Raw genomic sequence first — 144179 nt, forward strand, 5'->3', positions numbered from 1 at the left:
CCGCCCCGGGGCCCCGGTGCTGGCTGGGGACGGAGCTGGACCTGCCGCTGGACTGCTGGGAGGGCTGTGCGGGGGCCCCCCTGGGAAGTCTCTCGGTCAGCCGTGGTTTCCTCCGCCCCTCTGGCGGGGGGGTCCTTGACTGTGGCGACCGTAGTCTCCCACGGGGACTCGGGCGCCCCGGGTGTTCACCCAACGGTCAGCCTCGGCGGCCAGCTTCCCAGGGCCGGTGAGCTTACTGTCCAAGAGATGTTGGCGCAGTTCTACAAAGCAATTGGCCGCTAAATGTTCCCAGGCGATCAGATCAAACAGTTCTTCGAAGGTGGAGACATTGCTGCCCTTGATCCACCCGTCCAAGGCCCGGCTGTAAAAGTTCACGTATTCTACCCATGTGGTGCCCGGTATCTTTTTGCAATCTCGGAACCGTTGCCGGTACATCTCGGGGGTGAGTCCATACCGGCCCACAAGGGCTTCCTTCATGTGGCTGTAGGAGTTCATGACCGTGGAGGGCAGATCCAGCAGAGTATCTCTTCCTTCGCTGAGGAACCGGCCCCACAGGCCAGCCCCCCCAATCCTTCTGCGGGACTCGGTGAGAGGTCATGGCGACCTCGTAGGCCTTAAACCACTGCTGGATATCGTCGTTTTTGTAATACTCCTTTACCACATCCTTGGGGATGTGGACTTTGGCTGCCACGGTGGGAGCGGATGGTAGATTCCCGGAAGGTCGTGATTCTTCGCTTTTAGCCCTCAACTCGATCTCTTTCAGGCTGCGTTCATGTTCCAGCTGGAGTTTCTTTTCGTCGTGCTCTCTTTGGCGTCTCTTCTCCTCGAGTTCCCCCTGTAGCCGTAATTGTTCGACGGCTAACTTTTTCTCGGCCAGTTTTATTTCTCCCTCGATTTTCAGTTTGGCCAGTTCAAGTTCGTGGTTGCGGTTTCTCTCTCGGTCTGCTAGTTCCTCGGGGGACAAGTTCCCCTCTGGCCCGTGGTTTCTCACCGGGAGGCTCCGTGGTTCATGGGCGGAGTCTCCTTCCGTTTGGGTCGGGGGCGCCCCCGTCTCGACCCAGGTCTTCAATACTTTCTGGAAGTCTTCCTTTGTGCTTAATCCGGTGGTAGCGATTCCAAGGTCTTTGCAAAATTGTTTTAACTCTCTATGCGTATAATAGTCCAATTGATCCTCTCGGAACGGTGAGCTCATCTCGGTACCTGCGGCACCCAGGGAGGTTTCTCCTTCCATCTCTGTTTGGTAGTGCGTCAGTCGTTCTTTGCACGCTCTCTTTCGGTGTCGGCTCGTATCCCGTCGTCTGCCACCAAATGTTGGAAAGGCGTCCCCCGGTGACCCACCTCTCCCCAGTAGGCCGAGCCAGGCGCGCACACTCTGAATGCACACTACGAACAGAAGGACACCACACGTATTCTTTGTAGGACGATAGGTTCTTTTATCGAAGGGTTCAAGGGATCTTTATGATCCAAGGAGTAAGTAGTACAGCAGCGGCACAAGATACTACAAATCGGTGGTAGGGGAATGGGGGTAGCTGGACAGTCTTTGAAGGTAGTGTCTATGCCAGATATCCTGCGGATAGCTCACAATCCTCGAGCTGGAGGGTGTTGTTTCTCTGGGCGATCTCTTGCCAATTCGGACTCGAGGGGAGCGCCGCGAGTCACTCAGCAGGCACAGGTAGTCGGAGTTCGGGAGCCGCGATCTCGTCAGCAGGGCTCAGATGGTTCAATGGCTGGGGGCCGCGAGTCACTCAGCAGGCCCAGGTGGTTCGGAGTTCGGGAGCCGCGATCTCGTCAGCAGGGCTCAGATGGTTCAATGGCTGGGGGCCGCGAGTCACTCAGCAGGCCCAGGTGGTTCGGAGTTCGGGAGCCACGATCTCGTCTGCAGGGCTCAGATGGTTCAATGGCTGGGGGCCGCGAGTCACTCAGCAGGCCTAGGTAGTTCGGTATTCGGGGGCCGCGACAGCGTCAGCAGGCTTTGATGGTTCCAGGTCTTCTTCGCCATTCGTCCCTCCGGCACCCCCTGTTATACTCCCCCTGCCCTTTGAAGTCCGGAGTCCTCGCAGAGAGGGGTCTTTGGTGACTGAGGGGGTTCGGCGGGATTTCCTGCCGCTCGTTTCTTTGGTCTTTTCAGGTGGGTCTGGGAGGGTCCCCAGACGCTCGGCAGGTGAGGCGCCTGCTCCCCAGGGGCCTGGTGGCCGATCGAGCCCTCCCGGGGGAAGGTGATCCGAGGTGCGGCTGGGCTGGCGCCTCTTGGTCTGGCTCGGGGGTTCCCGCTCCCTCGGTCGGGCATGCGTGGTAGGGTGTCGAGTCTGTCGGGGACTCTGGCCGGCCCTCGGGTCTGTGTGGCTGGGGCGGCCGGAGTCGGAGATGCCGTGTCTTGGGGGTGGTTGCAGGTTGGCGGGATGATCGGGAGGGCAACGCCGTGAGGCCGGTCTCACATCAGGAGAGCAATAACGCGTCTTTGCGCTATTAGCAAGGATGCCCTGGCATTTTAGCAGACGTTAGTTTTTGGAGAAAACTGCTGTTTTCTCCAAAACTAACATCTGCTCAAATCCTGACTAAGCCACCCCTAACATTGGGGGTGGATTATGCTGATACGACCACAGGGTCGTATCAGCAAGGTTATCGCCCTTTTGCAGGGAACATCGCTGGAAAACCAGCGATGTTCCCTGCAAAATGGCGATAACATCGCTATCTCTGGAATTTTTATCACCCTGGAGCAGCGCGTTGATGATAACGCGCTACCAGGGCGATAAAAAGCAGAGATAGCCAGCGATAAGAAAATTATCGCTAAGCACGACCAGCGATAATTATCGCTGCCCGTTGCTGATATGGCCCTAAGAGCCAGAGATGGAAGTGGAAACATAGAAGGGCTGGTTATCACGGTTCCAGAGTCCTGTGTACTACTCCAAAGTGCTGCTACTCCCCCATTAAAAGTATTGCACCACTGCTGAGATCTGCTAGGACTCTTCCTTTCAAATGAAAGAAGTGCATGTACTCAGTACCAGAAGTGTCTGCCCAATGTAACGCAATGGCAAAGGATGCTTCAGCCGCTCACATCTGCCTTTCTTTCCGCAGTTTATCAGACAGATGAAGTGAAATGCACCAGTGCAAGGCAGTTTCCCCCTTTAGCATTCAGTTTTTCACCAGCATGTGCAGTGACCAACACAAACTACAATTTGTACTGCTTGGTCAGCTGAAATATAAGTGAAGAAGTTCTCGGCACAGGTGTAAACATCTGTAAAGTGTCCTGCCTCTGCTGCGGTTTACACTACATAGGGCTTGATTCTTTAACCTGCTCGTGTAGCGCTACTATATGTCGGTGCGCCGTTCAGCGCTAGACTGCACAGTGTAAGGATACGGTCATTTGCCCAGTCTGTGGCAGTCGGCGCTATTTTACGACAGAGTGAATCGCTGTTCATGTTTTGCAAAGCTAGACAAGATTGGAAACATTTATTTTTGCTGATGCAAAATGGCAAGGAAAATTATGAAAAAATATATAAACTAATGCAAAGGTGCTATCAAGCATAGTATGAAAGCTCAGCTGTTTCACCACCTCTTTTGACAAAATCCAACGTTTGATTTTTGCTGACACAAAGCATCTCTGACGCAGTAGCTAGCCAATGTGTCATAGGCCCCAGGGCAAAGAAGGAAATGCCCCCCCCCCCACTCCCAGCTGTGGTTTGAATGATAAAATACAGCAATAATCATGGTTCACCGGGCCCCTCAAGCCTTGGGGCCCTAGCGCACTGCACCTGCTGCACCAATGAAAGCTACGCCCCTTCTATGACCGTTGCAAAAAGAATGAGCACATTTGCAATACATAAAGTCGAGCAAAATAACACTTAGGTGCAAATTAACATCACTCCGTCCATTAACATATTCCATCCCAAGCCCACAGTGATTTCCTCTCAGACTCCAAGTCGAGTATTTGAGGACAAGGGCCCATCTTTATCAAGGCTTTGCACCACCCTTGCCCCGCGTCAGGCAACGCAAAGGTGACACGAAACCTGGTTGAGATTTACAAATAAACACAAGGCCACCTTCCAGGCCCTGCGTGGCTCGGTAAATCTGGCGTAACACAAGGCAGCACAAATCTATGCCTTGCCTTAGTCTACCTTGGGAAGGCGTTCTTTGGGAGGAGAAGAGCGTTCCCACGCATCCACCCATGGATTCTGGTGCATTCCCGAACTTACCAACACTGCTAAACCTGAGAGTGCATCAAACTCCTATGCCTTCCCAGGGGAGGTGCAATGAGGAGAAATCTCTTTATTTCTTCTCGTACTTGCTTTCTAAATTCGCTACATTTTGCAGCACTCTTATAAAGATGGACATGCATCAGAGGATTATTTTTGTGCAGGAAAGTGTGCCTTTATGCACAACAAAGATCCTGCCTGTAAAGCAGACGCCCTTGCAGTATGGCGGAAGGGTGCCTGCATTGGCACTAGGCAGCATTTTGTTCGCCAGCGCAAGCAGACAGCAGCATCCATCAAGATATCGCGCATTCCTGCCCTCTCCCTTTCGCAATGCACAGCGCAGCAAGGTGTCGTGCTGCTTTGCATTGCGTGAAATATTGATAAATATAGGCCCGAGTTTGCTGAAGTTCACACAATGTGTCAAGAGGGAGCCGAGACCTTTCACCTGCCCACAGTATGATTTTGTGACCTCTTATGAGTGAATTGATGCTCTCTTCTTGCACCCTATAAACGTTTTTGTTTCTCAGTGGGAACCGACACTGGCATGTGACTCTCTCCTTCCATTCTTCCTGTTGTGTATACTATGCTGTACTTTGTAGGGCTTGAAACAAGAGTCTGGACTGGCTTTGGGTGTCAGTGAGCCCCTTTCCAGCACTCAGCAGGGCTAAGTACACACTGTTTCCTGTTCGGAGGCTCCTGAGGGGGTTGGTGATGGACTGGAAGTGCCCCTTTTGACATTTGTAGGTCTCGCCTGGCTTAGGCTGCGCAGACATGCGCAGTCTCGCTGGCGAGATTTAATGATTTAGGGTAGCTGGCGTCACCGTTTATGGTAAACGGTGGCCAGCCATTGGAAAAGAGCTTCCAGTGACGTACTCTTTTCTCTTTTAGAGCCGTCCCAGTTGAACTGGCTGCCCCGACTTACTTAGAAGGAGTCTGTGAAAGGAGAAGGGAGGAAGGTACTTTGGCCCTCTCACCTCATGGCTAAAATCAGGGAAGCCAGCAAGCAGTGGTCAGGACCAGACTGGAAATCGAAATCTGCCCCTGCAAAACCGTTCAGAGCAGCCGCAGTCCACAGGAGGCCATGAATAGAATGGGACCACAGGGCCAATGGTTGGGTTGTTACAGCCCATCTCTTGTTTCTTAGTGCTGTCTTTGAGTGTGTTATTCATTAGTGAAAGATTGTTTGATTTGCCACTTATTCCTTGAACTCATCTAGAGGGGCTGGGAGTAACCTGAAAACACTGCATGTGCAGGACTGCTCAGCAGGCTAGTGTCTGTGCTGCAGTCCAAATGGCTTTTTTCACTCATTGGGAGGGTATGTTGCGCTATATAAATCTACGAACTAACAAACTACAAAGTATGATGTATTGTACTGAGTACTTGCCTCGTAGGGTTAGAAATCCGACCTCTGTGGCTCTGGGGATCCGCCCATGGCAGCAGTGGTCCAGATGTGAGGCAGAGGGCCACTTAGAGGAGAGGTGAGAAGGGATGTTGCTGACTGGATGTGAGGAAGTGATGATGGGAAACGATGAAGATGGAACTGCAATGGAAGATGTTGATAGGGACGGGTAACAAACTGGAGATTGGGGGAGATGAGAGGCCATAGGGAGTGTTGTCAAGAGAAGAGGGGAGGGAGTGGCCATATAAGTGGATGGTGAAAGGAGGTGGTGATGAAGAGGGCAAGGAGTAGTGAGGATAGGAAAGGATGGCAAGATGGAGGACAGTGAGAAGTGATGAGAGTGGGGTGGCAATGAGAGGGACGATTGAGCATAGATAAGCAGCGGTGATGAGAGGAGAGAGGTGCACCTCTGACACCTGGGAGAATGAAAGAGCCTTATATTTACTCACACCTGCTGGGATGACATTCAGACACGCAGTGATTCATCAACATCCCAGCCCTTTCTTATCTCTTGTTGGCTTTCTACTTATTTTTGGCCCTGTACAGTGATCCGCTGCCTTTTGGACTAGGTTCTCACTATTGAAATAACATAACATACAAACATACATACATACAAACAGACATACATGTATGCATCCATCCATCCATCCATACATCCATCCATACATACATGCATACATACATACAAACATACATACATCAAACATACATACACACATACATACATACATCCATGCATACATCCATGCATACATACATACATGCAAGCATACATATATACAGACAGACAAACATACAAACATACATACACACATACATACATCCATGCATACATACACACATACATACATGCACACATGCACACATACATACATAAGGCAGACATGCAAACATACTTAAAAACATACGTACATCCATGCATACATACATGCATGCATTCATACAAACAAATATGCATACACACACTCACTGTATAGGACAAAGAGTGAAGATGTGTCACTACGGATGATAACTGGAGGAGGGGTGAGAATAGCGCGTGCTGAAGAGAGTCAAAGGTTAGGCAGTGGTGAGATGAGGTGGTAAGCACAGGGGAAGACAGTGAGTACTGACAACAGGTGATGGTAAGGAGTGGTGATGAGAGGATAAACAATGGTGAAGAGAGGGTTAAGAGACCGGGAGCTATGATGGGAAGAGAGGCTAATAAGTGCAGCCTAGCGCTTATGCAGCCTTGGGGATCTAAGCACATACAGACCTTTTATTGCGGTGTGTTCCGGTACGCCAGGAGGACTTCATTGAGCACTGTCTGAATGTCTTGCCGGGCCACCTCGGCTTGCTGAATGGCTTTCTTTAACGTGGACATGAACCTCTCGATCATCCCATTGGCTTGCTGCCACAGAGGCGTGATTTTGCGATGTCTGAAGTTTAGATGCTTGGCCCATTGTCTGTTTTCACTGTTGTGGGGATGCCCCATGCAGCAAATACTTCATCCAGCACAGGTATCGTGCTTGAAGCTCTGGTGGATGATATGATGTGAGCAATGGGGAAGCGAGAGTATTCATCCATTATGGCTAAGTTGTACTGTACCGACTTAAATGGACCAAAGAAGTCTACTGCCACTTGCTGCCACACCCCCTCCGGCAGTCTGGACATTTGTAGGGGTGCAGGAGAATCAGGCCTACTGACTAGTTGGCATTGAGGACAGTCTCTCAGCGTGCTTTCTACCATGACATCAAGACCTGGGAACCACACTCGTTCCCTCAGAGCCCTTTTGGTAGCCACAATTCCGCGATGACCTTCATGGGCTAAGTTGACTACTCCCTGACAGAGACTTCTGGGGATGACGAGTCGAGTGTCCCTTAACACTAACCCATTGGGGGCCACTGACAGTTCCTCTCTCACGTGCCTGAAGGCAGCCAGCCCATTCTTGTCAGCCTCTTTGGTTTGATCGTTCCCGTCCAGATGTCTCCATTCATTGTGTAGCAGTCGCCTCTTCACCTCTATCAGCGTGGCGTCCTCCAGAGTAGCATCGATGATGGCGTCGACCGGGACAGCTGGTGGCCGGGCTTGGTCTGCCACAGAGCAAATGTATTCTTCTGCCACCGACGGTCTGCATCGTGTTGTGACCTTGGGATGCTGAGACATGTAATCAGCGGGATTCTCCGCTTTGCCTGGCTTGTGCACAATGGTATATGTGTACTCTTGAAGGTGAAGACCCCATCGTTCTATTCGGGGGGGGGCATTTTTGCCCGTGGATTGCCAAAGATGGTAATGAGAGCTTGATGGTCAGTGATTAGTGTAAAGTGTTTGCCGTACACAAAAATGTGAAAGTGTTCGCAGGCCCAGACAACGGCCAAGCTCTCCTTCTCTGGTTGTGAGTATGCCTTCTCGGCCTCCGTCAGACTCCTGCTCGCGTACGCGATTATGTGTCGTTGGTCTCCGTCTGATTCATACTGAGCCAGTATTGCTCCCAACCCAACTGGACTGGCGTCCACCGTAATTTCCGTTTTCTTCTTTTGATCAAAATACACCATGTTGTCGGCAGACTCCACAGCGGCCTTGATGTCCTTAAAGGCCCGTTCACACTCTGCCGACCACTGAAATGAGTGCCCTTGTTTCGTGAGCTGCCGCAGCGGGTAGCTGATTGTCACGTAGTTTTGGATGTAGCGCGAGCAGTAGCTAGCCATTCCAAGAAAAGATCGAACGTCCCCTACATCTCGGGGGCTGGGGGTATCATTTAGCGCTGACACATTCTCTGGGTCCGGTCTCATTCCTGCTTGCGAGAAGATGTGGCCAAAGAACTTAAGCGTGGATTTGTGGAACTCACACTTCGCTTTGTTTGTGAGATTGGCTTCCAGCAAGGCGTGGCACACTTGCTCCAAGGCAGTGTCATGATCCTGCGTGGTGGATCCGTACACGAGGATGTCATCGCTGTAATTAAGAGTGTTAGGAATGTGGTGGATGACCTTCCTGAAATATTTCGGCCGCGGATGACGCGCCAAAACTAAGTCGCTTATACCGGAACAGGCCGACATGAGTGGAAAACGTCGTTATGTACCTTGATTTTTCGTGTATTTCGAGTTGGTGATAGCCTTTGTTTAGATCTAATTTGGAGAGTATCGTGGCTCCATTTAGTGCCGCAATCATACCACTGATATGCGGCCCTGGGTGTCTCTCTCGTTCAATAGCCATGTTGGGCGCCCTCATGTCCACATACAACCTCACCTTATCAAGTTCGCCCTTCTTTGGCACGACAACCACCGGAGAGACCCATGGTGTAGGTCCCTCAGTCCGTTCGATGATATACGCATCCAGCAACTCTTGTAGCTCTCTTTCCACGGCTTGTTGCAAGTGGAAAGGGATCCGCCGGTGATGCTGTGCTATGGGTGCTACCTGGTCATTGATATGCAATCGAATCTGGCAGCGAGTCATCTTCCCCAGGCCAGAGAACAGTTTAGGAAATTTCAGTGTCACATCAAGCTCATCATCCACGCGATACAGGATGTCCACCAGGCGTAGTCGTTCTGCAGTTGGAAGGCTTAGGAGACAGTCAGCTTCCGGCCCTTCGATGACGTGAATGTGTGCGGGGATGGTCCGATCCCTGTATGTGAGTTGCGTTGAAAATTTCCCCAAGCATGGGAGTGGCTTTCTTGACATCCATGTATATACTTTTACATGAGCAGGGCGCAGTGAAGGGCGAGGTTTGATTCGCTGGTATTCTGCTACTGGCATGTAGTTCAAGGAAGCTCCACTGTCCATGACAAATTTCGGATGATGTTTTCCCACCTGTATACTGAGTCGGAGATACTTTTTGAGTCGGTCAGGATCCGCGACCATGCATACATACTCGTCACTGTCTTGCGAGATGGGCGATAGTGACCTGGAGTCTTGGGATGACGTGTGCCTTTGTCTGCGACTTTGATATGACTGACAACTGGACTGAGAGGAACCCGTTGACGAGTCCCGCCGATCCCGTACTGCCTTGGCCTGATGTCTGGTGCCAGCCGATCGAGAAGCCCTGTCATGGCCTCTTGATGTGTGCCTTCGGTGATTACCGCAGACATTTTCGAAGTGATTTTCCCCTCCGCACTTACGGCACTCCTGACCCATGGCGGGACACCCATCTGTGTGAGGAAAATCATACCCACAGCGGTAGCACTTGAGACGCCGCTCCCTCCTTCTGTTGTTACGACTGGAACTGCGATGTCTCCTACGAACCGACTGTTGTGTCCTCTTGTCACTAGACGGCCTTTGTTTCGCCGGCGAGCGTCTGGGTCCGGTGCGCGATTGAATTCTGAAAGCTTGCTCGCGCTTCTCACATCTCCCAGCCTCCATTTTCTTTGCATGTTCTTCCGCTTGGTCATGCACACGCGTCATTTCTTCTATCTCATCAAGGGAATAGCTCTTTTTTAGCAACTTCCTTCTCAACGATTCTGATTGGCACCCCTCAATGACCCGCAGGCGCAGAGCATCCTCGGTTGAGAAGGAATCAAATTCGCAGTAACGAGCCAAGCGTCTGAGGCGGGTGATGAATGAGCTCATGGGCTCATCTTTCTCTTGAGCAGTGAGATTGAAGGTGTACCGCTCATAGTCTTTATTACGTTTGTGAATGAACTTCCGGTTCCGCGCCCGGTAGTTCTTTTATTATTTGCCCAATGTCCTTGCCTATCAGGTTGCGTAGCGCTATGAGCTGTTGGCCAGGAACCACCACCTGCGATCCTTTCATAAAATCCTCGAAGTCCTCGAGCCATTCTTCCATCGGAGGCCCATGCCTCCACCAGTTTCAAGGACCAGCTTCTCAGGTGGGCGCAGGAAAGATACTCCAAGCATGCCCAACTGCCCAGCAATGGGCGACGTAGACCCAGACTGGCGGACCGGCGACGTCGACATGGCAGGGACCATGTGCCACCATTGATGGTGCTTTTGAGACGATTCCCTTTAATTCCACCAATGCTTGATGATTGTCCAGGCTCGCGATTGCATGCGCCAATGCTTGATGCCACTGTCAACGTGATGTTACCAATGCTTGATGGTTTTCTGAACTTGCACTTGCTTGTGTCAATGCTTGTTGCTACTGTCACTTTACTGTTACCAATGCTTGATGGTTCGCTCGGGCTTGCACTTGCTTGTGTCAATGCTTGTTGCCACTTTCCATTTAATGGTACCAATGTTTGATGATTTTCAGGGCTTGCAGTTGCTTGTGTAAATGCTTGTTGCTCAACTCAGCCTTTGCCTGACTTAAAGATGGCCGCCGGGATGCCCTCGCAGGGGATAGGTGCAGGCGCCTGACTCAAAGATGGCTGCCTCAGTTGCACACGCCCCTCCCGGCTCGATCTCTCCTCACAGGCCACAGCTCCCCAGTCAGTCCAAGCACAATGCTCCACGCGTGCACGCTAGGGAAGGCACTCACCACGAGTCTTCCAGTTCCAGGCAACACGCGATAGGGGTGGGCACCCTGATTGTTGTCTCGTCTTCTCCACGCGCAGGACCACCACGCGGAGTCTCACCGAGAGGGGAGACACTTCGGCTGCACGCACACGCCGGCTCTCGGTTCCACACAGGCACAGTCATGACAGGCTGCACCACATAAGCGACCGGGGTAGGCACCCGCGTCGCGGCCCTCACACACAGACACGAGCGGGGTAGGCTCCCGACTCGCGCTGAACCGCTGCCCTGAGCGCTCTCCTCTCACGTCGCTGTTCCAGGCAGCTTCTTCTTCCGAGCAGGCACCACGCGCTTCGTGGCCCACCTTCGTCGTCAGCTGTAGTGTCGGCGGAGGGACTACGCAGACACGTGTGAGGGTTCAATACTCAGGTTTATTTCTCCCAATCTCTTCTGTCCGTGACCTGCCTCTAACTGCCCTGCTACGTTCCCGGGCTATCCCTGGCCCCGCCTAGACCCCGCCCCTCCATGCCTCCTGGTCCGAGGCGTCCGTCTAATGCAGCCCCACATTACAAAGAGGTGAGGGTAGGGAGCAGTGATGAAAGGGGAGGACAGAGAATGGTGATGAGAGGCGAGGGTAGGGAGCAGTGATGAAAGGGGAGGACGGAGAGTGGTGACGAGAGGTAAGGGCAGGGAGTGGTGATGAAAGGGGAGGACAGAGTGGTGACAAGAGGTGAGGGTAGGGAGCAGTGATGAAAGGGGAGGACAGAGTGGTGATGAGAGGCGAGGGTAGGGAGTGGTTATAAAGGGGGAGGACAGAGAATGGTGATGAGAGGTAAGGGTAGGGAGCAGTGATGAAAGGGGAGGACAGAGAATGGTGATGAGAGGCGAGGGTAGGGAGCAGTGATGAAAGAGGAGGACGGAGAGTGGTGACGAGAGGCAGGGGCAGGGAGTGGTAATGAAAGGAGTGGACAGAGAGTGGTGATGAGGCGAGGGTAGGGAGCGGTGACGAAAGGGGAGGACAGAGAATGGTGATGAGAGGTGAGGGTAGGGAGCTGAGATGAAAGGGGAAGACAGAGAGTGGTGACGAGTGGCGAGGGCAGGGATCGGTGATGAAAGGGGAGCTAGAGAATGGTGATGAGAGGGAGGGTAGGGAGCAGGGATGAAAGGGTAGGACAGAGGGTGGTGACGAGAGGCAAGGGTAGCAAGTGGTGAGGAAAGGAGAGGACAGAGTGGTGATGAGAGGTGAAGGCATGGAGTTGTGATGAAAGGGGAGAACTAAATGGTGATGAGAGGGGAGGGCAGGGAGCGGTGCTGAAAGGGGATGACAGAGAGTGCCGAGGGAGGCGAGGGCATGGACTGGTGATGAAAGGGGAGGACAGAGAATGTTGATGAGAGGCGAGGGTAGGGAGCAGTGATGAAAGGGGAGGACAGAGAGTGGTGACGAGAGGCAAGGATAGCAAGTGGTGATGAAAGGAGAGGACAGAGTGTGGTGATGAGAGGTGAGGGCATGGAGTTGTGATGAAAGGGGAGGACAGAATGGTGATGACAGGGGAGGGCAGGGAGTGGTGATGAAGGGGGAGGACAGAGAGTGGTGACGAGATGCAAGGGCAGGGAGTGGTGATGAAAGGGGTGGACAGAGAGTAGTGATGAGGTGAAGGTAGGGAGTGGTGATGAAAGTGGAGGACAGAGAGTGGTGATGAGAGGCGAGGGTAGGAAGCTGAGATGAAAGGGGAGGACAGAGTGGTGACGAGTGGCAAGGGCAGGGAGTGGTGATGAAAGGGGAGGACAGAGTGGTGACGAGAGGCGAGGGCAGGGAGTGGCGATGAAAGGGGAGGCAGAGATTGGTGATGAGAGGCAGGGTAGGGAGCAGTGATGAAAGGGTTGGACAGAGGGTAGTGACGAGAGGCGAGGGCAGCGAGTGGTGATGAAAGGAGAGGACAGAGTGGTGACGAGAGGCGAGGGCAGGGAGCGGTGATGAAAGGGGAGGCAGAGAATGGTGATGAGAGGCAGGGTAGGGGGCAGTGATGAAAGGGGAGGACAGAGGGTGGTGACGAGAGGCGAGGGCAGGGAGTAGTGATGAAAGAGGAGGATAGAGGGCGGTGATGAGAGGCAAGAGCAGGGAGTGATGATGAAAGAGGAGGACAGAGAGTGGTGACAAGAGGTGAGGGCAGGAGTGGTGATGAGAGGTAAGGGTAGGGAGCGTGATGAAAGGGGAGGACAGAGTGGTGACGAGAGGCAAGGGTAGCAAGTGGTGATGAAAGGGGAGGACAGAGAGTGGTAATGAGAGGCAAGGGTAGGGAGTGGTGATGAAAGGGAGGACAGAGAGTGGTGATGAGAGGCAAGGGTAGTGAGTAGTGATGAAAGGGGAGGACAGAGAGTGGTGATGAGAGGCAAGGGTAGGGAGCGGTGATGAAAGGGGAGGACAGAGTGGTGATGAGAGGCGAGGGTAGGGAGCTGTGATGAAAGGAGAGGACAGAGTGGTGATGAGAGGCAAGGGTAGGGAGTGGTGATGCAAGGGGAGGACAGAGAGTGGTGATGGGATGCGAGGGTATGGAGTGGTGATGAAAGGGGGGACAGAGTGGTGATGAGAGGCGAGGTTAGGGAGCAGAGATGAAATGGGAGGACAGAGTGGTGACGAGAGGCAAGGGTAGCTAGTGGTGATGAAAGGAAAGGACAGAGAGTGGTGGCGAGAGGCAAGGGCAGGGAGTGGTGATGAAAGGGGAGGACAGAGAATGGTGATGAGAGGCGAGGGTAGGGAGCGGTGATCAAAGGTGAGGCAGAGAATGGTGATGAGAGGCGAGTGTAGGGAGCTGAGATGAAAGGGGAGGACAGAGAGTGGTGACGAGTGGCAAGGGCAGGGAGTGGTGATGAAAGGGGAGGACAGAGGGTGGTGACCAGCTGAGGGCAGGTAGAGGTGATGAAAGGGGAGGCAGAGAAAGGTGATGAGAGGCAAGGGCAGGGAGTGGTGATGAAAGAGGAAGACAGGGTGGTGATGAGAGGCAAGGGCAGGGAGCGGTGATGAAAGGTGAGGACAGAAAGTGGTGACGAGAGGCGACGGCAGGGAGTGGTGATGAGAGGCAAGGTTAGGGAGCGATGATGAAAGGAAGGACAGAGTGGTGATGAGACACGAGGGTAAGGAGCGGTGATAAAAGGGGAGGACAGAGAGTGGTGATGAGAGGCAAGGGTAGTGAGTGGTGATGAAAGGGGAGGACAGAGTGGTGATGAGAGGTGAGGGTAGGGAGCGGTTATAAAGGGGAGGACAGAGAGTGATGATGAGAGGTGAGGGCAAGGAGCAGTTCTAAAGGGAGAGGACAGAGTGGTGATGAGAGGTGAGGGTAGGTAGCTGTTATAAAAGGGGAGGACAGAGAGTGGTGACGAGAGGCAAGGGTAACAAGTGGTGATGAAAAGAGAGGACAGTGTGGTGATGAGAGGCGAGGGTAGGGAGCGGTGATGAAAAAGGAGGACAGAGTTGTGACGAGAGGCGAGGGTAGGGAGCGGTGATGAAAGGGGAGGACAGAGTTGTGATGAGAGGCGAGGGCAAGGAGTGGTGATGAAAGGGGAGAACAGAGTGGTGATGAGAGGCGACAGTAGGGATCGGTGATGAAAAGGGAGGACAGAGTGGTGATGAGAGGCGAGGGTAGGGAGTGGTGATGAAAGAGGAAGACAGAGAGTGGTGACAAGAGGCAAGGGCAGGGAGTAGTGATGAAAGCGGAGGACAGAGTGGTGACAAGAGGCGAGGGCAGCAAGTGGTGATGAAAGGAGAGGACAGAGAGTGGTGATGAGAGACAAGGGTAGGGAGCGGTGATGAAAGGGGAGGACAGAGTGGTGACAAGAGGTGAGGGTAGGGAGCAGTGATGAAAGGGGAGGACAGAGAGTGGTGATGAGAGGCAAGGGTACGGAGCGGTGATGAAAGGGGAGGACAGAGTGGTGACGAGAGGCGAGGATAGGCAGTGGTGATGAAAGGGGAGGACAGAGAGTGGTGATGAGAGGTGAGGATAGGGAGCGGTTATAAAGGGTATGACAGAGTGGTGACGAGAGGTGAGGGCAAGGAGCGGTTCTAAAGAGAGAGGACAGTGTGGTGATGGTAGAGAGCGGTGATGAAATGGGAGGACAGAGAGTGGTGACGAGAGGCAAGGGTAGGGAGCTGTTATAAAAGGGGAGGACAGAGAGTGGTGACGAGAGGCAAGGGTAGCAAGTGGTGATGAAAGGAGAGGACAGAGAGTGGTGATGAGAGGCGAGGGTAGGGAGTGGTGATGAAAGGAGAGGACAGAGAGTGGTGACGATAGGCGAGGGCAGGGAGCCGTTATAAAAGAGGAGGACAGAGCGGTGATGAGAAGTGAGGGCAGGGAGTGGTGATGAAAGAGGAGGACAGAGAGTGGTGATGAGAGGCGAGGGCAGGGAGTGGTGATGAAAGAGGAGGACAGAGAATGGTGATGAGAGGCGAGGGCATGGAGTGGTGATGAAAGGGGAGGACAGAGAGTGGTGACGATAGGCGAGGGCAGGGAGCCGTTATAAAAGGGGAGGACAGAGCGGTGATGAGAGATGAAGGCAGGGAGTGGTGATGAAAGGGGAGGACAGAGAGGGGTGACGAGAGGCGAGGGTAGGGAGCAGTGATGAAAGGGGAGGACAGAGGGTGGTGACGACAGTCAAGTACAGAGAATGTTGATCAAACAGAGGACACAGAGTAGTGATAAGAGGTGAGGGTAGGGGGTGATGATAAAAGTGGTGGAAACAGAGTGTTGACGAGAGGCAAGGGCAGGGAGTGATTTATGAAAGGGGAGGATAGGGAATGATAACAGGAGAGAAGTGCAGGGAGTGATGGCAACAAGGGAGGATAAGGAGTGGCCATAATAGGGGAAATGTAGAGAGCACTGACGTACGTTGGTAAGAGCGAGAAGAGATCACAAAACAAGAGGCAGGGGTCGAGAATGAAATGTTGACAAGTTGGAAGTAGGGTTCCTACAATCTTATTTTATTTTATGTCTTTTCCACCTATCTAGGTTTAGTTAAAAGTGCTGTAGTTGGTTCCAGAGCATGGTCCATAAGCTGAAGGAATTCTGTTAGTGGGTGGTGAAGCAACATGGTTATGAGTTTCAAACAGCAAAGTACATTATAGGATTATTTTATTAAACATAAGGATCCACCTCTGGAGAAAGAGGTACAAAGAGACTGGGTATAATATAATGGGGTAATGGCAAGCGTGAGTCCCAATATGGTTGGGCACACACAGTGTTGTTTAAATACCCCTCACACACCAAAAATGGCCCATGGTGTCATGCTTCATCATAACTCTCCTCTAAGTGCGTCCATCCAGCGGAACCGCGGGATGGACGCACTTAGAGGAGAGTTTCTGTCAGGGCACAATTGAGGCACCGTGACCACTCCACCCGTTCCAGGTTCATGAGGCAATACCCTCACATACACATAATTACCCATACATACGATTAAGTATTGTATATAAACGCATCATTGACTGCATTTTCACTTTTACTTATAGTCATATGATTAAGCACATGCTTTCTATTCTGGAGGGATCTTTCCCTGTCCTGATGAAGATGCTCCGCATCGAAACATGTTGACTCACGAGGAGTAACCACACATTACGTAGGCAAACTCCGCACCACTTTTTTAGTAGTACCAGCCTCCCTGGACACATTAAAGTTTTTCTGTCTTAAGGGGCCAAGTACTTTTTAATAACACATACTTACAATTACACCAGACCCTCCCTTTGCATCACACATAGCACTTTATCATTAGTGCTCCCGCGTAGTCGTAGGTCGTAGCACGCCCCGTCCCGCAGCGGGGCGGGAAGACCCCTATGATGAAGCATGACACCATGGGCCATTTTTGGTGTGTGAGGGGTATTTAAACAACACTGTGTGTGCCCAACCATATTGGGACTCACGCTTGCCATTACCCCATTATATTATACCCAGTCTCTTTGTACCTCTTTCTCCAGAGGTGGATCCTTATGTTTAATAATTAATTCTTAGTGGAGGACGTATCCACCTCAATGCCCGCGTAGGGCCCCCCCTCTAAACTCCCCAATCTTGTTATTACTAGCATTATAGGATTATACCATTTAACTGATTGGAGAGTGCTATACAAATGCCCATACAATATCAAGATCCAGGGTAGGAGGCCCATCAACTAGAGGAGTCTTTGAAAAGAGCTTTCCATCTGTTGGAATAGTTCCTGTGGTGGGATAGAGCATTTTGGTCGAGGGATAGTTGGGGACATATTATAGAACGTGCTCTCGGGGGAACAACAGGTGTTGATACCGACCTTTTTGAACTCCTAAGATATTTTGGTAATACATAAGGGGCATTGTAACCATAAAATAGCCCAAGGAGCCCATAGGGTAGAAACTAGGGAACTTCAAAGTTCTGTTTTTTCTTTGCTATGTTTGAAAAAGGTCTATGAAACCTTTGTGTAGATTTTTTGATATACATGAGAATTAGGACTTTTGCGACAAATTATGTAACAACAATCTTTATTTGATAGCAAAAAAATTATTCTGTAGAAGATGTATATGGTTTACAGATGCCAGCTGTTTCCCTGCATTGCAGTTAGGCATAGAAAAGTCTAACATGTAAACTGAAAACATCTACATGCATTTTCAACATGAAATTATAGTAGGCTTGGGCGGAACTCGCGGAGTTACCTAAGAACTCAGCGAGTTCCGCTAGCGCTGTCTTGCAGCTCGTGCTGAATTTTAGTACCGGGAGCTTGTCCCTCGCTGTAAAATCAGTGTGAATGGCACCATGGGTTACAACAGTGGATGCTGCTTCTTTTTGCCACTCGAGTAGATTTTCTACTCGAGTACCAGCTTTCATAAAGTGAGCGGCAATGTTCTCAACACGAGCGGTAGCTACCTACCACGACCGCCCGTGTTGAGAAATCTCGCTGGGAGACGGTCTAGCACTTGTTTTTTCTCGCTCGCGAACTTAACGATTGTGAGCCGCACATGAGAAAAGCTCCACCACAGGACGTTGGCTGAGTTCTTGCAGAACTCCGCGCTCTAAGCAGAGCGTGGTGTGGGCAAAACTCCACATACTTCGCCAGCAGAGTAGAGTTTACCTCCCAACTCTAAATTTTAGCACATATATCAATGAATCAAAACAGCATGATATTATCACAAGCACTAATTGTGACATTACCACAAACATTCACTGAAATGGGGAATACCTTGCAGAATTAGTGTATTCAGCTTGTTTATCCATCTGTAAAGGTGTAAAGTTGGAACCATCCTTTTCCTTCTGTTGAACTACATGGCTTTTTCAGCCATTTATTTCATGTAGCAATGCTACCTTTCTCTGTACAAAAAAAGTCTTGCCAAATAACGTGCACAGAAGCTCACTTTCTGCACATTTAGCACAGTTTTTGCCACCAAACAACAAACTCTGAATTTAGGCCTGAGTGTACAAGTCTGTCTAGAATGACATTTAATGCCTACTGTGCAAGCAACCCTTTAACTGGGTAGGAATGCCGGTTATGATCGCAGCAGTACAGGATTCTGATGACAAACAGCACCTCAACACCATAGTTTACCCAGATCAATAAATAGTCAAAATGGCTGCTCTGGGGGGATCTTGTGAAAACAAACTTAGAATGCAGATTTTTCCTCTGATGGGATCACCGAGCGAAGACATCCCCTGAATGTTTTTGTTTGCTTCCCTGCTGATGGGACTGCTGAGAGATGTTTCTTAGAAGCGAAGGCGCCTTAAAATGAAAGCCAGCCTCCTTTGTTCCCTTTTGAGCCAGGAACGACGTACGTTACATAGTCTATTCATGCAGAAATGCAAAGGCTGCCAGCAAATAAATAAATATATATTTAATAATAATAATAATGGTAAAACGGCAAGCCTTTGACTCACTGACCATGTGGCGCTGATTAAAAGTGCATTTCCTTTCAAATCCAGATAGCAAGTTGTCTTTCTAAAGAGTGTGGGCCAAGAAACAGTTTTTTTTATTTTTTTTTACCGGGTTGTTGTTTTATGTTTGATTTCTGAGAAGTTCTAAAGGTCTTGAGGGAAAACATAATTTTAAATGTCAAGGTTTTGATTTTTTCTGTATGAATCTATATAAATTGGAGGGCTCATTTTCAAGTTATTGGTCTAAGCTCATGAGCGCATGGGTAACAACAAAATACTCATTTGCTTCAAAATGTGACCCCTGAATGAGAAAAATCGGAGGAAAAAACAGGGGTGAAAAACAATTCTAATAATAGAGACAGGGAACCCTTCCCCACCCTTCCCGCTGAAAATATTTTCCCTGCTTTTTTACTTTCAGAACTCCTGTAAACCTGCGCCTGGCACAGCTTTCTAGACATACTCCTGGGACGATCACGTGACTCTTGCCTCCTTTTCCCATTTTTATGGAGGTCTCCATAGAAGAAAACTCTGCACAGCTAGAACAGGATCCCCTGTTACCCTGTGCAAGTGCCCTTTTTTTCTCTTAAGAGAAAACATTTTCCCCAGTGGACCCATTTACACCCGTCCCATGCTGGAGTAAATTTATTACCCATTCCAAGGTTAGTGGGGGATAGATCAGAGTTTGGGAATGCCCACAAACATACAAGTTTTAGGGTGATCATAAGTGTCCAAGGCACACTGGGTACTTGTAGCAGCGATCTTCACACCCTCTGACACCTTTATGCCTCCCATGAATTTCATTACGGATTCCTGTCAGACGTAAAACAGGTAAATTGGGTGGTAACCATGTGTACTTGGGATTTTGCTAAATCAACGATATGTGGGGTACAGTTCAAGGCAGTGAGTAGTGAGAGCCAAACTTTGATGTTAGCGGTGGGGTTGGGTGGCGGAATTAATAGGAATCCAGTTTTGAGGGCGTTAAGTTTGAGGTGGTTAAGAGTTATCCAGTGCTGAGTTTTGTTCAAGATGTTTTTGAGAGAGCAGATGTTGTTAAGAGAGGTAATCTTCATGTACAATTGTGTATCATCAGCATACATATGGGTGGTGATATTAGAGTTTGAGGATTTCAGTCAGGGGTTCCATGTAAAGATTAAAAAGGGTGGGGGGGGGGGCAAGAGAAAAACCTTGGGCAACGCCGATAGTGACAGACGTCTGATTGGATAAGTCATGATTGATTAGGACTCGTTGAGATCTGTTTTATAGGAATGGGCAGAACCATTATAAGACAGTACCAGAGAGACCCATCCTAAGTTCTAAGAGTTCCAGGAGAGTTTCATCTTTGACCGTGTCAAACGCTGCTGATAGCTCAAGAAGGATGAAAAGACAGGATTCATTATGATCGAGCAAGCGTAAAGTGTTATTGACAATGTGGACCATGGCAGTTTCAGTACTGTGACCTGATCTGAAGCCAGATTGACAGTGGTTGAGGAGTTGGTGCTGGTCAATGTGATTGCAGAGTAGTTGATGAACACATTTTTCCAGTAGTTTGGCTAAGGTTGGGATGGAATGGACCCTATGCCAGGGTCAAATAAAGAAGTCACTTCTTCGACTAGCTCTTCCTGCAGGGTTAGTGCTTCCTTCCTTCACTCACAGGAAGAATGTCTTGGCACCCAGGACAGCCTAGTAGTCCTTTAGATTGGATGCAGGTGATGTTCCCTCACCCCATAGGATTTGGCTGACAGTGCAACACCAATCTTTGGCTGCTTAGTACTCCATGTGTACTCTGCAGAGTACCCCATTCTCTGTAGAAAAGACAACAAAAACGAATACACATGGGTCCTGGGTTGAATCTTTACACCAATTTCACAGACAGAGGATGTGTATTCCAGGTCTGTTTGCTTGAAACCCCTTTGGATCAGTTCCCCTTTCATGTGTCCTGGCCAGGCCAACTACCAGACCTGTCCCTTGGCTGCAAGCAGATAGTCTTGTGGTGGAGTGCCCACCGCCGAAGCAAAAAGAGGCGGGAGCATGCCGCACCTGTCTATTTACTACCCCTACTCACAGAGATCAGGAAGAGAGACAAGATTCCGTGTCCCTTCAAAGAACTACTTTCTCTAAAAACAGATCCTGCAGGCCTCACCCTGTCATTTACCTAATGGCAGCTGAAGTCCTAGTCATTTACAGCTCAATGTACCGGGAAAGGCCCTGGTACTTCTAAAGAAAGCCTGTCTCCTCTTTCCTTACTATAGTGTCTGGTGCTCCCCCACATATCAACGAGATGGCAGCAATACACATATGCCACCTGGGGAAATCAACCTCTCCTTCATCTTGTGCTCTGGTCCACTCTGTAGGCCTCCAAAATGGAACCCACAGGCCTGTATCACTCGTGTACTGCACACACTCACGTGTAAAATGCACAGGATATTGGTGTTCAGGATTTAGGTTCAACGTGAGCAGTGTTACTTTAGAGGAACGGGCCAGGTAAGAAGGCCTGTCACTGTAATTCCTCAAATGTTGTATGCTGCCACGGCCGTGCATCACGCATGAAACCCACCCATGAAAGGCATGGCAGTCCTCTGTCACTATGAGGGTGCACTTGATGTACTCCTCCTGTTCCTGGACAAAGTCAAAACATATCATTGCCAAAGACCAGTCCCAGATCAACATGTGTACATTGGGATTAGTGTGTGGCATAACTAGAAATCAAAAGCCAGAATCACAGGTTCATGCAGTTCAGGCATACAGGGCGGGGGACACAATCATACACCATACAGGGGACATTTCAGACTCAACACTCACACATGCAAGTACTTGTGAATGTATATTTTTATAAGTGTAAATCCATATTATGCAAATCAAAAATCCGGTTTTATATTAGTAAGGCTTAACGGGTAAGTGACTGCTAGCACTTTCTTTGTAAAATGCCCAAAGTATTTGGGAAAGTTGGATGTTGCTATCTCAAAGAAAGCGTATCCCAAAGCACTCCTAGGTGCAGCTTACTTTGGTAGGTAAGTTTCACTTTTGTAATGTCCATTTGTAAAAGAGAAAGTGCTGGGGGCCAAAGTTTTGCTCAGAAGCCTGTGGCTGGTGCTATTGAATGTCGGAAGTGCAGAAAACTAAGGCTGGGCAGCATTGATTCCATCCCATGCCTTGTTCATCCCCCAACATACTCTCCCTGCCACTTTATCTCTCTCAGGGGCGTACATTAAGGGGGTGTATGGGGTGGAATACCCCAGTCCAAATACCCTCCCGCCTAAATATTTCCTTAGTTGGGTCATGGCTTGGCAGCACTAGTCAGGTCTTGCTGCATGTCTTCACACATGCTAGATGAAGAGGGAGTTCGTCTAGAGGTGCCGGCAGAGCCCAGGGTCCTGGGTTCAGGGCACTCATCTGATTTAAAATCGGCACCGGTGCAGAGGGTCCCTTCCTCTCACTCACTCCACACCTGTGTACAACCTGGGATGATGATCAATCCATGCACAGAGTTGGAGCTTTGTGGCCGTCTCAGGCCTTGGGTGTGGTGCTCGGGCGCTCGTGCACAATGCTCCCGCAGATAAAGTTGGGTCTTCAGTTCTGTGCACTATGCTGCCCTATGCTGAGAATCGTAGTGCAATCATGCACAGGGACTTACAGTTCCTTAGTAAAGAGATGATTAGTTCTTGCAGCTCTTCATGCTAGGTCATTCATGAGCACGGGTCACATGGTTATCAGATTTGCTGGAGACACAATTGTGTGTATAGCAGTCAGTCCTTAGCACACATCCTTTTTCTATCAAAAAAACAAGTTATTTAGTGTTTCCACAATGACAGTACAAATTTGTAGGTGAAGAAAATAGATTAGTCTCCTCTTATGGGTGGTTCTTTATTCATTAGGTGTCTTCCGTGCGATATACAACATCCAGCCGACACGTGTTTCGTCGCTACAGGGGAAAATTATTCCCGCGACTTTTTCAAGGCTGTGTTACAAAAGAAAATTAAGAACCTATATAGTACATAACTTGAAAACATGTACTCAGCGGCAATGCCAAAGCAACTTGGTGGTGAAACTCAAGAACCGGCTACAAGTGGGTGAGCAAGTCGTCCATGATACACACTATGCATAGTAGCTATAACGTTTGTTGTGTAAAATAGTAATAGTAGACATAAACTAAATATGATTCTAATAAGATGGAGAGAGCTGGATAACCGTGCTAAAGTGAGGAAATACGCTAAACGAATCAAAGCTAATCGTGATTTGGAGTGGCAAACGTGAACAGTTTCGTGGTGTGATGAGGCTAGGTTCATTGTAGTGTATTTAGAAACCGGACGTGGTGCGTCTATATGTGCGGTCATGCAACGATATTTAATGTGCCATGTATCAGTACAATCAGACCATGACAGTGAATTCTTGTGTTGTGCGATCATAGCTACCTATTCTGCGTTCGTTCGAGTATTCCTAAAAAATGATACAAATAACCTTATTTAGTACTCATAAACAGGACTTAAAAATTCTAGGGCCAAAATAAACATAGGCAGTGTTCGTTAAAGATGAAACACCTACTTATTAAGTGGTGATAATTCCAAACCACCTATGGTTTCAGTAGTGGTGGCGTCAGTATTCCTCTGTAGTTGTTCAGTGGTCAGGTGCTATTAGATTCTATTTCCAGTACTGTAAAAAGTAAATTAAAAAAGTAAATAAATCTAGATCATGTATTGCATCTTGATTTTAGCGTCAAAGAGCGGTGTGTTCACTTTAACTAAATGTTCCGCTTGAATCTAAGTATTATTAATATTGACACACGAGAATACGCTAGTCTTGTAATCGTCAAAGCGTTTTTTCTCGAATGGTGGCTGAGTAATTATTGAGCGCTAAACCATGCGCAGGCTCAAAAATGAAACAATGATGAGTATATATATGCCCTGGCAACTGTCTGTCCCCACGTTTGAGTGTGCCTGATTAGTTTGTGAGAATAGCGTAACTCCCCAATTTGTGCTTAAACAGGCTCTGAAGAAAGAGCCTGGTATCAATCAAATCACTACCAGAAACCCGAAAAATATACCGGGTGAGGTTTCTGCATTGTCCTCACAGCGCACGGTGTCAAAGTTACTAGTTAACCGAAAACGCTTGTGTGGCGAGTACTACGCTTACCTTATTCGGCTGAAAATCGGGCCGGAATACTGCCCGTCACTGGTTTCCCTTTCGAAGTGTTCATATGCGAGTGGCTTCCCTGGTGATTATATTTCCGGTTTCGGAACGTGAAACGTGATCACGTGACTTGTTGCATTGCGTGCCTCTTCTCATGCAGTGAGTGGAAAAGGGACTTAAGGTGAAGTGGCTATTGATTCGGCCATCTTGGCGCTATGTTTAGTATCTTAGTATTAACGCTAATATTTAATGAATAGATCTCTCCAGCTATTAAAAACAGTACACGATGATCAGAAACTCCAGCAAATAATAGATAAATCAAACATTGTTAAGATAAGGCATATCGTAAAAACATCTATAATGTTAATCTCCATGAATAAAATGACATCATGTGTTCCACAGCTGTGAACAGAAAAAAGTTGCAAATTGGAAAAACATACAATTCTAATACAATGTATACAGTAACATATCTCTAGATAAATATAACATGTGATATTAGTCGTTCGGGTTATTGATGCTACTCTAATCAATGTGTGGTAGTGATTTGGGTAGAATAACCCAATAGTTTGTAGTGTAATAAGTCATGGTAAACAAGGAACTGTGAATAGGACTATGTACACGGTAACTCGAATATAAGTACTGAGGCTCTCATCTGCCTAAGAAGTAGTGTAGTTCATGGTCAATGTTAAGACCATGTTCCACACTACGCATTTTTAAGATCCATTGGGCCTCTCTTTGTCTTAGTGTCAGTTCTCTGTTGCCTCCTCTTGGACTAATTGGGACATGTTCTATTCCATAGAATTTGAATATGCGATTGCCTGTTTGTGCATTGCAAGTAGACATATGTGCTGCTAGTGGGTATCTCATGTCTACTTGTTTGATCGCTCTGGTATGTTCCCCTATGCGGTCCCGCAAGGGTCTAATTGTACTACCAATGTAGTGTTTGTCACATTTGCCAATGGGCTGATGATCGCAAAACTGAATTTTTAGGACCAGAGGGAAGAAAATACAAAATAAACTCTAACATTAACTGTCTAACCAAATTTGTTGTATATATAATACAATGCAAACATTGACCATGAACTACACTACTTCTTAGGCAGATGAGAGCCTCAGTACTTATATTCGAGTTACCGTGTACATAGTCCTATTCACAGTTCCTTGTTTACCATGACTTATTACACTACAAACTATTGGGTTATTCTACCCAAATCACTACCACACATTGATTAGAGTAGCATCAATAACCCGAACGACTAATATCACATGTTATATTTATCTAGAGATATGTTACTGTATACATTGTATTAGAATTGTATGTTTTTCCAATTTGCAACTTTTTTCTGTTCACAGCTGTGGAACACATGATGTCATTTTATTCATGGAGATTAACATTATAGATGTTTTTACGATATGCCTTATCTTAACAATGTTTGATTTATCTATTATTTGCTGGAGTTTCTGATCATCGTGTACTGTTTTTAATAGCTGGAGAGATCTATTCATTAAATATTAGCGTTAATACTAAGATACTAAACATAGCGCCAAGATGGCCGAATCAATAGCCACTTCACCTTAAGTCCCTTTTCCACTCACTGCATGAGAAGAGGCACGCAATGCAACAAGTCACGTGATCACGTTTCACGTTCCGAAACCGGAAATATAATCACCAGGGAAGCCACTCGCATATGAACACTTCGAAAGGGAAACCAGTGACGGGCAGTATTCCGGCCCGATTTTCAGCCGAATAAGGTAAGCGTAGTACTCGCCACACAAGCGTTTTCGGTTAACTAGTAACTTTGACACCGTGCGCTGTGAGGACAATGCAGAAACCTCACCCGGTATATTTTTCGGGTTTCTGGTAGTGATTTGATTGATACCAGGCTCTTTCTTCAGAGCCTGTTTAAGCACAAATTGGGGAGTTACGCTATTCTCACAAACTAATCAGGCACACTCAAACGTGGGGACAGACAGTTGCCAGGGCATATATATACTCATCATTGTTTCATTTTTGAGCCTGCGCATGGTTTAGCGCTCAATAATTACTCAGCCACCATTCAAGAAAAAACGCTTTGACGATTACAAGACTAGCGTATTCTCGTGTGTCAATATTAATAATACTTAGATTCAAGCGGAACATTTAGTTAAAGTGAACACACCGCTCTTTGACGCTAAAATCAAGATGCAATACATGATCTAGATTTATTTACTTTTTTAATTTACTTTTTACAGTACTGGAAATAGAATCTAATAGCACCTGACCACTGAACAACTACAGAGGAATACTGACGCCACCACTACTGAAACCATAGGTGGTTTGGAATTATCACCACTTAATAAGTAGGTGTTTCATCTTTAACGAACACTGCCTATGTTTATTTTGGCCCTAGAATTTTTAAGTCCTGTTTATGAGTACTAAATAAGGTTATTTGTATCATTTTTTAGGAATACTCGAACGAACGAAGAATAGGTAGCTATGATCGCACAACACAAGAATTCACTGTCATGGTCTGATTGTACTGATACATGGCACATTAAATATCGTTGCATGACCGCACATATAGACGCACCACGTCCGGTTTCTAAATACACTACAATGAACCTAGCCTCATCACACCACGAAACTGTTCACGTTTGCCACTCCAAATCACGATTAGCTTTGATTCGTTTAGCGTATTTCCTCACTTTAGCACGGTTATCCAGCTCTCTCCATCTTATTAGAATCATATTTAGTTTATGTCTACTATTACTATTTTACACAACAAACGTTATAGCTACTATGCATAGTGTGTATCATGGACGACTTGCTCACCCACTTGTAGCCGGTTCTTGAGTTTCACCACCAAGTTGCTTTGGCATTGCCGCTGAGTACATGTTTTCAAGTTATGTACTATATAGGTTCTTAATTTTCTTTTGTAACACAGCCTTGAAAAAGTCGCGGGAATAATTTTCCCCTGTAGCGACGAAACACGTGTCGGCTGGATGTTGTATATCGCACGGAAGACACCTAATGAATAAAGAACCACCCATAAGAGGAGACTAATCTATTTTCTTCACCTACAAATTTGTACTGTCATTGTGGAAACACTAAATAACTTGTTTTTTTGATAGAAAAAGGATGTGTGCTAAGGACTGACTGCTAAACTGTGTAGAGCCTTGGCTCTTTTTTCTGGGGAGTTGGGCGGTACTTCCCACCTTTTAGCACCGTCATATCACTTCAGCTAATTAGATAATTTATGCTTAATTTCCCTGTGGCGCCGTTACCTAAACCTGAAACCCCAGCTACAGTATTTTTAACAATTGTGTGTATGTAGTTTTTAAATTGGGATGTGCTTGTCATCCTCTTTATTTTTGGTGCCACCATATGTTTAACCTCATTCTGAGTTGACTCACTTCTTGGAATATGCATGTCAATCCTTTATTTCATTGCTACAGCATGTTATACCTCAATCTGAGATGGCTTTCTTCTTCGATTGTACATGTCAACCCCGTTTGTTACTAGTGCTACGGCATGTTATACCTCATTCTGAGTTGGCTCACTTCTTTGAAATTGAGTGCCAAACCTTTATTTCAGTGTTACAGCCTGTTACACCCTCATTCAGAGGTGGTTCACTTGTTGGAATCTGCATGCCAACCCATTTATTTTCAGGGCCACTGCATGTTATACCTCTTTCTGTGATGGCTCACTTCTTTGAAATTGAGTGACAAACCTTTATTTCAGTGTTACAGCCTGTTACACCCTCATTCAGAGGTGGTTCACTTGTTGGAATCCGCATGCCAACCCATTTATTTTCAGGGCCACTGCATGTTATGCCTCATTCTGTGATGGCTCACTTCTCGGAATGCGCATGTCACCCTCTTATTTTCAGTGCCATCACATGTTATATCTCATTCTGAGATGGCTCCCTTTTAATCTTCGTGAGCTTTTCTATAGCATCTCTATGTTACATCCAACAGTGTCAGAGAGACATCTTCACATGAAAGACATCATGTTTGTCTCTTTCAGAATCTTCTAACAGTAAAATATGACACCAATGTGCACAAAAGCCAGCACCACGGTCAATTTGTCATATCAGTACTCCCAGTGGTATTAAATAGAGGTGCTGTTCCATCACAGTGATTCATAGTGCTTGTTGCCCAGTAGGAAGATGTAAGAGTCCTGCAAGGTCACAAGCCCTTTTTTACCGTTCACCTTGTGCATCAAGGTACATGGATCCATCTGCATGCGCACACATACATCCACCCACATACCTAACACATGCACATATACCTTATCCACAAAGTGACCATTATTCCATCCATGAACACACAAACTGACCATTGCTCACCTTTGCACTAATACCAATCAATCCACAGACGTCGTCTTTTCACATACATTCTCCTTCCACTAACATCTATCCATCCACACAAAGACAACAATCATCCAAACATACATTCCTGAGCCATCAAGCCTCTATCTCATCCAACTGCCCACCAACTTACTCTACCATCCTACCATCCACCCCTTCATCCAAAATCACAAATCAATGCAGCCATAATCAATACAGCCATTCACTCCCTATTTACCCACCTATTGTTTACCCTTCACCCACTTAGCCATTCATATACTTACAAATCCACACAGCCATACTGAAGCATACACACTTAATGGTTAAGGGTGTTTACGCTGTTGAGGTAGACTGTGCTGGACCTGTTATATATAGGAAGCTTGTTTTACTGATGTAGTGCTAGAACTTTTCTGTTAGGGAGGAATGCTTGTACTAGTAACATAACATAACATGTATTTGTAAAGCGCACGTTAACCTGTGGGCATCTTGGTGCTGGATTTGAACCTGTGACCATGAGGTCAAACACAGGTCCCTACAGTGGATGCATTAGCCCACTAAGCCACCAGACCTGGCTAGTGGTATTATGTTGGACCTGTTTGTGAGAGAGAGAAGCTTGCTCTGCTGATGCCCAGTTGCACCTGTTCTGTGAGGGTCGCTTGCACTGATGATGGTGTACTGCCCCTGTTCATCAGAGAGAGAAACTTACACTGGTAATGCCCAGTTGTACTGGTTCTGTGAGGTGTGCTTACACTGATGATGGTGTACTGTACATATTTGTGATAGAGAGAGAAGCTTGCACTGCTAATGCCCCCCACTGTACCTGCTCTGTGAGGGTTGCTTGCACTGATGATGCCCAGTTGTATCTGTTCTGTGAGGGTTGCTTGCACTGATGATGGTGTACTGCCCCTGTTCATCAGAGAGAGAAACTTACACTGGTAATGCCCAGTTGTACTGGTTCTGTGAGGTGTGCTTACACTGATGATGGACTGTACCTGTTCTGTGAGGGAGGAGCTTGCACTGCTGATCTCCAGTTGTACCTGTTCTGTGAGGTGTGCTTACACTGATGATGGACTGTACCTGTTCTGTGAGGGAGGAGCTTGCACTGCTGATCTCCAGTTGTACTGGTTCTGTGAGGTGTGCTTGCACTGATGATGGTGTACTGTACATATTTGTGATAGAGAGAGAAGCTTGCACTGCTAATGCCCCCCGCTGTACCTGTTCTGTGAGGGTTGCTTGCACTGATGATGCCCAGTTGTATCTGTTCTGTGAGGGCTGCTTGCACTGATGATGGTGTACTGTAGATGTTCTGTGAGGGATACTTGCAGTGATGATGGTGTAATGTACCTGTTCCGTGATGGCTGCATGGCCTTATGATGGTGTCCTGTTCTGTGAGAGAGAAACCTTTGCACTGCTGAAGCCCAGTTGCACCTGTTCTGTGAGTTCTGCTTGTGCTGATGATGCCCAGTTGTATCTGTTCTGTGAGAGCTGCTTGCACTCATGATGGTGTACTGTATCTGTTCTGTGAGGGATACTCACAGTGATGATGGTGTAATGTACCCGTTCCGTGATGGCTGCTTGCACCTATGATGGTGGGCTGTTCCGTGAGAGAGAAGCCTTTGCACTGCAGAATCTCAGGTGCACCTGTTCTGTGAGGGCTGCGTGCACTGATGATGGTGTACTGTATCTGTTCTGTGAGGAATACTTGCAGTGATGATGGTGTAATGTACCCGTTCCGTGATGGCTGCTTGCACCTATGATGGTGTGCTGTACCTGTTCTGTGAGAGAGAAGCCTTTGCACTGCTGCAGCCCAGGTGCACCTGTTCTGTGAGGGTTGCTTGCGTTGATGATGGTGTACTGTATCTGTTCTGTGAGGGTTGCTTGCGCTGATGATGGTGTACTGTATCTGTTCTGTGAGGGTTGCTTGCGCTGATGATGGTGTACTGTATCTGTTCTGTGAGGAATAGTTGCAGTGATGATGGTGTAATGTACCTGTTCCGTGATGGCTGCATGCCCTTATGATGGTGTGCTGTTCTGTGAGAGAGAAGCCTTTGCACTGCTGAATCCCAGGGGCACCTGTTCTGTGAGGGCTGCTTGCACTGAAGCTGTCCTGTACCTGTTCTGTCAGGGAGAGGTTTGCACTTCTGCAACTGTACCTACTTTGTGATAATTGGACTCAAAAGCTGTGGATAGTGTGCTATACTTTTTCTGTGAGTGTGTGAAGCTTTCACTCAGGTGGCTGTGCTGTACTTATTCTGTGCAGGGAGATAACTTGTACTGGATATGCCTGGCTGTACATGTGATATGACAGACGCTAACACAGCTGATGGCGTGCTGTACCTATTATGTGAGGTAGCGAAACTTGCAACCGCCCCTGCATTGTCTCAGAAGCATTGTGCACACCTGTTATGGCGTCCCCGCCTATTGCTGCCCAAGGTGTGCACCTGGTGTTGGGTTCTAAGTAGGTGACCTTGAGTGTGAGCATCGGGTGCAAGTCCCTATCTTCTTTTCACATGTGCAGCACCGGGCTCATGAGCTATTACTGGGCTGGGTCTCATAGCCCACCCCAAGCCTGGTCTGCTCAGGTCAATTCTGTGCTGGTGTCGGGCCTGCTCTCCTTGGCCTCGCTGCCCTGCACTGCTGTACAGAAGAACTGGACTGGAGTAGACAAAGTAGTCCAGACTATCTCACTGTGGCCCTGTGCTGACTAGCCCTACTTTTATCAGTAACTCAAAGCTAATGTTTCTAACCTTGTCCATTAGCCCTTCGAGCGGCCTCAGGCCAACCTCGTTTATTGGGGTACCCCATGCGGCTTGTTGGGAAATCTCAAACTCAAACATCCCTAACATTATTGACTGAGCTACTGCCCTGATCTCACTGGTCCGGGTACTTTTTAGGTCTCGCCTGGCAAACGCAGCGCGAAGCGCTGCTGTCGTCAGCGAGATCTATTGTTGCTGACTTGCCTCGGAAGGGGGACAGGAGATGTGCACGCGCAGGCTTTTGGTGGATTGGAGCCTGTGTACGCGCTTCAGGCACGCTGGGTGCACATCTCCTGTCCCTCTTCCCTCGCAAGCCAGCATTTAGTTTCACTTTCGACATATGGAGCCCCGCACTGCTATCTGCCGCTCTTCACCCGGGCCCCCTCCTGGGACCCGGGACTTCAGCTCCCACACTTCCTCTCTGGCGGACAGGTGCTGTCTGCACCGGCTGCACGCGAAAGTGACAGGTACTGCGCATGCGCGGGCAGCCCTCGCCCTCCCAGGTCTCCTCCCCAGCCCGGAGCTGCTTTCTGTTTTGCTTGTTGTTTTTTGCATCCGCGGTGGATTGCTGAGCAGCAATCTCCTGCTCAGGGCCCGCAGGACGCTGCTAATGCTAACCCATCTATGTCTGATTATCTGGTGCCTGGGGATCGGGGTGAGACCTCTGAGAAGGTTGGCGGAGTGGTGCTGGGGCTTAAAGTGAGATTGTCGAGGTCAGGCAGAAAGCACTCACTGATCCCAGATTAGTCTCGGCAAAGATGTTCTCCCGTCACATGGTCCTTCAGACTGACTGAAGGCAGCTTTCTTTCCCAGATGCTGACGGCAGGCGGAGAATGTGGGAACAGCCCCTTTTCGATTCATTCGCATGCATTCCGCACTTTTTGAATACCAGTGCATCCTGCGCGCGGATTTCTCCCTTCCTTCTCAGTTGTTTGGTTGAAGACATGATTTGCATTTCCTTGACCGACGGAAAAAGATTTGGCAGCTTAGAACTTGGGAACGTCGTGCTACAATTATGTATTATGAAATTACCCGATAGCCAGCCGATGTTTAAAGTCATATCTGTGGTCGATAACAAAAAATAGCTTGGAAATTAAATTAGGCAAAGAAAGAAAAGTTACCTAACAAGGTAATGATGCGTTAGACAAGCACGAGGCAGACTCTCGATGCATTTATTAGATTTTCTATAATGAGTGCAGTAGACAGGCAATGTTGTATCAGGGCCTACTGGACATCATGGTGGCTCTGATGCAAGAAGGGAAAATGTTGTCCGTTTGAATGTGTTTTGGGCAGCCCGAAGTAGCGCAGCAAGGGTGCCCTGGTCTCCCATAGAATCTGGGAAATGGCCATACTCCCCTGATTTGGTAGTAAAAAAGCAGTAGTGTTTGAGGTGCAGTAGGCTCTGCAGACCTCTGAGCCTCCATGCCAGCACACCTGCTGTTCTATTGATGGCTGCGCCCTTGGCTGCCAGCGCCACAGTCCAGTAATGGAATTTTGCTCGTTAGGTGTATTCTTTCTACAGCATTTACTGTTTTCATCTCTTTGCTGCTGTTAGAAAAGAAATCCATTGAAGTGATTCGAATCAGACTGTGCATTGCCTGATAGCAACAAGGTTCACTGAGCCACTTTTCTTTTGTCTGTGCAATTGCAATTATGCACTGCATTGAGAGAGTGAAATGTAAAGTGTGTGAAATGAAAACTCAGGTTAGGAAATGTTTCTAACGAGTATGGTATATGGAAATACATATGTGACTTAAAACACGATTTTGGGGCTTTTTTGTTCAGAATGTTTGACACAAAAACAGTAGATAAACCCTTAAAGCAGCAAAGCATAAGCCAAAGGGCCAGACTGAGGAAATGTAATTTTCCATCTATCTGTGCAGTGCTTAATTTATTTATTTTTAAAAGTGCCAGGGTCCTTGTCAGGAGGCCCATGAAGTTTGCACTACCGATTGCACCTGCCAGGGCTGCCAGTGGCAGCACCAACACAATACCATTCATCACATTCTTAAAAGTGTGACAATTTCGGGCCCCCAAAGATATAAAAATGGCTTAGGCAAACGGTGTTAGTCATTAGGGCGAGCTAGCTCTGCAAGGCAGGCAGTATTGAGATAGGGATTTGAATCTCCGCCCATATTTTTCATTGGCTTGTGTCGTTGTCCTTCGTAAATGCTGGCTTCTGATTAATTAGTATTAATTAAATTTACCTTCCTGCCAGCTGGGTCCCACGTCTTCTCTGCTCCTGCTCTCCTGCACACAGGAACAGGAAGCAGACACAGGCAGCCAGGCTCCCTCATCTAAACTAATCACACGACTGCAAGCAGCGTTGTGATTGGTCGGGACGCAGCCCAGCCAGCGGTTTATGCCGAGGCCATGTTCTCCGTGCAGGCTGCAATGCAGCCTGCACGGAGAAGGGCAGAGTGCACATGACAGTCTTTGCGCACTCTGGAGTGGGCAGGCACACTACTCCGACCCTGCTCGCAGAAAGCCCTGCCCACAACCAGACATAAAATGGTAATAACTGAAAGTCATTACCATTTTCAGTTTCTGCTTCTCGCACTGCGAGAAAGCAGTGTGCCCCACTCTGCCATAGTGGAGGAGCCGCCCCTGCTTGATTGAAGAAGTAGCGGGTACATACAGTAATCTATGTCTGGCGTAGGAGTTTGATAGCTGGAGTGCACCGCTCTGCTTCTCTGCATCGAAGGAGGCTGACATCAACCTGACAGGATATTGACTGGGTTTTGTGGTTTCTCGAGACGGGTCATTTTAGCCTAAAACAGTTTCTCAACTTCACATTTCTTGCACCAAGAGAGCTATATAGTTATTGATACTACCTATTGCTAGATTATGATAGTGCTGCAAGTGGTCGGTTGTACCACCACTCAACATGTTTGCACCTAAAATTATGATTTAAAAGCCCAAATAATTTTTGGGTTGGGAAATAATTATAATTATAATTATAGAAATAAGTGCAATTTTGGTACTTCTAGGTGCAGGTGCAGGTGCGGCCTGTGCAGCAAAGTCATGACTATTTGCTGCATTTTTTAGTGAAGGCGTGATTTTTCTTCACAAGTGCTTGGTTTTTCTTCATAATGGTTCTTTCTTTCATAGAGACTTGCTTTCTCTGAACACATGATCTGTCCTTATAAAGTCGTTCTTTCCCTTACTTACTTGGTGGCAAATAGACTGCATTGTAAGATAGCCAAGGATGTTAAGTAGTGCTTTAGGTATGTCGGAAAAGTTGAGGGGGGGTTCTCTAAAGGATCTATTGCCTAAAAAAGCACGTAAAAATAATTTATGAGGTGTGGCCTCTGTAACTAAGAGCATGACCTTGTACATGTGGTCTACGGCATTGGCTTCCACCCGGTCTTCCGACAACGCAGGTCTCCATTCCACTCTTGATCATTCTGCTTCTCCTAATCTTCCTCCTCCTCTTCCGCTTGATCTTGATTTTTAGCATTTGCAACGCCAATAGCTCAAAATTTTACAAATGCGAGACCTATTGCATTGCAAATGCTTGTTAATCCTTGCTTTCTATCTTTGTCCCGGTTTCCCCTCTGTGCCTTCGTCCTTCTTTCCCCCTAGGCTGTTTTTCTTTTTTTTTTACTCTGGGTCAAAGTCTGATGAGGAAAACTGCATGCCGGTGGGCAAATCACCGCCTCAAATTAAACTCTTGGCTACAGACACCTCCCCTCCAGTTCATCTATTTCTCATATCTTGTCTTCACCTTCATCCAGCCCAGTACAGACGATGAACCATCCCTGATTCGATTTGTGCTGTTTTTTTGTAACATTTGGAAGCCAGACTCAACAATGAGAAGATTTTGACTCCTTTCCTGAAAAAATATCAGACTAGCACTTTCTTGGAAGGGATTGGCCCTGCACCACTCTTTTACCAGCCCAAAAGTGAAGAAATATGAATTGTTCCAGCGCCCCCGCGGGGATCGGATACCACGTACTGTCAGCGACTGGCTGCCAATATGCATCGCCCTTGGAATGTGATCACACGCTGCCTGTAAAGGTCATTCCGCTGCAGTGATGTGAATATTTGGGGATATTAAATTACTTTCAGCCATTCCGTTTCCTAGAGAGAAGGGGGACCGGAAGCGGGGGTGAACCTGTCTCTCTTCACCGCATGACAACAATCCCTGGATATTCCGAAGCTGCGCCTGGTTACATTTCTTCTCGAAAGCGACACAAAGAAGGTACCGTCCTGCCCTTTCCTTGTTTTTTAGAGACTTCTGCCCTCCCTGGAGGTTCCTGTCCCCCCAGGACAGTCCTTGGTGCAGTCAGTAGCTGCAGGAAACGGAAGTTTACGAATATTCACTTGCTATCCACTGTTTTGCCACATACAATAATTATGCAATTATGCATCAGCTTTCTGAACAGTTCATCTGGCTGCTCCCTTAAAGTGAAAAACAAGGGCTGAGATGCAGTGGTGTCTTCTTGGTTCCTAATTATGGTTTGAATATATAGATATTCTTTGGGTCTGCGTAACAAATGTACATGTTACTTATGGTTAATATATATATATATATATATATATATATATATATATATATATATATATATATATATATATATATATATATATATATATATATATATATATATATATATATATATACATTCTAGGCTTAACATGTATATAGGTAAACAGTTAAAGATGCCTATAAGGGATTTTTTTAAACATCTTTTTTGAACTAAGATATGTTATATAGAATGTCATCACATGACACCGTAAATTAATTAAATCAATACCTTGTAAGATCTTTGTGTAACAAATTACATTTGCTGGATGTATCATTGGTAATTTAGTTTATATCATTATGCACAACATAGGGGTTCAAAACACACAGTCCTCACATGCATTAATAACAGAAATCACAAATGAATCAAAATGAAGTTAAACTAGTCACCAATGATTAACTGCTCATCCTCAAGAGTCAAAGATCGAGCCTGTCCCATACATAGGATCTAGAACTCCAAAAATTGAATTTAACAATAACTAAAGGGAAGACTGGGTTATACATCGACGTTTCGGTCTCCGTTACAGTGCATCAATGAAACCATCTTCAGGACACAAATAAATCTTATTCAGGATCCCTTGATCAATAGCTTGAAGGTCGAAACAATATCAATGTGGTCTCCGCGAAGTGTTTAGAAGCAGACATCAAATAGAACTAAGGTAGCTCCTGTAAAGGACTTGAATCATATTCATACACGATCTTAGTAATAAAGGCAGCCGCAGCACCTGTCAAACGGTCTCCCCGGCATTCCACAAACGTTTGAAGCCCTAAACATGTGTATAGGTCACTGCATAATTTTCATATAAGTTACTTGATTAGATACTTACGGTTTATTTATCTTTCACAATATGTAAATATTATCATAACTATTTTATGTACAATTACTTCACTATTGAAATTTTGAAGAAATATTTTTTAAAATGCAAAAATAAATTAGCTTAAAGTACAGCAACACTCGAAAGTCTGAGTTCATTAAATACACCTTAAATCCTGACATGTCACCTTCCTTATACATGTATGCCCTCTATATACTTATGTTTCTATAGATGTAATATTTTACTCCTACTCGAGAAACAAACATTAAATCTTTCTAATGCACTACCCTCTGCTTCACTCCATACCTCTCTCAATAGATCCTTCACAGCCACTCTCTCACTCATCCCAAACCTCATGATCTCTTAAATAACCATTTCTAGACTCTTTCCTCCTCTATTCCTCCTTGGATCACCCCAAACCTCATTTTACTACTATGATCTCCCACACAACCCTTTATAACTTCTTCCCTCGTGTATCCGTCTTTAGACTCACCCCAAGACTCATTTTACTACTATGATCTCTCTAATCCATTTCTGGAGACTCTAGAGACTCAATTTTTCCTCTACCCATCCCAAACCTCCTCTTATTACTATGATCTCCCAATAAACACTTTCTAGACTCTGCCCTCTTCTTGTCCTCCATTATCCTTTTCAATCCAACTAAAAATGCAATTACAGTTAAATCCTGCGATCTTCTGTCCCAGATTCAAAATGCCCGCTGCAAGCCCATTTAACTCTGCAAGGCCCTATATGGGCTTCCATGTTTCCACTTTCATGGTTCGACCAGTATGTATAACCTCGGGTCCTAAGTGCCAGTGTGCCTATTTAGATAGAGTCTACTGCAATGGCCCTAGGAGTAATTTTTTTTAGCGTTTTGATGGAGGTGGGCAGATTGGTCGACCATGGACTCATACTAAGTCCCACAATACTGGACCTTTTGTAGGATCTGTGTCATCCAGTGGGCAGGCACTTCACGGGGAATTGTTTTTTATATTTTTATGTGTATAGTGCTGCGTAAACTGTGCTGTGGCACACCTTGCCTGCATACAAAAAACTGACAATGACAAAGATGGGAGCCACACTTTGACCATGTTGACGGTTCTACTATGTGCTCCTTAAAACAATTTACATAGACAAAGCGGGGAGTCTCTTTCTGGTATACCATTATGAGTGACTCAATGCCTTCATCAAGCCTGTTCCTGCCAGAGGCTAATACTACTCATAATCTTTTATTGTAAGAAACTCCCACCTCAAGGAATAATCGAAAACCTTGTCAGGGTGAAACCTCAAAGTCACAAAATTGACCTGAGCTCAGCCCCCTGTGTTAACTGTGGCACAGAGCAGACAGGCTTAACTGAGGGCAATGTGTAAAGTATTTATGCCGCCACCAAAAGCAACAATAAAGTCAAAATGCAACACAATAAAAATGCCAAACCAAATTAAACAAATAGAGTAACATTAAATAAACAGAATGAGTTAAAAATAACAAAATCCAATAAGTGGAACCAGAGGTATGAATTTTTAAATATTTTAATTGGAATAGCGTTACGAAGCATAAAGTGTCAATGATAGTCAATGGCTGCGGTAGACTGGAACCTACAAGCAGTTTGAGGCTGACTGCCACGGAGCACTAGTCAGATACACCAACCAGGTTCATCCTGGTCAAAGATTTTACTTTCTGACTGTGGTCCTTTAAGCCCCAATCTACCAAAGGAGTACATTGCTAAAGTTCCCCAGGATCTCAAAGTAGGCACTTAGAGACTCACAGTGAGGCAGGCGGAGGCCAAACAGCAGGGTCCAGTCCAAGCCCAGTTATCAGTGGGCAGCTGGGTAATTGCAGTAAAAGGCCTCATGTAGCTTGTTGCATCTCTCTAGATTTAACAGAAGGTCAGCCATGTGGGCCTTGGAGTCAACCTCTTTGTGCTGAGTACAAGGGGGAGAGCGGATCCAGTCACTTTGGTCTCTGTTAAGGTCTCAGACAGCAGGTTCAGTCCTCTTTTGATCTTCTACAGTTCCATTAGTGTTCTGCAGTGGGTGCATGGAGGTGCCACATTTTGGCCTGGCACAAGCTAGTGTGTTGAAATGACTCCTGGGCATGCCCTTGCCAATGGGGTAAAAATTCACAGGGCAAACCCTCCCCACTCCGGCCATTTTCAAGATGGTGAAAGTCTTTGGTCACATTAAACTTGGGCTCTGAGGGAAGGAGGCATAGATGGGGAGTGTTCTATGGTATTGTTAGTGTCCTCCCACATCTCACAATACAATCCAGTTTAGGGCAGTCACTCTAAAACCAATAAATCCAGAGATAGAAGTATGATAGAACAAATCAGAGTGTTACAGCAATCAAAAAACATAAACACAAGAATTGTTTTGGCATTCTGTTTCCCGTCCTTTCAAGCATGCAGCAGTATTACATGTAAACACAAGCAGGATTTGACGTTCAAGCAGGATTTGACACTGTAATGTCAAAATGGATGATCACAGCCCCATCTGCCTATTATGTCGTGTTCAGAGGATTCATCTCTGCCCATTCAGGTCGGCCTATTGTTTGCTCCTGGGAAGCATTTCACAGCTTTTTTACACCTATTCAAATGCTAATTAGTGGCTGACATAGGTAGGAGAGCAATTGTAAATTGAGCCTTCAGGCACATTAGGCAGGGAAAATATAACTTTCCAAAAGTTACTTCACCTTAATATTTAATACAAAACCAACTTCACCATTGAATTGAATTTCTAATAACTATTAAAAATAGTTGTTTAATTATGTTTCTAGTTAGCCCCACTCGCGAGATGCAGTATTAGAATTTTTAATCTGTAATCCGGTTTTCTACATAGGAAAGCTAGGTCTGCTACAGTGAAATATAGCTTTTGGGTGCTAGTCACTCTAAGGACATGTCAATGGTAAATTTCTACATGTCCTACTTTAAAATACTATGCACCATGCCTTGTAGGAGACTAGATATACACAGGGGTGACTTATTGATGTTTAGCGAAGGTTTGACCTGTCAAAGGGGTTTCCTTTGACACGTCACATTCAATTTATACACTGCTGTCGTCAGTCTAAACTGGTACACCTGAAGTCATGTTTCAACTTCCACTGTATTGGATGGCACAATAGGTGTTGTAGTCACCTGGTGGCATTTAACTTCTAGGTCGTGGGCAGACTTTGTACCATGTACTAGGGACTTCTAGGCAAATTGAATATCCCAATTAGGAGTATGCCAATTAACCCATGTTAAAAGAGTAGCACAGGCACGTTACTCTGTGCACTTTGCTGGAGGTAAATTGCACTGCGTTCTAAAGCCAGCAAAAATATAGTGTCCAGCAAAAGATGAAACATATGGGGTGACCACCCAGAAAAGGTAAATGTCCTACAGTTAAACTGGAGTGCTTGGCTGGCACCCTAAAATGAGTTGGCTGCCCCAGTCCCATCCCTTCAAGAAAGAAAACTTGCTTTGATGTTGAAGAGATCAGTTTCTCATACAAGCCCCAAAGGTCATCCTCCCAAGTTAGTACTGTTTAATTGGGTAATAGTCACATCTGTTTACAGAGCTGCAAATAGTTTATTATATAAAAATAAGTCATGTGACTATGTTAGATGTGTGGACTATACAACACCAAGGTTATTCACTTAACACAAAAACCAAGAGCAATGTGACTCATTGTGAGTTTAGAGGATGTAGAAAAAATGCTGAAATTATCACCAAACACCTGAATCTGCACTCATCACTAAAGTGCTCTGGAAACCTTATTACGGAGTCAAAACCAAACATAATTGTCCTACTCTTGGTGGCCTTCATTCATATGCCCTGCCTGGTTGCCCATCCCACTGTAGTCTTCAATCTTCCAGTCTAGGAAATAGAACCACATGTAAGACTAGCTGTTTGGCTTGTACAGGCTCTAGGTGCATCCAAATGTGTGCCTCTTTCAATCTGTCTCTTCTTCAAAGCCCTGGGATGCCTCTGGGCTGAACTCCACTAGATGAACCTCATTTATTGACATAGAAGAGCCCCTTTGGAATCAGCATCACGGAATCCATATAAACTCCAGATGACCTTATGATACTCAAGTCCCAACGCGCAACACACAAACAACTCGTCACTTCAGCCAAAGCAAAGTACTATACCAACACCATCAATGAAGCCACCAACTGAAGTAGAATGAGTTTCAAGGCAATCTGGTACTGCATCAGCCCCCCGCAACATCCACTTATTTCTCACTCCACAGAAAAGTGCAATGCCACCAAACTCTTCAGGGAAAAAAGGCAGAAGATTCGACAGCACATCGACAACACCAAGCTTGCTTCCTCGTGTACTTCCACCCCTTCCCATAGAATCCTGCAATGGTCAACCTTTGAAGGCCTATCTTTCTCGGATCTCACTGAGATTCTCAACTCTCTCAAAGCAAGTTCTTATGAAGATGAAGTCTTACCCATGTCCTTCATTAAAGCTCTCTCTCCAGGGACACTCTCTCACCCCTACCCACCATTGACAAACCCTCACTCAATCGAGGCATCTTCCTGCAAGCTCTCAACACAGGCCAGATCCTCACACTCCTAAAGAAATATACAATAGAATCTGATGACTTCGCCAACTACTGATCCATCACTCGCATGCCATTTATTGGCATTATCATTGAAAAGGCAGTCTATGATCAACTACAAAATCACATCAGTGCTAAACATCTCCTGTGCGACTACCAGTCTTGCTTCAGATCACTTTGCAGCACAGAAACCAGCACCTTACGCTTCCTAGACAATGCCCTCTTGACCACAGATGAAGATGATTCCTGTCTCCTGATGTTACTGGACCTTCCGGCTCCTTTTAGCCCAGTCGACCGTCCCACCCTCATATGTACCCTGGAGTCTTGAATGGGATGCTCTGACGAGGTTCTTCACTGGGTCTCCTTCTACCTTTCCACCAGTTTGTTCACATAAATACCTCAAGCTCCCAAAAGATTCCTATCACATACAGAGTCCTCCAAGTTCCATATTTGTTTGATTTGATTTAAATGTTTCTAGAGCGTACGCATGCCCAAGGGCGCATCTTGTTCTTTGTCCTTTTCAACCTCTACATGGAGCTGCATGGTTCTCTACTCACAGATACCAGCATCAAGAGTCACCAGTGTGCCGATGATACACAACTCAACTCGAAAGTTTCCTCTGCTTCAGACATACAGTGCATCAAACATTGCTTACACATCATCCAGACTGGGATGTCCAGTGCCTACCCAAAGCTCGACCCATCTAAAACAGAATTCCTGTTATTTGCCCAAAGAAATAAAAAACTGTACAAAACCTCCCTTAATGACATAACCCTTGATGGCTTCAAACCGCAATTTTCACTGCAATCCAAGTTGCTTGGATTCACCCTGGACACCAACCTCACACTTAAGCAACACCAGAACACAGGTAGCCTGGTATCAGCTCTCTCTTCAAAAGAAAGTGAAAACCATTCCTCCAGAAAGTGATTTCAGAACTACCTGCTTAGTGGTTTGGAAGGGTCTACCCTACAGGATCTGGGACACTGACTCCTCAGTGGTTAGGAAGGGTCTACCCAACAATATCTTGGACACTGCCTACTCAGTGCCTTGGAAAGGTCTCCCTCTATAATATTTGGGACACTACCTAAAAGTGCCGCTGGGTGCCTGCTTGCTCAGTGCCTTGGACGGTTCCTGCCTCTATTGTATCTGTGACACTGCCTGCTCAGTGCTTTAGAAGGGTCTGCCCTACAGTATCTGGAACACTGCCCAGAGTGCTTTCCGAGACTCCCTCTTCAGTATATGCGACACCAGTTGCTCAGTGCCTGGTGAGACTCTGTCTACTCTGTATCTGGGATATAGGCTGACAGACGTTTCAGGTCAAAACTGCTGTTTTAAAATAAAAAAATATGGAGATGGATGTCAGACAACCTTTTTACAGAAAGTTCCACATATGGAGTGTCTGTCGCCCTAGAATATTTATGTATGACCACTCAATGCTTTGGGATAAGTAGCTCTTCGGAACCAGTTCCTGAAATGAACAACATGTTGAAAGTCTGACACTTGGGGATCTGGCTCGAATTAAGTTTTATAAATTGAAAGCATTAAAGACCAAGCAGTGTTTCGGAGAGGTTGGATTATTGACAATGTGAGTTGTGTATTCAATTAGCTGGAAGGTTTGGCCTTGCAGGCAGCTGGGTCCTAAAGAATTTAAATCATGGAGTGTCAGCCACATGGTAAGTGCTTTGGAAGAATCAGAATCCAGTTTATGGGTCTGGGATTGCTGAGTGCTTTCTAAGAATCAGCTTATCTGGGTCATGGACCACTCAATGCTGTCTAAGAATCAGCTTATCTGGGTTATGGACCACTCAATGCTGTCTAAGAATCAGCTTATCTGGGTCATGGACCACTCAATGCTGTCTAAGAATCAGATTATCTGGGTCATGGACCACTCAATGCTGTCTCAGAATAAGCTTGTCCAGGTCATGGACCACTCAATGCTGTCTAAGAATAAGCGTATCTAGTCCCTGGGCCACCCAATACTTTCTAAATATAAGCTTGTCTGGGTCATGGACCACTCAATGCTTTCTAAGAATAAGCTTGTCCAGGTCATGGACCCCTCAATGCTTTCAAAGAATACGTTTATCTGGTTCCTTGACCACTCAATGCTTTCTACGAATCCGCTTGTCTGGGTTCCTGGACACTCGATTCTTTGAATCACCTTGTGGCACTCTGGGTCAATGCCCTGCTAATGCTTTGGAAGAGTTGCCTCCTGAGTGTCTGGCCCCAGGAATCTCAATAGGTCCAGAAAGTTGGCTTAGAAGTACTTGGATTACAGTCTGCTAAAGGAATTGGCACGCACTGTTTCTTGAGCATCTGGGTGTCAGTATGCTTTGTTTCCCAGGATGCTGGCTTTGAAAAACCTGGTCACTTTAAGATGTTTCGGCCGGCCATGAGTATTGATTTGTGGCTGCTTTGTACAAGTTAGCTGTGGGTATCCGGGTCAGAGAGCCATTGGTGACTTAGAAGAGCTGGCCTCTTGGAGGGCTGGGTCTCCTTTCATTGACAGTCGACCATGTGTGAATCTGGGATCAATAGAAGGCAAGGAGGTAGGAGATTTTGCTTCCAGTTACCTGTGCCCTTTATCTCCTTCGGGCATATCAGCAACAACCGGCGATAATTATCGCTAAGCGCACTTAGCGCTAGGGTAATTATCGCCGGCTAGCGTGGATTTTTATCGCTGAGATAGCGTGCTATTAGCAACGCTTATCTCAAAAGCGATAACAATCCTAGCGCTAACTGCCAAACGTGTGATTATCGCTGGTAACCCAGCGATAATCCCTCGAAGTTTGGCAATAGCTTGCTGATAGGGCCTCACATACTTAGCCATGATATCCACCCTCCATAGGATATCAAGGCTAAGTCAGTTTCAAAGCAGGCGTAAGGAAAGTGGTGATAACAGAGGTTATCGCTACTTTTCCTGTCGCTATGCTGCTTTGCGTGAGGCTTGATAATAGGAGAAATGTCGCTTAGCGACATTTCTCCCGTTATCCTGGGGAGGAACGCCCACTTTGCATCTCATTAGAGATGCAAAGATGGGCATTAAGGGAAATGGAGATAAGGCAAGGTTTCACGCGAAAGCGTGACCTTGCAGATAAGGTGATAAAATTATCGCCGCTTTTTGTCCGATAACGGACGCAAAAGCGGCAATAATTTTTTAACGCCTGCTTGCTGATATGCCCCTTAGTTCTTTGCAGGAGATTTGATCTTGACTATCCTGTTGTCTCCCTAATACTGTTTCTGGAAAATGTCGCCTTTGTGTACATGGCCTCAGACTGCTTGACTCTTTGGAGAGTCAGAATTTTGGCAATAAAGATTTTTGATCTCTCAGTAGTTTGGTGGAATCAGTTGATGTGTGTCTGGCCCCGGGTCCAGAGTACTTGATGCCTCTACAGCCAAGATTTTGCAGTCAATCTATGGGAATCCGCATTTCAGTGTGTGACTTCATGCTGTCCTGAATAATGCACTTCCTGCAACAGCAGCAGCAGTTTCTTCACTAGGGCGGGGGAGCATCTATCAATCAATCATCATGGAATTGTGAAGCACGCTACTCGCCCATGAGGGTCAAGGCACTGGGGGGGGGGATGCAGCTTTGGGTCAGCCGAAGTCAGGTCTTGAGGCTCTTCTTGAAGGTGTGCAGAGTGGGGGCGCGTCTGATGTTGATAGGGAGCTCGTTCCAGGTCTTGGATGCGATGTAGGAGAAGGCTTTTCCACCCGTTCTAGCTCTGCGGATGCGCGAGGGTTTCGGCGAGGGCGAGGTCGGCGGATCGGAGGTTTCTCTTGGGTTTCATTGCCATTTTTTTTTTCACTATGGAGCGCCGCAGCCTCCAGCCTGCTCTGAGCCAAGTGAAATGGGGGGGTATCCTCTGCTGCCGCAGAGGACTGGTTCAGTGGCTTGACTGCACGCTCCAAAGTGCGCATGTCACTTTGGCCGGTTGTCTTGCCCCGGCTAAAGTGACAGGAGAACTTTGAAGCCCTCCACCCAGTGTCTTGGACAGCTCAGTGGAGAACAAGCACAGGCCTCCAGGGCCTGAAGGAGCTTTCAGCCAACCCGCTCCATCCAAACTTGGCACGTCCATCATGCGGGCTAGCAGCATGAGAGCAGCATCTGGATTGGTTAGGGGATCATCCTTCGTGCATCATACTGCAGAGGAACACTGAGGAGGATGCGGAGCCATGGGTAAATACAAATGTATTTTATTTTATTTATGAGAAATGTGTAATACATGTAAGTTTAGTGATTTAGGGGCATATCAACAACAACCGGCGATAATTATCGCTCAGCGCTCTTAGCGTGAGGATAATTATCGCCGGCTAGCGTGAATTTTTATCGCTGAGATAGCGTGCTATTAGCAACGCTTATCTCAATAGCGATAAAAATCTACACGCTAACAGGCTAACGTGAGATTATCGCTGGAAACCCAGCGATATTCACACGTTACCTTGTTGATAGGGACAGGCAAACTTAGCCATGATATCCTCCTTCCATAGGATATCATGGCTAAGTCAGAAAAATAACAGACGTAAAAAAGCAGCGTTAACCGCGGTTAGCGCTGCTTTTTTTGTCTCTAACAGGGTTAGCGATATTCTTGATAATAGGAGAAATGTCCCTTAGCGACATTTCTCCTATTATTTTACTCTGGAACGCCCCCTTTGCATCTCATTAGAGATGCAAGGGGAAGCGTAGAGTAAAAGGGTGCTAACATGCAAATTTGCGTGTTAGCACCCTGCTGTTGATAGGGCGCTAGTTTTATCTCTGCTTTTTTGGCTTTTAAAGCCAAAAAAGCAGAGATAAAGCCCTTGTTGATATGCCCCTAAGTTAGCTGTTATTTTTTTTAGGGGGTTTGGGTGGAAGGGTTGTTTTCATTTTGGCTTTTGGAGGGAGGGGTTGGTTGTTTTTGACTTTTGGAGGAAGGTATTGTTTAATTTAGGTTTTTTAGGAAGCGATGGAGCACTGCGCTCGCCCCACCACTTTCTAAGGCTACCAGCTGCCCCTGTGCAACCGGTAAGCCTCTGCATTATGAAGGAAGTCACTCGAAGCTCCCAGGCCTCGCATACTGCACGGTGCTTTCGTGCGCATTCAAGCTACAAACATTGAAAAGCATCTGGATAACCTTCTCTGGACTTTTACACGACCTAAACTTCTTAATTGATATATTCAAGTCAATAAAACAAATGCCACAACAGTGAACTCTGTTTAGCTTTGGGTTTTACGGCGCAGACTGACATGCAGCCGCGGTGAGGAGGCGCGAGGATGCCGGCGCGCGGGCTGGGTTTACACGCTGCCTTCCATGGTGGAGACGGCTGAAACCTTTATGGGACAAACACATAAATATGCCTGGGTTGTGGGCCACCTACTGTAAGTCTTTCTCTCTCACCCTGCTGTACAGTGTCACAAGTGGCAAATAAAGGGCTGGCAGCCTGCACCAAACTGACAGCAGCTATTTTAATAGGATCAACATGGGCAAAGACCGGGGAAATCTGTATGTCCTAATCTGACGTCCACACCGAGTTAGAACTAGTGAGGGTGTCATGGGGCCCTAATTCAAGCAAGGAGAATGGGCCTTCCTTTCCCTAGTTGACTAACAAAAGAGCCATGTTTGGGATGGAGCGGGCCCTCTCTGACCTACAGTTTTTATTTTTTTGCATATTTATATAGTGCGAACTCGACCCGAAGGTATTGGAGCGCTTTACACGAGCAGCGTATTTACATTACACCTTCAGGCACGGGGAGATTAAGTGATTTGCCCAGAATCACAGGATGTGGACGCGACCCCGAGGCTCGAACCCTGGTTTCCAGCACCAAAGTCGGCAGCTCTGGCCGACGGACCACATCCTCTCCCCAGTGCTATTATACATGCTGAACAAATGATAGCTACACCCCTGCAACCACCATGTAACACCTCATCAGGGAGGGGAATTCTGCAGCTTATCACAGCAGGGCCCAGAAAATGAAAGACCTTATCTGATTGGTGAGATGGTCGCATGAGAGAAGTGGGTTGATTGGATATCCCCAGGGAGTTAGGTTTGCTGCTGGAGATTTACATATTGAGGGGCACACTTACAAGGCCCTTGTGACACCAGAGGGCCACTTTTTTTTAACTTTCCGGTGGCGAACAGTGCAGGCCCATATCTGCAAGGCCACGCAAAGCCACCCTGCTGGCTTCATGGCCTTGTAGATAAGGTGTAAGTCAAGTCAGCTCAAGTCGCTGGGTTGCCTTACATTGCGGCAGGGAGTGGCCTTGGGTGTTTCCACACAACACCCATGGACTTTCACATTGACCCAGATTTATAACATAGCGTAAATCTGGGGCAGCGCCAAAAACGTACGCCTCCTCAGAGCAGTAAACATTTTTCCTCGTTTTTTCCTCTTTCCACGTCTGATGCATTCTGCAGCACACATAGAACAAGGAAAACGAGTTTTGTGTGCAGGAAGGTGTTCCTTCCTGCACAAAAATAATCATGCCAACAACACAGATACCCTTACACCATGACACAATGGTGCCTGCGTTGGCGCACAGCTGCAATTTTTTCATTGGCACTGGCTGAAAGGACAGGAATGCATTGTATCTTAGAAATACAGTATATTTCTGACCTTTCAAAATGGCGCAGGGCAGCGCAGTGAAACGACTTAAGGGCTGCTCTACACCGATTCATTGTAAACATGCCCCTGCATGGGCAGGGGCGTCTTCTTTACCCTCAAGCCCACAAACTCTAGCTCTAATGGCTCCATTGAGGGAAAAATGCAGAAAAAAAACTCAATCAATCAATGTCAAAGTAAATATTTAAAATGGAATGCAGTTGTAAACAGGTGAAATGTAATGTGAGTGTATATTTGAAGTGAATGTTAACATTTCCACTTGATGTACACAATCTTGTATGACTCCCAGCTCGAGGTTGATCTGTTGCGCATGAGCTCGGTCGCCATGTTATATAAATACGTACACATACATGCTTGGGAGAGTGGGAAAACTGTTGAATGACTTTATTTAGACCTCTATGAAACAAAGATGACAACTGCTACCTGATGACCGCATCAATTAAGACCTCTGCGGAATTTACTTTCGCTTTCAATCACCTTTGTTAGGTCTGGCTTGACATTCCAGCTATAGCCAGACCTTATGTGATTAACTTAAAAAGCAATTTTAGAAGTTCTACAGAGAGAGACTTTGGCTCTGCCCCTCATATTGGACGTTATCAAGTCTAACTATTGTGTTACAACAGAGCTTGACCTTTAGGTCAAACACATGTGACTGCAACAATATAGGCCTCCTTTAGATAGTGAGATAATGATGGGGCTTGCTCTTTGGCAGCAGCACACAAGGGAGGAGGGCAGTCAGGCGGAATGTGTTGCTGTTTTCCCGCCGCCTTCACCCTTCTCGTTCCATCATCAAGTTCAGAAATACCTTAATGTGACACTCCTTGATAAAATGGTATATTTTCTTTCTAATTCCTAGTTTTAAGATTTATGGACAGGAGACTTTTTTTTAAGGTCCTGATTTTAACAGTATTGTGTTTAATTTGCTTGACATATAATATTGTTGTATAATAAATTTAATTAATTAACTTATTTAATTTACTGTACATTTAAGTTACCCTTCTATGAATTTTAAAAACACTTACTGCCTAGCTCAACGCTACCCATTCCTGAACCCAAAATCCTGTTACTATCTATTAACGCTCACCTTCAGTAAACCCTTTAAACTATTGCCACTGCATATTGTTACCCTTCATTGAACTCTAAAAAATCTTTATTACATAGTAATGCTACCCTTCAATGAACCGTAAAAAACATTTACCATCTCATGACGCCACCATTTCCTGAACCCAAAAAACCTGTTACTCAGTGCTTCCTATCTTGAATGCCAAAACATCTTTACCACCCCTAACAGCTACCCTTCACTGAACCCAAAATCCCCATTCTACCCCTTAACACTATCCTAACTGTACTGGGAAACGTTACTATCCCTTAATGCTTCCCATCGCTGAACCTTAAAAAACCCTTACTATCCTTTATCACTGCCCCTGCCTGAACCCTAAAAATCCCTTACAACCCCTTAACGCTACCTTCCTAAACCCTTGCAAACACCTTAATGCTACCCTTCCCTCAAACCTACAAACTCCTTCCTCTCCCTTAATGCCACCCACCACTGAACCTGAAAACCCTAACTGTCCCTTAATGAAAACCACCTTCCTGGACACCTAACAACCACTTACTAACACCTAACCTACCCGTCCCTACATCCTAAAACCATTTGTTAACACTTAGCACCAATCTTCACTGAACCCTAAAACCCTTAACACCCCTTAATACTACCCATTCCTGGACCCTAAAAGATCCTTATTACCCCTTACCACTATCTTTCTATGAATCCTAAAAATCCTTATTTGCCCTTATTTACCCATCCCTGAACTCTAAAACCCCATTTTGCCCCTTAATGCTAATCCCCTTAGTACCCCAGAACCCTTCTCTTCCCCGAATACTCAAAACGTATTACTGCCCCATAACACTACCCATCCCTGAACTCTAAAAACTCTTCCTACTGATTAACACTACCCTTTCCTGAAACCTACTAATTCTTTAAAGCTACTTGTCCCTGGAGCCGACAAACCCCTTTTGTGCTACCCATCCTTGAACCATGAAAATCTTAACTACCTCTTAACGCTACCTTTCTTAAACCATTACAACCCTTTAAAGCTACACATCCCTAAACCCTAAAACCCCTGCTAGCCTTTAAAGCTACCCTTCAGTAAACCATAAAATCTTCTTGCCACCACTTAAGGCTATTCTTCCCAGCAACTTAAAAACATTATTACCCCTGAACACTACCCCTCCCAGACCCCTAAAAACCCTTCAGTGCCTCTTAGCGTGAACCTGAACTACCCTTACTACACTTTTATGCTAGACATCCCTGAACCCTAAAAAACCCATTTCACTCCTTACAGCTACCCTTCTGTGAACTGTACAAACGATTACCACTCCTTAAGGCTATCCATTCCTGAACCCTAAACAACCTTACTACCAATTAATGTTACCCTTTCCTCCACTATAAACACCCCATAATGGCTCTTAACACATAATTCCCTGAACCCTAACAATAGTTTACCACCCCTTTCCCTGACCTTAATAACTCTTTAGAACCCCTTTGTGCTTCCTGTATCCCTAAAAAACCCTTAATAGCCCGTATCGATGCCCTTCTCTAAACTGTACAAATCCCCTTATCACTACTGTTCCCTGAACCCTACTAACCCTTTACTAATCCTTGTGCTACCCTTCTGAGAACACTGCTAATCCCTTAACACTACACGTCCCTGAACCAGGGTTTTTAGGGAATCACTTTGGCCTTCTGACTTTCCCCTACCCCTGTGCTTAGGTCTTCCAGCAAAAAATCTAGGGGTTTGGTTCGATGAGCAGCTGTCCTTCTCAACCCAGATTAAACGACTGATGGGGAGCTGTTTTGGGATACTTAAGTCTCTTAAGAAATTTCTTCCACTGCTGCCAAGACCAGCGAAGGAAACAGTGGTTCGGGCATTGATCCTCTCCCGGGTTGACTATGCCAATGGGCTGTATCTGGGCCTCCCTGATTATATTTTCAAAAAATTGCAGGTGGTCCAGAATGCGGCAGCCCGGCTGGTTTTGAATATTCCGGCGAGGTTGAGTATGGCCCATCATCTGCGCACGCTTCACTGGCTTCCGATAAGGAAGCGTGTGGAGTTTAAGGCTTTGGTGATAGCTCATCGCGCCTTATATGGTGGTGGTCCGCCATATCTCAGGAAACGTTTTGCTTTTTATGTGCCTACTAGGCATCTGAGATCGTCTTCTCAGCTGCTTACAAGAATTCCTCGGGTGCGCCTTCAGAGAATGGGGGGCAGATCCTTTGCTGTCAGGGCGGCTACGGCCTGGAACTTACTTCCCGTCTCTTTACGGGCCATCAAAGAGGTTAATCAGTTTAAAAAGCAGCTTAAAACTTTCTTGTTTTAATTTTTGTCCCCTTCTGGATCCTCTCAGGCTCGCGCCGGGACACTCCTAGAAGTAGCTGTGCGCGTTATAAAATTCATTAACATAACATAACATAACATACATTCCCTTACTACCACATAGCTCTACCCATAACTAAAATGTAAAAATAACCTGCTAGCCCTAAATGCTACTCATTCTTGACCCCTAACCCTTCGAGATAACCTTCTCTGAATCCTAAAAACACCTTACTAGCCCTTAATGCTACCCATCCCTGAGCCCTAAAACACCTTACTACGCCTTAATGATACTCTTTCCTGACTCATAAAAACCGAATTATCCCTAAATGCAACCCTTTCTTGAACACTAAAATCCCTTACTAACCCTTAACCATACAATCCCTGAACCCTGAAGACCCCTTACAATCCCTTAATGCTATCCTTCCCTGAACCATAAACACTTCTTACTACCCCTTAAACTTACCCTTCCCTGATACCTGCAAGTCTCATACTAACCTTTAACCCTACAGATACCTGAATTCTAAAAGCACACCCTACTCCCATTTAACACTACACTTCCCTGAATGCTAAAACCCCTTGCTTTTTTTGTAGCTCCCCTTACCTAGACCCTAAAAACCCCATAATACCCCTCAATGCTAACCTTCCCTGAATCCTAAACACCCTTAATACTCTTTAACGCTACCCATACCTGCACCCTAAAAATCCTTACTTACCCTTAACACTACCCATCCCTAAACCATAAAATCCATTACTTTCCCTTAATGCTACCCCTTGCTAAACTTTAAAACCTTTTGCTATTGCTCAATGCTACCCTTCCCTGAATCCTAAAAATCCCTTACTACCTATTCACGTACCCTTTCCTGAAACCTATTAAACCCTGATGATCCCTTAAGGCAACCCATCCTTGAATCTTCAAAACCATAACTATTCTTTACAACCACCCTTTCTTGAACATTAAAAACCTAGTTCTACTCCTTAAAAAAATGCCCTGCTGAACTCTAAAAACCCTTGCTATCCCTTAACGCTAACCTTCCCAGAGCCCTAAATAAAACTCTAAATGCACTTTAACGTTATCCTTGTCAGAATCCTAAACATTTCCTACGACCGCTTAACACTACACATACTATTCCTTAATGCCTACCCAGGGCCTCTGCCTGCTGTAAGCAGGAGAGCCCTATGGGTGAAATACTGGGAAGAATTGGGAATAGAGGGCCATATGTACAAAATCATTCTTATGGTCGCAAATGGCCGATTTGCAGAATCGGACCGTTTCCAACTGCAGAAATGCTTTTTCATATGTACAAAGTACAAATTGCGATTCAGTGACATTACTGAATCACAATTTGTGTTTAGCGATTTGGTATTTAGAAAGGGGCATGTCTAGGGCGTCCCTTCCAAATACCGAATTGCAGTGCTATGTATGAATGTTTTGTGGCCTAATTATGGTCACAAAACATTCATTTTTTACTGACACCTCAAGGGTGATGGTAACCATTTGCATATGGGAGGGGGTCCCCACGGCACCCCTTTCCCTTTGTGAATCTTGAAACAAATATTTTTTAGGAGCGGGCAGTGGTCCAAGGTATTATTAGGAACTGGGATTTACTAATTGCGTTTCGGTAAAAATGGGAAATCGGTAATTCCTATTTTTTGTACATATGGACATATATTACTAATTCCCCAGTAATTCCTAATTTCTAATGCAACCATGAGGATCACAATTGTGATTACTGTTATTTCTATTGCCACCTCCCAACCCGCAGTCATCAATGCCCCTGTATTGGGAACTCTGGGGAAGTTACCGGGTGATATCAGGATGTCCATATAAGGCCATTAGTGGTGTTGAGCAACACAGAAATGTTTACCTCTCTAAAGAGTTAGAAGAGTGGTTTTAGGGCATCAGTGGCAGATCATTCAGTGCTACGTTCTGCTGTTTATGTACAGTAGAGCTGTGCGGGATTTTCAATTTCGGAGAAATGACCATTGCCCAACTAATGGCGTCACTTGTTATTTTGCACTTTGTTAATACCATTACCTCACCCAGTTATCATGACTGTCGGAAATGACCATCTTTTTCATGGTGTAGCCCCGCATTTTTGCCTTGACTGTTTTTTCTGGTTATACAACTCTTTGCACTTTACCCCCACTAACCAGTGGTAAAGTGCCTGTGCTCACCATTTTATCATGATGAAATTGGCATACCCCTATATACTTAAAATTAAGGCCCTGGTATATGGCCTAAAAGTGTACCCAGGGCCTGTAAGTACGCCTAGGCAACATTTTATTTATGCCAGTGTAATTGGTGTAATTTTGGGAATTTCGTGTGACAAAATGTGCTCAAAATGACCAAGATTATGCCATTATTCCTCGTCACATAATGAGACTCCCATTCAGAGAGAAATTGTAATGTGAGATGTACAATTTTGGTCATTTTTTAACATGAGCCGCACATTTCATTCTCCGACTTTTTGAAATACTTATTACAAGCCCAATTCACTGGTGAAGTTGGATTACTAATAAATATTTTGCAAAAGGTACTTTTAGAAAGTTATCCTTTCCCTGCATAAATGGTCTTGAGGCCCACTTACATGCGCTACCAACGTCACCTGGCAGCTGAATAGCCTACTTAATAAGGTGTGGAACCTGCTCCCAGAGCAGGACAATGACTTAGGGGCCCGATTCACAAAAGTAATCTGGGACAAAATCCTAACTTTATGACTTGCGGTATTCACAGAAAGCATTTAGGAGTACTTAAGTTAGGATTTTGTCTTAGTTAAACTTAAGTTTTGGTCTTAAGTTAAATTTAAGACACACTTAAGTTTAACTGAGACAAAATTCTAGTCGTAAAGTTAGGATTTTGTCTCAGTTAAACTTAAGTTTGTCTTAAGTTTAACTTAAGACCAAAACTTAAGATTGACTGAGACCAAATCCTAACTTTAGTACTCCTAAATGCCTTCTGTGAATACCTAAAGTCGTACTGCTAAATGCCTTCTGTGAATACCGAAAGTCTTAAAGTTAGGATTTTGTCTCAGATTACTTTTGTGAATCGGGCCCTAGGTGCGGTGAGGTATTTCTTTTTCTGGACCTGAGAAGAACAGAAAAGGACTGGGGCTGCTGTGTGTGAACTGAGAAGAGCCTTGAAGATTAGACCTGCAGTTCCTCTTGAAACCTGGATGAATTAGTGGACTCCATGGGTCATAACGCTGAACTCCTCTTCACACTACAAGGACACAATAAGCTACAAGAGGCCTTTCTTGGAACTGCTCAGCTGACCAATTTCAACTTTAACCTGCACTGGACCCTGCTGCTGGCTTACGCTGGGGTGAGTCTTGAACCCCGTGTGCTGCCCCCAAGGTCCTGGTTCCTTGGCTAGTGTCAAAGTAAGTTCAGAAGCCTAGGACTTCTTCGGCTTCACTAACCTTCAAAGGCCCAAGCTGATATGACGAAAGGGGGTTGTACCTGGGCCAAAGATTCTGGTTGCTCCCATTTAGAGCTTTTCAGCAGCAGTAATTCCTGATTCAGCTATAACTCGTGGAGAAGGCATCCAGCCTCATGAAGCCCTCTTTGGCTATAACCAGCAGCCTTCCCCACAGGAAGAATCTGAGCTCCAAAAAAGTGATTAAGTCTGAATGTAGAAATCTTCATTGGGCGAAGGCAGCAAAGGTATTTAGCAGGTGAGGGACCTGCTCTGATTGCAAAATTTAAATTTCTCCTGCTCAGAGCTTTCCAGTCTATGATCAACTGCTTCACAGAGACCTCATCCAGTGGCAATCGGATGACATGGAGCCTACTTTGCCCGACTGAGGATTTTGGACTTGCATTGCAGAGAATAATTCCTAAAATAACACTTCAGACTGGGTTAAACCTGGTTTCTGTATCCAACCTGTACTCCTTTGTGGCTTGCCTTAACTTGTGCCTAGGTCCCAGTCGAGCGCAACCAGATGACAGTGCTTCCCACTTAATGCTTTTTGGCGATAATTGGAACCTTAAACTCTGGTCTGCCTTACTGGATTTGTGTCATGTTGGTGCATTTGATTTAATAAAATGTACTGTTTTTAATAAAGTCAAAACACAGAAAAATCAGAATTGATTTGGGATTTTTCTTGTGTTGTGTTTTGACCTTATTAATGGTTTAGTACTGCATAAATAGTTTACACATTGCCTTTAAGTGAAGCCTTTCTGCCATGTGCAATAGCTACAAGCAGGTTGAGCTCATGTTAACTTAGTGATATTAGTTACATACACACCCTAACAAGGATTGTGTATTACCTGTGGTGGGTCCCTACCTCGTCAGCTATTACCCCAATTTCGAACAACAACATTACACAAATTTAAAAATAAATGTGCAAGCATTGTTTTTGTTTCTTTTTCCATAAATATTGGTTTAAAATCAGCACCAGCTGTGGGAGTGGCCAAGTTGGTGGCCGAATTGGACGCTTATCGAACAAGTTCTGTGCTGGGCAAAAATCTGTCTCCGGCAGCATCTGCCCAACGATGAGCCCCCCCCATCCCCTGGCCTACCCTGTATCCAGCAAATACCCTTGCAGAATAGGTCTCCCATTAGCCCCCGGAGAGCTCCTTGGGAACGGGTGGCCGGAGGTGTGGGAAAGCGTGGCCTACAGTGCACTCACCTTGTGTGGGCACTCGTGGGGTGCCAAAGCGGCCCTGTGGCATAGTGGGTGGAGTGCGGAGTGTGGCTGCAGTGAGGTTGGGCTGTGGCACTACACTGCTCCATTGAGTGGAGGCCTTGCCAGCTGAGGAGTGTTTGACGGTGGACCTGGGCAGCAGAAGTGGAGGCGCGGCCTCGGTGCGTGGGTCACCCTGCCCCTGAGCGGCACAGGACTTTTGCCACTGTTGGGCTGGCTGTGGCCCCCAGGGGGTGGGCCGGCAGGGGCTTCCACCCATCTGAACAGTACTGGTCACAGTATAATTTGGATGCCCCTCACTGCAGTGTTACTGCTGTAACCCTCCCTCCCCGCCAGCAACGAATCGGAGGATTCTCTGCAGCTGCGGCCTGATCAGGTTGGTGGCCTACATTCATTGCAGGGTCACAATCACTGGTGGGGCCCAAGCTAGTGCAGCCTGCTACTGCTGACCCGGACACTGCTGTTGGACCTTCAGCACCCTCTGGGACTGCAGCAGGAGGGCTGACTACCCCCGGTGGCCTTGATTTCCCTGAGGTGGCCTAGTTGTGGGAAATGAGCTTGTGGCTTTCGAGTGGGGCTGTGACCAAACTAGCGGCCCTCTGACCAGGAAAGGACCTTTCTTCCGGGATACAGTACACACTGGTGGTCAGTGGTGTGGCTGTGAATACCCTGGAGGACAGCTGGGGGCACTTCTGGGGAGTGGTGTCTGCAGGGATTCTGGACACTGCTTTTACCTCAAGGTCTGAGGGTGAGACTGGATAGTGCACCAGCAACGTCCTGCCTTGGCATTCTATGAACCTGCGACTGTCGGAAGCCCCCAGTGGGCTGAAACATAAATCCAGGATATCACAGTGAGTGGTGTAGTGGCGGATGGCCCCCTCGCCACCGCTTTAACTCTTTTGTGCCTCAGACTTCCCACATGCTCAGTAGAGTGGTGTTCCTCCTGCGGCGTACCTACACAGTGTAAGAACTCATGCCTCAGGAAAATAAAGCCTGTCTGACCGACACCCACCCACCGTGCTTCATTAAGGACCAGAGTGTACTGTGCTAAGTAACCTGGGTCCACTGTGGTAAATATTTCATTACCGGTACTATTTTTTATGCGGTAAAGTCTAGTAAGAATAACTCAGTAAATATAAGAGGCAGAATCCGTGGTATTAGAGGTTCTAAAAGGCTTTATTCCTTTACAAAGGAAATACAATTCGAATTGCAGGCTTCAAATTCCATCACCACGAAAGTTCAGGAAGGAAGGGCATACATTATTGACAGATAATCAGTTTTATAGGAAATGCATTACAGTGAAACAGATGCAGGAGGCGTAACAGCTGATAATACAGATAAAATATGCATACGTAACTAAAAAGGCGGACATATAGGCGTAACTTAGATAACGTCATTATACATGATGTCACAAGTGGGTGGATCCATAAGGGAATCCTGCAATGTCAGCAGAAATATTTGGCAGAGATGCGCGCGCAGCCGCATGACGTGTGATTGACGTGCAACTAGAGGGTGAAGGGGACTTGACATTTAGCTCTACATGTGGAGACAGAAGTCTGGGGGGTCATGTCAACCTTATCCCAAATCATATCTAATATCCTATGTTTAAAGAACTGTGTTATCCAAAAGGAAAGGTCTCTAGGATAGAATCTATTCTATACTGACTGTTAGTGCGTGTACACGCGTCTAAGTGTCTACATGAGATGCGAGGGGGTAGGAATATTCCATGGTAACAGGGGCTATGAATTACTTGCATGAGGACAGCGAGGCCTGGCCCTTTGCACGGTAGCTGGAGGAATGTTTACCTAAACTACTAGACAGGAATGCATCGGATGAGGAGCGGAGCAGATAATCTTGAAGGTGAAATACAGTTTTTGGCAGGCAACAGGCTGGATCAGGCACCGTTAGCCGCGCAGGGAGTAGGACAAAGTTCATGGATACAGATGCAGGCTCAGACTGGAGCTTTCAGAGGCAGAAGGCAGGAAAAGGCTTGATGACAGAATTCTGGGCCTACTCGCCTGAATCTGTAAAATGTGGAAAGTGAACCACATAAAGTCGGTGGCCTTTCATACTTAGGAATGGAATATCTGACCCATTCATAGCGGATCTGAAAGAGGACATGTTGACGGTGGACGCACATATATTTGCGTCTTCAAAACTGGAACTGGAGGGAACATACATGTACTTATAGCATGCACATGGAGCCGTTGGGGTCTACGATAGGGGACATAACTGATCACAAAATTCATATTTCCTCATTCCCTCCTTGTCCCCTACGGACCCTCAGGAGATATCGATCTTCATCAATCCATCGATCTGTTCATATAGCATCATTTGTTCTTCTTTCTTCTTCCGGGATCTTGAACGAAAACTTGGATGTGGGATACACGATGTGGCACACAGACCACAAATCGCTGGCCCACATTGTAGACATAAGCAGCAACTGAATAGTATGAGAAAGCCAATACCTAGGAAGGATAGGATTCTCCATCCCCAGGCTGACAACACGCTCCAAAACCAACCGGACCAAGTCCAGGTGCCTGGACTCTGGTGTATCTGGCTCACAATCTTATGAAGGCGAGTTATGGCTTTATATACTGACGGCGAATTTTCTGGTATGAAAACACAGCAACTTGATCCGATGACCCTACAAGCTCCGCCCCTATCGGCCAGGATGACGTCAAGGACAAGACGATTTTGAAGCACAACAATCCGCATAGCAGACTGCTCTTCTGTTAAATTGCCTAAGGCGGAAGTAGTCTCGTTCACTACTGCTTCAAGGGTTCTAGTTAATCTACGTATCAGCTTACTATTAGTGACTGTACCTATATAGGGAAAGAAACCTTTATTGAAATCTGTGTATTGCTCCCATGCTGTTTCAGTGTAATCGACAATTAGGAGATCTCTCTGCTGTCTATTGTGTACTAAATGGGTATTTCTGTGATAATCAGGAGGGGCTAGGAAAACAGGTGGTAGAAGGAATGCTATGTAAAAGGTACCATCCCAATCTAGAGGTAGACGTATATATGCGGTCTGGCCACATATGAAGTAGGAATGACGGGAAGCTCTAAGTGTAGACTTGCCTTGATCACTGAATTTTATTACAGTGGTGCATTTACTATGGCCCATGTGTATGGAACCATTCTTTCTTACACATAATTCCCCTTTTACTGGGAATACTGACATGGCGGGCAAGATTGGTGTAGCTTCAGATTCAACGTTCAGGATCATGAGGTTAAGTGTAAAATTACCTAATCCATATACTTCATTTTCTAGATCAGTTCCTGTTCTTTTGTCCCTCCTTGTTAGGGTAGCAGACTTTAAGCAAAACTAGGTTCAGGTTTCCCCATACCCAGTTGTCTTGATAAACTGCGGAATTTGAATCTAGGGAATTAATCAAACTAAACCATGCTCCACAGGAGCCATTGTGTGTGAACGGATATGGAAAGAGGGGCAAAACTCCCTTATAGTTCTGATAGGGAGGGAGTCGGCCACATATCCAACAATTTGTGGCATTGCTGGTCTGATGGGAATGATGTAACATACTAATGAATGTGTTGTTGCGCAGCGCAAATCTATAGGACAACTCATGCGGAGGTAATTCGCTAAAAGAATGTTCTGCAGTTACATTGTAAGCACGCTTAAAAATAGGGTAATACATGTGCAATAGTATACTGGAAATGATGATCAGAAGACTTAGAAAAAACAAAATTAATAATGTTACTGTGCAGTGACTACGAAGTGATTTACAATACGCATGCTTTTTAAGCTGCATCTGTTGATTTCTTTCTCTATTCCGGTCTAGAGGATACATGTCAGAGACAAATTCAACCGATTCACCTTGGAGAGGACTTAAACAATCAAATTGTCTGACTGGCTAGACCTTAATTTCAGTTTATAAAGTTCAGTTTTTGTTGGTTCAACCAAGGGGAGCTTTGAGTCTGTCTGTGAGGGAATGCAGGGTTGAGTATTCACACTGGACGGTAGTCCATAAAATTTCTTGATATGACTCGAGTGCAACCACCCTTTACGTCCCTCGATCTTCACAGCTGTCCTTGTGGTTAGTAGAACAAGTTTTGGCGATTTCCACCTAGGCTCCAGTTGGGTCTTCCGGTCGAAATTCCGGACCAGAACCAGGTCGCCTGGAACCACGTCATGGGGCTTCACCTCAGTATTATCGGGAAAAGCTGCAGCTACCTGTGAACGACAAGATTGTAGTGCAGACATCAAGGAAGCCAGGTAATCTGTCAGCATATTACAGTCAACATCAGTGATTTTGCGAGGTATAGGCGTCCCCCACATATTTGGTGATCTACCGAAGATCACCTCGTACGGGGATAGCCCTGTTCGAGAATGTGCTACCATTCTCATGTAAAAGAGCGCAACTGGTAAGGCTACTATCCAATCGACACCTTTTTCTCTACATATTTTGGACAATCTAATTTTCAGAGTTTGATTATGGCGTTCCACAAGACCTGCTGCCTCGGGATGTCGGACACAGTGGAATTTCCATTGGTAGCCTAACAAAAGGGAAACGTGTTTCATTAGTTCGGATGAGAATGGCTGGCCGTTATCTGAGTAGACAACACGTGGTAAACCATACCGTGGGAAGAATTCTCGAACTAACTGTTTGGCAGTAGTCGGGGCAGTGTAATCTGAAACCGGGTAGGCTTCTGTCCAACGAGAAAGAGCACAGACAACTACGAGAACATATTTGAATCCTCGACATCGTTCCATCTGGATATAATCCATCTGGAGGGCTTCAAAAGCATGATCGGGAGGTTGAAATCCACCCTGCTCTACGGGGATGCTTTTTCCTGGATTAAACTGACAACATATCATACAGGTACGTACTTTCTGTTTGGCTGCTGCTCGCAAATGTTTGTTGAACCAGATGTGTTGAATGCTGTCTAGCATAGCTTTTTCTCCTAGGTGCGCTGGACTATGTATTGTGTTAATGATGACTTGAACCATGGAGTCGGGAAGAAACCATATAGATTTTTCCTTCGTCATCCATCCTTGATCCGTTTGGATCCCTCCTAATTCAGTCCATTTCTTTATTTCTTCTGGTGTAGCATGTGTCTGTATGTCAATTACATCAAGGGCGGGATCCTTAACTGTCATGCAATGTGTTGGTGTCGGAACTATTGTCTTTGTCGCGTCAGTTGTATGAGTCTGGTTCTGAGCAGTCTGTTTAGCTGTTCTGTCAGCTAGGTCATTACCCTGAGAAATGATATCGGTAACCTTTGTATGGGCTTTGCATTTCATAATCGATATTGCAGTAGGTAGATGAATCGCGTCTAATAGGGCTTGAATGAGGGGTCCGTGTTGGATGTGGGCACCGTGAGAAGTTAAATAACCTCTCTCTCGCCACAGTACGCCGAAGTCATGGACGACTCCGAATGCATAACGTGAATCTGTGTATATGTTGACTTTCTTATCTTTGGCTTGAGTACAGGCTTGTGTCAGAGCGATGAGCTCTGCTGCTTGAGCTGACAAAGTGTTAATACAATTTGTTTCAATGACTTCAGTGTCTGTTGTGACTGCGTAAGCGGCCACTAACTCTCCTGTACTTGTTCTCATACATGAACCATCTACATACAATGTCAAGTCTGGATCTGATAAAGGGATGTCTGTCAAGTCTTGTCTGGGTTTCGTCGTGATAGTAATGACTTCAACACAATCATGTGCCAATGGATCTGTTCCGCCTACTGGCAACAGTGTGGCAGGATTTAACGTATTACAACGTCTGATTTCTATGTGTGGCTGAAACAATGTCAATTCGTAACCAGTAAGTCTCGCTATAGTCAAGTGTTGTGTTTGTGTGCGGTTCAAGAGAACCTCTACTGCGTGTGGTACTTGTACTGTCAATTGGTGTCCTAACACTATGGCATCGCTTTGTCTGATTGCTAAAGCTGTTGCTGCCACCGATTTCAGGCACGCAGGAAGAGCCTGAGCTACTGGATCTAATGTACTAGAGAAATAAGCACATGGTTTGTGTGATCCTGCTTGTTCCTGAGTGAGTACTGACAAGGCAGTACCGTCGCGTTCTGTAACAAAGAGTGTAAACTGTTTACTGTAACATGGTGTTGCTAAAACAGGTGCTTGGCATAAAGCTTTCTTTAAGCTTTCAAAGGCGTGTGTATGTTCTTGAGTCCAAGGGAGGACAGTCGATGTGGCTGCCTCCTGTGTTGTCAACTGGATGAGTGGTTTTGCTAGAAATGCATATTGAGGGATCCACTGCCTACAGTATGAAGTGAGACCTATAAAAGCCCGCACCTCCTTTTGTGTCTTGGGTGGTGGCATGTTAGCGATTAACTGGATGCGATCAGGTGTAAGCTGTCTTCCCTCCTTGGACAGCGAGTGCCCAAGGTAAACAACTCGCTGGACACAGAATTGCAGCTTAGAAGGGGACACCTTGTGCCCCTTGTCGGCCAGAAATTTTAAAACCGTCAGTGACGCTTTTTCACATTCAGGTTCGCTTCGGGCGGTGATCAGCAGATCATCGACATATTGAAGCAAGGCAGTGTTAACTGGCATGTGGATACTGTCAAGTTCTCGTTTCAGTGCTTGGCTATAGATGCTGGGGCTTTCTGTAAATCCTTGAGGTGCGCGTGTGAATTTAAAACTCCGTCCATTTAAACTGAATCCGAACAGATATTGACTTTCCGGATCTATTGGGACGCTAAAGAAAGCATTCTTGAGATCAATTACAGTGAAGAACGTTGCTTCTGAGTCAATAGCTGTTAGTAATGAAGAGATATCTGGGACCACAGGGTATTGTGGTACAATACATTTATTTAATTTGCGCAGATCAATAACTAATCGATATACTGGTGGTGCTTTTGGATCCGTTCTTTTAAGAATCGGAATTATCGGGGAATTACATACATTGGAGTCGGTTTCGACAACCACTCCTTGTGCAATGAGCTCGTCAATGATTTGCAGCAAAGCCACAATAGCATCTGGTGGTAACTTGTATTGTCGCATTCGTGGTAGTACTACTCCTGTTTTTAGTGTGACACGATATGGTGTAATGTTCATGCAACCAACATCAGTGGGGCCTTGTGCCCATAAATGTGTAGGTAAATTCTGCAGCCGGTGATCCATGTCTCTGGACACGTAGTGACCTTTAAAGTCACGTAAAAATAATCGTACTCCCTCCGGAGAACAACATATTATAGCTCCTAGAGCTTTCAATGTTTTTATACCTAACAAGTTTTCTGGACATGATTTAGTAAGCAATAAATCTGTAGTACGTGTCAATGGACCAACCGTAAGTGGAAGAGGTTGTGTTACGTCATTAATTATAGGTTTTCCTGAGAATCCGAGGGAAATATTTTGTGAGCCTGAGAGGGGTGCCCCTGGAACTTCACTACGTCGTATAGTTGTTCTGCTTGCCCCTGTATCAAGTAAAAACTTTCTGTCTTCCCCTAATAGTTCACTATGTACATAAGGTCCCTCTTGATCTACTGGAACCTCAATAAGGGGTAAGCCAACTTCCCTCTCTAGGCTATTTCATGTGTATCGCTGGTAATCGGGATAATCTGCTTGTGCATACTGATACATCTGTTGTGTCGTTGCTTGTGTTGCAGCAATAGGCTGCGCTTGTGGTGGTGCTACGGTCTGTTGTGGAGCTGCCTGTTGCGGAGCTAGTTGTTGCGGAGCTAACCTAGGTTGTGCATGCTGAGGGATTTGTTGTTGATTCTGATCCTGTCTAGGTGGACGTGGTCTTTCCTGGGTTCTACCTGTGGCAATATTATGTTTCAGGACTGGACAATCGTGTATATAATGACCTTGTTGTTTACAATAGTTGCATGTCCCTTTCGTTGGACCTGCGGAATCACCCTTTTGATGACCATCAGCTGGAACTGACTGAGCAACAAGCATTTTCATTTTTGTATCTTTCATACGTCTTTGTTCGTGTTCTTGTTCTTCTCTAATTCTATTGTGGTGATATTGTAACATCTGTAACATCTGTGACGGGGTATTACCTTGCCAGGTACTTTCGAATTTCAATACTCTATTCTTGACTTGTGGTAGGGAATTTTCAACTAATTTTGTCACAAACAGATGTGGATATGACTCGCTACTTGCTTTTATGCCACTATTTATACCAAAACATTTTTCAAATCGGGAATAGAAATCACTAGTGTCTTCATCTTGCTTTTGTTTACAGGCTGAGATTGCACCCCAGTCTTCCTTTTTCGTAGTTAATAAACGTGGCAGTACCTGCACTAGTAATCCTGGTAATGCTGTAGTCTTTTCCCCAAGCCCTGCTCCTGCAGCTCGGGCCCTTTCTTCGTTTTCTAATGCTGTCCAATCTATCTTTTGGTCTCCCACCTCCCATTCCTTTTCTTTGAGTTTCTCATAAACACCGGCGGGTAATAGGACTTTTAATATTTTCATAATGTCGGGGTAGGTATACTCTCCCATGAGTAACATGTCTTTTATCTCACGGTGGAAACCTGCTGGATCCTTGTCATGGCTGGGTACTACTTTCTTCATTTCTAATAATTCGATTTTAGTTATAGGCGTGTACACAAACACGCATGTAAAGTTATTACCTTCACCTCTGATTGGGTGTACTTCGCGTAACGGATTCTGTCTATCTATGTGATACATTTTTCTTCCCATAATGGGAACCGGAACGTGTTCTGGACACACGAAAGTTATATACTGGTTTCGGAATTCTAGAATTTCTTTAATCAAATCAGTACCTGACCCTCTCCATGTATTCGTGAGTAGTTCTGTCAATATGTCAGGTAAGGGTCCTGGATCGGAGTGTTGGCTTTTATATAATATAAGGAGGTGTTGAATCATGTATATACTAGCTAAACGCTGTTCGTATGGGGCAAGATTCAGAAACGTGTGTGCTAGTGCATCATCATTGTATTCGCTGGGACTATCAGCCCATTGTACTGCTGACCTGGCTAATTCTTGTTCGTCCATGGAATCGAGCATATGGTACCCCCTTCGATCTGGGAGTAATTTATCAGCGGCTTGGAATAGGTGTTCGGGGGACCTTGTATTCAACATAGGGGTTTGAAAATGTCTATTATATTCTGGACGTATCGGACGTATCGGATCATTAAAGCCTCTAGTATTATTATGGGGTCTTCCTCTACCTACGTAAGCTATCGTTTCTAATTGTTCTGAGTCTTGCTCCTCCTCTTCCTCTGATTCAATTCTGTCTGCTTCTCGTCTTTCTTTATGTATTCGTTCTACTTCCTTGCGGATCTTTCGATACATGGCGATTATACACGCCTGTTTATCATGTTTCTCTTCTGATATGTTCTGACCCCATTTGGCAAGTTTTTGCATGGTATCATGATCTGCCCCAGGCCTGTCTTGGTTCCTAATCACGCAATTTATGAAAAAGCGTAGTAGTTGTCTTTGTACATCCACTTTCTGGTATTCCATAGCTTCGTTAATACTTTCTGGACCTCGCCCTGTTTGGACAAAGCGATATATATTGTCTAGGTGTTCAACCATTCCTGGTATCGTCATTAAATACAATGTAGCTCGTCGTATACGTAGTGATGATATGAGCAATTTGTCCTGTTTACCTGGTACTGGGTCGTATCTACAATCCACAAGCTGTTCTTTAAACATGTCGGATGTCGCTAGTTGGGGTGTACGTTGGAGTGCTAAATCTCTAAGGGTCTGTTTATTTCGCGGCGGTGTGGCAAACATGTCTGGCGTACCTCCTGTAGCACCATCTGAGGTGCTGGGCAAGAAAGGATTCGTTGGACGTAGGATAGAGATTGTAGATGCGGGAAAAACTGTAGAAACGGACGGACCTGTGGGAATGGGCGTAGGAGTCTGTTGTTGCGGGGATACAGACGGATGCTCTTGGTGTTGAACATCATCGGCAAGCGGTGTGTGTGGTATGGCATTAGCATACTCGGGAGCTACGTCATCTAAATAGGAGGAAAGGAAAACGTCCTTTGCTGTTTTGGGATGTGTTTTGGGATGTGCTTTTATCGGGAGCAATGGAGGAGTCAAGTCTTTTGGTATTTCCGGGGTAGCCTTAGGTAACCCTTCGGCCAGAAGAGGATACATACCATTCATAAGAGTGTTTCTTTGTCTATCTACTTGTTCTGATTTTACTCGGGTACCTTCCTCAATTAATAGATTTTCTCGGGTTTTATTTGAATTCTCTCTACCTTTCTCTTCCTGTCTGAGCGCTTTTTCTGTACGTCTATATGATTCTTTACGCCATAATTCAATGGCATCTTTCTGTGACTGTCTGGCTTTCTTTTTCCATAATTCTTCTTCTACTCTCATGATGCTATCTGCATCCCAGGTCCCCGCTGCGGGCCATCTCTGATTTTCTGGCAAATCCTTGGTGTAGTCCACCCATAAATCAAGAAATAATACGGCATCTAGGCCATGCTTATGATACATAAAGTACCCTGGAGTGTCCCTAGGTGGAATGGGAACAGCTTCTTCGAGTACACCTTTTCTAGTTTTGATCTGTCTTAGTTTCGAAAAGAGCGGCATTTTTAGACCTTATTACTAGAACACACTTTATACAATAAACACAATAATGAACAACCATTCACACCACAATATGTAGGACGTATTAAAACATTTAACACTTAACAGTTTAACGAACGATGATAACTAATAGAAAACTAGTTATTGACATAATACTGACATTAGATAATACTTATTTATATGCAAGACATACTGGATATACTGCTAAACAGTACAGATACACTGCTGAAACAGTGCAGACCGGATTTGTGTACCCAAACCCGTCTTGACCGGCACAGACTATGTGCACGTTAAATGCCTCCCCGGTAATGGTACTCACCGGGTAGCTCGGAACGGAAGGCCTCGGAACGGAACTGAAACTGGACCGGACTGGACTCGACTCGACTGGACTCGGAACTTCGGAACCTGGTGGGCCTCTGTATACCTCGGATCTTGCTCTCTCAGCTAGGCTCTGGTCGGGATACTTCGCACTTCTCACCGCCTCGTCTGGGTGTTGATCGCAGCCTCAGTCGCCCCCGCTTGGCCGGAGGGAGATACAGGAAATCCTGCAGGTACGCGTTTTTGTCCGTTCAGCTGTGGCAGGAGACCGGGCCTGCAACGCACCTCCGGCGCGTGAGATGAGAAAGTGTCCCTATTCGGGCGCCAATTTATGTGGTAAATATTTCATTACCGGTACTATTTTTTATGCGGTAAAGTCTAGTAAGAATAACTCAGTAAATATAAGAGGCAGAATCCGTGGTATTAGAGGTTCTAAAAGGCTTTATTCCTTTACAAAGGAAATACAATTCGAATTGCAGGCTTCAAATTCCATCACCACGAAAGTTCAGGAAGGAAGGGCATACATTATTGACAGATAATCAGTTTTATAGGAAATGCATTACAGTGAAACAGATGCAGGAGGCGTAACAGCTGATAATACAGATAAAATATGCATACGTAACTAAAAAGGCGGACATATAGGCGTAACTTAGATAACGTCATTATACATGATGTCACAAGTGGGTGGATCCATAAGGGAATCCTGCAATGTCAGCAGAAATATTTGGCAGAGATGCGCGCGCAGCCGCATGACGTGTGATTGACGTGCAACTAGAGGGTGAAGGGGACTTGACATTTAGCTCTACATGTGGAGACAGAAGTCTGGGGGGTCATGTCAACCTAATCCCAAATCATATCTAATATCCTATGTTTAAAGAACTGTGTTATCCAAAAGGAAAGGTCTCTAGGATAGAATCTATTCTATACTGACTGTTAGTGCGTGTACAAGCGTCTAAGTGTCCACATGAGATGCGAGGGGTAACAGGGGCTATGAATTACTTGCATGAGGACAGCGAGGCCTGGCCCTTTGCACGGTAGCTGGAGGAATGTTTACCTAAACAACTAGACAGGAATGCATCGGATGAGGAGCGGAGCAGATAATCTTGAAGGTGAAATACAGTTTTTGGCAGGCAACAGGCTGGATCAGGCACCGTTAGCCGCGCAGGGAGTAGGACAAAGTTCATGGATACAGATGCAGGCTCAGACTGGAGCTTTCAGAGGCAGAAGGCAGGAAAAGGCTTGATGACAGAATTCTGGGCCTACTCGCCTGAATCTGTAAAATGTGGAAAGTGAACCACATAAAGTCGGTGGCCTTTCATACTTAGGAATGGAATATCTGACCCATTCATGGCGGATCTGAAAGAGGACATGTTGACGGTGGACGCACATATATTTGCGTCTTCAAAACTGGAACTGGAGGGAACATACATGTACTTATAGCATGCACATGGAGCCGTTGGGGTCTACGATAGGGGACATAACTGATCACAAAATTCATATTTCCTCACCACGACTAATTCTCTGCTGCCCAGGACTTCTGAGCTATTTGTCTTTTTGGCATGACTGTTTTTTTCAACTCACAGGGCAACTGTAGGACTAGGGGCCGCAATTGGTCACACAACTTGCCCTTGGCTTTCAGATGTGAGCCTGTCTGCAGCATGCTTGATGAGCTGTGCTGGGGTGAACCAGACCTCACTATAACTCAGACACGCCCATTCTTCCACTATTGCCACCCTGATGGGGAAACAGAGAACCAAAATGACTGGGGTCAGTGATGCCACCCATGCCGTGGGCACCATATAACTTCAGCTTGGCAAGATACTGGTGGCTGTAGCAGATACCAAGGCCACTCTTCAGCAGGACATTGTCACGGTATCGGTGGGCCTTGGTCTGCTGCAGGTTGAACATCCCAAATTACAGATAGGGTCAAGGAGGTAGAGACTTCCATAAAAGAACTCCGTCCTGAATGTTCAATGTTCACAGGTCAGGTATCTGAGCAGCGGGACAGGGTTCTGCTCCTTGAACGTCACGCGGAAGATGCAGAGGGACGCAATCAACATAGCAACATCTGGGTGGTAGGCCTTCCTGAGGTAGTGGAAAGAGATGCTATGGTAACCTACCTGGGGAACTGGTTGAAGTTGGAAGTGGCCCAGGGTTTACTCATTCCCTTCTTTGCGCTGGAACAAGCTCACCATGCCCGACACGCACACCGGCCCCAGGCAGGCCTACAAGGCCGGTTATGGCCAGGCTTCTACATTACTGGGTTAGAGGTATAATCCTGCAGAGGTCTGTGAAGACCCTTCACAGTGGACAATTGCAGGGTCTCAGTGTTCCTTGACTTTTCATGGCTGCATTACAGACCAGGAGGGCCTCCTTCCTGTAAGTTAAGAAGGCTCTCCATGATAATGGTATACAATACTCTCTGATGTTTCCCTCCAATCTCTGGATTATACTTGATGAAACCACACACTTCTGTGAGGGCCTGGAGCCGGTGTGTGGAAATTTAGCTTGTAACTGAACATTATCTGTGCCATCTTGCCTCTCCCCAGCGCCACGTACAGCGAACGCACGGCCGCCATTTTAGGCACCCCACTCTCTCTCCCCGCTCATTGCCGATCACCAGCGCGCCCCTCAGGCGCTGCGAACATTCCCCGCGCGCTGGCCACCCCCGCTCTCTCATACACGGGCCATAAACCCTCTCCTTCTGCGCGACCCTGCCATGGAACCACATCCCACGCCTGACCGACATCCCTTATATGGTCATGCATCTCTTTGATAACCCCCTTCCTCTGCGCCCCATTGTCCGAACCGATCCCAGGCCATCACCTAGCCTTGCGGATGCAGTTTATTGCCCCTACTGTAAGGGAAACACCCCACATCAAAGATACTACAGTAGATCAAGGCCCTCACCCCCTGAGACCCGACCGGTCACACACACCCCCGGGAACTGGCGGAATATCCTGCTGTGTGATAACCATCTCCTACTGTGGGTGGGGTGGGGACTTCCACTGTAGATATGTGTGGGAACGAGCTCGAAGTGGGGATTCCGAGGATGTTCTTTCATGTTCCAAGACAATCTCAAGAATGTGCCATGTGTGATAAACCTGCAATAAAGTCATAAACCTGTGTATAAGAGGCCAGGCCTCAGAGATGCAGTTAGAGCACCTCGTGACGATACCTTGCTGTCTGATCTGATGTGTTCTGCTCCGACGGAATAAAACTTTGTTTCCTGCCTTCCAGTCTCCGGCGCCTGCCTCTTTCATTGGTAAATTATCGAATGGTATGAGAGGCGATTACCGCCGGGCAATACTTGAAAGGTTATCGACTGAACTGCCAGCTACCATTTAACAATTGGCGTCCCAAGCGTGGGGCCCATCAGCGACACGTGGATCCAGTGGGAGAGGTCCCGACGACAGAGTGAACGACTGCAACGATCGGGAGAGCTCCTGCCCGATAGACCCTCGTCTGGCAGCCGATCATCCGAACTTCACTGGTTCCGAGCAGACCTCTCTCGAGTGATCTACGGTCCTGACTGGGAACCATCAGGAGTGCCGCGGCAAATACGGAGAGTAGAGGACGATCGGGCGCTGGAGGCGGAAGACGAGAAACTGTCCACGCGGTCCGGGTAAGGTCGTGAAACACGACAAATTGCGAAATGATTGATTGATTGATTGAAATACTAGTATTGCTTATTGATTGTTCTCTTTGAGATATTCGCTGCCTACAAACGGGGAGGAGTAGAAATACTCTCTCTCTCTCCCTTTGCAGATAGTGAAGGGTAGGTAACGCAGACTTTTGTCCCCGTTGTAACCCGTCGTGCCTATCTTTATCTCCCCACTGATTGATTGTCCGAACATTGATTGTTTTGAAGAATAGTGCTCTTTGAGATATTCTCTGTTTGCAAATAACGTAGAATAGAAATATTCTGTCTAGTCTTTGCAAATAGTGAAGGGTAGGTAACGCAGACTTTTGTCCCCATTGTAACCCGTCGTGCCTATCTTTATCTCCCCATTGATTGAGTGATTGTCCGAACACTAGTTGTTCGATATTGGTTCTTTGGAGGTATTCTCTGCTTACAAATAACGAGGAATAGAGATATTCTGTCTAGTCTTTGCAAGCAGTGAAAGGATAGGTAGTGCTGACTTTTGTCCCCGTTGAAACCCGTCATGCCTATCTTCTCCCCACTGATTGGTAGTTGGTTCTGCCCGGACCGCTTTTTAGAGGTGAACCATCCGGCTCCTCTGGAAGGCACCCCTAATAAGGACATGTTCACTAAATACGAACTAATCGCTGTAGTTTGTAGCAAGCTATGGCTTAAAATATACAAAGGGGGACCCCGAGAGTCAGTGGCCACTGGTAGGATTCTTTTTGACCCTACAAAACTAAAGAAACGCTAGGAAATAGCCCTTTGTGGGATATATGGAACTAAGGGAAGGAGCCAAGCTCACGGTCGAGACGGCCACGAGGTAGCCCGGCTCCATCGCTCTCGCTGCCTAAACATGTCTGCCCTGCTGCCCACCCCGCCCAATAAGCACGACAAAATCCTGCACAAACGGAAGCCTGCTGATACCCACCATCGACGTCACCGAACTGGGCTAGATCGCGCACAATTGGGCTATGTTATTTTTCCGATTACGCAGTAACATCCTTGTGCTCGTTACCAGATTGCAAATATGTACAAACACTCCAACAAGGTAGTATAGTTATAACATTTTAATAACTTATAGGTATAACAAACACACCAACAGGGTAAACAGGTTAAAACACGTTTTAAACAACTATTTACACGACAGTCTGCTGCGACCTGCATCCCAAAGCATTTACGTCCACGTGACACCGTCCTCGCCTCTCCTTCCTCGAAGTTGCAACATTGACCTACTTTGGGCGGTCCTTTTAGTCGGCTTTGGGCTATAAAAGCCATGCAAAATCCATCGACATCAGTGGCGGACAACTGTGCGAATAGGCCGGAGGCTACACGAAGCGCCGAAGCTCTGGCAGCGCCAAGATGGAGTCTGCCACGCTGTGCGGATCTTCCCATTCTCTTCTTCATTCAATAACGGAGGGTGACCTGGCGGGGGGAAGCGACGCGGACGGGCCTCCCCCGCCTCCCCAGGTGGAGGCTCGCCAACAGAGAGGGCACCCCTGCCTCTGCACTCGACCGCCGGACAACCACCCAAGCACGGGTTCACCAAGACTGCCACTAGCGCCGGACGCGAGGAGTGGGCCCCCGCAGCCGAATGATCGGGGACCCACCCCGGTGGCGATACCATCCGAACTGCTGCTGTCGCTGCTGCTGGACCCCCGGGATGGCGGTTGATCTTTCAGATTCAGGCCCGGCCCGCTGGAAAGGCGGCTCTGGACTCGGAAGCTTGTCTGCTCGGGCGTGGGCCCCACCCTTGAAGAAAAACGCCCCCTCAGCTTTGCAGATTCTGCGGGGGTCATTGGCCCTCGACTCCCGCGGACTTCCGGTAAGGACAAACCGCCGCCATTGCTCTTTGCCCCGGGCGGCAGCCACCTTGCCTCCGCTTGGTGCAGTGAAAAAGACTGAGGCAGGACGTCGGCAGAAAGACCCGCCTACTGTCCCGCCCTAAGAACGGATCACGACGTCACCGTGAGACCGTGGTGACGCCATACTGACGCAAGCTTCTGTCTGAATTATCAGAAGACACCGCGGCCTATCCGCTCGGATCAGTGCCGGTGGAATCTCAACATGACCCGGTAGGAACCAAAACTGTACCTCCCCATCCCCGAACCACGATTCATGCTGTCTGTTCTTTTCCATCGATGCCAACTAAAGTTTTCGAGCTGCCGAAAGGAATTCTGGTCCAACAGCTAATTCATGGAAAGACTTAGACTGTACACTGGCCCGGCCTCGCCCCAAAATGGCGCCGATGTAGGAGAGGCCTACAACTCCTTGTGGCGTTCCAGTCACGTGGCATTTGTGTTAAAAGGATATGTATGTGATGTTTCCACACATGATGAGCAGAGGGACGGGAAGGGTACTGACCGAGCATACGTACAACCTTACTGATTGCTGACCTACCCATTTTTATTTAGCGTTTTTATTCTCTTATGCTAAGATAGTGTTGCCCATGATACTCGACGCCTTTCACACCGTGGCCGGTCTGTAACGGTTGTAGGCCCGTATTTGTATACTGACAATGTTTTAAATAAAGGGCTTCTTAAAGGAATTACGGAATCAGTGTCATGACAAGTCATCTAGGTTGGTAAAAGGTTTTTTTTTTTTTAATAAATGATTGTTACTCCCAATCAATAGAAAGCGGATAATGCTGACCCTATTTGCCTGAATTTTGGATTGATGAAATTTGTACCAATCACGCCTGTCTTTTTCAGAATTGTTGGAAAGTGGTTGACTATAGCTTAAGGTATCTGCCGACTGCAAGGTACGGTACCCTGCCCCATAATACGCGACCGATTGAAAAACAAATGCACGACAAGGGAACCCGAATTTAGGAGACGAATAAAATGGAGCATCTTGTATAGTCGAAAGGAAGGATATAGTAGGTCCGTGGTATTACCCGCTCCTGCCGCTAGCCTGATACGTGGTAAGTAGAACTTTTTCGTGTCTATGCGCGCTGATGTGCTTTGAATGCTGCACACCCCCCCCCCCCTTCTTTTCTTCTCTATAGGTCACATCGGAGTTCCGACTGAAGAATGGAGTGGACATGGACCGCACCGTGCTCAATGTAGGGAATAACATAGACAAACGTTGTGGGATGGTGCGTGAAGTGCAGACCACCACTGGGAGCGTGAAAAACTGTATGGTATGACTGCGCGTATGTGCCTTGATTATACGGTATGAATGTGTATGCATTTCATAGGCTTGGGTCGCTGGAAGAGAACGTCATCGTATGACTAAAATGCTTGTCTATCGATCAAAGGGAGGGGAGTAAAAAGTCCGACACCCCCCCCAAAATGAATTACGGAAAATACTGAAAATACGCAGCATGCATAGGAAAGAGGACAGGAAAGGAGAGGTCCCCGTACTTAACGTAGCTCTGTGCCTCCGTCTTAATTCCTGTGCTTGATGTATGTACTGTTACGCCCTACCAGGCATTTGTGTATACGTGATCACCGACTTTATGTCTTTCCCCCCCGCTTGTGTTTTCTTACATAGAACTGACCCGTGCTACTCCATGTTGTGTGTGCACCAAGTAGCCTATTATCGTACGCATGTCTCTCTCTCTCTCTCTCTCGTTTTGTGTCGTATGTGTACCAAATAGCCTACTTGATGCGCACGTCTCTCTCTCTCTCTCTCTCTCTCTCTCTCTCTCTCTCTCTCTTACACCCTCTCCCTCCCTCGCTGAAGGTTCTCTTGCCCTCTTTCTTTTTGAATAAATTAACGACATTGTACCTCCTCAGTATGTGTATAATTGGCCTCAAAACACGGTGGTGTTCGAACAAATTGACAGAAACAAAAACAACCGTACTTTACCACGCTACTACCTCTCCTTTCTGCAAATGTTGAACCTAATTGACTAAGAAAGAAAGGACAGGTAAGACGACTAATGTCTCCCAATCTGGCCCTCATCACGGGGACTATTTGTCAGTGGTTTTTGTTTTTTAGAGCTTTAACAACACCATCTCCACCGCCCAGAATTGCCCCCGCCCAATTACCCCGAACTAGAATGTCTAAGCACCCCGCTCTCCCAAAATAACCCCAGCCCTGTACTAGCCGTCTCAGAGTATTTCGAATGAAACAACTGATGACCTTATTCTCTAAAGGTACAACGCCTAAGCTGATGGGGGTTACCTATTGTCTCCAGCTAGAAAAATGTTTAGCTTATGTCCCTCCCCGAAATAGATACCTGTGAACCCATGACAGTAGCACCTCGTACTTTCTTCATAAACTTAGCAGTCCTCGGAGGAAAATGTGTATTAACAGAACTTGTGTTAAAATGAACGAGTCTCTACCGGAGAAGCCGGTTCGAATTTTTTTTTAATAAACCAGAAAGTCAACAGATCTCAGGCCTCCTGCAACGATTATAGGGCACAGGAATCGACACCTAGCAGGCCAGACGATGGACAGGGACACCCACAGAAACCTGCACCACAGCAATGATTAATAAATTAGTAACACGCACACTGACATCAGAGTTGATAGACATCAATCATACAGCAACCGATAAAAGCATTTCCCCAACTACTCGGTGGTTGGGAGAGAGGATGAAGTGTGTAAATGTCTTCCCTGCCAACTCTCTAAGATTTTGTTTCTTGTACTCATTCAAAGATAACCTGCGGCCGGCGGAAGAGAGGGGTCGGACGTGACGCACAGCCTGGCTGCGGACCATGGAACATCTATAGCATCGACCAAGGGGGAAGCAACGAAGCAAAAAGGGCGTGAGACGAGGCACCATTATCAGCATGATAAACGATAGAACGAAGGGCTATCTCGAGGCCCCCTGCTCGCTGACCAGCATGCCTGAAGTCCCAACCCGTCGGGCCCGATTGATGGGCCCAGTGCTGAAAGATTCTGCTCCCCTTGGTCTGCTTTTTGATCCGATCCCATTCCACCCCCTCTTCCCTCGGCATCCCAAAGTACGCCACACCCCTTCTCTCTCTCTCTCTCTTTTTATATGGATTTTTGAATTTGACTTAAACAACAGAAGAACAAAATGCGGGTACCCCGCCTCAGGGTACCTATGATAAAATGAGTTAGGGGACAGGACTGTGATCCGAGAACCACGAATGGTCACACCCTGCGACGTGAAAACTCGGAATTGAGCTGGACCTTAGCTCCACCGCCGGTGCTCAACAGTGCCAACGAAAGAAGAACAACAATAAGAGCTTACCAGTGATGGCTCGTTATAATAGGACACTGGAAAGAAGAACTCCCTTCCATGACTGTAACCCATGATAAGTTGAATTCCTCTCCCAACCACCTTTTTATATTGACTATCTTCCAATCGAGTTTTCATGATATTGCGTCAGTCACTTCCAACTGTACATTGATAAGTTAAGAAACTCTAACTGTGTGTAAATGACATTCGTATAACACCAGCCGTGCACACGACTATGCTGACTATTTTTGATCCACACGAAGTCTGGGCCTTAAGTAATGTACGAAATATCCCTTGTTTTGCCAGAAACATTTTTGCTTTACGGTATCATGTTTGTGCTCAAACAAGCTCTCCTCCTCCTATCCCTGGGCCTGACATGCGGCACAGCTGATGTAATTTTGTATGCACTACCTCCTCGCCTACTTTATCAACTGTATGTAACTATGTACAATTGTGTCAGATTGCTCCTGCCTGTCCTAAAAACTCCGCACTTTTAAGGAATGCATGAAAAACATTCCAGGTATTATAGCTAAAGGGTTAACGAAGGTAAATGTCGGCCAGGCAAGCTGGCGAGATATGTTAAAAGGGAGGACTGTGGAAATTTAGCTTGTAACTGAACATTATCTGCGCCATCTTGCCTCTCCCCAGCGCCACGTACAGCGAACGCACGGCCGCCATTTTAGGCACCCCACTCTCTCTCCCCGCTCATTGCCGATCACCAGCGCGCCCCTCAGGCGCTGCGAACATCCCCCGCGCGCTGGCCACCCCCGCTCTCTCATACACGGGCCATAAACCCTCTCCTTCTGCGCGACCCTGCCATGGAACCACATCCCACGCCTGACCGACATCCCATATATGGTCATGCATCTCTTTGATAACCCCCTTCCTCTGCCCCCCATTGTCCGAACCGATCCCAGGCCATCACCTAGCCTTGCGGATGCAGTTTATTGCCCCTACTGTAAGGGAAACACCCCACATCAAAGAGACTACAGTAGATCAAGGCCCCCCACCCCCTGAGACCCGACCGGTCACACACACCCCTGGGAACTGGCGGAATATCCTGCTGTGTGATAACCATCTCCTACTGTGGGTGGGGTGGGGACTTCCACTGTAGATATGTGTGGGAACGAGCTCGAAGTGGGGATTCCGAGGATGTTCTTTCATGTTCCAAGACAATCTCAAGAATGTGCCATGTATGATAAACCTGCAATAAAGTCATAAACCTGTGTATAAGAGGCCAGGCCTCAGAGATGCAGTTAGAGCACCTCGTGACGATACCTTGCTGTCTGATCTGATGTGTTCTGCTCCGACGGAATAAAACTTTGTTTCCTGCCTTCCAGTCTCCGGCGCCTGCCTCTTTCATTGGTAAATTATCGAATGGTATGAGAGGCGATTACCGCCGGGCAATACTTGAAAGGTTATCGACTGAACTGCCAGCTACCATTTAACAGGTGTGGGCTGGAGGCATATAAGGCAGGGCTTGCCCTCCCAACAGGCTCGCTCGGGACCAGCTGCACCCAGGCAAAGAGTATAAAAGCGCCCACCCAGGACTTTATGTGGCAGCTCCCGGAGTGGCTCATCTCCCTCAGAGATCGATTTTGAATGAGCGGCGGACCTCAAGGCGGTTGCAGACATCGTGATGGCACACACACCAGACTCGGGCACCCATCTGAGCACAAGTCCACGCTGTCTGACTGTGTGTCCTCTCATGGAGTTGACACCAGCCTCTCTGTGGTGACACCCAGGACAGTCAAAGAACGGATTTGATATCCTTTGCTAATTGTGGCCCTAGCGATGCTGGGGAGGACGTTTGTTAGAGGGAGGTAAGGGGTATGGGTGGCTTCTGAAATTTTTTTTACATCCTTTTGAGACTCATGATTGAAATGTGTGTGGGTATGGCTGATTTCTGGGTGGATCCTTAATTTGTTCACTATGTGCTGGCCCAGCCCCGCATGGATCTGGCGAGATTACCTTGGTCTGCCTCTTACAGAAAACCACTTACCGGCTGACTGGGGGAGTCATTCATTCAGAATATTTTTCCAAATACTCAGTTTGGACTCCCAGCGGTTTCTGTGCTGCCCTTGGGTTGGCGCATTTACGGTTGTTTATTGTTCATGCTTTTTATTTGTCTGCACAAGGACCACTCTGTGCATCACCAGGTGGAGGGGCGGGTATGGGTGTCCTGGGTGGCAGCAGAGGTTTGGGTATTTTGTGACTTTACATGACTGACCATTGGCAGGCACTGATCTTTTTGTCCTAGAACATTAGAGGGATGGGATCGGCATCCAAGAGGCATAACATCCATAGATATCTAAAGCGGCAAGGGGTGCAGGTGGCTATGCTTCAGGAAACACACCTGGCTGGGGATGAGATTGACCGGTTGAAGCACAGATGGCGGGCCAGCTGTATGTGACGACATACTCAGCCTTTGCCAGGGGAACCTTGATATGGATTAGAGCAGGGACCCTCCTTTGAGCTTACTGGCTCTGTCATAGACAAGGAGGGTAGATATGTGTTCCTTGAGGGTCGATTATTGGGGAAGGAGATAACACTGGGAAGTGTCTATGCCCCGAACCAGGAACAGGTGGTCTTCTTTCAGTCCTTCTCTGTACATATGGCAGGACTCCTTACCGATAGCTGTGATTTAAAATTATGTGTTGTGGATGTGCTGTTGACAACTCTATCCCAGTCCCTGCTGGGTGCTCCAGCCGACAGGCTGGTGGAAGGCCTCCAGGACTGGTTAGAGCCTTGGGAGATGCCAGATATCTGGAGGACCCAGCACAGGTACCATCAGGATTATTCATATTTCTCCCACGTCCACAGGCTTCACACACAGATAGACCGATTTGTGTATTCTCATAGGCCTAGCCAATACATTGCCCATTTGGAATACTTAGGGCGCACATTGTCCAACCACAGCCCTGTCTTGCTGGGGTTCTGACTGGTAGGGGCCCGGCCAGCTATTCCAACATGGCGCCTTAACCCATCCTCCTTGGAGAACACATGCTACTGTGACCTTCTGGCAGAAGTAATTTCTGATTTTTTTACTCATAACCAGAGCTCTGCATCCCCGGGTATAGTAGAATTGGAGGCCTTTAAGGTAGTGGTGCGGGGCCATTCCATTGGCGAGACGGTTGGCATTCAAAAGCAGTTGAATGGGGAACTCCAGGCTTTGGATGGCAAATTGCATGACTTGGATAATGCTCTTGGTAATAGGGCAAGAAGTCCTGGATAAGATCCGGGAGATACGAGAACCATATAATGTTATTCTGGAGAGGCGGCGCAGTTGGGATCATTACATTTCTAGGGTGCATGAGGAAGAGGGGAGGGCTGGCGGGTTATTAACGTGGCTTATCAGACCCAAATCTAGAGGGGGGGCCATCACAGATATCAAGCAGGGGGTGAACAGTCCCTGTACTCCCCCACCTCCATTAATGCTGAGTTCTGTGAAAATGATCAGACTGCGGACACTGCCCCTAAGCTCCTTCAGATAAGGGTGCGATTTGCCTTCTTAGTTAACCTCCTGCTGATTAGGCTACCTGAGGAACAGTGCGAGAGCCTGGGGGGTTCTGCGTCTGCACAGGAGATAAGGGGAGCTATCAAAGAGATGGTGATGGGCAAAACACCTGGCCCTGACGGCCTCCCAACCTTGGCACAGTTCCCAAGCCCACTAATGACTCATACACAGGGAGCCCGAGTCACTCAGTTTCGCCCCCTCTCCATGCTGAATCTAGACTTCAAGATCCTTAGCAAGGTACTGGTTGTCTGACTGGTCCCTCACCTGCCAGCATTGATTTATGGGAACCAGAGCGGCTTCATCCCCACTTGTAGCACTTCCCTGAACCTTAGAAGGTTGTATCATGTAATGTACCACCCTGAGGCCCGAGCTTACGAGGACGCTGTGCTGATGACTGTAGACCTTGAAAAAGCACTTGACAGAGTGCAATTAGACTTTTTGTTCAAGGTGATGCTATGGATAGGCCTAGGGGAGAGTTGGGTCAAACTGCTCCATACTGCTTCGAGGACTCTGGTTAACACTGGTGCCACACTCTCCCCACAATACAGGGTATGAAGAGGTACGAGGCAGGGGTGTCCGCTGTCCCCCCTTCTCGCTGAGCTCTTTAGACAGGTTGGCACGGGTGTGGAAATTTAGCGTGCAAACTGAACATTATCTGCGCCATCTTGCCTCTCCCCAGCACCACGCACCGCGAATGCACGGCCGCCATTTTAGGCACCCCACTCTCTCCCCGCTCATTTTCGATCACCAGCGCTTTCCCCTAGCGCTGCGAGCATCCCCCCGCGCGCCGGCCACCCCCGCTCTCTCATACAGGCCATAAACCCTCTCCTTCTGCGCGACCCTGCTACGGAACCACATCCGACCGACATCCCATACATGGTCATGCCTCTCCTTTGATAACCCCCTTCCTCTGCGCCCCATTGTCCGAACTGGTCCCAGGCCATCACCTAGCCCTGCGGATGCAGTTTATTGCCCCTACTGTAAGGGAAACACCCCGCATCAAAGGGATTACAGTAGATCAAAGCCCCTACCCCCTGAGACCCGGCCGGTTGCACACACCCCCGGGAATTAGCGGAATTCCCTGCTGCGCGATAGCCATCTCCCACTGTGGGTGGGGTGGGAACTTCTACTGTATCTATGTATGGGATCGGATCTGAACCGGGGCTTCAGGGGATATTCCCCCATGCATCAAGGGAATCTCAAGAATGTACTATGTGTAATAAAGCAATAAACCAGTGTATAAGAGACCAGGTCTCAGAGATGCAGTTAGAGCACCTCGTGACGATACCTTGCTGTCTGATCTGATGTGTTCTGCTCCGACGGAATAAAACTTTGTTTCCTGCCTTCCAGTCTCCGGCGCCTGCCTCTTTTATTGGTAAATTATCGAGTGGTATGAGAGGCGATTACCGCCGGGCAAATACTTGAAAGGTTATCGACTGAAACTGCCGCTACCATTTAACAAATGGCGTCCCAAACGTGGGGCCCATCAGCGACACGTGGATCCAGTGGGAGAGGTCCCGACGACAGAGTGAACGGCTGCAACGATCGGGAGAGCTCCTGCCCAATAGACCCTCGTCTGGCAGCCGATCATCCGAACTTCACTGGTTCCGAGCAGACCTCTCTCGAGTGATCTACGGTCCTGACTGGGAACCATCAGGAGTGCCGCGGCAAATACGGAGAGTAGAGGACGATCGGGCGCTGGAGGCGGAAGACGAGAAACTGTCCACGCGGTCCGGGTAAGGTCGTGATACACGACAAAATGCGAAATAATTGATTGATTGTTTAAAGCTTTGGAAATACTAGTATTGCTCATTGATTGTGCTCATTGATTGTGCTTTTTGAGATATTCGCTGTCTACAAACGGGGAGGAGTAGAAATACTCTCTCTCTCCCTTTGCAGATAGTGAAGGGTAGGTAACGCAGACTTTTGTCCCCGTTGAAACCCGTCGTGCCTATCTTTATCTCCCCATTGATTGATTGTCCGAACATTGATTGTTTTGGAGAATAGTGTTTTTTGAGATATTCTCTGTTTGCAAATAACTTAGAATAGGAATATTCTGTCTAGTCTTTGCAAATAGTGAAGGGTAGGTAATGCTGACTTTTGTCCCCGTTGAAACCCGTCATGCCTATCTTTTATCTCCCCATTGATTGATTGATTGATTGTCCGAACACTAGTTGTTCGATATTGGTTCTTTGGAGGTATTCTCTGCTTGCAAATAACGAAGAATAGAGATATTCTGTCTAGTCTTTGCAAGCAGTGAAAAGATAGGTAGTGCTGACTTTTGTCCCCGTTGAAACCCGTCATGCTTATCTTCTCCCCACTGATTGGTAGTTGGTTCTGCACGGACCGCTTATTAGAGGTGAACCACCCGGCTCCACTGGAAGGCACCCCTAATAAGGACATGTTCACTAAATATGGACTAGTCGCCGTAGCTTATAGCAAGCTGTGGCATAAATATACCAAGAAGGACCCCGAAAGTCAGTGGCCACTGATGGGATCCTTCGACGACCATAAGATAGAAGCGCTAGAAATAGCTCTGCGTAGCAATAAGACGACGCCTACTATGCTTGACAGTATCGGCATGTGGCGCAAAGAAGCAACGCAACGGAAAAAGAGGGAAGAAGTAAAAGCAGAAAAGGAATTACGAAAGGCAGCTCACCTTGCCGCTAGAAAGTTAGAAGAAGACATAAAGGAGAGAAGGGAAACTAAACTAAGACAGGAGCCCGAAACCTCAGGCCAGTACGCTGTTAGGACCCCTTCTTTGCTCTACCCTGAGTTGTCCTCCAAGCAGCGAACGAATGATGAATTACTGTTAGGTCCCCCGATCATTTACATGCCCCCTCCATATGCACCCTCCCAGTCAGTAGTGCAACACCTACAACCCCCGAACACGAGCGAAAGCAGTACAGGGGCCTCGGTCCTCACGGCCTCCGCGCCGGCTGAGCCTCTTGTACTGAACCCAATGTCGGTTACAACGCTAGATGACCATGAGATGGGAAAAAAAGAGTCCACCAGAATGAATCGATTAACAAAGGATGAACGAGCAGGAATCGACAAGATAGTAAAGGCACTGGTAGGATCCTTTTTGACCTTACAAAAACTAAAATAACGCTAGGAGTTAGCCCTTTGTGGGACATATGAAACCAAGGGAAGGAGTCAAGCTCACGGTCGAGACGACCACGAGGTAGCCCAACTCCATTACTCTCGCTACCTAAACATGTCTGCCCTACTGCCCACCCCGCCCAATAAGCATGACAAAATCCCGCACAAACGGAAGCCTGCTGACACCCACCATCGACGTCACCAAACTAGGGCTAGATCGCGCACAATTGGGCTATGTTATTTTTCCGATTGCACAGTAACCTCCTTGTGCTCGTCATCAGATTGCAAATATGTACAAACACTCCAACGAAGTAGTATAGTTATAACATTTTAATAACTTATAGGATATAACAAACACACCAACAGGGTAAACAGGTTAAAACACGTTTTAAAACAACTATTTACATGACAGTCTGCTGCAACCTCCATCCCAAAGCCTTAACGTCCACGTGACACCGTCCTCGCCTCTCCTTCCTCAAAATTGCAACATTGGCCTGTTTTGGGCGGTTCTTTTAGTCGGCTTTGGGCTATAAAAGCCATGCAAAAATCCATTGACCTCAGTGGCGGACGACTGTGCGAATAGGCCGGAGGCTATACGAAGCGCCGAAGTTCTGGCAACCCCAAGGCAGAGCCCGCCACGCTGTGCGGGCCTTTCCGCTTTCTCTTCTTCTTTCTTTAATGAGGGCTGAGGCCCTGGCGGGGGGAGGCGACGCAGACGGGCCTCCCCCACCTCCCCAGGTGGAGGCTCGCCAGGCACCCCAACCATCTTTTTCATCGGCCTGCTGAATTTCACCCTGGCACGCTGTGCGGATCTTCCCATTCTCTTCTTCCTCCAATAACGGAGGGGTGCCCTGGCGGGGGGAAGCGACGCGGACGGACCTCCCCCACCTCCTCAGGTGGAGGCTCGCCAGCAGATGAGGGCACCCCAACCGTCTTTGACTCACCGGCCAGCTAAGCTGCACCCAACCGTCTTTGACTCACCGGCCAGCTAAGCTGCACCCAACCGTCTTTGACTCACCGGCCAGCTAAGCTGCACCCAACCATCTTTTTCATCGGTCTGCTGGATCGCACCCTGCCACGTCGAGTGGATCCTCCCATTCTTTTCTTCTTCCTTCAATAACGGAGGGGTGCCCTGGCCGGGGGAAGCGACGCGGACGGGCTTCCCCCGCCTCCCCAGGTGGAGGCTCGCCAGCAGACGAGGGCACCCCAACCGCATCTTTCACACGTCAGCCAGCTGAGTTGCGCCCTGCCACTTCATTCGCCGTTCGGCTGAGCCGGCGCCCCTGCACGCGTTCGCCAGGCAACCACCCAAGCACCGGGTTCACCAGGACTGCCGCTAGCACCCGACGTGAGGAGTGGGCCCCCGCAGCAAGGTAATCGGGGACCCACCCCGGTGGTGATACCATCCAAACTGCTGTCGTCGCTGCTACTGGAATCACCCCGGTAGCAGTACCATCCGAACTGCCGCTGTTACTGCTGCTGGCTCCTCTCCGGTGACTGTACCGAAGAGCTGCTGCTACTGCTGCCCTTGAACTCCGGCGGTCGACTCCTCCGGATCCAGGCCTAAAGCCCACCATGAGACAATTCTGGACTCGAAAGCTTGTCTGCTTGGGCATGGGCCCCACCCTTGACAAGATGCTCCCCTCAGCCTTGCAGAATCGGCTGGAGTCATTTGACACTCGACTCCCGCGGACTTCCGGTAAGGACAAACCGCCGCCATTGCTCTTTGCCCCGGACGGCAGCCACCTTGCCTCCGCTTAGTGCAGTGAGAAAGACTGGTTCGAAGCGTTGGCGGAAGAACCCGCCTCCTGCCCCGCCCCAAGAACGAACCATGGCATTTCTACGGGGTCGCAGTGACGCCATGCTGACGCAAAATTGACGCTAACGAAAGTTCTCGAACTACTGAAAGGGATTCTGGTCCAACAGCAAATTCATGGAAAGACTTAGACTGTACTCTGGCCCGACTTCGCCCCAAGATGGCGCCGATGTAGGAGAGGCCTACACACCCTTGTGGCGTCCCAGTCACGTGACATTTGTGTTAAACAGATATATATATATATATATGCGATGCTTCCACACATGATGGTCGGGGAGGGGCGGCAAGGGAACCGATTTTATGCCGTAGTAGCGTTGCTCATGACACTCGACGCCTCCCCACCACGTGGCCGGCCTGAACGGTTGTAGGCCCGTATCTTGTATGCTGACATTGTTTTAAATAAAGGGTCTCTTGAAAGAATTACGGAATCAGTGCCATGACTAATCACATAGGTTGATAGAGATCTCTTCATTTGAATAAATGATTGTTACCCCCAAGCAATAGAAAACAGATAATGCAGTCCCCATTTGCCTGAATCTTTTTGATTAACGGAATGTGCCCATCACACCTATCTTTTCCAAGAGTTGTTAAACCATGGTCAACCATAGCTCAGGGTATATGCCGAACGCAAGGTATGGTATCTTGCATCCTAATACACGACCGATTGAGAAATGCATATATGACAAGGGAACCCGAATTTAGGAAATGAAATAAATTAGAGCATCTTTGTCTCGGACAAAGAGAATAATAGGTCTGTGGTATCACCCATTCCTGCGACTAGCCTGGTACGTGGTAAGTAGAACTTTTTCGTGTCTGCGCGCGCTGGGGTACTTTGAATACTGCACATCCCCTCCCCTCTTTTTTCCCCTCTATAGGTCACGACAAAGTTCCGACTGAAGAGTGGAATGGACATGGACCGCACAGAGTTCAATATCAGGGAAAAACATAGACAAACGTTGTGAGATAGTGCGTAAAATTACAGACCACCATTAGGAACATGAAAAAGTGTATGATATGATTGTGCGTGTGTTCTACGATTATACGGCATGAAATGTGTATGCGTTTTATATTTGGGTCACTTGAAGAGAGCGTCACTGTATGATTGAAGCACTCGTCCACCGATCAAAGGGAGGAGAATAAAGGGTCCGACACCCCCTAGGATAAACTACAAAATACTGAAAGTACGCAGCATAGAAAAAGAGGACAGGAAAGGAGAGGTCCCGATGCTCAACGTAGCCCTGAGTCTCCATCTTAAGTTTCTGCACTTGATGCATGTACTGTCACACCCTATCCGGCATTTGTGTGTACGTGATCACCGAACTTATGTCTTTTCCCCGCTTGTGTTTTCTTACATGGAACAGACCCATGCTACTCCATGTTGTGTGTGCACCAAGTGGCCTATTTTCTTACCCATGTCTCTCTCGTTTTGTGTCGTATGTATGCCAAATAGCCTACTTGATGCACATCTCTCTCTCTCTCTCTCTCTCTCTCTCTCCCTCTCTCTCTCTCTCTCTCTCCCTCTCTCCCTCTCTCTCTCTCTCTCTCTCTCTCTCTCTCTCTCTCTCTCTCTCTCTCTCTCTATCTCTCTCTCTCTCTCTCTCCCACTCCCTCCCTCACTAAAAAGCCTTATTACCCTCTTTTCTGTTTGAATAAATTAACGACACATACCTTTTCGGTAAGTGTATAATTGGCCTGAACACGGTGGTGTTCGAACAAATTGACAGAAACAAAACGACCATACTTTACCACGTTACTACCTCACCTTTTTGCAAATGTTGAGCCTAATCGGCTGAGAAAGAAAGGACAGGTAAGACGACTGATGTCCCCCAATCTGACCCTCAACACGGGGACTATATGTCAGTGGTTTTTTTTTTTTTTAAGGGACACCATCTCCACCGCCCAGAATTACCCCCGCCCAATTACCCCGAAATAGAACGTCTAAAGCACCCCGCCCTCCCAAGATAACCCCAGCCCTATATTAGCCGCCTCACTAATAATACATCGCCTAAACTGTTAAAGGGTTACCTATTGTCGCCAGCAAAAATAATGCTTAGCCTATGTCCCTCCCCGAAATGGATACTCGTGAACCCGTGACAGTAGCACCTCGCACTTTCTTTTCATAAACTTAGCAGTCCTCGGAAGGATATATATATTAACAAAACTTGTGTTGAGACGAACAAGCCTCTGCCGGAGAAGCCGGTTCGAATTTTTAATAGACTAGAAGGTTGACAGATGTCAGGCTTCCTGCAACCAGTATCGGGCGCAGGAATCGGCACCTAGGGGGCCAGACGATGGACAGAGACACCCACAGAAACTTGCACCACAGCAATGATTAATAGATTAGTAACGCACACACTAACATCAGAGTTAAAAGACACCAATCATGCAGCAACCGATAAAAACATGTCCGCAACTACTCGGTGGTTGGGAGAGAGGATGAAGTATGTAAATGTCTTCCCTGCCAACTCTCTAAGACTTTTTGTTTCTTGTACCCATTTAAAGATAACGTGCTGCCATCGGAAGGGAGGGGTCGGACGTGATGCACAGCCTGGCTGCAGACCTTGGAACATCTATGACATCGACCAAGGGGGAGGCTACGAAGCAAAAAGGGCGTGGGACGAGACACCATTTTCAGGATGATAAGCGCGAGGGGCTACATCGAGACCCCCTGTTCACCGACCAGCGTGCCTGAAGTCTCAACCCGTCGGGCCCGATTGGTGGGCCCAGTGCTGGAAGATTCTGCTCCCCTTGGTCCACATTTTTGATCTGATCCCACTCCACCCCCTCTTCCCTCGGCGTCCCGAAGCACGTCACACCCTTCTCTCTCTCACCATCTTTTATATGGATTATGAATCTGACCTACCCACAGAAGAACAAAAGGCAGGTACCCTGTCTCAAAGTACCTATGGTGAACTGTGTTAATGAACAGGGCTGTGATCGGAGAACAATGAATGATCACACCCTGCAACGTGAGAAATTGGATTTGAGCTGGACCTTAGCTCCACCGCCGGTGCTCAACAGTGCCAACGAAAGAAGAACAACAATGAGAGCTTACCAGTGATAGCTCTTCATAAAAAGGACACTGGAAAGAAGAACCCATGTCAAAGTCGAAAATCCTCTCCCAACCACCTTTTTATACTAACTATCTTCTTATCAAGTTTTTATGGTGTTGCATCAATCACTTCCGACTGTACACTGAGAAGTTAAGGAAATGTAACTTTGTATAGTAACATCCATACAACACCAGCCATGTACACGACTACACTGTAACTCTGTATGTATTACCTCCCCGCCTACTTTATCACCTGTAAATAACTATAAGCAAATATGTCAGATTACTCCTGCATGCCCTAAAAACTCTGTATCTTTAAGGAATGTACGAAAGACATTAACGATATTATAGCTGAAGGTTAACGAAGAATAAATGACGGCCAGGCAAGCTGGCGAGACATGTTAAAAGGGAGGACTGTGGAAATTTAGCGTGCAAACTGAACATTATCTGCGCCATCTTGCCTCTCCCCAGCACCACGCACCGCGAATGCACGGCCGCCATTTTAGGCACCCCACTCTCTCCCCGCTCATTTTCGATCACCAGCGCTTTCCCCTAGCGCTGCGAGCATCCCCCCGCGCGCCGGCCACCCCCGCTCTCTCATACAGGCCATAAACCCTCTCCTTCTGCGCGACCCTGCTACGGAACCACATCCGACCGACATCCCATACATGGTCATGCCTCTCCTTTGATAACCCCCTTCCTCTGCGCCCCATTGTCCGAACTGGTCCCAGGCCATCACCTAGCCCTGCGGATGCAGTTTATTGCCCCTACTGTAAGGGAAACACCCCGCATCAAAGGGATTACAGTAGATCAAAGCCCCTACCCCCTGAGACCCGGCCGGTTGCACACACCCCCGGGAATTAGCGGAATTCCCTGCTGCGCGATAGCCATCTCCCACTGTGGGTGGGGTGGGAACTTCTACTGTATCTATGTATGGGATCGGATCTGAACCGGGGCTTCAGGGGATATTCCCCCATGCATCAAGGGAATCTCAAGAATGTACTATGTGTAATAAAGCAATAAACCAGTGTATAAGAGACCAGGTCTCAGAGATGCAGTTAGAGCACCTCGTGACGATACCTTGCTGTCTGATCTGATGTGTTCTGCTCCGACGGAATAAAACTTTGTTTCCTGCCTTCCAGTCTCCGGCGCCTGCCTCTTTTATTGGTAAATTATCGAGTGGTATGAGAGGCGATTACCGCCGGGCAAATACTTGAAAGGTTATCGACTGAAACTGCCGCTACCATTTAACACGGGTTCCGGTATAGTAGTTGAGGGACAGGAACACATCATTTCACTTTACATGGATGATATCCTCCTCTACCTGAACTTCTTTGTTATTTTGAGAGGGTGCCTGGCCTCCGGGCCAATAGAGCCAAGACACATGCACCCTCTGCCCCTGGTGCAGTGAGACGATTAGGCCTTCCTCCGGATTTGGCATGGTCACCCACCTCCTTTCAATACCTAGGGAACCAGATTTTCCATTCGTTTGAGGACCTACGGGAGGGTAATTTGGAGAAGGTTCTCTGGTCCCTGAGGTCCTGCGGTCCCTTTTGGCGCTTGCTCAAATTGCCCATTATGGCTCGGATCTAGGTATCTAAAATGGTATCTAAAATGGTCATGCTCCCGAGGCTACTCTATTTTTTTGCTAACTTACCATAAGGGGTGCCGGTTTCTTGGTCTGAGCAACTGGACATTCTTGATATGGGACGCAGGTCGCCATCGGGTGTCCCTGTCCCTGTCTGTCCTCCGGCGCCCCCCTGAGGAGGGAGGTTTGGATGCCCTGGATTTTGAATTTTATTTTCTGGCTTCTCAACTTCAGTGGATTGCACTGTGGCAGGGCAGGGCTGATCAGGATGAGCTGGGAGTGGTGGGATTGTCAGCCCACATGGGAACCTTACTAGCTAAACTGCTTTGCCCGGCAGTGGCAATCCCGCACCTGGGGGTACGGCTATCTGTGGCACTGGAATGCTGGAGCCAATGTGTCATGAGAACTGCAGGAATGCCTCTGTGTGCACCAATGCTACCTTTAGTGGGACTGCCCCATGGTGAACCCCTTTCCTTTTTTACGGCAAAACCAACTGTCAGCCTGGGCGGATGCAGGGCTGGTGACGGATGGGTACTGCTATCAGCAGGGCACATTACTGCCATTGGAGGACCTGATGGCCCATTATGGATTGCCGTCAGGCCAGTTCCTTATGTATAAAGCATGGACTCTGGCATTCTGGCACCTCTGGGCAGGGGAGTGAGAGGAATCAACGACTCATGCAGTCCTGCAGTCGTTTGTATCACTGGGCGTCACCAGCTACCTAGTGACATGGTTCTACTGATCCCTCTCAGCAATGGTTCATGGCCCCTTCGCCACTCTATGGGATATATGGGAAAGGATCCTACAGTGTCATATAACAGACCCTGAATGGAGTAAAATATTGGCTTCCCCTAAAATAATTAAAATAATCTCAGGAAACTATTAAAATACCCCCAATTTAACTATGTCCACCATACATTCATAAACCCGCACAAAATCCAGGTGGTTTATGGGTGTGAGCCTTGCCCCTGTCCAAGATGCATGCACATGGATGCTGATTTTGCGGATATGGTTTGGTATTGCGCCCATTTATGTCCTTTTTGGGATGAGGTGATTGTCGCCCTGAACTCTACGCTTAGTCACTCCCTCCCCTGCTCATTGGAAACCTGTATTTTAGGGCTATTCCCAAGACCCAACACACGAAAGGTGGGCACACGGTTTTTAGATCTGGCCCTCGTGTAAGCTAAAAGGTGCATAGCCATGGCCTGGAAATCAGTGACTGGCCCAGGGGTTGGAACCTGGAGATCTGATGTGACCCAGTGGGCAAGAGCAGGGGCCAGAGGGGTGAGAATGCGCACTATTGTAGATTTATGGACCGAGGTGTTGGTGGCCTGGGAGCACCTGGATTGTGACTCGGGGGGATACCCAGAGGCTAGTGATGGTTTACTTGAGGGATAGGAAGTGGATTTACTGGGAGCCCAGACAGGAGAAACAGATGAGCGCTGAATTGGGAGGGGATCTGGTTGCCATTACCCTGCCTCCCCGACCCGGTGCAGCGGGCAGGTGAGGGCGGATTCTTCCGCTTTTTCTGCAGGACTGGGGACGGGATCTCGGCTAGTGTGGTCATCTATTGCGGCATCCAAGAGGAGGTGCCCAGGGGTATGCTTTCAGTTCGCCCCCCCATCCACCCACTCGATACCCTGTATTCTCCATTTGCCTGTACTGATGAGTCGTAGCGCGGGCCTAGTTGGGTCACTCACTTGTGCTTGTGCTTGTTTGAATTGTTTGTTTGTATCTCTGCTTTTTGCTTTTTCCCCTCATTTCTTATACTATTGGCTAACTCTTTGATCGCTACATATCTCCTGACATTGCACTACATAGTGACACCCCCTTCGTAAAAGCAAGGGGACACCTCGTGTAAGCAACAATCATGTAGATTGAACGTTATCTCGGATAAGACTGTTGATTGTTTATTGATGAAGGTATGTCTTTATTGCCCTTCTGAAGGTCTGTCGATTTACGATCGATTGCTGTAACCAGTAAATGTTTAAAATGCAAATAAAGTGAAGCTTAAAAATAAATTACCACCAGCTTTTTGCTTGTGCTCTGGTACTACAGGCCTGGAATGCACTTCTCATCTTTAATGCAACATTGGGTCAAATCTACTGAAAACCACTTTCTACACATTTCACCGATTTTTTTTTAAAGCTTTCCACATTTTCTGAATGACCCCCAAAGTAGCAGATCTGAGAATGACAACATACACCAAATATTAGTCCATGAATATTCTGAAATCCTTGCAATAATGGTCTATCTAGGTAAGGTAGACTACTCTTTGTAGGTCTGGATTGACAGCATAGCTGTCTGGCTGAATATTTTTAGCATTAAGTGGGCTTTGTTTTGGCTCCAACCCGATGAGTATTACTCTCTTGTCTCTTATCAGTCCAAAGTCTGGAAACTGCTTCAAATAAATGCACAATGGTTTATTCTAAATCCAAAAAATAAATTCAACTATGCCGTTTGTTACATTCAGTTTATTTTCTCGTATGTGTATATTAGATAGAAAGCAATATTTTTGCTGCTTTTTACCAGCATTGGTAAAACCAGTAGGACAGAATTTAATGTGATAAATCACATTTGTGCATACAATTCATGCAAAAAGCATTTGTGAATGCCTTTGTTTACAGTTGCCAGTACATTAAGGCCAGACAGAATGGCTTTGCCAGTGCTTGTTTTATGCATGTGGTGGCAACAGAATCATTTTCTGGGACACATGGAATGAACATCTACATCAGAGAGAACGCTGGCCAATCTGATAGGTTTCTTTATCTCAAAGAAGCTTGGATAGGACACCCCCAGACAGGACAGATAGGACACCCACTCTCCAGCGGAAAAGGGTTATCAAATGATTCCATGCTACTGGGGTACTTGGTCCTCAGTCATGGACGTGTAGTCAACAAACCATTGCATTCTGGGTGTTGCAGTCTTGATCCAGTTTGGTTTACCCAGTTTAACTCATATAATGAAAATTATTTATAAAAGGAAACCCCGGGTCTAATAAAGTTATGTAAGTCATCTGTTAACTCTAACTAAGTAAGATCCCTTCTCAATCACTGGAGGTAGGGGATGCATTTGAAATTCTTGTGGTCTGAGAGTTGTCGTTTCCTTGTGCTTTTGATATCTTCAGTGGGGGCATAAGAAGATGAGATGTGAGGAAGGCAAGGTACAGTCATGGAACAGAAATAAAGACAACCTGTGCTGGCACTTCCATAATGTACTATAAAGTTACTACCGAGTGTCCTAAAAGTATCATTTTTATGTGTATAGGGAGCACTGCAGATGGCAAAATGCTCATTTATCCTGAGCACTGAAAATACTTGCACCGTTCTTGCAACCGACGACCACAAGTAAATGCAGGCTGCCCACTGGGTTACCTCACCAGAGCCAGAGGCAGGCCTGGGGTGGAGGCAATGGCAGAGACATCGGAGAAGGGGTGGAAGGAATCCACCCAGTGTGAAGTGTGGCCTTAGGAGCATTGGAGCCTAGGCGGGTTGGGTGGAGGGAAATGTGTTTCTTCCTGAGTTGGACGAAAGATGATACTGTTTCAGTCCTAGTGACGATTTGTTTCCTAAAGATAATCAGTGCGCGTGCACTTACTCAAAGCCCGAAGTTGTAAAAAATAATAAATTGTTTTTGAAAACAGAGCATATGGAGCCCTGGAAGGAGGGGCCATTTCAATGATTCTGCTGTCACATCATATTGGGTTTTAAGGGGGAGGACTTCGACTGATATTCAGTTATGGCTTTTCAAGGTAGAAAGAGCTCTTTTTCACAATTCCCTGTGGGGCTGGCCTTCAAACCAGGTATATTTAAAACTATTAGTTGTGTAGTGAAATAAGCAAAAACACTTTGCTGATAGGTTTTACCCTGTATTGTAATAGGGTTACTCATTACTCAACATGAATATGGTAATTAATAGGGGAGAGGATGTGGCCTTACGGCTCGAGCGTCGACCTCGACGCTGGGGAACCGGGTTCGAGTCGCGGCAGGGACGCTCAACATCCTGTGATTCTGGGCAAATCACTAATCTCCACATGCCTAGCAGAAAAAGAATGTACCTGTCTGTAACACAACTGGTGCTCATGTAAAGCGCTCTGGTACCTTCGGGGCAAGTTGGCGCTATGTAAAACTCCAGAAAATAAAGAATAGTGTGCTCCTGATCTATAGATGCAGATGTGTGCTATTACCATGGAATTTCCGCAAGATGGGAAGAAAATCCACTGTCATAGGCAACAGTCCAGTGCTTACTTTGTAAAAAAACATAAGTGCCAGAATTCTCATCAGGAGGACCCTGGAGCTTGCACCACACATTGCCGCTGCCAATGATAATAACAACACAACTACCAACATTACACTCCTATAAGTGTGACAATTTGGACTATTTCAGGCCCCAAAATTATGAGAATGGCTTGGGCAGCAGGTAATAGTCATTTTAATGTATATTGAATTAATAATTACCTGTTGTTATGGTCATCTCTAAAGTAGCTAGACAGCGCCGCCTTGTGGCAGACAGGCACAAACGCCGGTGTTGACAATTAAGTGCCGGTGCCAAGCACTGGAAACCACCGGCTCAAATTAAGCACTGGGTATCACGAAGAGGGTGTTTGCAGGAGAGTGTCATGGGAGTGGTTCTTCGATACATTGGAAGTAGCAACAAGATCACAACTTTCTGGATGTCCACATTCTACATGCCTTCCACATACTAATCTTCATATCCACATTTACACTTAAATAAACCAGGAGTAAGTGATGGGTGATATGGATGCAAAACATAATGTCCTAGGGGCATATGTATCAAACGATTTTGTATTCGCAAACGCTGCGATTCGCAATAAAACAGCGTTTACGAATACAAAATCGCAAAACACGATGTATGAGCCATTTTCGCATCGCATTATTAAGGAATCGCTAATTTTGCGATTCCTTAATTATGCGTAAGCATTTAAGGAATCGCAAATTGCGATTCCTTAAATGCTATGTAACGCGCACCCAAGTTGTGCGATTTCTCCTTAAGAAATCGCAAATTAGCACCAACTTCAAGTTGGTGGTAATTTGCGATTTCTTTGAAAAATACACTTTTTGGCATTTTTCAAAGTGCCATGTGGCGCACATACATGCCCTTAGGGCATGTATGTGCACCATATGCGTACACATGCTCTTTTCAGGGGTGCATCAGGGTGTCATCATGACACCCTTGCACCTTTGAAATTATTCTCAATTTGCAATTAGCAAATTGCGATTCGCAATTTGAGAATGACTTCCCATTCATTCCTATGGGCCTCCTGGCCCATAGGAATGAATGGGAAGGTATTCCTTAATTGCGATATCGCAATTTGCTAATCTCAATTAAAGAATATTAAAAATTTGCAAAATATGTGCGAACTTTTAAATACATCCCGTTTTGCAATTCTCAAATAGCGATTCTCAGAAAATCGCTATTTGAGAATCGTAAATACAGTTTTTGATGCATATGCCCCTAAGTTCCCTGAGAGGATTGGCGGAATTAGAGTCTTTTAATTAAATATAGTTTTCCTTGAAAAGAAAAAGGAAACACAATATATATTATGTCTCTTCGTTTTCAAATTATGCTTCAAGGTTAGAATATCGAAAACAGAAAGCATAACTTTTTTTTACTCTTGAAAAATGATTTTCCATGATAAGTATTAGCTTCCCTAATACCACCGTGAAAATAGGCCATTTTAGTGCACTTTCCGATGCTTGTTTCAGCACTTACTGCAGGTTAAGTCTGGTTCAGTTTGGTGAGAAATACAAAGTGCAAGTAAGTGCATGAAAGTCCACAAATTAAGTCCATGTGTCATGTAGATGAGGGGGGAGAGAAGCATTTAAAAAAAAAATGATTCACATATAAAATATATATATTTGTGCGTTTCAGAAATAACCAACTCTTCAGCTGCAAATTGTACCCAATAAGGACAACGGCCCATGTAGAGCTAAGTACAGGTTTGCATGCTACACTGGTGTACTTAATAAAACCGTAGCCATGCCTGGAGCGTGCCCGAGGCCTTCGTAAATCAGTTATAGGGTTGTAAACATCAGAATGAAGTACTGCAAGACAACTCATGCTGGGAATTGTAATTTCTTTGTGAATTCGGCCATTAGTGACTTCTAGAATCATCACATTTTCAGGAGCTGAAAAAGTGGACCAAGTTCCAAACCCTTTTGCTCTGCACGTCTAGAGAATGTAGATTCTCCTAGCTTTATGAACAGAGAATCTGGATTTCATTAAAGACACGAAGGCTAGCATTATGCATAACCTTTTATTGCTTCTCCAACTGCAGCACTTTAAAGGCAACTTCAACCACACTTAAGAGTCTTGAATTAGAACTGCTGTACAGTCTATATAAACCAAAGCCCAGCAGTCATCTTCCTCTTTATAGCTGCTCCAAGGCTAACTTTCTTGAACTTGAAAATGAAAAAATTATGTATTTATCCATTTCTTCACTCTTTTCTTCCGTTTTTTAGATTTCCAACTTTATTATTTTCTAGAAAAAATTACATAACACTGAATGTAAACTGAAATTTCTGCAAAACAACAGAACTATCGATGTAAAGTATAATTTTCACCATACATTTGACAAAATCTTGAATTTACTAAATCCTCATGCTCCCTTCAATGCAACCTTGCCTGGGAAGGGAGGGCGGGATAATGCTAACCTCTGTGTCGTTAATGAAATCCAGATTCTCTGATCATAAAACTAAGAGAATCCACATTTCATGTCAAGACCAAGGTTAGCATTATGCATGTTGAAAGCTGTGATAACACAACCGATGATACATGTTTCATAGGTTTTAAATAACACCTTGCAAAAACACCAGCATTTGACCAGTTTGTAGCCTTCAGAATCTCCTCAAGACGGCCTCCAGATGTAAAATTCTTACTCGCCATTGCTCCTCTTACTGAATGTGCACCAAACCTTTGCATAGCCACTCCTGCCTCACATATGCACAATCTCACCCAGCAAGCAATAGTTGCTGAACTCACAGGATTCAAAGGTCTCACATGAGAAATGAACAATTGTGTTTCTCCATCCCTCCTGAATTCAGCCATCTTACACTCATATTCTTTCAACACGACCCATCACACAGCTTTGGATGGTCATCATTGTTGGGTGAAACACGGAAGATGACATTGTATTAGTTCTTTTTGTAATATTAAATATCACCCCATCTGGGTTGTAGAAGCAGTTACTCACCTCTAAAGCATGTATGTTGTAAACTTTTCTGAATGATATCAAGCGCAGTAGAGTTGCCAACTTACAAGACAATTGCCGTAATATCAAAAACTTATTAGATGTCCAACTCTCTAATTTTGTTAAAATGTAATTCACATCCCATAAATTACTCTATCTTTGGCTAAGAGGCCTCCGCAACTCTACTCCTTTCATTACCCTGCAAATCAAAGTACCTCTTCCAATGGAAAAAACCCTACTGGAGCCTGCCCTGCAGCCACTGCTGACCTATAACCTTTTATAGTTCTGTAACTTAGACCCTTCTCAAATAAACAATTTGAAAACCCTATGAAAGATGCCTCCACAGGATCCATGTCTCTCTCCATGCACCAACAGACCCAAATTTTCCATGCTCCAGCGTTACGTGTCCTTTTTCCAAGTGCCCAGGATTCTTTGAGCAACTCCTGAGCCTCTTCTGAAAGTCATTCAAAATGTTTTCCTCCCCTGAAATCTTCCAAGTAATAAGGCTCAAAGCCCCTTCCAAAATTAAAAGTCGAACCTCTTCCTGGGCCTGTTAATAATGTCTTCCGAACTTGGTATAAAAAAAGGCTTGTCTACTACTAACTCTGACAGCCCTGGAAACCAAGGCTGAGCTGTCCAGAAAAGAGGGATCCAAATTATCTTACATTTCTGTCCAGGGCCGGCTTTAGTGCTGGTGGCGCCCTGTGCGAAAATGTTTGTTGGCTCCCCCCCCATGACCACCTCCACCACGGATTCTCTCACTAGCACCCTTTAACAGTGACCAAGTCTCCATAACCACACTCTCTCAGATGCATTGAAATAGTTATATAGCGCCACTCATACCAGTGTAGGGTGTCTGAGCACTTTGCATCACACACACATTAGACAGAGACAATCAATCGTACGTGTGTAAATCAGTGTATAGGAAATGTTACATTAGCCAAAGGTCAAACATACTGGTAGGCAGTATAGTTTAAGAGTGCTTGGTGTGGAGAAGCACAAACTCAGAGTCGAAAAAGAAACGGCATAGTTGGGAGTTTTCTTTAATAATAGGAATCGATTTCTAGCTAAATTAACCCTTTTTGCAACATTAATCAATGTTCTAATAATGTATACTTTGCGGTGTGTATGCACTTCTAGAATGAAAGTTAATAGCTCACTATTCTATATCAGGACTTTAAGTTATAAATTACAAGTAACAAAAGGATTTCTCTTTTGAAAGCAGTAACCTGCTGATCTGTTTACATCATACGCACTCTGTAATCTACTGGGTACACGTTCTTAGCAGCAGGCATATTAACCCTCTGCACTAACTTCACCCAAATCAATACCTCAACTATACAAAATGCTGATCTCTCTCCAGGAAGATAATTATTCACAGGAGCTATCTTGACATTTATGTGAGGCCTGGTAATTGCCGCTGCAGCAGGTGCTTCAAAAGCATATTAAACTTTCAATCACGACGCCCCCAGGAAGCCAGCACCCGGTGCGGTGGCACCGGTCGCACCGCCCTAAAGCCGGCCCTGTTTCTGTCTCCTCAACATCAACAACACCCTCTGAATCATTGTGAAAGAAGGGAACACTTATCCCTGAAGTCCCCTCCAAATCTGCTGAAAAGCATCCACCGCTTCTGCTTGGGGATCTGGTCTCCAACTGAAATACCGCGGCAACTGGTACATCAGCCTTGATGCGAACAGATCAACCCCCAAAGGACCCCAATCATTATGAATTCTCCTGATTCAGCAGATTGGAACTCAAGGTATCTCCGAAATGACAGCGATTGGAAATTGAGTATGCATCTGCACACTCGATTTGTAATCGCTGTAATTTCGGAGATACTTTGAGTTCCATTCTGTTGTCGTATTGGACATACCTGGAAAGTACTCTATGCTTTCAAACCTATCTTTTGCTCCAGACAATAACCCCAAATCTCTTTTGCAATGTGAGTTCAATTAGTTAACTTGCTGCTAACCTATTCGATTTATATAACGAACGGCTGACACATTGTCCATCTTTAACAAAACCTTGCATTTCTTCAATGTTTTCCCAAGGCTTTTCAACGCAAAAAGACCTGCCTTTATCTCTAATTCATTTATATACCACTCACTCTCCTCCCAAGACCACCTGCCATCTGTCTCTTGCTGATGCAAACAAGCTTCCCAGCCAGAAAGGCTTGCATCTGTTTACAATATGAAATCTAGACATATCCCTAAAATCACTTGGCTATTCCATGCTTCTAAATTGTCTAGCCACAAATTCAATTCTACCTGCGCTTCTGCATTAGCTGCACTTGGTCCCCCTACCACAAACCTTTCCTTAGGCCTTCTGCCTTCAATCTCTGTGAACCTCTGTAATGAAGAGGGCCTGGTAATACTGCTGGAATTGAAGAAGAAAACAAGCCTATAACCGGTGCTAATGACCTCAAGGTCATGAATAGTTTCTTCAGAATCTGTTTCACCTCAGATGTTTTTTTCACCACCTGTTTTTATGGTAAACTCAAGGTCTCATGAATAGTGTTCACCTGAAAACCAAGGAACTCTATCTCCTCACAAGGAATCAGCACTGATTTCTCCAAATTGATCAAAAACCCCAGGGACTCTAGCAGAGGCAGAGCTACAGAAAACTGCACCCTCGGCTCCTCCTGAACTAGAGACATAAAAAGGAAATCACCCAGATACATAATCATTCGAATTCCTCTCTCTGTGAGAAAAGAAGCCACTGACCTCAATACCTTTGTAAAACACCAAGGTGCTGATGAGAGTCCAAAAGGTAGGCAGGTGAACTGATAAAGATCTTCGAACCATCTGAATCGCAGAAATTTGCGACTCTCCTCTGCTATTGGAATGGTGAAATGAGCATTTTTTTCAAATCCAGTTTTACCAACGAATAGTTCCTTTCCAGCATATCTCTTAAAAGATGGATACCCCCCATCTTGAAATGCCTGTGAATTAAAATCCAAATCAGATTACTCAAATTTATATTAGAACTGGTCCTTCTTGACTACAAATATTGTGCTTACAAAACCTGCATCATTCCTGGATACTCTCTCTATTGCTCCTTTCTTTAACATCTATTGAACTTCTAAATCCAGTAACGTCTGTTGGTCTACCTGAAATACCATCTCCCTTGACTCCACATACTGGACAGGTATATCTCTGAACTCTATTGTGTACCCTTTTACTGCTTGAAGGACCCATTGGTTCACAAACGCTTCCAATTGTTTATGAACTCTGTTAAATGATCCCCCTACCTTTCCTAGGAAAGAAGTAGAAATAGTCCTCATACTCACATTGATTTCCTTGTGAACACAACCTCTTCCCCTGGGTTGATGTCCTCTAATACCTCTTCCTTTCTGAGGATAGAAACCAGTGGCAGACTGGAATCCTCTAAAAGACGCACAACCTTGAGATTGGTAATGGGACATTGAGTATGACTGTCCAGAGAAATGTCCCCTTGCTCGGACCCAGTCAAAAACATGCCCTCAAAATATTCGTCTCCGTGAACTCTGTGCTTTATCAAGGCTTGTGAAAGTATTTCCCCACACCTTTCATTTAGTCTTCCCTAAATAAAAATCCTTTAGTGTCCTTACTAGGCTCCTTTTTAGTGAAATCCACTAACTTAGGGATAATGCTGCCCCCATGGCCCCTCCCCCCGTTGTTCCCGCTCCCTGCCTCCCAGCTCCATTTTCCCTCCCCCACCCCTATTTAATGGAGGAGTGCCTGAGCAGAATCTCTGACCTTCGGCCAGTGTCCCTGCTCTCCGCCCCAGTAGCTCCGCAGATGTGCTGCTGCCACCTACTAAGAGCCGTCAGGGATTCGAGCCTGGTATTGGTATCTTCCTCTGTATTGTGATCTCCTGATCCCTCGTGTTTGTTTGTGCCTGTGCCCGCCATTTGTTGTCACTCCCGTGATTATTTGCACCTGTATTTCTTTTTTTGTTTTGCCTGTGCTTTCATTGTGATCACTGTGCCTCTTCTTATTTTCTTTTGCTGCCTGTGCCCTTCCTCTGGTCCTCCATGCCCGTTTTTCCCCTGCCCTTTCCTGCTGCTGCTGCCCCCATGATCCCTCCCCCTTCCTGCTTCCCGCCTCCCAGCTCTGTTTTCCTTCCCCTACCCTATTTAATGGCGGCTGCGTGCAGTGGACTCGCTGCTGGCAAACCGAAGGCACACCACAGGCAAGCCGGTCTGTGCCAGGCCCTGACCGCGACCAGCACCAGGAACCCTGGATCTGCGACCCTCCACCGCTACAACTTCACTGCCCTCCTAGCACCCAACCCCGGAAGGAACAACAACTAGCAGCGAGAGACACCGAACACCACCCATGGCCAGTTCTCCTGCCGCATCTGCTGCCAAACCTTCGCCTCCAACCACATCACCAAGGCCACCGCCACCCCCTGCCCCCCACCGAACTCAAACACCTCCGAGGCCCTGAGGTGCATCCTCCTCAACGTGCGCTTCCTGCCACACATGCTGTAGAGATCTGGGACCTCCTCGACACCCTCACACCAGACCTCGCCTTCTTTACAGAAACCTGGACAAACGCCTCCTCTGCACCTGACATCGCCACCTCCATCCCCAAGGGCTACATAACCCAGAGGAAGGACCGCCCCAATGTCCCTGGAGGAGGACCCGCCATCATCCACAAGAGCTCCCTCTGACTCTCCACCTCCACCACGAGGGACCCCACCACCGAACACTTCCACCTCCAGATCCAACCAGCCCTAGAACCACACTCTGTGGCACCCTCGCCTACAGACCTCCCGGACCCTCCACCTCATTCGCCACTTCCATCGCCGACCTCATTGCACCCCATGCCATCGCTTCCACGGACTACATACTCATCGGAGACCTGAACTTCCACCTCCACAACCCCAACAACCCGAACTCCGCCACCCTCCTGGACAACCTCGCCAACATTGGACTGAAACAGCTTGTCACCAGGCCTACCCAAAAGGCAGGACACACCCTCGACTCCATCTTCGCAGGAGGGAACAACATCCTCTTCAGCCATGCCTCACAACCCCCTTGGACTGATCACCAGTGCGTACATTTTCACGTCGAAAAACCCACGCCTTCCCAACCTGCACCGCATCCTCCACGTAGGAACTGGAACAAAGTCACTGAGGGGCAGCTCAACTCCACCCTCAACCGTGACATCCCCACCACCTCATCCAACGCCAACCTCGAAACCAAAGAACTCCACAGATATCCAACTGCGCAGACAAGCTCTCTCCCCTACGTATCCCGGACAGACAGCACCCCAGGAAGGCCACCTGGATCACTGCCGACTTCCAGGAATCCAGACTCACCTGCAGACATCTCGAGAACAAATGGAGAAACAGCAAAACATTAGAAGACTGCACCACCTACAAGAACACCATGACAGAATACCACCAACAGATCAGATCCACAAAAAGGACCTTCATCCATAACTTGATCCTCGCCAACTCCAGCAACTCCAAACAACTTTTCAGCATCATCCAGGAATTCACCAACCCCCCCCCCCCCCCCCCCCCCAAGCGAGACCACAGACATCACTTCTTCCCAGGACCTCTGCAACAAGCTCAGATCCATATTCCATCTGAAAATCATCAAGGCCCTATACGACAGTTCAATGAACAGACCCCGAATCCGAAACCTCCACCCTCTCCAGCAACGCCATCCAGCCCACCATCCCCTCCTGGACCCCAGTCACCACTGAAGACACCTCGTCAACCATGAAAGGCATCCACTCAGGAGGCCCCAAGGACCCATGCCCTGCGCACATCTTTCACAGAGCCACCACCGCCATCGCTCCCGAACTGCGATGCACCATCAACGCCACCTTCAAGACCAGCATCTTTCCCAATGATTGGAAACACGCAGAAGTCAAACCCCTGCTCAAGAAGCCCTCAGCAGATACCACAGACCTCAAGAACTACCGACCCATCTCCCTCCTCCCCTTCGCAGCCAAAGTCACCGAGAAGACTGTCAATACACAACTAACCATATTCATCGAAGAAAACTCCATCCTCGACTCCTTCCAATCCAGCTTTCGCAGCAACCACAGCACCAAGACCACTCTACTTGTCGTCACAGATGACATCCGCACCCTCCTCGACCAAGGTCACACTGTGGTCCTCATTGTACTTGACCTCTCGGCAGCGTTCAACACCATCTCCCACCGCACACTCACAGCCATACTCCGCGGCGCCGGCATACAAAGTACAGCCCCCGACTGGATACGCTAGTTCCTTACCGGCAGAACCCAAAGAATCAGACTGCCACGCATCCTCTCCAAACCCACGGAAATCAACTGCGGAGTACCCCAAGGATCGTCGCTCAGCCCCACTCTTTTCAACATCTACATGGCCCCTCTCGCCGCCATCGCCAGACATCACGGACTCAGCATAGTATCCTACGCCGACGACACCCAGCTCATCCTCTCCCTCACCAAGAACCCTGTCACCACCAGACTTCTCTTCCAGGAAGGAATGAAGGATGTTGCATCTTGGATGAGCAGCAGCTGCCTGAAGCTCAACTCGGAGAGGACAGAGGTCCTCATCCTTGGACCATCCCCCTCTGCATGGGATAACACCTGGTGGCCATCCTCCCTCGGCAGCTCCCCCACCCCACAGACCATGCCCAAAACCTTGGCATCATACTCAACTTCTCCCACTTCGTGATCGGACAGGTCAATGCCGTTACCTCCAGCTGTTTCAACATCCTTCTAAAGACCTTCAAATGGATCCCCCTGGAATCAAGGAAGGCAGTTATCCATGCACTCATAACCAGCAGACTAAACTACGGAAATGCCCTCTACGCTGAGATCAACAAGTCTCTACTCTGCAAACTCCAGACCATACACAACACCGCAGCCAGACTCGTCCTCGGCATCCCTCGACACCAACACATCCCCCAACATCTGTGGGACCTACACTGGCTCCCCGTCGAGAAGAGAATCACTTTCAAGATACTCACCCACGCCTACAAATGCCTCCACAACACTGGCCCCCAATACCTCAAAGAGAGAATCTCATTCCACGTACCCAAGAGAAGCCTCCGATCTGCCGACCTCGCCCTCACCGAAACCCCTCGTATCCGCAGAGCCAGGACCGGTGGAAGAACCTTCACCTACATAGCGGCCAAGACCTGGAACGAGCTCCCGATTGACATCAGGCCCCCCCTCCCTGAACGTTTTCAGGAAGACGCTCATAACCTGTCTCTTCGACTGAACGGAGCTGCACAACACACCCCTCACCCCCCTAGCGCCGTGGGACCCTCACAGGTGAATACAGCACTTACAATTCCCCTGATTGAATGATTGATTGATTGATAATGCGTATGATGATTGCTTTCCGCCTTTCCACTATCATTGCATCATTTGCGTTCCCCATAAACAAACTTCTCTTTGTGACCAACCTCTTAACAATTTGGTATTCACAGAAACTGACTTTGACTTAGGCTCCTCAGCCATATTTATTATTATTGCAAGAGGATCAATAACGTCTAGTGGTCTGTCCTGGCACTGTTTGAGTACCCTTTCTAGACCCTTCTCGGGGTCACAACCCATTTGAAAAAGAAACCTGATCAGATAAGGGTGTAAATCAGTGGTCAAGCATTCCTAATTCTCAATCACAAGACGAGATATTCTTTTCTCATTACCGCTCATGCCTCTTTCTCCAAAGGTCTCTTTATCCATAATTTTACAAATCTAGAAACATGTGCCAAAGACCACCCATCTGCACTTCGAGGGTGTCTTCTCATATCAGGACTAAACATATATACATTCTGTGAATCATTCAGAATTCCCTTCTTCTTTCTTAATTTCTCTTTCTTCTCAAAATCTGTATCCCAACCATCATCCTCATAGTTGTCCAGGACAGACTTATGACAACTATCCCAATAGTGATTATAAGAATTCTCCTTATCAGGTCTTGCCTGAATCTCATGTGTGTCACCAAGGGCACCCTCTTTTGTGCCGCGTTGGACACCCTCCTTTAACATGGTGCATGGACCACCTCTCTGCCATGCTATTAAATTAGCCTTTGACTCATCTTCAATATTCTTCCTTTTCATTCTTTTGTTTCCTGAACTTAAAATCTTATTCTGCTCCTCCTCTTTTAGGGATCAATATTCATCATCTGAAAGATCTGAAGCCTTCCTTTTCCTCCTCATAACAGAACCCAAAATATCCTTCACTGATGCCCTTACCTCATCCTGGATCATATTTCTTATCTCATCATTATTTTCATTTCGAGATGGACCCCCTTCCTCACTTATCTTTTCTGAGGTTTTATAATGCTTTCGCACATCAAAAACCTAAGTTCAAACTATTAGTTTCTTTTTTTTTGGGTGGAAAGTAATTTAATTATAATACAATAATGATTTTGTTTTATTTATTAATATTTATCTAATTGATATTTTATAGTGTTAATTGTGGGTAGCAATTTATTTTCAATTAATTATTAATTTGGTGCTAATTAATTGAAAATTAAATATGGAAATTGTGTAATTAATTTTAGGTGCGAGTTGTGGGGTTTATAGGGGTAAAGGGTGGGAAGTAATTTATTTTTAATTAATTAATAATTAGTTGTTAATTATTATTAACTAATTAATTGAAAATTTAAATATGAAAATTGTTTTATTAATTTTAGGTGTGGGTTGTGGTATTTATAGGGGAAAAGGGTGGGATGTGATTTATTTTTAATTAATAATTAATTGTTGTTGTAAATTAATATTGATTATTTAATTGAAAATGAAACTGAGAAATCATGTAATTATTTTTAGGTGCAGGTTGTGGGGTTTATTGGGGTAAAGGGTGGGAAGTAATTTATTTTTATGTGTTTTAATTTGTTTTTTAATTTAGTGTGGTTGAAATTTGCTTTAAAGTGCTGCAGTTGGAGTAGCAATAAAAAGTTATGCATAATGCTAACCTCTCGTCTGGACATGAAATCCGTAGTTTTTAGTTTTTCTACGTTTGAAGTTTTGTAGGGTCAGTGAACAGACTTGTGAACTCCTTCGTCATTGATTAGCACCCCTTGTAGTTTAGAGTCTTCCACTGATCATTCTGTTTGATTGATTAGGAACTGATTTATGTAGCACACAACACCAAAAAGGCGCCTTTAAGTTGCATATACAGTTTGAGTTGGTCTTAGATGGATGTCAGCAGTGGAAGGCACATGAAATTAAACATGGGTTTGAGAGTTACAAAAAAATAAAAGAAGACAGTAGCTCTAGTCAGTAAAGTATGAAGCCCTCCTTTTATTTAAAAATAATGTAATTTAACTAGAAACATGGTGACAAAATAAATACTAAGTCACCACAGCAGTCATAAAAACACATATATCTATGATAATTTGTGGTCATGCTATAGGTTTGCTAACGCTTATAAAAATGACACTGCAATTTATATACATTTATCAAATATTGTTTAGATAGATATGAATGTTTAGGTAAGTGGGAGAAAGGGGAAGGATCCCTGAGTTGGCAAAGAACAATAATGTTCCTCTTCTCCCCAGGGCAGGTGGTCTGTTGATTGACTACAGACCCACTCTATGGGCACAGCTGCACAAGGGTTTTGCTCAGTGAAGACTCTACTCCCGGGCGCTACTTGGCAAATGCTTAATTCACATTTTAATGTGTTATATTGTATGACACTGGCTCAAAGCTCTGCTCAATTAGCACTGGCCTTTCTGCCAACATGGCACAGCAGAACACAATCTCAAGCCTTGCTGTTAATTAACTCTGCATTTTATCAAAGTGATTGTGTGTTTATCAGATACAATCTGTGGGACATTCTAGGTATTGTTAAAACTGAAGTTTGGAGTAAGTCTATATTATCAAAAGAAGAGCTCTTCTCACCTCTGGGTGTCAGCAGGATCAGAGCTCCGAGAGAGTCTGTATTATCAACGGAGGAGCTCTTCTTAGCTCTGGGTGTCAGCAGGGTCAGAGTTCCGAGTGAGTCTGTATTATCAAAAGGAGAGCGCTTCTCAGCTCTGGGTGTCAGCAGGATCAGATTTGAGTGAGTATATATTATCAAAAGAGGAGCTCTGCTCAGCGTGTCAGCAGGATCAGAGCTCAGAGAGAGTCTTTATTATCAACGGAGGAGCTCTTCTCAGCTCTGGGTGTCAGCAGGATCAGAGCTCCGAGTGAGTCTGTATTATCAAGGGAGGAGCTCTTCTCAGCTCTGGGCGTCAGTGGGATCAGAGCTCCGAGTGAGTCTGTATTATCAAAGGAGGAGCTCTTCGCAGCTCTGGGCGTCAGCAGAATCAGAGCTCTGAGTGAGTCTGTATTATCAAGGGAGGAGCTCTTCTCAGCTCTAGGCGTCAGCAGGATCAGAGCTCCGAGAGAGTCTGTATTATCAAGGGAGGAGCTCTTCTCAGCTCTGGGCGTCAGCAGGATCAGAGCTCCGAGGGAGTCTGTATTATCAAGGGAGGAGCTCTTCTTAGCTGTGAGCGTCAGCAGGATCAGAGCTCCGAGTGAGTCTGTATTATCAAGGGAGGAGCTCTTCTTAGCTGTGAGCGTCAGCAGGATCAGAGCTCCGAGTGAGTCTGTATTATCAAAGGAGGAGCTCTTCGCAGCTCTGGGCGTCAGCAGGATCAGAGCTTCGAGTGAATCTGTATTATCAAGGGAGGAGCTCTTCTTAGCTGTGAGCGTCAGCAGGATCAGAGCTCCGAGTGAGTCTGTATTATCAAAGGAGGAGCTCTTCTCAGCTCTGGGCGTCAGCAGGATCAGAGCTCCGAGAGAATCTGTATTATCAAGGGAGGAGCTCTTCTTAGCTCTGGGCGTCAGCAGGATCAGAGCTCCGACAGAGTCTGTATTATCAAAGGAGGAGCTCTTCTCAGCTCTGGGCGTCAGCAGGATCAGAGCTCCGAGTGAGTCTGTATTATCAAGGGAGGAGCTCTTCTCAGCTCTGGGCGTCAGTGGGATCAGAGCTCCGAGAGAGTCTGTATTATCAAAGGAGGAGCTCTTCTTAGCTCTGGGCATCAGCAGGATCAAAGCTCTGAGTGAGTCTGTATTATCAAGGGAGGAGCTCTTCTCAGCTCTGGGCGTCAGTGGGATCAGAGCTCCGAGAGAGTCTGTATTATCAAAGGAGGAGCTCTTCTCAGCTCTGAGCGTCAGCAGGATCAGAGCTCCGAGAGAGTCTGTATTATCAAGGGAGGAGCTCTTCTCAACTCTGAGCATCCGCAGTGTTAGACCTGTCAGCCCTAGGGTGGTCTTCCCTGTATTTTTGCCCTTGCCTCATTTTTTCCACCCCCTTTTTCGTTGGCCTTAGGTCTCCGAGCGCCTTTTCACTGCTAAACAGTGTTAAGGTGCAGGTGCTCTCTTCCCCCAAGATGGCTGCCACAGGCCCCTGCTACTGCGGAGTGGCCTTTTTACTAGCACCCTAGTTGCCAGGAGCTGGCTGGGACCCTACAACAATGTTGCGACACCAGCCCGCCTTTGTGTCCTATAGTTAGAGTGGGAAAGCTCCTGGAACTTGCTGGAACCTTCTAGAAGGAGGGTGGGGTTTTACTTTTGCCGCCTTGGAGGGTGGTCACCTGACCTAGGGCTACTTAAGGAACGGAGGGAACATTTTTTAGTTAGTTGGGGCGACGCAGACCTGGGGGAACCTACGCAGGAGTTTTAGGCGGTAGGGCCTAGTCAGGGACCTATGCCTCTGAAAGTGACAGGGCTTAGGTGCTGCCTTTTAAGTGAGTGAGGGATCCTGAACTACCCCACTGATCTGACCCAGCGGGAGGGGAACCCAGGAGCAACCTACCAAGCCTGACTAGGAGCTATCTAGTCACCAACTCAACCTACCCCCTTCCCCCAAGAAACAAACCTACTAAGGGCGCCAGATACAACAAGCGCCAAAAGGACGAAGAAACTTACCAAAGACCTTACTACAGAACTTACCAACGAACTTGCTACAGAACTTACCAAAGAACTTACCACAGAACTGCAGGGGGATCAACCAGGTACCTGCGCTGTGCCATTCCTGTGCTCCCTGGCGTCACCTGGGTCCCCTTCCTAACGGGTTCTGCCACTGGCGTGTGGCCTGCCACCTCCCAACCTACCTGCCCTGAGCTAGGGCGTCACTGTGGGGAAAAAGGGGGCGCTAGGTGCCGAGCACATCGCCACCCCCGAGCTGCAGGCCACCCCTTAATTTTAGCCACCCCCGTCGGGCTTACCAAAAAGAATAACTCACCGCTGTGTCGTCTGTCCTCTGCCATCACCGGGGCCCCGTTGCTGCCGTCGCAGCCGAGGTATCGCGGCCCCGAGGGCGGAGAAGGCCGCCGGAAAGCAGGGAAGGCCCCGTTGGGCCGAGACATCTTGCCGAGGCCGCGTAGGTTTGAAGCCAAGGACTCTAGTCACCTGACGGGGGCGGACTGCCGAACGCTGCCCCCGCCGCTGTGCCATTGGTCAATTGGGCCGCGCCCCCACAGACCGCGCTGTCATTGGCGGCTGCGGGCGCGGGCCTCTGAAGCCGCAGGGAGATCCCTGGAAGCGTCGGAGCACACTGCGGAGCTCCCCGGCCACGTCTGGCCTGACCGGGAGCCCCGCGCCATCCCCCCTCGACCCGGACATCGCCGGGAGGATATCCGGAGTGCACGCTTCCCCTGCCCCGAGTGAAGGAGCCGTCCGCCGTGACCCGCGAGGGTCGAAGAGCAAGGTAACCCCTGGGGGAGGCGGGCGGAAGGCCGGAGAGAGGCCCAGAGTTCGCCCCTCCCCAGGGGAATTCCTCACTAAGCCCAGTACGCCACAGCACTGACCCGGGACCCTTGTCACCAGCACCGCTCGCCCACCGAAGGGCTTCAGGATAAGGGACTTTGGGGCCCAAGGTCCTCGCCCCAAACTGAGTGCCCCGGTTCAGGCCTTGTATACTTGCCAGGGGTAGCGCTTTGCGCAGAGGTCATATTTCAAGGCCCTACTGTGTGGCTATGCGCTATTGATCCTCCAGGTACAGCGCTATATGCAGATGTCATGTTTTAAAACGCTGTATGCAGATGTCATGTTTTAAAACGCTATATTCAGATGTAATGTTTTAGAAAGCGCTATATTCAGATGTCATGTTTTAAAGCGCTATGTTCAGAAGTCATGCTTTAAAGCGCTATATTCAGATGCCATGTTCCAACGCGCTATGTTGAAATGCTCTATTGGGAGCGCTATTAATTTGCTATGTGCAGCGCGATGTTAAAAGGCTCTATTTGAAGCGCTAGTAATTTGCTATGTGTAGCGCTATGTTTAAACGCTGTGTTTGACGCTCCCCAGGATCACCAGGTGGCGCACTTTGGTTCCATACCAGGTTTAATGCATTCAGGTACTGCCAATCTAGTCATAATGAAATGCTTCTGATCCTAATGTGATTTAGATAAAACTGATTGGTTTCATTCAAATGTACTGTGTGGTGTCAATCATTGCGTGCATTTCCTGTCTCAGTGGATGTGTGTGCTGTATGGTCACTTTACATGTAAGCCCTTGGATGCCTACCTGCTTGAGTCACGCTACCCCCTTAGGGCCTGGTGACCCCCGGTCCTACATTGTTGGCCAGCGGTGGGATAAGGACCTGTGACTATACAGCACCCTCCAGTGAGACGGAGGGCGCCGCAATTGGACGCCTATTGTGTATTTTAGCCCTGCATCTTTTATTGCTGCATTAATTGACTCCTACTGTCTAGACTGAGTTTGTAGAATCCTGGTTAGCCTAACACTGTTCCTGCATCCTAGTATTTTTCCTTGATGTCTAGGTCCCCACCTGTCACAATGGAGTTCCAGTTAGCCGACCTTGAGGGGTATACAGTAAGGCAGCTGAGAGAATTCGGGCAGGGGATGGGGGTGCCTGGGGTGCAGAGAGCCAAAGGACCGGAACCCCGTACAGCCTTGAGGGCATGGGTAGAGGCCCACCCAGAGGGGAGAAGGGATGGGGGACAGGGGGGGCAGGGAGCACCTCAGGAGGAGAGCGCGCAGGAGAAGCTAGACCTGCTCAATGTTGATGTGTCTGAAAATTTGCCACCAGGGAGACGTTCCGGGCAAACAGTAGGACAGGGTCTAGGAGGAGCGCGTCACCAGAGGAGTATGAGGACAGGAGGGAGGAGAGGCAGTTGAAGTGGGAGCTGGCCAAGCTAGAACAAGAAAGGGAAAATAAAAGACTAGCGATGGAAGAGAAGAAGCTGGCGCACGAGCTGCAGCTTAAAGAGTTGGAGCTGCGTGCTCTCCAGTTGAATGCGTCCAATAACGACAATGGTGGCAGCGTACCAAAGGCTCAACAGGAGCCAAAATTCTATTGGCCAAAGGATGTAATTGCCAGTTACACGGTGGGGGATGACATCGGCAAGTGGCTGGAGGCATATGAGGTGGCCTTGACAGCCCATGGGGTACCTGAGAGCAACTGGGGGGGTGGCCTGTATCGCTACATACCTCCCAATGTCAGGGACACCCTTTTGTACTTAACCAAGGCGGATCAGGTCAGGTATGCCCCCATGAAAGAGGCGTTACTTAAGAAATGTGGCCTCAACCCTGAAAGGTATCGGCAGAAGTTCCGTGGCAGCCATAAGCTGTCCACACAGAATTGGGTGGATTTTTTTTAATTATGCCCGTAAGGCGCTAGATGGTTGGGTGCGTGGCAGCGAGGTGCAGGATTACGAAGGTTTGTATTATCTGTTTTTGAGAGAGCACCTCTTGGATAAGTGCTTTCCGGAGCTGCGCCAACATCTGGTGGGCCGCAAGTTAACTGATCCCCGTGAGCTTGCGGAAGAGGCGGACATTTGGGTGAGCACCCGGGTGTCTCACAAGGGCCCTGGGGCAGATGGCTCGAAAGGCGGACAGGGTTTCCCCCAGAAGAAAGAGGGGGGAGATAAAAAGGTGGAGTTCTCGCGAGGCCCACAAACCAGACAGTTTGGGAAAGGAGTAGGGACCCCACCTCAGTCCAATTCCCCAAAGCCCACCTACCCTGACAAGAGTCAGCAGCCAAGGATTGTGCGGTGCTATGAATGAGAGATTGGACACTACAAGGGCGATCCTAAGTGTCGCCGGAGACCCCCAGCCCCAACGGGCGGGAAGAGCCCCGGGGTGGCTAGTGTAGCGCTTGGGGTGGGGCTGCCCCTAGATAGGGAAGGGGAGTGGACAGGCCTGACCCTGGTTTCACTCGGGGATAGAGAGATGGTCCCAGTGGTGTCCCTACCCCCGAACACTGCTAAATACCAGCAGAGGGTGAGAGTTAACGGGGAGGAGGTGGAAGCTCTGAGGGACACAGGTGCCAGCATGACCACCGTAGTGAGGCGGCTGGTGTCCCCAGAGCAGGCAGTCCCCGATGAGTTCCATCCGGCCGTGTTGGCTGACGGCAGTGTGAGTCACTATCCAGTGGCTCAAGTTCCCTTTGAGTGGGGAGGAGTCAAAGGCCTATTCAGAGTTGCGGTGAGCCCTGCCGTGCATGTGGGGTGCTTATTAGGGAACGATCTGGAGCACACCGACTGGAAAGATGTGGAATTTCGAGCCCATACTGAGATGCTGGGGTTACCAGGATGGACTTGCGTAGTCACGCGGTCCATGGCTGCCCGGCATGAAACTCGACCCGGGTTGGAGCCTGGGATAATAGCCCAACCCAACGCCGATTTTGGAGAGGAGGAAGTGGTGGAGGACACGCCCCGTGTGATGGGTGGGGAGCCTGCGGAGGTACCCCCGGAGTCCGCGGAGGGGGATGTCGTTCCTGTGGGGGACTTGCCGACCCTTGCCGACTGGCATGTGGAAGGAGGGCCTACCCGGGAGGAATTTTGTCAGGCGCAAAGGGAGTGCCCCACGCTTGATGGCATGCGGCGGCAGGCTGAAGCCCAAGCGGCCAATCAGGAGACTGGCAGTTATCACGTATATTGGGAGGATGGCCTCCTGTACAGTGAGCCTAAGGTTCCGGTGCATGGATCTTCGAGGGCCTTAGTGGTCCCCCAATGCTACCGGGCCTTCCTGTTGGAGTTGGCACATGAAATACCCTTAGCCGGACACCTGGGCCAGGACAAAACCTTTGCGCGGTTGGTCCCACATTTTTATTGGCCCAGGATGAGAGTTGCCTCTGACACCTATTGTAAGACCTGTAAGTCTTGCCAGGCGAGTGGCAAGACTGGGACTAAACTGAAGGTCCCTTTGGAACCACTCCCGGTGGTCGGGACCCCTTTTGAGCGGGTCGGAATCGACATTGTAGGGCCATTGGACCCTCCGATCTCAGCGGGACACTGGTTCATTCTGGTATTAGTGGACCACGCCACGCGGTACCCGGAGGCTATTCCTCTGAGGACCATCACTGCACCGGTGGTGGCGCGGGCCCTGTTGGGGATTTTTACCCGAGTGGGATTCCCCAAGGTCGTGGTGTCAGACAGGGGCATGAATTTCATGTCGGCCTATATGCAGGCCATGTGGAAGGAGTGTGGAGAGACCTATCGGTTCTCCACTCCTTACCACCCCCAGACTAACAGGCTCGGAGAGCGCTTCAACAAAACCTTAAAAGGAATGATCCGGAGCCTACCCGAGGACTTGAGGCGTAAGTAGGACGTCCTCCTCCCTTGCCTGCTGTTCTCCTACCGTGAGGTGCCGCAGAAGGGAGTCGGGTTCAGCCCTTTTGAGCTGCTCCATGGCCATCCCGTTAGGGGGCCCCTCAGCCTAGTGAAGGAGGGGTGGGAGAAGACTTCGCAGAAGCTTCCCCGTGATATTGTCAGCTATATGTTGGCATTCCGCAGCCAGATGGCCAAGCTGTGGAAGGCAGCCTCAGAGAATCTGGAGGCTAGCCAAGCCATCATGAAGGAGTGGTATGACCGCAACGCTCGGACGGTAGAGTTGGACGCTGGACAGAAGGTGTGGGTCATGGAGCCTGGGGAGTTTAGTGTCCTCCATGACCGGTGGACTGGTCCGTACGAAATTGTGGAGCGACGAGGCCAGACCACCTATGTCGTTGACTTAAAGACCCCCCGTCAGCCCCATCGGGTGCTCCACGTCAACCGCCTGAAGCCGCACCATGAGCGATCTGAGCTTGCTCTCCTCATGGTGACGGATGGGAGCGAAGAGGAAGAGAGTGAGGCTCTTCCTGACCTTCTGGCGGCCCAGGAGAAGGATGGCTCAGTGGAGGGTGTAATCCTCTCCCCATCCTTGACCCCAGAGCAACAGAGGGACTTCCGCCAGGTGCTGGGGCAGTACGCCTCGTTGTTCTCCCTCACTCCTGGAATCACTCATTTGTGTACCCATGATGTGGACACAGGGGACATCCCACCGGTGAAGAACAAGTCTTACCGGCTATCTGACCGAGTGAAAAACAGCATCCAGAGTGAGGTAGCGAAAATGCTGGAGCTGGGGGTGATCGAACCTTCCAGCAGCCCGTGGGCTAGTCCGGTGGTGTTGGTGCCGAAAGCGTCCCCACCGGGCACCACACCAGAATTGCGGTACTGTGTGGACTACAGGGGATTGAACTCTGTCACGAAGACAGATGCTCACCCGATCCCACGGGCAGACGAGCTGGTGGACCGGCTGGGAGCAGCCCGTTACCTCAGCACCATTGATTTGACGTCAGGGTACTGGCAAATTGCCATGGCCGATGGAGCGAGGGAGAAAACAGCGTTCTCCACCCCCGAGGGCCACTTCCAATTCCGAGTGATGCCCTTCGGGCTCAAGAATGCTCCGGCCACCTTCCAGCGGTTTCGTGAACCAGGTGCTATCTGGCCTAGAGTCCTTCTCAGCGGCATATCTGGATGACATAGCTGTCTTCAGTAGCACCTGGAAGGACCATCTGCAGCACCTCCAGGAGGTACTGCAGGCTCTGCAACGTGCTGGTCTAACTATCAAGGCCAGCAAGTGCCAGATTGGACAGGGATCTGTCGTGTACCTGGGACACCTGGTGGGCGGGGGTAAGGTGCAACCCCTCCAGGCCAAAATAGAGACCATCCTGGCCTGGGAGCCCCCCAAGACCCAAACTGCGGTCCGGGCTTTCCTCTGCCTCACTGGGTATTACCGCCGGTTTGTCAAGGGATATGGTACCATCGTAACCCCCTTGACAGAATTGACGTCCAAGAAGCAGCCACGTAAAGTGATCTGGACGGCTGCTTGCCAGGAGGCATTCGAAACTCTGAAACATGCTATGTGTACTGCTCCGGTGCTTGCGACAGCGAACTTCACAAAAGAATTCATTGTACAGACGGACGCCTCAGAGCACGGCATAGGTGCGGTGCTCTCGCAACTCAATACCGAAGGCCAAGACCAACCTGTGGCCTTCATCTCCAGAAGACTCCTCCCTCGGGAACAACGATGGAGCACCATCGAGCGAGAAGCCTTAGCGGTGGTCTGGGCTCTGAAGAAGTTGAGGCCATACCTCTTTGGCTCTCACTTCCTGATTCAGACGGACCACCGCCCCCTTCGCTGGCTCATGCAGATGAGAGGCGAAAACCCAAAGTTGCTAAGGTGGTACATTTCCCTACAGGGGATGGACTTTCGGGTGGAACATCGGCCCGGAGTTGACCACGCCAATGCTGACGGTCTCTCCCGGTTTTTCCGCCTTAGCGATGAGAACTCCCTAGAGGTTGGGTAGCTCTCCCCTCTTTCGGCTGGGGGGGACGCGTGTTAGACCTGTCAGCCCTAGGGTGGTCTTCCCTGTATTTTTGCCCTTGCCTCATTTTTTCCACCCCCTTTTTCGTTGGCCTTAGGTCTCCGAGCGCCTTTTCACTGCTAATCAGTGTTAAGGTGCAGGTGCTCTCTTCCCCCAAATGGCTGCCACAGGCCCCTGCTACTGCGGAGTGGCCTTTTTAGTAGCACCCTAGTTGCCAGGAGCTGGCTGGGACCCTACAACAATGTTGCGACACTAGCCCGCCTTTTTGTCCTATAGTTAGAGTGGGGAAGCTCCTGGAACTTGCTGGAACCTTCTAGAAGGAGGGTGGGTTTTACTTTTGCCGCCTTGGAGGGTGGTCACCTGACCTAGGGCTACTTAAGGAAAGGAGGAAACATTTTTTAGTCAGTTGGGGCGACGCAGACCTGGGGGAACCTACGCAGGAGTTTTAGGCGGTAGGGCCTAGTCAGGGACCTATGCCTCTGAAAGTGACAGGGCTTAGGTGCTGCCTTTTAAGTGAGTGAGGGATCCTGAACTAGCCCACTGATCTGGCCCAGCGGGAGGGAACCCAGGGGCAACATACCAAGCCTAGCTAGATGCTATTTAGTCACCAACTCAACCTACTCCAGTCCCCCAAGAAACAAACCTACTAAGGGCGCCAGATACAACAAGCGGCAAAAGGACGAAGAAACTTACCAAACACCTTACTACAGAACTTACCAACGAACTTGCTACAGAACTTACCAAAGAACTTACCACAGAACTGCTGGGGGATCAACCAGGTACCTGCGCTGTGCCATTCCTGTGCTCCCTGGCGTCGCCTGGGCCCCTTCCTAACGGGTTCTGCCACTGGCGTGTGGCCTGCCACCTCCCAACCTACCTGCCCTGAGCTAGGGCGTCACTGTGGGGAAAAAGGGGGCGCTAGGCGCCGAGCACATTGCCACCCCCGAGCTGCAGGCCACCACTTAATTTTAGCCACCCCCGTCGGGGTTGCCAAAAAGAATAACTCACCACCGTGTCGTATGTCCCCTGCCATCACCAGGGCCCCGTTGCTTTCGTCGCAGCCGAGGTATCACGGCCCCCAGGGCGGAGAAGGCCGCCGGAAAGCAGGGAAGGCCCCGTTGGGCCGAGACGTCTTGCCGAGGCCGCGTAGGCCCGAAGCCAAGGACTCTAGTTACCTGACGGGGGCGGACTGCCGAACGCCGCCCCCGCCGATTGGGCCGCGCCCCCGCAGACCGCTCTGTCATTGGCGGCTGCGGGCGCGGGCCTCTGAAGCCGCAGGGAGATCCCTGGAAGCGTCGGAGCACACTGCGGAGCTCCCCGGCCACGTCTGGCCCGACCGGGAGCCCCGCGCTATTCCCCCTCGACCCGGACATCGCCGGGAGGATATCCGGAGTGCACGCTTCCCCTGCCCCGAGTGAAGAAGCCGTCCGCCGTGACCCGCGAGGGTCGAAGAGCAAGGTAACCCCTGGGGGAGGCAGGCAGAAGGCCGGAGAGAGGCCCAGAGTTCGCCCCTCCCCTGGGGAATTCCTCACTAAGCCCAGTATGCCACAGCACTGACCCGGGACCCTTGTCACCAGCACCGCTCGCCCACCGAAGGGCTTCAGGATAAGGGACTTTGGGGTCGAAGGACCTCACCCCAAACTGAGTGCCCCGGTTCAGGCCTTGTATACTTGCCAGGGATAGAGCTTTGCGCAGAGGTCATATTTCAAGGCCCTACTGTGTGGCTATGCGCTATTGATCCTCCAGGTACAGCGCTATATGCAGATGTCATGTTTTAAAACGCTATATGCAGATGTCATGTTTTAAAACGCTATATTCAGATGTCATGTTTTAGAAAGCGCTATATTCAGATGTCATGTTTTAAAGCGCTATGTTCAGTAGTCATGTTTTAAAGCGCTATATTCAGATGCCATGTTCTAACGCGCTATGTTGAAATGCTCTATTGGGAGCGCTATTAATTTGCTATGTGCAGCGTGATGTTAAAAGGCTCTATTTGAAGCGCTAGTAATTTGCTATGTGTAGCGCTATGTTTAAACGCTGTGTTTGACGCTCCCCAGGATCACCAGGTGGCGCACTTTGGTTCCATACCAGGTTTAATGCATTCAGGTACTGCCAATCTAGTCATAATGAAATGCTTCTGATCCTAATGTGATTTAGATAAAACTGATTGGTTTCATTCAAACGTACTGTGTGGTGTCAATCATTGCGTGCGTTTCCTGTCTCAGTGGATGTGTGTGCTGTATGGTCATTACATGTAATCCCTTGGATGCCTACCTGCTTGAGTCACGCTACCTCCTTAGGGCCTGGTGACCCCCGGTCCTACAAGCAGGATCAGAGCTAAGAGCGAGTCTGTATTATCAAAGGAGGAGCTCTTCTCAGCTCTAGGCGTCAGCAGGATCAGAGCTCCGAGAGAGTCTGTATTGTCAAAAGAGGAGCTTTTCTCAGCTCTGGGCATCGGCAAGATCTGAGCTCCAAGCGACTCTGTGATTTTAAAAGCAGAGCTCTTCTCGGGTCTGGGCTTCAGCAGGATCAGATATGAGTGAGTCTATATTATCAAAAGAGGAGCTCTTCTCAGCATGTCAGCAGGCTCAGAGCTCAGAGAGAGTCTTTATTATCAACGGAGGAGCTCTTCTCACTCTAGGCGTCAATAGAATCGGCGCTCCAAATGAATCTGTATTATAAAAAGCAGAGCTCTTCTTAGCTCTGGGTGTCAGCAGGATCAGAGCTCCGAGTGAGTCTGTATTATCAAGGGAGGAGCTCTTCTCAGCTCTGGGCATCAGCAGGATCAGAGCTTCGAGAGAGTCTGTATGGGGAACAACCTTTACAACGCAACTTTTACAACGCACTACACTTACAACACAATTTTTACAACGCAACATCCACTACAACGCATTCCATTACATCGCATGACACTACAACACATTTTTAAAAACTACCTTTACAACGCATTCCATTACATCGCATACTACCTTTACAACGCATACCATTACAACGCATAATATTACATTGCATTTAAGGTAAGTATTGGATAGTATAGGGGTAAAACCCCTACACTATCCAACACTTACCCTACTGTTGCACCCCCTGGAGTTAGAATAGTAATTTTTACCCCTACACTATCCAACACTTACCCTACTGTTGCACCCCCTGGAGTTAGAATAGTAATTTTTACCCCTATACTATCCAACACTTACCCTACTGTTGCACCCCCTGGAGTTAGAATAGTAATTTTTACCCCTACACTACCCAACACTTACCCTACTGTTGCACCCCCTGGAGTTAGAATAGTAATTGTTACCCCTACACTATCCAACACTTACCCTACTGTTGCACCCCCTGGAGTTAGAATAGTAATTTTTACCCCTACACTATCCAACACTTACCCTACTTTTGCACCCCCTGGAGTTAGAATAGTAATTTTTACCCCTACACTATCCAACAGTTACCCTACTGTTGCACCCCCTGGAGTTAGAATAGTAATTTTTACCCCTATACTATCCAACACTTACCCTACTGTTGCACCCCCTGGAGTGAGAATAGTAATTTTTACCCCTATACTATCCAACACTTACCTTAAATGCAATGTAATATTATGCGTTGTAATGGTATGCGTTGTAAAGGTAGTATGCGATGTAATGGAATGCGTTGTAAAGGTAGTTTTTAAAAATGCCTTGTAGTGTCATGCGATGTAATGGAATGCGTTGTAGTGGATGTTGCGTTGTAAATAATGCATTGTAAGTGCATGCGTTGTAAAAGTATGCGTTGTACCGTCATACATCCGTCTGTATTATCAAAGGAGGAGATCTTCTTAGCTCTGGGCGTCAGCAGGAGCAGAGCTCCGAGTGAGTCTGTATTATCAAAGGAGGAGCTCTTCTCAGCTCTGGGCGTCAGCAGGATCAGAGCTCCGAGTGAATCTGTATTATCAACGGAGGAGCTCTACTCAGCTCTGGGCGTCAGCAGGATCAGAGCTCCGAGTGAGTCTGTATTATCAAAGGAGGAGATCTTCTTAGCTCTGGGCGTCAGCAGGATCAGAGCTCCGAGTGAGTCTGTATTATCAAAGGAGGAGCTCTACTCAGCTCTGGGCGTCAGCAGGATCAGAGCTCCGAGTGAGTCTGTATTATCAACGGAGGAGCTCTTCTCAGCTCTGGGCGTCAGCAGGATCAGAGCTCCGAGAGAGTCTGTATTATCAAAGGAGGAGATCTTCTTAGCTCTGGGCGTCAGCAGGATCAGAGCTCCGAGTGAGTCTGTATTATCAAAAGGATAGCTCTTCTCAGCTCTGGGTGTCAGCAGGATCAGAGCGCCGAGAGACTCTGTATTATCAACAGAGGAGCTCTTCTCACTCTAGGCGTCAATAGAATCAGAGCTTTGACTTTGTCTGTATTATCAAAGGAGGAGCTCTTCTCAGCTCTGGGTGTCAGCAGAATCAGAGCTCCGAGTGAGTCTGTATTATCAAAGGAGGAGCTCTTCTCAGCTCTGGCTGTCAGCAGGATCAGAGCTCCGAGTGAGTCTGCATTATTGAAAAGGAGAGCGCTTCTCAGCTCTGGGTGTCAGCAGGATCAGATATGAGTGAGTCTATATTATCAAAAGAGGAGCTCTTCTCAGCATGTCAGCAGGTTCAGAGCTCAGAGAGAGTCTTTATTATCAACGGAGGAGCTCTTCTCACTCTAGGCGTCAATAGAATCAGCGCTCCAAATGAATCTGTATTATAAAAAGCAGAGCCCTTCTTAGCTCTGGGTGTCAGCAGGATCAGAGCTCCGAGTGAGTCTGTATTATCAAGGGAGGAGCTCTTCTCAGCTCTGGGTGTCAGCAGGATCAGAGCTCCGAGAGAGTCTGTATTATCAAGGGAGGAGCTCTTCTCAGCTCTGGGCATCAGCAGGATCAGAGCTCCGAGAGAGTCTGTATCATCAACGGAGGAGCTCTTCTTAGCTCTGGGCGTCAGCAGGATCAGAGCTCTGAGTGAGTCTGTATTATCAAAGGAGGAGCTCTTCTCAGCTCTGGGTGTCAGCAGGATCAGAGCTCCGAGAGAGTCTGTATTATCAAGGGAGGAGCTCTTCTTAGCTCTGGGCATCAGCAGGATCAGAGCTCCGAGAGAGTCTGTATCATCAACGGAGGAGCTCTTCTCAACTCTGAGCATCAGCAGGATGAGAGCTAAGAGCGAGTCTGTATTATCAACGGAGGAGCTCTTCTCAGCTCTGGGCGTCAGCAAGATCAGAGCTCCGAGAGAGTCTGTATTATCAAAGGAGGAGCTCTTCTCAGCTCTGGGCGTCAGCAGGATCAGAGCTCTGAGAGAGTCTGTATTATCAACGGAGGAGCTCTTCTCAGCTCTGGGTGTCAGCAGGATCAGAGCTCCGAGAGAGTCTGTATTATCAAAGGAGGAGCTCTTCTCAGCTCTGGGCGTCAGCAGGCTCAGAGCAATGAGCGAGTCTGTATTATCAAAGGAGGAGATCTTCTCAGCTCTGAGCGTCAGCAGGATCAGAGCTCCGAATGAGTCTGTATTATCAAGGGAGGAGCTATTCTCAGCTCGGAGCGTCAGCAGGATCAGAGCTCTGAGTGAGTCTATATTATCAAAGGAGGAGCTCTTCTCAGCTCTGGGTGTCGGCAGGATCAGAGCTTCGAGTGAGTCTGTATTATCAAAAGGATAGCTCTTCTCAGCTCTGGGCGTCAGCAGGATCAGAGCTCCGACAGAGTCTGTATTATCAACGGAGGAGCTCTTCTCAGCTCTGGGCGTCAGCAGGATCAGAGCTCCAACTGAGTCTGTATTATCAACGGAGGAGCTCTTCTCAGCTCTGGGCGTCAGCAGGATCAGAGCTATGAGTGAGTCTGTATTATCAACGGAGGAGCTCTTCTCAGCTCTGGGCGTCAGCAGGATCAGAGTTCCGAGTGAGTCTGTATTATCAAAGGAGGAGCTCTTCTCAGCTCTGGGCGTCAGCAGGATCAGAGCTCCGAGTGAGTCTGTATTATCAAGGGAGGAGCTCTTCTCATCTCTGGGTGTCAGCAGGATCAGAGCTCCGAGCGAGTGTTTTATCAACGGAGGAGCTCTTCTCAGCTCTGGGCGTCAGCAGCATCAGAGCTCCGAGAGAGTCTGTATTATCAACGGAGGAGCTCTTCTCAGCTCTGGGTGTCAGCAGGATCAGAGCGCCGAGAGACTCTGTATTATCAACAGAGGAGCTCTTCTCACTCTAGGCGTCAATAGAATCAGAGCTTTGACTGAGTCTGTATTATCAAAGGAGGAGCTCTTCTCAGCTCTGGGTGTCAGCAGAATCAGAGCTTCGAGTGAGTCTGTATTATCAAAGGAGGAGCTCTTCTCAGCTCTGGCTGTCAGCAGGATCAGAGCTCCGAGTGAGTCTGCATTATTGAAAAGGAGAGCGCTTCTCAGCTCTGGGTGTCAGCAGGATCAGATATGAGTGAGTCTATATTATCAAAAGAGGAGCTCTTCTCAGCATGTCAGCAGGTTCAGAGCTCAGAGAGAGTCTTTATTATCAACGGAGGAGCTCTTCTCACTCTAGGCGTCAATAGAATCAGCGCTCCAAATGAATCTGTATTATAAAAAGCAGAGCCCTTCTTAGCTCTGGGTGTCAGCAGGATCAGAGCTCCGAGTGAGTCTGTATTATCAAGGGAGGAGCTCTTCTCAGCTCTGGGTGTCAGCAGGATCAGAGCTCCGAGAGAGTCTGTATTATCAAGGGAGGAGCTCTTCTCAGCTCTGGGCATCAGCAGGATCAGAGCTCCGAGAGAGTCTGTATCATCAACGGAGGAGCTCTTCTTAGCTCTGGGCGTCAGCAGGATCAGAGCTCTGAGTGAGTCTGTATTATCAAAGGAGGAGCTCTTCTCAGCTCTGGGTGTCAGCAGGATCAGAGCTCCGAGAGAGTCTGTATTATCAAGGGAGGAGCTCTTCGTAGCTCTGGGCATCAGCAGGATCAGAGCTCCGAGAGAGTCTGTATCATCAACGGAGGAGCTCTTCTCAACTCTGAGCATCAGCAGGATGAGAGCTAAGAGCGAGTCTGTATTATCAACGGAGGAGCTCTTCTCAGCTCTGGGCGTCAGCAGGATCAGAGCTCCGAGAGAGTCTGTATTATCAAAGGAGGAGCTCTTCTCAGCTCTGGGCGTCAGCAGGATCAGAGCTCTGAGAGAGTCTGTATTATCAACGGAGGAGCTCTTCTCAGCTCTGGGTGTCAGCAGGATCAGAGCTCCGAGAGAGTCTGTATTATCAAAGGAGGAGCTCTTCTCAGCTCTGGGCATCAGCAGGCTCAGAGCAATGAGCGAGTCTGTATTATCAAAGGAGGAGATCTTCTCAGCTCTGAGCGTCAGCAGGATCAGAGCTCCGAATGAGTCTGTATTATCAAGGGAGGAGCTATTCTCAGCTCGGAGCGTCAGCAGGATCAGAGCTCCGAGTGAGTCTATATTATCAAAGGAGGAGCTCTTCTCAGCTCTGGGTGTCGGCAGGATCAGAGCTTCGAGTGAGTCTGTATTATCAAAAGGATAGCTCTTCTCAGCTCTGGGCGTCAGCAGGATCAGAGCTCCGACAGAGTCTGTATTATCAACGGAGGAGCTCTTCTCAGCTCTGGGCGTCAGCAGGATCAGAGCTCCAACTGAGTCTGTATTATCAACGGAGGAGCTCTTCTCAGCTCTGGGCGTCAGCAGGATCAGAGCTATGAGTGAGTCTGTATTATCAACGGAGGAGCTCTTCTCAGCTCTGGGCGTCAGCAGGATCAGAGCTCCGAGTGAGTCTGTATTATCAAAGGAGGAGCTCTTCTCAGCTCTGGGCGTCAGCAGGATCAGAGCTCCGAGTGAGTCTGTATTATCAAGGGAGGAGCTCTTCTCATCTCTGGGTGTCAGCAGGATCAGAGCTCCGAGCGAGTGTTTTATCAACGGAGGAGCTCTTCTCAGCTCTGGGCGTCAGCAGCATCAGAGCTCCGAGAGAGTCTGTATTATCAACGGAGGAGCTCTTCTCAGCTCTGGGTGTCAGCAGGATCAGAGCGCCGAGAGACTCTGTATTATCAACAGAGGAGCTCTTCTCACTCTAGGCGTCAATAGAATCAGAGCTTTGACTGAGTCTGTATTATCAAAGGAGGAGCTCTTCTCAGCTCTGGGTGTCAGCAGAATCAGAGCTCCGAGTGAGTCTGTATTATCAAAGGAGGAGCTCTTCTCAGCTCTGGGCGTCAGCAGGATCAGAGCTATGAGTGAGTCTGTATTATCAACGGAGGAGCTCTTCTCAGCTCTGGGCGTCAGCAGGATCAGAGCTCCGAGTGAGTCTGTATTATCAAAGGAGGAGCTCTTCTCAGCTCTGGGCGTCAGCAGGATCAGAGCTCCGAGTGAGTCTGTATTATCAAGGGAGGAGCTCTTCTCATCTCTGGGTGTCAGCAGGATCAGAGCTCCGAGCGAGTGTTTTATCAACGGAGGAGCTCTTCTCAGCTCTGGGCGTCAGCAGCATCAGAGCTCCGAGAGAGTCTGTATTATCAACGGAGGAGCTCTTCTCAGCTCTGGGTGTCAGCAGGATCAGAGCGCCGAGAGACTCTGTATTATCAACAGAGGAGCTCTTCTCACTCTAGGCGTCAATAGAATCAGAGCTTTGACTGAGTCTGTATTATCAAAGGAGGAGCTCTTCTCAGCTCTGGGTGTCAGCAGAATCAGAGCTCCGAGTGAGTCTGTATTATCAAAGGAGGAGCTCTTCTCAGCTCTGGCTGTCAGCAGGATCAGAGCTCCGAGTGAGTCTGCATTATTGAAAAGGAGAGCGCTTCTCAGCTCTGGGTGTCAGCAGGATCAGATATGAGTGAGTCTATATTATCAAAAGAGGAGCTCTTCTCAGCATGTCAGCAGGTTCAGAGCTCAGAGAGAGTCTTTATTATCAACGGAGGAGCTCTTCTCACTCTAGGCGTCAATAGAATCAGCGCTCCAAATGAATCTGTATTATAAAAAGCAGAGCCCTTCTTAGCTCTGGGTGTCAGCAGGATCAGAGCTCCGAGTGAGTCTGTATTATCAAGGGAGGAGCTCTTCTCAGCTCTGGGTGTCAGCAGGATCAGAGCTCCGAGAGAGTCTGTATTATCAAGGGAGGAGCTCTTCTCAGCTCTGGGCATCAGCAGGATCAGAGCTCCGAGAGAGTCTGTATCATCAACGGAGGAGCTCTTCTTAGCTCTGGGCGTCAGCAGGATCAGAGCTCTGAGTGAGTCTGTATTATCAAAGGAGGAGCTCTTCTCAGCTCTGGGTGTCAGCAGGATCAGAGCTCCGAGAGAGTCTGTATTATCAAGGGAGGAGCTCTTCTCAGCTCTGGGCATCAGCAGGATCAGAGCTCCGAGAGAGTCTGTATCATCAACGGAGGAGCTCTTCTCAACTCTGAGCATCAGCAGGATGAGAGCTAAGAGCGAGTCTGTATTATCAACGGAGGAGCTCTTCTCAGCTCTGGGCGTCAGCAGGATCAGAGCTCCGAGAGAGTCTGTATTATCAAAGGAGGAGCTCTTCTCAGCTCTGGGCGTCAGCAGGATCAGAGCTCTGAGAGAGTCTGTATTATCAACGGAGGAGCTCTTCTCAGCTCTGGGTGTCAGCAGGATCAGAGCTCCGAGAGAGTCTGTATTATCAAAGGAGGAGCTCTTCTCAGCTCTGGGCGTCAGCAGGCTCAGAGCAATGAGCGAGTCTGTATTATCAAAGGAGGAGATCTTCTCAGCTCTGAGCGTCAGCAGGATCAGAGCTCCGAATGAGTCTGTATTATCAAGGGAGGAGCTATTCTCAGCTCGGAGCGTCAGCAGGATCAGAGCTCCGAGTGAGTCTATATTATCAAAGGAGGAGCTCTTCTCAGCTCTGGGTGTCAGCAGGATCAGAGCTTCGAGTGAGTCTGTATTATCAAAAGGATAGCTCTTCTCAGCTCTGGGCGTCAGCAGGATCAGAGCTCCGACAGAGTCTGTATTATCAACGGAGGAGCTCTTCTCAGCTCTGGGCGTCAGCAGGATCAGAGCTCCAACTGAGTCTGTATTATCAACGGAGGAGCTCTTCTCAGCTCTGGGCGTCAGCAGGATCAGAGCTATGAGTGAGTCTGTATTATCAACGGAGGAGCTCTTCTCAGCTCTGGGCGTCAGCAGGATCAGAGCTCCGAGTGAGTCTGTATTATCAAAGGAGGAGCTCTTCTCAGCTCTGGGCGTCAGCAGGATCAGAGCTCCGAGTGAGTCTGTATTATCAAGGGAGGAGCTCTTCTCATCTCTGGGTGTCAGCAGGATCAGAGCTCCGAGCGAGTGTTTTATCAACGGAGGAGCTCTTCTCAGCTCTGGGCGTCAGCAGGATCAGAGCTCCGAGAGAGTCTGTATTATCAACGGAGGAGCTCTTCTCAGCTCTGGGCGTCAGCAGGATCAGAGCTCCGAGAGAGTCTGTATTATCAAAGGAGGAGCTCGACTCAGCGCTGGGTGTCAGCAGGATCAGAGCTCCGAGAGAGTCTGTATTATCAAAGGAGGAGCTCTTCTCAGCTCTGGGTGTCAGCAGGATCAGAGTTCCGAGAGAGTCTGTATTGTCAAAGGAGGAGCTCTTCTCAGCTCTGGGTGTCAGCAGGATCAGAGCTCCGAGAGAGTCTGTATTATCAAAGGAGGAGCTCTTCTCAGCTCTGGGGGTCAGCAGAATCAGAGCTCCGAGAGAGTCTGTATTATAAACGGAGGAGCTCTTCTCAGCTCTGGGCGTCAGCAGGATCAGAGCTCCGAGAGAGTCTGTATTATCAAAGGAGGAGCTCTTCTCAGCTCAGGGCGTCAGCAGGATCAGAGCTCCGAGAGAGTCTGTATTATCAACGGAGCAGCTCTTCTCACCTCTGGGTGTCAGCAGGATCAGAGCTCCGAGAGAGTCTGTATTATCAAGGGAGGAGCTCTTCTCACCTCTGGGCATCACCAAGATCAGAGCTCTGAGTGAGTCTGTATTATCAAAAGGATAGCTCTTCTCAACTCTGGGTGTCAGCAGGATCAGAGCGCCGAGAGACTCTGTATTATCAACAGAGGAGCTCTTCTCACTCTAGGCGTCAATAGAATCAGAGCTTTGACTGAGTCTGTATTATCAAAGGAGGAGCTCTTCTCAGCTCTGGGTGTCAGCAGAATCAGAGCTCCGAGTGAGTCTGTATTATCAAAGGAGGAGCTCTTCTCAGCTCTGGGTGTCAGCAGGATCAGAGCTCCGAGTGAGTCTGCATTATTGAAAAGGAGAGCGCTTCTCAGCTCTGGGTGTCAGCAGGATCAGATATGAGTGAGTCTATATTATCAAAAGAGGAGCTCTTCTCAGCATGTCAGCAGGTTCAGAGCTCAGAGAGAGTCTTTATTATCAACGGAGGAGCTCTTCTCACTCTAGGCGTCAATAGAATCAGCGCTCCAAATGAATCTGTATTATAAAAAGCAGAGCCCTTCTTAGCTCTGGGTGTCAGCAGGATCAGAGCTCCGAGTGAGTGTGTATTATCAAGGGAGGAGCTCTTCTCAGCTCTGGGTGTCAGCAGGATCAGAGCTCCGAGAGAGTCTGTATTATCAAGGGAGGAGCTCTTCTCAGCTCTGGGCATCAGCAGGATCAGAGCTCCGAGAGAGTCTGTATCATCAACGGAGGAGCTCTTCTTAGCTCTGGGCGTCAGCAGGATCAGAGCTCTGAGTGAGTCTGTATTATCAAAGGAGGAGCTCTTCTCAGCTCTGGGTGTCAGCAGGATCAGAGCTCCGAGAGAGTCTGTATTATCAAGGGAGGAGCTCTTCTCAGCTCTGGGCATCAGCAGGATCAGAGCTCCGAGAGAGTCTGTATCATCAACGGAGGAGCTCTTCTCAACTCTGAGCATCAGCAGGATGAGAGCTAAGAGCGAGTCTGTATTATCAACGGAGGAGCTCTTCTCAGCTCTGGGCGTCAGCAGGATCAGAGCTCCGAGAGAGTCTGTATTATCAAAGGAGGAGCTCTTCTCAGCTCTGGGCGTCAGCAGGATCAGAGCTCTGAGAGAGTCTGTATTATCAACGGAGGAGCTCTTCTCAGCTCTGGGTGTCAGCAGGATCAGAGCTCCGAGAGAGTCTGTATTATCAAAGGAGGAGCTCTTCTCAGCTCTGGGCGTCAGCAGGCTCAGAGCAATGAGCGAGTCTGTATTATCAAAGGAGGAGATCTTCTCAGCTCTGAGCGTCAGCAGGATCAGAGCTCCGAATGAGTCTGTATTATCAAGGGAGGAGCTATTCTCAGCTCTGAGCGTCAGCAGGATCAGAGCTCCGAGTGAGTCTGTATTATCAAAGGAGGAGCTCTTCTCAGCTCTGGGTGTCAGCAGGATCAGAGCTTCGAGTGAGTCTGTATTATCAAAAGGATAGCTCTTCTCAGCTCTGGGCGTCAGCAGGATCAGAGCTCCGCCAGAGTCTGTATTATCAACGGAGGAGCTCTTCTCAGCTCTGGGCGTCAGCAGGATCAGAGCTCCAACTGAGTCTGTATTATCAACGGAGGAGCTCTTCTCAGCTCTGGGCGTCAGCAGGATCAGAGCTATGAGTGAGTCTGTATTATCAACGGAGGAGCTCTTCTCAGCTCTGGGCGTCAGCAGGATCAGAGCTCCGAGTGAGTCTGTATTATCAAGGGAGGAGCTCTTCTCATCTCTGGGTGTCAGCAGGATGAGAGCTCCGAGCAAGTGTTTTATCAACGGAGGAGCTCTTCTCAGCTCTGGGCGTCAGCAGGATCAGAGCTCCGAGAGAGTCTGTATTATCAACGGAGGAGCTCTTCTCAGCTCTGGGCGTCAGCAGGATCAGAGCTCCGAGAGAGTCTGTATTATCAAAGGAGGAGCTCGACTCAGCGCTGGGTGTCAGCAGGATCAGAGCTCCGAGAGAGTCTGTATTATCAAAGGAGGAGCTCTTCTCAGCTCTGGGTGTCAGCAGGATCAGAGTTCCGAGAGAGTCTGTATTATCAAAGGAGGAGCTCTTCTCAGCTCTGGGTGTCAGCAGGATCAGAGCTCCGAGAGAGTCTGTATTATCAAAGGAGGAGCTCTTCTCAGCTCTGGGGGTCAGCAGAATCAGAGCTCCGAGAGAGTCTGTATTATAAACGGAGGAGCTCTTCTCAGCTCTGGGCGTCAGCAGGATCAGAGCTCCGAGAGAGTCTGTATTATCAAAGGAGGAGCTCTTCTCAGCTCTGGGCGTCAGCAGGATCAGAGCTCCGAGAGAGTCTGTATTATCAACGGAGCAGCTCTTCTCACCTCTGGGTGTCAGCAGGATCAGAGCTCCGAGAGAGTCTGTATTATCAAGGGAGGAGCTCTTCTCAGCTCTGGGTGTCAGCAGGATCAAGCTCCGAGAGAGTCTGTATTATCAACGGAGGAGCTCTTCTTAGCTCTGGGCGTCAGCAGGATCAGAGCTCTGAGTGAGTCTGTATTATCAAAGGAGGAGCTCTTCTCAGCTCTGGGTGTCAGCAGGATCAGAGCTCCGTGAGAGTCTGTATTATCAAGGGAGGAGCTCTTCTCAGCTCTGGGCATCAGCAGGATCAGAGCTCCGAGAGAGTCTGTATCATCAACGGAGGAGCTCTTCTCAACTCTGAGCATCAGCAGGATGAGAGCTAAGAGCGAGTCTGTATTATCAACGGAGGAGCTCTTCTCAGCTCTGGGCGTCAGCAGGATCAGAGCTCCGAGAGAGTCTGTATTATCAAAGGAGGAGCTCTTCTCAGCTCTGGGCGTCAGCAGGATCAGAGCTCTGAGAGAGTCTGTATTATCAACGGAGGAGCTCTTCTCAGCTCTGGGTGTCAGCAGGATCAGAGCTCCGAGAGAGTCTGTATTATCAAAGGAGGAGCTCTTCTCAGCTCTGGGCGTCAGCAGGCTCAGAGCAATGAGCGAGTCTGTATTATCAAAGGAGGAGATCTTCTCAGCTCTGAGCGTCAGCAGGATCAGAGCTCCGAATGAGTCTGTATTATCAAGGGAGGAGCTATTCTCAGCTCGGAGCGTCAGCAGGATCAGAGCTCCGAGTGAGTCTATATTATCAAAGGAGGAGCTCTTCTCAGCTCTGGGTGTCAGCAGGATCAGAGCTTCGAGTGAGTCTGTATTATCAAAAGGATAGCTCTTCTCAGCTCTGGGCGTCAGCAGGATCAGAGCTCCGACAGAGTCTGTATTATCAACGGAGGAGCTCTTCTCAGCTCTGGGCGTCAGCAGGATCAGAGCTCCAACTGAGTCTGTATTATCAACGGAGGAGCTCTTCTCAGCTCTGGGCGTCAGCAGGATCAGAGCTATGAGTGAGTCTGTATTATCAACGGAGGAGCTCTTCTCAGCTCTGGGCGTCAGCAGGATCAGAGCTCCGAGTGAGTCTGTATTATCAAAGGAGGAGCTCTTCTCAGCTCTGGGCGTCAGCAGGATCAGAGCTCCGAGTGAGTCTGTATTATCAAGGGAGGAGCTCTTCTCATCTCTGGGTGTCAGCAGGATCAGAGCTCCGAGCGAGTGTTTTATCAACGGAGGAGCTCTTCTCAGCTCTGGGCGTCAGCAGGATCAGAGCTCCGAGAGAGTCTGTATTATCAACGGAGGAGCTCTTCTCAGCTCTGGGCGTCAGCAGGATCAGAGCTCCGAGAGAGTCTGTATTATCAAAGGAGGAGCTCGACTCAGCGCTGGGTGTCAGCAGGATCAGAGCTCCGAGAGAGTCTGTATTATCAAAGGAGGAGCTCTTCTCAGCTCTGGGTGTCAGCAGGATCAGAGTTCCGAGAGAGTCTGTATTATCAAAGGAGGAGCTCTTCTCAGCTCTGGGTGTCAGCAGGATCAGAGCTCCGAGAGAGTCTGTATTATCAAAGGAGGAGCTCTTCTCAGCTCTGGGGGTCAGCAGAATCAGAGCTCCGAGAGAGTCTGTATTATAAACGGAGGAGCTCTTCTCAGCTCTGGGCGTCAGCAGGATCAGAGCTCCGAGAGAGTCTGTATTTTCAAAGGAGGAGCTCTTCTCAGCTCTGGGCGTCAGCAGGATCAGAGCTCCGAGAGAGTCTGTATTATCAACGGAGCAGCTCTTCTCACCTCTGGGTGTCAGCAGGATCAGAGCTCCGAGAGAGTCTGTATTATCAAGGGAGGAGCTCTTCTCACCTCTGGGCCTCACCAAGATCAGAGCTCTGAGTGAGTCTGTATTATCAAAAGGATAGCTCTTCTCAGCTCTGGGTGTCAGCAGGATCAGAGCGCCGAGAGACTCTGTATTATCAACAGAGGAGCTCTTCTCACTCTAGGCGTCAATAGAATCAGAGCTTTGACTGAGTCTGTATTATCAAAGGAGGAGCTCTTCTCAGCTCTGGGTGTCAGCAGAATCAGAGCTCCGAGTGAGTCTGTATTATCAAAGGAGGAGCTCTTCTCAGCTCTGGGTGTCAGCAGGATCAGAGCTCCGAGTGAGTCTGCATTATTGAAAAGGAGAGCGCTTCTCAGCTCTGGGTGTCAGCAGGATCAGATATGAGTGAGTCTATATTATCAAAAGAGGAGCTCTTCTCAGCATGTCAGCAGGTTCAGAGCTCAGAGAGAGTCTTTATTATCAACGGAGGAGCTCTTCTCATCCTAGGCGTCAATAGAATCAGCGCTCCAAATGAATCTGTATTATAAAAAGCAGAGCCCTTCTTAGCTCTGGGTGTCAGCAGGATCAGAGCTCCGAGTGAGTCTGTATTATCAAGGGAGGAGCTCCTCTCAGCTCTGGGTGTCAGCAGGATCAGAGCTCCGAGAGAGTCTGTATTATCAAGGGAGGAGCTCTTCTCAGCTCTGGGCATCAGCAGGATCAGAGCTCCGAGAGAGTCTGTATCATCAACGGAGGAGCTCTTCTTAGCTCTGGGCGTCAGCAGGATCAGAGCTCTGAGTGAGTCTGTATTATCAAAGGAGGAGCTCTTCTCAGCTCTGGGTGTCAGCAGGATCAGAGCTCCGAGAGAGTCTGTATTATCAAGGGAGGAGCTCTTCTCAGCTCTGGGCATCAGCAGGATCAGAGCTCCGAGAGAGTCTGTATCATCAACGGAGGAGCTCTTCTCAACTCTGAGCATCAGCAGGATGAGAGCTAAGAGCGAGTCTGTACTATCAACGGAGGAGCTCTTCTCAGCTCTGGGCGTCAGCAGGATCATAGCTCCGAGAGAGTCTGTATTATCAAAGGAGGAGCTCTTCTCAGCTCTGGGCGTCAGCAGGATCAGAGCTCTGAGAGAGTCTGTATTATCAACGGAGGAGCTCTTCTCAGCTCTGGGTGTCAGCAGGATCAGAGCTCCGAGAGAGTCTGTATTATCAAAGGAGGAGCTCTTCTCAGCTCTGGGGGTCAGCAGAATCAGAGCTCCGAGAGAGTCTGTATTATAAACGGAGGAGCTCTTCTCAGCTCTGGGCGTCAGCAGGATCAGAGCTCCGAGAGAGTCTGTATTATCAAAGGAGGAGCTCTTCTCAGCTCTGGGCGTCAGCAGGATCAGAGCTCCGAGAGAGTCTGTATTATCAACGGAGCAGCTCTTCTCACCTCTGGGTGTCAGCAGGATCAGAGCTCCGAGAGAGTCTGTATTATCAAGGGAGGAGCTCTTCTCACCTCTGGGCATCACCAAGATCAGAGCTCTGAGTGAGTCTGTATTATCAAAAGGATAGCTCTTCTCAGCTCCGGGTGTCAGCAGGATCAGAGCGCCGAGAGACTCTGTATTATCAACAGAGGAGCTCTTCTCACTCTAGGCGTCAATAGAATCAGAGCTTTGACTGAGTCTGTATTATCAAAGGAGGAGCTCTTCTCAGCTCTGGGTGTCAGCAGAATCAGAGCTCCGAGTGAGTCTGTATTATCAAAGGAGGAGCTCTTCTCAGCTCTGGGTGTCAGCAGGATCAGAGCTCCGAGTGAGTCTGCATTATTGAAAAGGAGAGCGCTTCTCAGCTCTGGGTGTCAGCAGGATCAGATATGAGTGAGTCTATATTATCAAAAGAGGAGCTCTTCTCAGCATGTCAGCAGGTTCAGAGCTCAGAGAGAGTCTTTATTATCAACGGAGGAGCTCTTCTCACTCTAGGCGTCAATAGAATCAGCGCTCCAAATGAATCTGTATTATAAAAAGCAGAGCCCTTCTTAGCTCTGGGTGTCAGCAGGATCAGAGCTCCGAGTGAGTCTGTATTATCAAGGGAGGAGCTCTTCTCAGCTCTGGGTGTCAGCAGGATCAGAGCTCCGAGAGAGTCTGTATTATCAAGGGAGGAGCTCTTCTCAGCTCTGGGCATCAGCAGGATCAGAGCTCCGAGAGAGTCTGTATCATCAACGGAGGAGCTCTTCTTAGCTCTGGGCGTCAGCAGGATCAGAGCTCTGAGTGAGTCTGTATTATCAAAGGAGGAGCTCTTCTCAGCTCTGGGTGTCAGCAGGATCAGAGCTCCGAGAGAGTCTGTATTATCAAGGGAGGAGCTCTTCTCAGCTCTGGGCATCAGCAGCATCAGAGCTCCGAGAGAGTCTGTATCATCAACGGAGGAGCTCTTCTCAACTCTGAGCATCAGCAGGATGAGAGCTAAGAGCGAGTCTGTATTATCAACGGAGGAGCTCTTCTCAGCTCTGGGCGTCAGCAGGATCAGAGCTCCGAGAGAGTCTGTATTATCAAAGGAGGAGCTCTTCTCAGCTCTGGGCGTCAGCAGGATCAGAGCTCTGAGAGAGTCTGTATTATCAACGGAGGAGCTCTTCTCAGCTCTGGGTGTCAGCAGGATCAGAGCTCCGAGAGAGTCTGTATTATCAAAGGAGGAGCTCTTCTCAGCTCTGGGCGTCAGCAGGCTCAGAGCAATGAGCGAGTCTGTATTATCAAAGGAGGAGATCTTCTCAGCTCTGAGCGTCAGCAGGATCAGAGCTCCGAATGAGTCTGTATTATCAAGGGAGGAGCTATTCTCAGCTCGGAGCGTCAGCAGGATCAGAGCTCCGAGTGAGTCTATATTATCAAAGGAGGAGCTCTTCTCAGCTCTGGGTGTCAGCAGGATCAGAGCTTCGAGTGAGTCTGTATTATCAAAAGGATAGCTCTTCTCAGCTCTGGGCGTCAGCAGGATCAGAGCTCCGACAGAGTCTGTATTATCAACGGAGGAGCTCTTCTCAGCTCTGGGCGTCAGCAGGATCAGAGCTCCAACTGAGTCTGTATTATCAACGGAGGAGCTCTTCTCAGCTCTGGGCGTCAGCAGGATCAGAGCTATGAGTGAGTCTGTATTATCAACGGAGGAGCTCTTCTCAGCTCTGGGCGTCAGCAGGATCAGAGCTCCGAGTGAGTCTGTATTATCAAAGGAGGAGCTCTTCTCAGCTCTGGGCGTCAGCAGGATCAGAGCTCCGAGTGAGTCTGTATTATCAAGGGAGGAGCTCTTCTCATCTCTGGGTGTCAGCAGGATCAGAGCTCCGAGCGAGTGTTTTATCAACGGAGGAGCTCTTCTCAGCTCTGGGCGTCAGCAGGATCAGAGCTCCGAGAGAGTCTGTATTATCAACGGAGGAGCTCTTCTCAGCTCTGGGCGTCAGCAGGATCAGAGCTCCGAGAGAGTCTGTATTATCAAAGGAGGAGCTCGACTCAGCGCTGGGTGTCAGCAGGATCAGAGCTCCGAGAGAGTCTGTATTATCAAAGGAGGAGCTCTTCTCAGCTCTGGGTGTCAGCAGGATCAGAGCTCCGAGAGAGTCTGTATTATCAAAGGAGGAGCTCTTCTCAGCTCTGGGGGTCAGCAGAATCAGAGCTCCGAGAGAGTCTGTATTATAAACGGAGGAGCTCTTCTCAGCTCTGGGCGTCAGCAGGATCAGAGCTCCGAGAGAGTCTGTATTATCAAAGGAGGAGCTCTTCTCAGCTCTGGGCGTCAGCAGGATCAGAGCTCCGAGAGAGTCTGTATTATCAACGGAGCAGCTCTTCTCACCTCTGGGTGTCAGCAGGATCAGAGCTCCGAGAGAGTCTGTATTATCAAGGGAGGAGCTCTTCTCACCTCTGGGCATCACCAAGATCAGAGCTCTGAGTGAGTCTGTATTATCAAAAGGATAGCTCTTCTCAACTCTGGGTGTCAGCAGGATCAGAGCGCCGAGAGACTCTGTATTATCAACAGAGGAGCTCTTCTCACTCTAGGCGTCAATAGAATCAGAGCTTTGACTGAGTCTGTATTATCAAAGGAGGAGCTCTTCTCAGCTCTGGGTGTCAGCAGAATCAGAGCTCCGAGTGAGTCTGTATTATCAAAGGAGGAGCTCTTCTCAGCTCTGGGTGTCAGCAGGATCAGAGCTCCGAGTGAGTCTGCATTATTGAAAAGGAGAGCGCTTCTCAGCTCTGGGTGTCAGCAGGATCAGATATGAGTGAGTCTATATTATCAAAAGAGGAGCTCTTCTCAGCATGTCAGCAGGTTCAGAGCTCAGAGAGAGTCTTTATTATCAACGGAGGAGCTCTTCTCACTCTAGGCGTCAATAGAATCAGCGCTCCAAATGAATCTGTATTATAAAAAGCAGAGCCCTTCTTAGCTCTGGGTGTCAGCAGGATCAGAGCTCCGAGTGAGTGTGTATTATCAAGGGAGGAGCTCTTCTCAGCTCTGGGTGTCAGCAGGATCAGAGCTCCGAGAGAGTCTGTATTATCAAGGGAGGAGCTCTTCTCAGCTCTGGGCATCAGCAGGATCAGAGCTCCGAGAGAGTCTGTATCATCAACGGAGGAGCTCTTCTTAGCTCTGGGCGTCAGCAGGATCAGAGCTCTGAGTGAGTCTGTATTATCAAAGGAGGAGCTCTTCTCAGCTCTGGGTGTCAGCAGGATCAGAGCTCCGAGAGAGTCTGTATTATCAAGGGAGGAGCTCTTCTCAGCTCTGGGCATCAGCAGGATCAGAGCTCCGAGAGAGTCTGTATCATCAACGGAGGAGCTCTTCTCAACTCTGAGCATCAGCAGGATGAGAGCTAAGAGCGAGTCTGTATTATCAACGGAGGAGCTCTTCTCAGCTCTGGGCGTCAGCAGGATCAGAGCTCCGAGAGAGTCTGTATTATCAAAGGAGGAGCTCTTCTCAGCTCTGGGCGTCAGCAGGATCAGAGCTCTGAGAGAGTCTGTATTATCAACGGAGGAGCTCTTCTCAGCTCTGGGTGTCAGCAGGATCAGAGCTCCGAGAGAGTCTGTATTATCAAAGGAGGAGCTCTTCTCAGCTCTGGGCGTCAGCAGGCTCAGAGCAATGAGCGAGTCTGTATTATCAAAGGAGGAGATCTTCTCAGCTCTGAGCGTCAGCAGGATCAGAGCTCCGAATGAGTCTGTATTATCAAGGGAGGAGCTATTCTCAGCTCTGAGCGTCAGCAGGATCAGAGCTCCGAGTGAGTCTGTATTATCAAAGGAGGAGCTCTTCTCAGCTCTGGGTGTCAGCAGGATCAGAGCTTCGAGTGAGTCTGTATTATCAAAAGGATAGCTCTTCTCAGCTCTGGGCGTCAGCAGGATCAGAGCTCCGCCAGAGTCTGTATTATCAACGGAGGAGCTCTTCTCAGCTCTGGGCGTCAGCAGGATCAGAGCTCCAACTGAGTCTGTATTATCAACGGAGGAGCTCTTCTCAGCTCTGGGCGTCAGCAGGATCAGAGCTATGAGTGAGTCTGTATTATCAACGGAGGAGCTCTTCTCAGCTCTGGGCGTCAGCAGGATCAGAGCTCCGAGTGAGTCTGTATTATCAAAGGAGGAGCTCTTCTCAGCTCTGGGCGTCAGCAGGATCAGAGCTCCGAGTGAGCCTGTATTATCAAGGGAGGAGCTCTTCTCATCTCTGGGTGTCAGCAGGATGAGAGCTCCGAGCAAGTGTTTTATCAACGGAGGAGCTCTTCTCAGCTCTGGGCGTCAGCAGGATCAGAGCTCCGAGAGAGTCTGTATTATCAACGGAGGAGCTCTTCTCAGCTCTGGGCGTCAGCAGGATCAGAGCTCCGAGAGAGTCTGTATTATCAAAGGAGGAGCTCGACTCAGCGCTGGGTGTCAGCAGGATCAGAGCTCCGAGAGAGTCTGTATTATCAAAGGAGGAGCTCTTCTCAGCTCTGGGTGTCAGCAGGATCAGAGTTCCGAGAGAGTCTGTATTATCAAAGGAGGAGCTCTTCTCAGCTCTGGGTGTCAGCAGGATCAGAGCTCCGAGAGAGTCTGTATTATCAAAGGAGGAGCTCTTCTCAGCTCTGGGGGTCAGCAGAATCAGAGCTCCGAGAGAGTCTGTATTATAAACGGAGGAGCTCTTCTCAGCTCTGGGCGTCAGCAGGATCAGAGCTCCGAGAGAGTCTGTATTATCAAAGGAGGAGCTCTTCTCAGCTCTGGGCGTCAGCAGGATCAGAGCTCCGAGAGAGTCTGTATTATCAACGGAGCAGCTCTTCTCACCTCTGGGTGTCAGCAGGATCAGAGCTCCGAGAGAGTCTGTATTATCAAGGGAGGAGCTCTTCTCAGCTCTGGGTGTCAGCAGGATCAAGCTCCGAGAGAGTCTGTATTATCAACGGAGGAGCTCTTCTTAGCTCTGGGCGTCAGCAGGATCAGAGCTCTGAGTGAGTCTGTATTATCAAAGGAGGAGCTCTTCTCAGCTCTGGGTGTCAGCAGGATCAGAGCTCCGTGAGAGTCTGTATTATCAAGGGAGGAGCTCTTCTCAGCTCTGGGCATCAGCAGGATCAGAGCTCCGAGAGAGTCTGTATCATCAACGGAGGAGCTCTTCTCAACTCTGAGCATCAGCAGGATGAGAGCTAAGAGCGAGTCTGTATTATCAACGGAGGAGCTCTTCTCAGCTCTGGGCGTCAGCAGGATCAGAGCTCCGAGAGAGTCTGTATTATCAAAGGAGGAGCTCTTCTCAGCTCTGGGCGTCAGCAGGATCAGAGCTCTGAGAGAGTCTGTATTATCAACGGAGGAGCTCTTCTCAGCTCTGGGTGTCAGCAGGATCAGAGCTCCGAGAGAGTCTGTATTATCAAAGGAGGAGCTCTTCTCAGCTCTGGGCGTCAGCAGGCTCAGAGCAATGAGCGAGTCTGTATTATCAAAGTAGGAGATCTTCTCAGCTCTGAGCGTCAGCAGGATCAGAGCTCCGAATGAGTCTGTATTATCAAGGGAGGAGCTATTCTCAGCTCGGAGCGTCAGCAGGATCAGAGCTCCGAGTGAGTCTATATTATCAAAGGAGGAGCTCTTCTCAGCTCTGGGTGTCAGCAGGATCAGAGCTTCGAGTGAGTCTGTATTATCAAAAGGATAGCTCTTCTCAGCTCTGGGCGTCAGCAGGATCAGAGCTCCGACAGAGTCTGTATTATCAACGGAGGAGCTCTTCTCAGCTCTGGGCGTCAGCAGGATCAGAGCTCCAACTGAGTCTGTATTATCAACGGAGGAGCTCTTCTCAGCTCTGGGCGTCAGCAGGATCAGAGCTATGAGTGAGTCTGTATTATCAACGGAGGAGCTCTTCTCAGCTCTGGGCGTCAGCAGGATCAGAGCTCCGAGTGAGTCTGTATTATCAAAGGAGGAGCTCTTCTCAGCTCTGGGCGTCAGCAGGATCAGAGCTCCGAGTGAGTCTGTATTATCAAGGGAGGAGCTCTTCTCATCTCTGGGTGTCAGCAGGATCAGAGCTCCGAGCGAGTGTTTTATCAACGGAGGAGCTCTTCTCAGCTCTGGGCGTCAGCAGGATCAGAGCTCCGAGAGAGTCTGTATTATCAACGGAGGAGCTCTTCTCAGCTCTGGGCGTCAGCAGGATCAGAGCTCCGAGAGAGTCTGTATTATCAAAGGAGGAGCTCGACTCAGCGCTGGGTGTCAGCAGGATCAGAGCTCCGAGAGAGTCTGTATTATCAAAGGAGGAGCTCTTCTCAGCTCTGGGTGTCAGCAGGATCAGAGTTCCGAGAGAGTCTGTATTATCAAAGGAGGAGCTCTTCTCAGCTCTGGGTGTCAGCAGGATCAGAGCTCCGAGAGAGTCTGTATTATCAAAGGAGGAGCTCTTCTCATCTCTGGGTGTCAGCAGGATCAGAGCTCCGAGCGAGTGTTTTATCAACGGAGGAGCTCTTCTCAGCTCTGGGCGTCAGCAGGATCAGAGCTCCGAGAGAGTCTGTATTATCAACGGAGGAGCTCTTCTCAGCTCTGGGCGTCAGCAGGATCAGAGCTCCGAGAGAGTCTGTATTATCAAAGGAGGAGCTCGACTCAGCGCTGGGTGTCAGCAGGATCAGAGCTCCGAGAGAGTCTGTATTATCAAAGGAGGAGCTCTTCTCAGCTCTGGGTGTCAGCAGGATCAGAGTTCCGAGAGAGTCTGTATTATCAAAGGAGGAGCTCTTCTCAGCTCTGGGTGTCAGCAGGATCAGAGCTCCGAGAGAGTCTGTATCATCAACGGAGGAGCTCTTCTCAACTCTGAGCATCAGCAGGATGAGAGCTAAGAGCGAGTCTGTATTATCAACGGAGGAGCTCTTCTCAGCTCTGGGCGTCAGCAGGATCAGAGCTCCGAGAGAGTCTGTATTATCAAAGGAGGAGCTCTTCTCAGCTCTGGGCGTCAGCAGGATCAGAGCTCTGAGAGAGTCTGTATTATCAACGGAGGAGCTCTTCTCAGCTCTGGGTGTCAGCAGGATCAGAGCTCCGAGAGAGTCTGTATTATCAAAGGAGGAGCTCTTCTCAGCTCTGGGCGTCAGCAGGCTCAGAGCAATGAGCGAGTCTGTATTATCAAAGTAGGAGATCTTCTCAGCTCTGAGCGTCAGCAGGATCAGAGCTCCGAATGAGTCTGTATTATCAAGGGAGGAGCTATTCTCAGCTCGGAGCGTCAGCAGGATCAGAGCTCCGAGTGAGTCTATATTATCAAAGGAGGAGCTCTTCTCAGCTCTGGGTGTCAGCAGGATCAGAGCTTCGAGTGAGTCTGTATTATCAAAAGGATAGCTCTTCTCAGCTCTGGGCGTCAGCAGGATCAGAGCTCCGACAGAGTCTGTATTATCAACGGAGGAGCTCTTCTCAGCTCTGGGCGTCAGCAGGATCAGAGCTCCAACTGAGTCTGTATTATCAACGGAGGAGCTCTTCTCAGCTCTGGGCGTCAGCAGGATCAGAGCTATGAGTGAGTCTGTATTATCAACGGAGGAGCTCTTCTCAGCTCTGGGCGTCAGCAGGATCAGAGCTCCGAGTGAGTCTGTATTATCAAAGGAGGAGCTCTTCTCAGCTCTGGGCGTCAGCAGGATCAGAGCTCCGAGTGAGTCTGTATTATCAAGGGAGGAGCTCTTCTCATCTCTGGGTGTCAGCAGGATCAGAGCTCCGAGCGAGTGTTTTATCAACGGAGGAGCTCTTCTCAGCTCTGGGCGTCAGCAGGATCAGAGCTCCGAGAGAGTCTGTATTATCAACGGAGGAGCTCTTCTCAGCTCTGGGCGTCAGCAGGATCAGAGCTCCGAGAGAGTCTGTATTATCAAAGGAGGAGCTCGACTCAGCGCTGGGTGTCAGCAGGATCAGAGCTCCGAGAGAGTCTGTATTATCAAAGGAGGAGCTCTTCTCAGCTCTGGGTGTCAGCAGGATCAGAGTTCCGAGAGAGTCTGTATTATCAAAGGAGGAGCTCTTCTCAGCTCTGGGTGTCAGCAGGATCAGAGCTCCGAGAGAGTCTGTATTATCAAAGGAGGAGCTCTTCTCAGCTCTGGGGGTCAGCAGAATCAGAGCTCCGAGAGAGTCTGTATTATAAACGGAGGAGCTCTTCTCAGCTCTGGGCGTCAGCAGGATCAGAGCTCCGAGAGAGTCTGTATTATCAAAGGAGGAGCTCTTCTCAGCTCTGGGCGTCAGCAGGATCAGAGCTCCGAGAGAGTCTGTATTATCAACGGAGCAGCTCTTCTCACCTCTGGGTGTCAGCAGGATCAGAGCTCCGAGAGAGTCTGTATTATCAAGGGAGGAGCTCTTCTCACCTCTGGGCCTCACCAAGATCAGAGCTCTGAGTGAGTCTGTATTATCAAAAGGATAGCTCTTCTCAGCTCTGGGTGTCAGCAGGATCAGAGCGCCGAGAGACTCTGTATTATCAACAGAGGAGCTCTTCTCACTCTAGGCGTCAATAGAATCAGAGCTTTGACTGAGTCTGTATTATCAAAGGAGGAGCTCTTCTCAGCTCTGGGTGTCAGCAGAATCAGAGCTCCGAGTGAGTCTGTATTATCAAAGGAGGAGCTCTTCTCAGCTCTGGGTGTCAGCAGGATCAGAGCTCCGAGTGAGTCTGCATTATTGAAAAGGAGAGCGCTTCTCAGCTCTGGGTGTCAGCAGGATCAGATATGAGTGAGTCTATATTATCAAAAGAGGAGCTCTTCTCAGCATGTCAGCAGGTTCAGAGCTCAGAGAGAGTCTTTATTATCAACGGAGGAGCTCTTCTCACTCTAGGCGTCAATAGAATCAGCGCTCCAAATGAATCTGTATTATAAAAAGCAGAGCCCTTCTTAGCTCTGGGTGTCAGCAGGATCAGAGCTCCGAGTGAGTCTGTATTATCAAGGGAGGAGCTCCTCTCAGCTCTGGGTGTCAGCAGGATCAGAGCTCCGAGAGAGTCTGTATTATCAAGGGAGGAGCTCTTCTCAGCTCTGGGCATCAGCAGGATCAGAGCTCCGAGAGAGTCTGTATCATCAACGGAGGAGCTCTTCTTAGCTCTGGGCGTCAGCAGGATCAGAGCTCTGAGTGAGTCTGTATTATCAAAGGAGGAGCTCTTCTCAGCTCTGGGTGTCAGCAGGATCAGAGCTCCGAGAGAGTCTGTATTATCAAGGGAGGAGCTCTTCTCAGCTCTGGGCATCAGCAGGATCAGAGCTCCGAGAGAGTCTGTATCATCAACGGAGGAGCTCTTCTCAACTCTGAGCATCAGCAGGATGAGAGCTAAGAGCGAGTCTGTACTATCAACGGAGGAGCTCTTCTCAGCTCTGGGCGTCAGCAGGATCATAGCTCCGAGAGAGTCTGTATTATCAAAGGAGGAGCTCTTCTCAGCTCTGGGCGTCAGCAGGATCAGAGCTCTGAGAGAGTCTGTATTATCAACGGAGGAGCTCTTCTCAGCTCTGGGTGTCAGCAGGATCAGAGCTCCGAGAGAGTCTGTATTATCAAAGGAGGAGCTCTTCTCAGCTCTGGGGGTCAGCAGAATCAGAGCTCCGAGAGAGTCTGTATTATAAACGGAGGAGCTCTTCTCAGCTCTGGGCGTCAGCAGGATCAGAGCTCCGAGAGAGTCTGTATTATCAAAGGAGGAGCTCTTCTCAGCTCTGGGCGTCAGCAGGATCAGAGCTCCGAGAGAGTCTGTATTATCAACGGAGCAGCTCTTCTCACCTCTGGGTGTCAGCAGGATCAGAGCTCCGAGAGAGTCTGTATTATCAAGGGAGGAGCTCTTCTCACCTCTGGGCATCACCAAGATCAGAGCTCTGAGTGAGTCTGCATTATTGAAAAGGAGAGCGCTTCTCAGCTCTGGGTGTCAGCAGGATCAGATATGAGTGAGTCTATATTATCAAAAGAGGAGCTCTTCTCAGCATGTCAGCAGGTTCAGAGCTCAGAGAGAGTCTTTATTATCAACGGAGGAGCTCTTCTCACTCTAGGCGTCAATAGAATCAGCGCTCCAAATGAATCTGTATTATAAAAAGCAGAGCCCTTCTTAGCTCTGGGTGTCAGCAGGATCAGAGCTCCGAGTGAGTCTGTATTATCAAGGGAGGAGCTCTTCTCAGCTCTGGGTGTCAGCAGGATCAGAGCTCCGAGAGAGTCTGTATTATCAAGGGAGGAGCTCTTCTCAGCTCTGGGCATCAGCAGGATCAGAGCTCCGAGAGAGTCTGTATCATCAACGGAGGAGCTCTTCTTAGCTCTGGGCGTCAGCAGGATCAGAGCTCTGAGTGAGTCTGTATTATCAAAGGAGGAGCTCTTCTCAGCTCTGGGTGTCAGCAGGATCAGAGCTCCGAGAGAGTCTGTATTATCAAGGGAGGAGCTCTTCTCAGCTCTGGGCATCAGCAGGATCAGAGCTCCGAGAGAGTCTGTATCATCAACGGAGGAGCTCTTCTCACCTCTGGGTGTCAGCAGGATCAGCGCTCCGAGAGAGTCTGTATTATCAAGGGAGGAGCTCTTCTCAGCTCTGGGTGTCAGCAGGATCAAGCTCCGAGAGAGTCTGTATTATCAAGAGAGGAGCTCTTCTCAGCTCTGCGCGTCAGCAGGATCGGAGCTATGAGTGAGTCTGTATTATCAACGGAGGAGCGCTTCTCAGCTCTGGGCGTCAGCAGGATCAGAGCTCCGAGAGAGTCTGTATTATCAAGGGAGGAGCTCTTCTCAGCTCTGGGCGTCAGCTGGATCAGAGCTCCGAGTGAGCCTGTATTATCAAAGGAGGAGCTCTTCTCAGCTCTGGGCGTCAGCAGGATCAGAGCTCCGAGAAAGTCTGTATTATCAACGGAGGAGCTCTTCTCAGCTGTGGGCGTCAGCAGGATCAGAGCTCCGAGAGAGTCTGTATTATCAAAGGAGGAGCTATTCTCAGCTCTGGGCGTCAGCAGGATCAGAGCTCCGAGAGAGTCTGTATTATCAACGGAGGAGCTCTTCTCAACTCTGGGTGTCAGCAGGATCAGAGCTCCGAGCGATTCTGTATTATCAACGGAGGAGCTCTTCTCAGCTCTGGGCGTCAGCAGGATAAGAGCTCCGAGAAAGTCTGTATTATCAACGGAGGAGCTCTTCTCAGCTCTGGGCGTCAGCAGGATCAGAGCTCCGAGAGAGTCTGTATTATCAAAGGAGGAGCTCTTCTCAGCTCTGGCCGTCAGCAGGATCAGAGCTCCGAGTGAGTCTGTATTATAAACGGAGGAGCTCTTCTCAGCTCTGGGTGTCAGCAGGATCAGAGCTCCGAGAGAGTCTGTATTATCAAAGGAGGAGCTCTTCTCAGCTCTGGGCGTCAGCAGGATCAGAGCTCCGTGAGAGTCTGTATTATCAAAGGAGGAGCTCTTCTCAGCTCTGGGCATCAGCAGGATCAGAGCTCCGAGAGAGTCTGTATTATCAAAGGAGGAGCTCTTCTCAGCTCTGGGCGTCAGCAGGATCAGAGCTCCGAGAGAGTCTGTATTATCAAAGGAGGAGCTCTTCTCAACTCTGGGCGTCAGCAGGATCAGAGCTCCGAGAGTGTCTGTATTATCAAAGGAGGAGCTCTTCTCAGCTCTGGGCGTCAGCAGGATCAGAGCTCCGAGAGAGTCTGTATTATCAACGGAGGAGCTCTTCTCACCTCTGTGCGTAAGCAGGATCAGAGATCCGAGAGAGTCTGTATTATCAAAGGAGGAGCTCTTCTCACCTCTGGGCGTCAGCAGGATCAGAGCTCCGAGACAGTCTGTATTATCAACGGAGCAGCTCTTCTCACCTCTGGGTGTCAGCAGGATCAGAGCTCCGAGAGAGTCTGTATTATCAAGGGAGGAGCTCTTCTCAGCTCTGGGTGTCAGCAGGATCAGAGCTCCGAGAGAGTCTGTATTATAAACGGAGGAGCTCTTCTCAGCTCTGGGCGTCAGCAGGATCAGAGCTCCGAGAGAGTCTGTATTATCAAAGGAGGAGCTCTTCTCAGCTCTGGGCGTCAGCAGGATCAGAGCTCCGAGAGAGTCTGTATTATCAACAGAGGATCTCTTCTCACCTCTGTGCGTCAGCAGGATCAGAGATCCGAGAGAGTCTGTATTATCAAAGGAGGAGCTCTTCTCACCTCTGGGCGTCAGCTGGATCAGAGCTCCGAGTGAGCCTGTATTATCAAAGGAGGAGCTCTTCTCAGCTCTGGGCGTCAGCAGGATCAGAGATCCGAGAGAGTCTGTATTATCAAAGGAGGAGCTATTCTCAGCTCTGGGCGTCAGCAGGATCAGAGCTCCGAGAGAGTCTGTATTATCAACGGAGGAGCTCTTCTCAGCTCTGGGCGTCAGCAGGATCAGAGCTCCGAGAAAGTCTGTATTATCAACGGAGGAGCTCTTCTCAGTTCTGGGCGTCAGCAGGATCAGAGCTCCGAGAGAGTCTGTATTATCAAAGGAGGAGCTCTTCTCAGCTCTGGCCGTCAGCAGGATCAGAGCTCCGAGTGAGTCTGTATTATAAACGGAGGAGCTCTTCTCAGCTCTGGGTGTCAGCAGGATCAGAGCTCCGAGAGAGTCTGTATTATCAAAGGAGGAGCTCTTCTCAGCTCTGGGCGTCAGCAGGATCAGAGCTCCGAGAGAGTCTGTATTATCAACGGAGGAGCTCTTCTCAACTCTGGGCGTCAGCAGGATCAGAGCTCCGAGAGTGTCTGTATTATCAAAGGAGGAGCTCTTCTCAGCTCTGGGCGTCAGCAGGATCAGAGCTCCGAGAGAGTCTGTATTATCATCGGAGGAGCTCTTCTCAGCTCTGGGCGTCAGCAGGATCAGAGCTGCGAGAGAATCTGTGTTATCAAAGGAGGAGCTCTTCTCAGCTCTGGGCGTCAGCAGGATCAGAGCTCCGAGAGAGTCTGTATTATTGTTAGACCTGGCACCTTGGCGTGAGTCTCCCTTCCTCTTTTTTTCGCTGTGCCTCATGTGTTTTTATGGTGTTGGCCGCTCAGCGCGCTGTGCCACTGCCAACCAGTGTCACGGTGCGAGTGCTCCCTATGTAAATTATATATGTTGGTTGGATTCCATGATTGGATTGTTTGATTTACTATCAGACCCCAGTAAAGTGCGCCAGGAGCGCCAGGGCATGTAAAGGCAAACACCGCTGGTGGGCTTGCAGCACAAGTTGTGCCACCCACAGATGCGGCCGGTAAAATACGTCTAAGGTCTGCCATCGCAGAACCTGCGTGCAGTCTGGTACTGACATGCTGACCGGCAAGTGCCCACACTTGCCAGTCCCTAAAACCTTCCCTTAGCTGCATGTTAGTCACCCCTCTGGTAGGCCCACGGGCAGGGTGCGTTGTAAGCCTAAGGTAGGACAAGCCCAGATGCGTGGCATGTCCTAGTAGTGAATTACCGCCATCTTGTTGTTCACTACTGCAAGGCTACCCTGTTCTCATAGGCCAGTATGGGCGGCCCGGATTATTACACCCTATGATCCTAACCGACCCAGGGAACATGGTAGAAGATCGAGTTTAGTATGCCTGAACTCGGAATAATAAGGTACATCTTTCCGCAAGGTTTATTTTAATATTCCGGGTTTGCAAATGTCACTTTTAGAAAGTTGGCCTTTGCTTGCCTAACCATTTCAGCCGCCTCTGCGTGATGTGTATCTGATGTCTGGCTGGTGTGAGTGACAGGGCTGGGGGAACCCAGATGGGCAGGGCTAGGTAGCCTGGTATGAATAGGACGATCGACAGGTAGATGGGTGGGAGGAGTGCTCCTAGGCTCTGAATAGGACAGTGCTCCACTACCTCGATGCCGGCTCCACCCCCTGTGGAGCGTCTGATGACTCTGCCCTGCACTCTGAAAGGAGAAGCCTGCATCACGTAAACAAAGTGCTCAGAAACCGGACTGAACTAGGCAAGGG

Source organism: Triturus cristatus, chromosome 9, assembly GCF_964204655.1.
Source record: "Triturus cristatus chromosome 9, aTriCri1.1, whole genome shotgun sequence".
In the NCBI taxonomy this organism is placed as follows: domain Eukaryota; kingdom Metazoa; phylum Chordata; class Amphibia; order Caudata; family Salamandridae; genus Triturus; species Triturus cristatus.